Source organism: Trichosurus vulpecula, chromosome 2, assembly GCF_011100635.1.
Source record: "Trichosurus vulpecula isolate mTriVul1 chromosome 2, mTriVul1.pri, whole genome shotgun sequence".
In the NCBI taxonomy this organism is placed as follows: domain Eukaryota; kingdom Metazoa; phylum Chordata; class Mammalia; order Diprotodontia; family Phalangeridae; genus Trichosurus; species Trichosurus vulpecula.
Window position 1 is genome coordinate 78,141,761 of NC_050574.1, and position 143,228 is coordinate 78,284,988.

The window sequence follows — 143,228 nt, forward strand, 5'->3', positions numbered from 1 at the left end:
CTTCCCCTCTTAGGTTCTAGGCCTGGGTTTCCTCTCTGGATAATGAAGATGGGGGCCAGGATGAGGCATCGAATTATCTCTTCTCTCTGGTTTTCTGGCCTTGAGCAATGAGTGTAAGACCAGGAACTGGGGGCCCTGGCCATCTGCAGAACCCTGATGAGGTTGTTGTTGGGGGGGGCAGGTTGGCAGGACAGGACTAAAGGGGCTATATCAGAGCAGGTGGCACCAGCCTTCGGTGGATGGTGATGGAATCTTCGGCGCAGTGGGTCAGAGTCTCTTTGATATCAGTGGTTTCACTGAGGTTACTCTGCCCTGTTTAGTCTGGCAAATCTGAGTCTTCTTACCTACCCTCTTCAATTTCCCCTCTTCAGGCATAGGTAGTCATTTTGTACAGTCCCCTGTCTCCGATAGGCAGATCTACACCCTCTGAATAACTAAAAGGAGTTAGATTGTTCTTTCTCAACACTGCAGGGTCTTTCCTATGCCCAATAAAGAGAATCTCAAGAAGGTTCCTCAGATGGGACTCTGGTTCTGTCCACTGACTCACTGTGTGATGGTGGGCAAGTCCTTTCCTCTCTCTGATCTTCGATTTCCTTCTTTGCAAAATGAGAGGTTGGACTAGTCACTAGATTATCCTTTCTAGTTCTGGCAGTCTGTGATTTCTTGACCATAATTGGGACTAGGGCAGGCAATGAAAAGGCAGGGGGTATGGTACTGTGTTCTGATACTCTTAGAAGGTTAGGACCTGAGGCTCCCACTGCCTCTGGATAGACCGGGAATGGAAGAAAGCATCTGGGTTCCATCCTGTGTTTTGACAAGTCAATCCCCGTGGCTGGGGGGGTCCTTCTTATCCCCCCCATACTTAGTTAAGGCCAGGAGACCCTAGGAAAGGGTCCATAGTGAGCCTTAAGAAAGCGGAGGGGAAAAGGGAGGAGAGAAGAGGAAGGGAGAGGAGAAGGGGAAGGCTCGTGAGTTGGCTGTGAATCAATGTTAAAAATGGGAACAGGGAGGGGCTGCTTGGGCAGGTGTTTCTAAAAGGAACATCGGCACAGGTGGGGGAGACACAGACAAAGCCCCTGCCTAGGTCACACACATATTCACCACATATGCACATATACAATCATACATGTACACATACGAATGTAGCACACATGCTCAGGTTTTTCATATTCCCAGAAACAGACCTGTCATCTTTTTTTCTCACATTTTCACATACATACTTGTGCTCCCTCTTACCTACACACACACACACACACACACACACACACACACAAACACACATGCTTGCTGATGCTCAGTACCTGCCATACCTCCCTTGGGGCTGACACATATAGTCAGAGAATGTTAGGAAGGGGCCTTAGCAGTCAAGGATGCCTTCAGACAGGGAGGGAAAGGGAAGGAAGGGAAGGCAGAGATAGCCAAAAGCTGAACAGCTGTTCTCCACTCCCATTGAGATGCTGCCTGCAGCATGAGGGAGTGAAGTTAGACATCATAGCAGACCATAGAATGTAGAGACGGAAGGGAGCTTAGAAGTCATCTTATCCAACTGCTTGGTTTTAGGCTTGAGGTAGATGAAGCCTAGAGAGGGAACAACAGATTTGCTCACAATAATGATGGAGTAAGAATTTGAACTCAGGTCATCTGACCCCAAATCCCATATTTCTTCCAGTGGAAGGAACTGCTTCTTTAGGAAGAACTTCCTGATCACAAAGGTTTTTGAGATACTGGAAGAGGTGATTTTGGGGCCCTCTTGAACAAACCCACATGCCAGGGGCCCTTTCTGACTTATGGAATCTTAGATTTAGGATCAGAGGGGACCTGAGAGGTTATCAAGTCAAAACCTCTCATTTTACAGATGAGGAAAATGAGGACCAGAGAAGGTAAATGACTTGTCCACAGTCATACAGCTAGTAAGTGGCAGAGGGAGGAATCAGATCTACATTCTCTGAAAACAGCTTCCTTTAAACTAACCTCCCAGTATCTGTTGGAGCAAATGGTAAAATCAAATCTGAGATGGAGAGTGTAACTGATCAACCGAGAGTCCCTTACTCAGGCCTTACCTCTCTGTTTGTACAATGTTTAGCCCTTCCCAGGCTATCAAATCAATTGATTGGTAAACATTTCTATGAAGTGCTTACTATGTGCCAGCCCTGGGAATATAAAGACAAAAAATGAAACAGTTCTTGCTCTCAAGGAGCTTACGTTCTGTAGGGAGAGACAATGTGTACACAGATGAGAATATACAATATGAATATATAAAAATGAATACAAATTATTTTGGAGTGGAGGAACGAACAACTGGGGGGAATCAGGAAAGTGTCCCGTAGGAGGTAGTGATTTAACTGAGTTTTGAAGGGAACCAGAGATCCTAAGATGTGATGATCACGAGGGAGTACATTCCAGTCATTGGGGTACAGTCTATGGCAGATGGAATGATTTGTGTGAGCAACAGTGAGAAAGCCAGGTTGAATGGCTGAACTGTAGAGTTCTTGAAGGGGAATGAGCTATAATAATGGTGGAAAGACTGGATCCAAGTTGTTATAGGCTTTAAATGTCAAATAGATGAGTTTGTATTTGATGCTAGAGGTAATAGGGAGCTGATGGAGTTTATTGAGGAGGGTAGCAATGTTGTCAGACCTGTGCTTTCGGGATATCACCTTGGCATCTGTGGCTACGGGGAGGATCTGTTAGAATGGGCTTGGAGTAAGCACAAGGTCTTTGTGATTATGATCACAATGGTACCAATAATCCCTCTCTCCCTGTACCACCCTTCCTCCAAGTCCAGCCTGGCCCAGGCCCAAACAGAGCAGCAGTCTCTCCCTTCAGCCTAAGCCTAATGAGACACTGAACGGGCAGCCCAGCTTCTGGCAAAATCCAATAGAAATGGGATTGGATCAAGGATAAAGGAGCTAAACCAGCCCAGGCCCTTCTAACATCAAGTACCCCCAGGGAGGAGCACTTGGAAGATCTGGGGCTAGTGGGGAAGGGCAAGGTCAGGAGCCCAGGGAAGGAAAGATAGATGGTGGGAGGAAGGGCATGGCTTCAGAGCAGATTGGAAGTCAGGGATCCAACCTGTCTCTAATCTCCATCCTGGTTTCCAAAAGTGGGCAAATTGCAGCTGCCCAGCCAGAAGCCTCATGTCCATCACTGCCTTGCCTTCTAGGGATTTAGGTAACAATCCTCAGTCTTGGGTGTGGCTGGTGTGTATGTGTGTGTGTGTGTGTGTGTGTGTGTAGTGTAGAGGGTTGAGGAAGAACTGTACCCAGAAGGGGTCAAGTCTGTCCTCAGGCCTGGCTGGGCTAAGTATTCCAGTGCTCTCTGGTCCCCTGGTTCCCTGGAAGAGTAATCTCCCTATCACGGACAGACATAGCTACCCCAGGCATCTCTGCTCAGTCTCACTGTTCCATACAGAATTAAAAGTCAGTTTTATTGTAGGGAAAGGGGCCCTGGATTTGAATCAGAAGGGTTAGGTTCTAGTCTTGGATCTGCCACTGACTTCCTCTGTGACCTTGGGCAAAATCTTTTCCCTTTTGGTGCTTCAGTGTTTCCTCCATAAAAGGGTCTCTCCCAGCTCTGAATCCTATGATCCACTCTGAAGTCTAACCTCAATCCCTCATGCTGCAGCTGGAGGGGCTAAATGTCTCTATGGGAGTGGAGAACAGCTGATCAGCCTTTGGCTGTCCCCACCCTGCCTTTTCTTCTCCCTCCCTCTCCCCCTCCCCCTTCTCTGTTAGGAGGGAGGCAGCTTTGCTTCCTGGAGAGCCTGGGCTGTGGCTGGTGATTCTGAGCAGGCGAGGCAGCCGCTCCATCGTTATGGTAACAGGCTGCTAGCTTCTGGGTGGGCATAGGCGCTTGCTCATCTGTTGTAATAACCTGGTGGGGCCCCTCACCCTAGCCCAGGTTTCAGGCAGGGACAATAAATGATGTGGAGGGGTATCATGGCTGAGGTGCTTGGCTTCTCCCCATTCTTATGTGGAGACCTTACCCTTGGGGACTTAGCTTGAAAGCTGGTGGAGAAGGCTCTGTGTGGACACACATATACAACATGTTATTGTTCAGAACATATGTGTGTGGTGCACATGCACATAGGTTCTTACATGCTGGTCCATACCAGAACATGTTTCATACGCCTCAGAACATGCTTGCAGATGCCCACACCCTCTGCAATTGGGGCACCCAAGAAGTCTGGGTTTGTGGAGGTGTTCATATGTGTATCCCAGTGTGTATGTGAGGGTTTACATTAATGTATGTATGCCAGAGAGTGGGCATATGCCTGTGAGTTTGCATAACCATATGAATGTATATCTGTCAGTGTGCATATATGAGGTAGCACATGTATGTCAGAGAATGTGCCTCGTGTGCTGCAACTATATACAAGACTATGCATGTGTTTGTGTCACAGGGTGCCTTATATGAGTGTCTTTCTGGAATCACTGTTAATCTGCTTGGTCAACAAAGGGGCAAAAATGTTGGTGGTGGTAGTGGGAGCTGATCCTAGGCTACTCTCCTTAAGGGACCTTAAGGCAGAGCCTCTGGCTGGGGGTCTTGATGTCCCCCTCTAACTCTCTGCAGTACTCAAACATGAAGGAACCTTGGCTGTAGGATGGAGTGAAATGAGAGAGGATTCCCTCACCCCTGCTTGTCACCCCCACCTCCCAGTCAGGCTCCCAGTTTCTCTCCTCCCTCTCTCTCCCTTCCGCCTGCCCGCCTGCCGCTGCTCCTCTAGGCTCAGTAGGCTCCATGAGCTCTCTCGGCTCTGCCACATGGCTCGCCCCCCTACCCCGCCCCACCCCATCCTGCCCCGCCCTGCCTGCCCCACCCCAGACTGGAGAAGGCTCCCTCCCGAAGGGGGCCACCGAGCTGGGTGTGGGCAGCAGAAGCAGGATACCCCAGGCCCACACCTGTCACCGGCTGAGTATTTCTGTCCTTCCCTTGGGACTGAGGAGTGAAGAGCGGGGGTGAGTTGTTCCTGAAGGCAGTGGGGAGTGCATGCAGGGGCCCCCAGGCATCCGGGTTTCCAGCCCCTCCATTTATATCTTTTGGCCTCCTGTGGATTAATTGCTGGCTGGGCTGGGCTGTTGAAGGAATGTGGTTAACTGGGAGGGGACAGGGCAGGAAGGGGCCAGTGGTTGTGGAAAGGGCCCTGACAAAGAAGGATTCCTGAGCTGAATGGTGGAGGGAACCGTGCCCTCTTTCCTCTAGTTAGTTCTCCAGGCCTGAGCAGCTCTGAAAGAAGCCCCTCGGTTCAGACTGGAAGCTGTCCACGGTGCTGAAAGGGCTGCTGTCCCCTGTACTGATTGAAAGCTGGAGCAGGGTCCCGGAGGTGTTGCTGCGGTCTGACCCACTTGCTATGACAGCAAGTCAGGGACCCTTCTCTGACACTGGGTGGGGAGGATTGGGGTGGGAGAAGGAGGTCTCTTCTCTGACTCAGGTCTCCATCATGCCCTGAAGGACCCTAGGGAAGTGACTTACTACTTGATCCTTTAGTCTTCACCTTTATCCCAGGGAAAATCCCTGGGATCATGGATGGGGTAGGAACTACTCCCCCAGCTCCATGCCCTTGCTTCATGCCCCGAGGATGTTGGGGAGTGCAGTAACAGGTACCACTGAACCCAAGGTGTTCCCATCTAGTGACTTCTGGCAGTGGTGGGCAGATCAGGTCATCTTTGGAGCTCTGAGATAGTAATTCAGAAGTTAGGTTTGGGTTGGTTGAGACTCAGGCATCCAGGAGAGTTCAGCCAAGTCTGTGTACTTGGAGGGGTGGCTTCCTAGACGGAAGTGGGCTTATGGAGGGAGAGTGAGGTAGGATTTCTAGGCAGAGAGTTTGAGGGTGGGAAGTTGTTCAGAGTCAGGGAGGAGGGAGTTGGGGGAAACTGGAGACAGGGAGGGGCCAGGGGATTAGAATGGATAGGGGAGGTTCAAAGTCATAGGTAAGGAATAAGGGGAGGACTGGAGACATGGAAAGGATGGGGATCAGTTCTGGATAGAGGCCCCTAGGGAGTAGTTTCTGGGGGCATGGGAAAGGGGGATGCCTGGGCCCATCTCTTAAGCCCTTAGCTCCTCTGCATATTCCTCTCTAGCCTCTTCTACTGACCTAGGAAACAGACCCCTAGGAGGGCCCCCTCTGGTTTCTGTATCCCCATTGTCCCTGGAGCTTTTTTTTGTGTCTTGTTTTTGTCCTTGGGTGATATGAGTTCAGGACATGTAAAATAGTCTGTGGGGGAACAGTTGGTAGGAGCAGTGATTGCAAGCTCAGCCCCCTTCCCCAAGAGAGCAATCAAATATTCAAATGAATCCTTCTCTCAGTAGGGCTGGAAGGCTCTGGGACTTTGGGCTAGGCTGGACTCTGGGTCCTAGTTTCTGGATTATTGATTCTGGGCTGGGTTGAGCTCTGAGCTCCGGTTTGTTAAATTAGGTGAGGGGTAATCTCAGGGACAGGGTAGGGGCTTACCCCTAGATGGATAGGTGCCCATGCCTGTCTAAGAGGGCAAATGATGAACTTAATCCCTGTGTTCCCCACTCCTCTGATGGGTATGTGGTTTCCAGACTTCCTCAGTTCTATACTATTATCCATGCCCCATCCTTCTCTAGACAGAATATCTGAATTTTGAGGGCTAAGGTCCTGGGCTTCCAGCTAAAGGGACTCTTCTTCGCCCACCCTATTTTGGTATGCCCCACCAAAATGACTCTCCTTATAATGTGCTTTTGCAAGGGACTGAGTGTTTGCAGTCCTGTGGGTACTAGGGAGGTGGTATGTACATGTACATATTTGTAACTCGTGTGTGTGTGTGTGTGTGTGTGTGTGTGTGTGTGTGTGTGTGTGTGGTGTGGTATGGAGCAGGAAATGTGTGCACAGCACAGCTTTGCTCCTCTATCTCTTGGTTATATAATGGCTTTGATGAGCCTTCAGGTTAGAGCTACCCCTGCCTGGAAAAGACCTTCACAAGCCCAGGCTCAAGGGTCCTGCTTCCTGCTCCCCTTCCCTCCCTTCTCTTCCTTGTGTTTTTCAGGCCTTTTATTTGCTGATCTTTGATCTTCTTCATTATTCTCCACCTCCCCCAGCTGCCCTTGTGCTCAACTGTCCCCACCTTCAAACTGAACTGGTCCTCATTGACTGCTCCTCCTGCTCTGCTGGCCTCAGCTTGACCCCTGACTGAGTCCTCTAGGGCTGGATAATGGCCTTTGCCTGTATCTGATTCCCTGTCTCTATTCCTGTCTGTGCAGGACCCAGGCCCTAATGATTCTACTCCCTTGTTTCTGACCTTCGAGCCTACAACCCCTGAGCATCTGGCTTGGTTTCCTTGCACAGCTTTGTGGAGAGTGGGAAAGGCCTCCATTCCTTTTTCAACAGCCTACGAGAGTTGGTGGGAAGGTGGTTAGGGGGATCTTAAAATGGGCAAAAGATGGGAGGAAAGCCAAATCATTATCCTTCACTCCCATTATGGTTCCTGAGTAGCAGAGAGGCTAACAGGAGAGCCTAACCTTAGACTTTGCTCCTATATTTCAGTTTCCCCTTTAGTAGCTAATTAAAAAAAAAGATGTGGGGGGTAGAGCCAGTGTCATCATCAGGGCACAGTCTGCTCAAGTGTCAAGGCTCCCCAACCAGGCCTTAGCTTTGGTCATTCCCCTTTCCTGGGATTTGGGTGGTACTAAAGGAGACTATATGGTTGGGTGTGTGCTCAGGCAGGATTAGTTAAGGTTAGAAAGCACTTCCTGAAGAGAGGTGTGGGAGAAATAGGAATAGGAATAACAGAGGCAGTCTCTGCTTCTTTTCTGAGGGCAGAAGAGACCCCCAGGTATCCAAGTAGAACTCTAAACAGAAAGTGGATTAAATGACTCCTGAAAGGTCTCATAATTCCAGTAGGCATATCCATGTGTCTGGGAATGTATGTGCATTTGTGATATATGCATGTTTACTGTCTTCATCAGCTATAGGAGGCAGGATTCCTGGGTCCTTTTATTTCCATTAACCTTTCAATGCCATTGGAGGCCCAAGTCTCTCCTGTGGGCAGACTGCAAAGAAAAAGCTGAGGGAAAAGAGAGGAGTCATAGGAGTGTGGTTTGAGTAGAGGTGACTGGGAAGGGTGAATGGTGGTGATGAGGTTGGGATTTTGACATATTATGGACACCAAGGGTTCTAAAGCCCTTTGGAGTGGGTGGAGGCGTTAGACATGCCAGTGTTCCTTCACATATACAACTTGTACATACATAACAATACTACACATCTAACTTGAATGTGCCCATTGATGCCATGTGGGAATACCCATGCAATGCCATCACAGATATGCTAGTTTGCATACACTGTAATAAATATGTATACATACCAACATTCATGCATATGGTAACACATATACATGTTATAGGCATGTGCACGTTGTGACACAACAAACAGTTGAGTGTTACAACAATGTATATTCAAATAAGTCTGCATGCAGATTCATATCCATCTGTGTCCACTCATAAACAAAGACATGCCCATATATGCTCCTTCCTACCTGGCTCAAATCATCCCACTAGGCCTAGTGAGTTCTCAGTCTCTCTCTCTCTCTCTCACTCATCTCTGTCAGTTTTTCTGTCTCCTTCCCCCCTCCCTTGCCCTCCCCGTAAACCTGCCCTGCCAGTCATAGAAGTGGAAAAGCAGGTTCTTTAGTAAGGGTGAGAGAGATAAAAAGGACAGAGAGTTGGGAGCCAAGACGTAGCCTGTATTCCTAGACCTTCCTGCTCAATCCTGGGAGAGATTAGACATCTTGTTCTTGGCATGAAGTGGGAGGGGACCATCATGGTAGAGTCATTAGACATCACTCCTCCTTTACGGGGGCTTATTGGACACCTCAGAACCTACTGGGCTTTCCCTGGCAGCTGAACTATGGCACCTAGCATCCAGGGACTCTGGCCCAGAAGGCTGTCTCCTTTATATCTCCCCAGGAAAGTGCCCCTGGGGAGCCTCTAATGTCTTCTTTGTGCAATGACCAAGAGAGTTCATCCTCCTTTCCCTCACTCAGTGGCTATTTGGGGGGAGCCCTTTTTGTTTTTTGCTACTTACACCCCCTGGACTCAGAGCATGAGGAGCTCAGGGGAAGAAGCAGCTGGAGCTGCTGTCTGTCCATCCTATCCACGGTAACATAGCAACAACGCCTCTGCCAACTGAGATGGGGAAGAGAGAGGAGTCAGCACTGAGGGTGGGTGGGTAGTGTGGGCGAGGGGCCTGGGTGGCAGAAGAGCGGGTGAGGGGGCTGGGCAGTAAGTAGTGTAGATGAGGGGACTAAAGAGTAACACATCAGGCCTTTTAGGAGGTGAGGGGAGGAGGGTATCTCTGTGTGTGTGTGGTCCTGCTTCTTTTGTGCCCTAGTTTCTCTGGCCTGGGGTTAGAGAGGGAAGCCTTCCTAGTGGTCCCTTTCTCACCTAGGGATTAGCGGATTCCTGAGTTGTGACACTGGTTGAGGCTGGCCTCCTGAGAACACCTGTCGGGGGGAGGGATACCCCTCTCCTGTCAACCTATGCTCAGGGAACCAAGCAGTCCTCTGTTTCCTGCCTCCTCCCATGGGGCTTACAGACACCCCTGGAGGGCATTAGAAGCAGAGGCAGGGGTCTCTGGTAGCTTCTCACTCCACCCTGCCCCACCCTGTGTCAGAGAGAGAGAGAGAGAGAGAGAGAGAGAGCGCGCGAGCCGCTAAGCTTTTGGGTGGTGCCAGGGCTGAGGGGGCCCAAGAGCGACCTACTTCTTCCTTTTCTTTCTTTTTCCAAAAGGAAAGTGACCCACTTTCCAGCCAATCTGCCAGCGGCCTGGTCCCCACTGACTCCCCCGACCCTGCCTCCTCAGCCCTTCATCCCTAGGATGTAGAGCCCAGAGGAACGGGGCCCCACCCCTTCCCTGCCCATTGAAGTGGATATTTGAAGATTTTGGGGGAGATCAAAGACCCACGTTCCTCAATCCCTCAAATCCTCAATCCTTTCTCCCCGGGCAAAACCTTTGCATGCTCTCTTTGCTTCCTCCTTTCCTTTCTCATTTTCCTCCCTCTCAGGAGGGCTGAGGTTCTGGGCTCTCCCCATTTGTCTCTGGGATATTGGTCTGAGCCTCGGGGCTCCCTTTCTGTCTCCCACCCCCCCCCCCATTAGCGTGGGCCTGGCAAAATTTAATTATTTCTCTTCTCCTCAGCTCCAGATTAATTCCATCCATCACAGACCAGTGACAGGCAGAGCCTTCTTGGGATAGCCTCAGGGACCTGACTACCCTCACCTGGGCCTCATTCTGGGCTAGCAAGAAAGGTGGGGGTGCAGGGGAGGGGAAGGAAGGGGGCAGAACTCAGGCCTCAGTTCTGGTTTGGGGTGGCTTTGTTGTGTGTGGGGGCCACATGTGTGGGTGGCCATAGTGTACACCTGGACATGTGTCTGTCTATGTGTGTATGAGTATATACATGTGAGGTGTGGCTCTCAAGTACTTGAATGATTTCATGTAGGAACCAGCTGTCTTTTTGCTTTAGGCCTCATCATATCTTGCTCTGTTTGTGATTAAGCATATACATGTATGCATGCAGCATTTCTGCCTGTCTCTGCCTGGCACTTATGGTGAGGGAAGCCCTGGGGAGCACAACCCTCTCTTCCTTTGGCCCTGTCTCTAGTGGCCAGAATCTCCAGCTGTCTCTAATCAGCATGTTGTGGGAGGGGGTGGGCTAGGAACTGGACCAGGGAGGTGTGGCCTGACCCTAGTGACCTTGGGGCAAGGCAGTAGGTGAATGAGAGAAGGATGTAAGGGTTGAGGAGACAAAGGGAAGAGGGAGGATGGGGCAGGAAGAGGGATGTTTGGCTTTCCTGTGACCCTCTTTGTGACTTTTCCATGAGAAACTGCTGTAATCTGGAGGCCAGGATTTGGTTTTGGCCTGTCCCCTGGCTCTCCCAAGATGGAATCAGGAACTGCAGATGCGCACATTCCTTTCTACATATCATTTAAATGTTATTAATTTAGGGGTAGCTAGTGAAGCTAAGTGGTTAAGAAGGTGAGTTTCTATCCTCTCTCTACCCTATTCCCTTGAGGGGTCTGTGGGCTCTCAGATATTCCTGCTGCCAGAATTGATTTCTAGCCTCTGTCTGAACAGAGTCCCCTCTCTCCTGCCTCCCTAACCCCTCTCTCCATGGACAGGGTTCTAGCATCTCATTGAGCTTTAGGTTCTGCTGGCTTGCAGGGGACAAGCATGGGGAGGTGTTCCACCTCCTGGGGGGTTGGGGATGTCTCCCTAGTTCTATCAACTCCTTTCTTGTTCTGGGGCTAGGTGTAGGGTATGATGGGTGGGGGTGAGGATGTGGGACACGAGGCAGAGCTGAGCTCAGGCCTGCTCATACGTAGAGGGATGGATGTGAGGACCTCTGTAGGGTCCTGTCTCTGTCATACGGACTCCTTGACCCCTGACTAGAGCTCAGGTTCTCAGACCTTCTGTGGAGAGCAGAGTGGGACAGGACTGAGGGACTTGGAGGGAACTCAGGAATCTTCCTCTTCCTTCCCAGTACCACTTCCCTCTCTACATGTTCTTTTTCCCCTTTCCACTTCTTCCATCTCATCTGGATGCTTTCCTTATCTTTTCTTATTCTCTCTGTAGCCTTTCTTCCTTGCTTTGCTATCTACTGCTCTTCCTTCTTTCTTAATACATTTCCCTGCCTCTTTTTGTATCCCCCCACCCCTTGTCCTCTTCTAACCTTCTCTGTTTCTGAAGTGAGTGCTACTCGCCAGTGCCCCTCTAATGCAACCTCCTTGTCTTCTGCTTTCTTCATCCTCCCCTTCCTCATCTCCTACTCCCTTCTTTACCTTTTCTAATTTCCCCACCCCTTGTCCCCTTCCCCATCTTCTTTCTTCATTCTCCCCTCTTCCCTTTTTTCCTCCCTTTTCCTCCTCTCTGCCCCTTTCTTCTCTTTTCTCCCTTCTCTCTTCTCTTCTTAGCCCTTTCTCCCCTTCATTCTCTTTTCTTTCCTGTTCTTTCCTCCTTTTCTCTCCACCTTCCCTCTCCCTTCATCTCCTTTCCTCCTTTCTCTCTTCTCTTCCTCTTCTCCTTCCCCCCCCACTCTCCCCCTCTTCTGTGGTTTAGGCTGGCCTGCCTCTTCTCTTTGCCTCTGATCAGAGAGCTCTCTGTTGTTGGCTGGTTTGCTGGGCTCTTTTCCCCAGAGCTCAATCTGACTCTGGCCCTGCTGAGTGGTTTCCTCCTCTATCTCACCAATTATTGCTCCCTGTACAGTGGTTGCTAAAGCCTCAGCAGGTGGGAGCAGAAGCTGGGGGTGGGGTGGGGAGAGAATGTGGGGCTGACTCTGACTTTGACTTCAGAGGTGTAGGCTATTGCTTTTTCCCAGCTGGGATCAGGAATAAGGATGGTGAGGAATAAGTTAATCTGGCAGCCAGTAAGTCACCTTGCTCTCAACCAGGTGCCCAGCCTTATGTTAGGTGCTATGAGGGAGACCAGCCAAAACATGGCCTGGCCCCAGCCCTTTCTTCTTTTCCGAATCTTCCCTTTCTTTCCTTCTCCTCTTCACTCTTTCCTCTTTTCCCTTTCCCTCACTCTTCCTATTCTCTCTCTCTTTCTCTCTCTCTCCTCTCTCTTTCTCTCTCTCCTCTCTCTCTTTCTCTCTCTCTCTCCTTCCTCTCTTTCTGTCTCTCTCTCCCCCCTCCATCTTTTCTTTCTCTCTTCTTCCCTTTCCTCTTCTCTCCTTTTCCTTTTCTCTCTCTCCCTCTTCTGCCTTCTGGGAGTTCCCACTCTGGTTGGGGAGATGAGATTCACACACAGGAAACAATTAAGGAGAAAACAGGACGGAATCTAATTGCTAGATGGTGTGTGTGTGTGTGTGTGTGTTACAAATTCTAGGTAAACACTGTAGAATTTCAGAGACAGAAGAAATCAGTGTGGGCTGGAGTAGTTGGGGAAACCTCCCTTGGAGGTACCTGACTTGGGCCTTGAAGGATGGGTAGGATATGCACAGCTATCATGGTGGTTTGAAGCACTGCAGTATATTGGAGAGAGGGCTACCTCTGGAGTCGGAGGACCTGGGTTCAAATCCCATCTCTGAGGAGATCTAAAGCAAGTTAATTATTCTCTGTGGGCCTCAGTTTCCTTATCTGTAAAATGAGATGGGTAGACCAAATGGCCACTAAGGGCCTGTCTTGATCTATATCTATGGTCCCATGAATAAACAAAGAGAGGATTTACTGGCCTGGAGGGTTTGTTTATGGAAAAGAATGTTGGAGATGTGGGTGCCAGACTGTAGAAAGCCTTGAATGTCAGGCAGAGGAGGTTATGTATGTAAAAAGAAACCACTGAGAATTTTTGAGAAGAGTCATGGCATGATCAGATCTGTGCATTAGAAAGGGTGATTCAGTGGCCTGTACAGGATCAGGAAGAGGCAAGAATGGGGGCTCTTACAGTAGTCTGGAGGAAACCCAGAGGGGAAGGGAACTCCATGGTAAGATGGACTCTGTGGGTTGGTGAGGAGGTTGTGAATAGACAGCACTTGCCCATGTAGAGAAGCTTTCATTGTTATTTAAGAATATATTTATAAGGACTTTTTTGGGGAGGAGCGAAGAAGGGGAGTGGACCTGTGTTTTCAGTGGTATAGAGGAATCCCCGTAAGTAAACTCCCTCCAACAATGTAGATTAGCAGTGGCTCTGCCATGAGGGTTACCTTGGGTGCACTGAGAGGCTAGGTCCCTTGCTCTGGCTCACACCTACTGTGTGTCAGAAGCCCCATTGGAACCCAGGTTGTCCTGAATCTGAGGCTGGGTCTCTTCACCTTTGCCATGCTGCCTCTTCATTTATGGAGTATAAAGAGAAAATTCAGGAGCCACTCAAATCTTCATATACTGGAAAGAATACTGGATTTGGGCTCGGATGACTTGGATTTAATTCTGGTTCTGCTACTTAACACAGGTTTCCTTGGGCAGGTCCCTTCCCTTCTCTGGGCTAATTGATTAGGGAATTCTCTTCTGGTTTCCATGTTCTTTGATTCTGTGAGTCCTTGGAATGGATGATAGTCCCATTCCCAACAGCCTTATGGCTTGTGGTTGGTTCTCCTGGACTCCCATTTCTCTGGGTTTTTCTTCCTGACAGTTGACAATTTGTGGACACTATCTCCTCTTTCCCCTACCTCTAAGCTAGTCTAGAGGGAAGCTATTAACTTCTGTGGGACTTTGGTGTTTTGTTCCTTGGCCTACTCTCCTGTTCCTCCTTTGTGGAGGGAAGAATATAGAAGGAAGCAAGGCCAGAGGATTATACCAGAATTAGATATTTCCATCCTCAGACCTATCACCAAACCCCTCCATCACTAGAGTCAAAGGCCTCTCTGGTTCTTCATATGCCTATAAGGGGGAGTCAGGTCAAAAGGGGCATTTGGCCCCCTAGTTTCTGAGTTGAGGGACAGGAGGCTGTCAAGGCCAGTGACATCAAGTTGGGGCTTGGAAAGAGTCATTTCCCAGTGTGGCTGCCCCATTACAAAAGTGCCTGAGCTGTTGACATTTTAAAAAGGTGATCTGAATGTTATTTGCATCTCATTTGCATCTCATTTGATGTAAAAATACACAGACTCCCCCATCCCCTCCCCCGCACCTTTCAGCTTTTGCTTGTTTCAAACCTTCTCCCCCTTCCAGGTCCTGCTGGGTCAGGGTGAGTCCAATGAAGAAAAATGACTGGGTTCCCTTTTTATTGATGTCAGTGGGGGGAAGACAGGGGGTGTCTTTGAAAGGGAGGGCTTTCCCTTGAGCCTTCATCCCAGAAGCTACTGTCCTCCATTACTTCTTCTCTCTCCTAAGCAGACTCAGAAGTCTGGGTGTAGGAAGTTGGGGGGAGCTTTCTTCATCCAAGGAATGGAACGAAGACAGCTGTTCGCTCTTCACTCATCTGCCCCATTTGTGCCAACCTCTCCTGAGAAATGTTCCTGGTCTCTGAGTCATCTAGGTGCTTGACTGGTTGGTTTCCCCATTTCCAGCACTTTAGCCTCCCTCCCCTCTTCCTAACCTCCTCTCCCTTTCTCACACAACTGTAAGGACCTTCTCTGGTAAGTCCTATATCTGCCTTGCAGGGTCCTGTCTGGATGCTCCCTTCAGGAGATCTGTGTCCCTTGTTCTCCCAAGGCCCCAATGAGGTTGCACAGATTCAAGGAAGTCTTTGTGGTGGGAAGGAGGAAGGAGAGACAGTTGAGAAGATGGGGGCTGGGAGCAGGGCAAATTAGGATTGGTGTGGGAAGGCAACCTCTCCTGCACCCACCAGTAATCTTCTCTGCTTCTCCTTTGCAGGAAGTTGGGTTCTGGGGCCCATGGTTGGTGGTGTGAGATCCCCATGTTTCCATTTCTACTTAACCTGACCCTCTGTGACCTGAATGCAGATGTTTTTTGCTGTCACTATCTGGGTGGGTGAGAAGGGCATCTCCTGTCCCTCCACCGCATTCTGATCCAAGAATGAAAAAACACCTATTCCTCTTAGTGTCATTCAGGATCAGGGTAGAGTTTTGCCAAAGGAATTTTTATTAAAAAATGAAGAAAACATGGAATATTAGAGCACAGAATGTTGGATGCCACAGCTGGGAGGGATAGTATGAAATCCATCCCCCTCACTTTGCCGAGGAAGAGACTGTGGCTGAGAAGAGGAGACTTGCCCAAGGTCACATGACAATTCAGTATCAGAGTTAGAACTTCTTTCCTGATTCCCAGGCTAGGGAACTTTATTCTGAATATAGAACTGGACATCATAAGTCATTAAGTCCAATGACTGCTTGAGCAGGAATCTTTTCTAATTTTAAATTATATTTTTATTTATTTTATTAAACATTTACCAATTGCATTTACAATTTAATATTCATTTAAAAAATTTTGAGTTCCAAATTCTCTCCCTGACTCTCACCCCTCCCCCACCCATTGAGAAGGCAAGCAATATTAATTGTACATGTGAAGTAATGTAAAACATTCCATATTAGCCATGTTGCAAACCACACACACACACACACACACACACACACACAAAAGCAAGAAAAGTAAAGTAAGTGAAAAAATATGGTTTAGTCTGCCCTCAGAGTTCATCAGTTCTCTCTCTGGAGGTGGATAGCATTTTTCATCATGGGTCCTTTGAAGATGTCTTGGATCATTGTCTTGATGAGAGTAGCTAAGTCTTTCACACTTGATCATTGTTACAATATTGTTGTTACTGTGTACAATGTTCTCCTGGTTCTGCTCACTTCACTTTGCATCAGTTCATGTAAGTCTTCCCATGTTTTTCTGAAACCATCCTGTTCATCATTTCTTATAGCACAATAGTATTCCATCACAATCATATGCTACAACCTGTTCAGTCATTCACCAACTGGTGAGCATCCCCTCGATTGCCAATTCTTTGCCACCATAAAAAGAACTACTTTAAGTAGGGATTCTTTCTGCAACATCCCTGACAAGTAATATCCAACCTCTGCTTGAACACCTGCAGTGATAGGAGGCTCACTTCTTTCTGAGATAGCCTATTCAATTTTCAGACAGCTGTGATTGTTAGGAAGTTTTCCCTTTCTTTCTGTAAGTGCAAACAAAAGCCCACACAAATATAAAAACAGGCAGATTAATTGAACTTGAAAGCCCTCTTTCTCAGTTCTTGAATTGTAATCCTTTCCCTTGCAAGATTGGAGGTCTAGCGCCTGAATCGTCATCAGAGACCATCATCTAGTCCAATCTCATTCTGTGGACGAGGTAATTCAGGCCCCCAAAGGAAAAGTGACTAGTCCAAGGTCACACAGGTACTAAGCAGGACTAGAATTTGAGCTCGGGTCTTCTGAAGCCAGCTTCAGTATTTTTTTATGCCTCCCCCTCTTTCCCTGTCCCCAAGGACATGGGCTGGTTGGGCCTTTGGACTTAGGGCTCAGCAGGGGGGATATGATCATTTTCTGTTTACTCTTGGAAAACTTCTCACAGCCACCATGAGATATGGGATAAGAGGCTTTCCCTCTCTAGTGAAGGGTCGGCAGTAAGTACTTCTTACCTGGTCTTGTAGGGCCAGGAGCTCTCCAGGGAGGAGGGAGGGGGAGTTGGGGGTAGAGATAGATATCAGGCTGGGGCTCAGGGCTCCTGGGTTGCTGTTCTTGCTTCTAACATGTCTTCTGGACTTAAGTTTTTACCCTCTTATTGCTTCGCTTTCCCGCTTAGACAAATGGGAGCTGGGTGATAAAGTGGATAGAGTGCTATACTTGGAATCAGGAAGACCTGTATACAAATCCTATTGCAGATACTTGCTAGCTATTGACCCTGGGCAAGTCACTTAACCTGTGTCAGCCTCATCTGTAAAAAAATACTAGGATTAATAACAATGCCTACCCCAAGAGATTGCTGTGAAGATCAAATGGGTTAACATGTGTAAATTGTTTTTGCAAACTTTAAAACGCTATGTAAATGCTAGCTATTATTGTCCCTTCTATGCCCCACCTTTCTCTCTTCTCCCCCATCCCCCACAATGAATAACTCGAAACTTGATTACCTGGAAGGCCCCTTCCAGCTGTGAGGTTATATGAGCCATGGTACAAGGGAAAGATCCTCAGATTGGGAATCAAGTATCCTGCAGGATGGGTTTCCTTGGCAACAGTACAGGATAAACTTGCCGCTGTCAGTACCCCCATGCTCAAGCAAGCTCCGGCTGCTTCATGGGGGAGGGGTGATCTACCTCAAGCAATCTCGGTTCTTGTCTCATAAGCTAGTTAGCCGAGGATGACTTATCTGACCAAACACAGCTGGGCACAGCAGGGACCTTGGGCTCAGATGTGGATGTGGCAGGTGTTAAGGCTGGACCATCTCAGGTGAGATCTATGTATTCAGTTTTTTTCCCCCAGCTCAGAGCCTGGGGCTGCTGAATGTTCTCCAGTTTACAATTGTGGGGACACATAGGTCAAGAGAGTCTGTCACCTCATCAGGGTCATGCATGAAAAAGAATTAGAATCAGAATCTGGGAAGTTTCTGAGTCACTTGAGACTAAGGGAGGAAGGCTCAGGACACTGAGTGTTGGTGGGCAGTGGGGTGGGAAGGAGGGCCTAAGATTTCAGGAGGAGCTGGGGAAATCGCCCAGATTTCTCCTTCCTGAACCCCTCACCTCCCTATCTGCACCCTGAGCCATTTTGTCTTCTTTCCTATGAGAGTTATTGCTCAGGGTGATGACAGATTCCTGGCTAACGATGCGGCCATTTTGCCCAGTGCAATTAGCAGAAAGGGCGGCTGGCCAGGCTTTAAGCAAGCTGGAGCTATGAGAAAACCATGGCTGGATCCTGCAGTGTGTCCTAAATCAGGTAATTCCTGAGTAAGCATTTCTTTCCCCTCCTTCCCCACCCATTCCTCAGTCGATTTGATTAATACATCAGAACAAAATACCCAGTAATTGGGCACAGACTGTCCACACCCAAACTGTCTCAAGCCCCATCATCTTCTTTCTTCTGCTATCTCCAGGCCTGGGTAGTAATAACACAGTCACCTTTCAATTATTCATGACAGTAGAACCCTGCATGGGACAAGGAACCTTAAACAGGAGATAATCCAGGCAATGCCTATCTGCCTTTGGAATGCATATGGTGGATGTTCTTTGCACCAGATGAGCCCTCTTTTGTGTCAAAGAGTCAAAGAGTCTCGGAACTAGAGGATACTTCAGTGGGCATCTCATCTAACCCCTCTGAAGTATGAATCTAGTCTGTGACCCTCCTCAAGAGTCAACATCCTAGCCAGTACAATCCAACAAGCTTTCATTAAGCGTATGCTGGGAGCAAAGGCATGGTGCTGGTTGCTGGGGATCTTAAGATAAAACGAACAACACCAATAACATTAACAGCTATCACTTACATAGCACTTTATGGTTTGTAAAGCGCTTTACAAATATTATCTCACTTTATGCTCCAACAGCCCTGGAAGGGAGGTTATATTATAACCACCATTTTAGAGATGAGGAAACTGAGGCAGTGGTCAAGTGACTTGCCCAGGGTCACACTGCTAGTAAGGGCCTGAAGATTGATTTGAATTTAGGTCTTCTTGATTCCAGGCCCAGTGCTCTACCCACTGGGCCATCTGGCTGAACTGGCATCCTTCTGGGAAATGGAGTGGGAAATAAAACATGTAAGGAAATATAAGATAATTTGTGGAGGGATGGATCAATAACAACTAACCTTTTTTTGTGTCTCGAACCCCTTCTCAGAATCATGTTATGGAATGTATAAATGAAATACATAAGATGACAAAGGAAACAAATTCTATTGAAATACAATTATTAAAATATTTTTTAAAAAATAAAGTCACAGACCTCAGGTCAAGAATCCTTGAACTGAGGGATCAGTCTTTACTTAAAGATCCTCAGTGATGGAGAGCCCCCTTCCTATTAGAAAAGTAGTATAGTGCAATGGGAAAAGACCTTAGTATTTTGAGTCAGAGGACTTGGGTTCAAATCCAGCCTTTGTCATTTATTCCCTCTATAACCTTGGGTACCTCCCTAGCTTCTTTATTGGTCTAGTGAGTGGGGTTAGTTAGATGGCCTCTGATGCCCCTTCCAGCTCCAGATCTCTGGCTCCATACCTAGTGCTTGTCTCAGACTGTTTTTCACTGACTTTCTATTTTCTGAGCACCTATCGAGAAGGTGGGGGTGTGGTTCTGGAGAATGAATGTAGGGCCTGGGGGGCAGGGTGGTGTTAAATAATTCTGTAGAATAGATTGAGGTTCTTAGCTGTTTTAATGTCATGGACTTCTTTAAATAAGGACCATGGACTTATTAAATGAGATAGTATTTCTAAAGTTCTTAGTACCATGTCTGGCAATAGTATGCCCTTAAAATGCTTCCTTCCTTCTTTCTTACCTTCCTTCTTACCTTCCTTCCTTCCTTCCTTCCTTTTCTCTCTCCTTTTTCCTTCCTTCCTTCCTTTTGTCTCTCCTTTTTCCTTCCTTCCTTTCTCCCCCCTTCCCTTCCTTCCTTTGTCCTTTTGGCAATCTGGGGAAGCCTATGCACTCCTCAGAATGTTATCAAATGTATCAATAAGATTACAAAGGAAGACAATTAGATCAAACTAGTTATCCAAATATTAAAAAAAAACCCAAAACAAATTGTCAAGTTCATGGATCCCAGGTGAAGAGCCCCTGGATTAGAGTATTAAAATAATGGTCGGTGAGCTCCTCAAATGTCCTAGGCAGAACATATTGAGATTGCAGCAAGGTGTTTGGTGTGGTCTCTAACGGCAGTCTCTATCCTGTTCTTGTAGACAAGATGGAAAGCTGAGGGCTGGATGATGCTATGGGTAGGCAGATTGGGAGCTTGTTGAATGACCACTATCAATCTGGAGAGAGTTCTCCACTCGAGAGCCTCCAGGATCTGTCCTTGTCTCTGTGATGGTCATCATTTTTCTCGATGACTTGGCTGAAGGCATAGGTGATGACATACTTACCAAATTTGTGGGTGACAAAGCTGGGGGGAATTGCTAATATGTCAGAAAATTGAGTCATGATACAAAAAGATCTTGACAGGCAAGAGCAGGGGATCTTTAACCTTTTTTGTGTCGTGGATCCCTTGGGTAGTCTGGTGTAGCCTTTAGACTCCTTTCTATCCAGTATACTGTTTTTAAATGCATAAACCAAAATACATAGGATTCCAAAGGAAACCAATTATGTTGAAATAAAAGATGTAATTTTTTCCCATGCAAGTTTATGGACTCTTTGAAATTTATCAGAAGACCCTTTGAGCATTTGTGGGCTCCTCCTTACCTCACCCCTGGTTAAGAAGCCCTGAGCTAGAGAGATAGAGTTGAATCTAATAAGATGAAAAAAATATTTGTACCAGATCTGTGGTTTTTCATCCATTAGAAAACTTACAGTGGGAAGACTTCTACTGATATTGTGGCACTGAGAAGTTAGGTGATTTATCCAGGGTCACACAGCTGAAGTGTGTCAGAGAATCCCAGATTGTCAGGGATAAATGTCAAGTCCTTTTGGCCATAACAATTCATGAAACCATCTATCAAGGCAATGATCTGTGATGGTAGAATTAGAGAAGGCTCACATGAATTAAATCATGGCTCCTTGGAAAGTTTTAGCTTTAAAATAAATGTAAAGTTTTGCACTTGGGTTAAAAAAATCAACTCATTGAGTGTAAGATGTAGGGCTAGATATCAGTTCAAGTGAATAAGACCTGATTCAGTTGCAGTCAGGAGTGTATGATGCAGCCATGAAAGACATGGTTTTGGGTGTCATTAGTTGACGTTAGTTTGACAGTAGTTGAGGTATAGTGTTTAAAGAGGGATGTGATGGTCCTACCTCACTCTGTTCTGGTCAGAACACGTCTGGAATACTGTGTTCAGTTCTAGGTGCCACATTCTAGGGAAGAGTAAGTTGGACCAGAGGACAGTGGCCGGGACAGTGAGTGGTTTGAGGACTACATCATATGGGGATAAGCTGAAAGAACCCAGGGTATTAAGCCTGAAGAAAAGTCTTAGAGGGAAAATAGTACCTGTTTTAATAACTAGTTACAGGGCTCCCCATACCTTTGGCCTAGAGATTACATGTAGCCTCCAGGTCCTCAAGTGTGGCCCTTTAACCGAACTTCATGAAACAAATCCTCTTAATAAAAAGATTTGTTCTGTAAAACTTGGACTCAGTCAAAAGGCTACACCCAGGGACCTAGAAGGCCACATGTGGCCTTGAGGCTATAGGTTCCCCACCCCTGATGACATCTGTGTAGTGTGTTAAGACCTGCAAAGTGCTTTGCAAATGCCTCATTTTATCCTGGTAGGTAGGTCCTATTACTGTCCCCATTGTACATGCAGAGGAACTGAAGCATAGAGAGGACAAGTGATTTGTCCAGAGTCACACAGTTACAGTGTCAGAAGCTAGATTTGAATTGAAATCTTCAGGTCCAGAGCTCTATCCACTAGCCATGAAGCTGTCTTTAAGTAGCTGAAAATCTTTCCCCTGAAAGAAATATTAGACCTATGTTACTTGGCCCAAAGGCAGAACTAGGAGCAATGGGTGGGGCGCGGGGGTCAGAGTAGGGGAATCTGGGAGATTTTGGCTCAGTAAAAGGAAAAAAAAACAGTCACAGCTGTTTAGAAGTAGAATGGCCTACTTTGTAAGGCAGCGAGTTGAGGGAGGTCTTTGGGCAGAGGGTGGATGACTCCTTGCTGAGGATGCTAATGTATCAAAATCTCAGAATCCTACTTGGAGGGAGACTTAGAGGGCAGCCAGTCCAACATTCTATGGATGAGGAAACTGAGACACAGACAGATACCAACCCAAGGTCATACAGATAACAAGGGGCAGAGCTGGGATTTGAACCCAGGTCTTCCCTCTCCACATCCAGTATTCTTGTTACTGCTTCATTTCCTGCTAAGGCAGAGGATGAAGTCCATGCCTTCTGCAGTTCTTAGGATCTCTGATGGTCAGTGATTCTTTATAGATAATCCATTCCCTAAAGGTGGAATAACTAACAGGTAGATGATTGAAGGTTGCACATGTGGCCTCGAGGCCGCAGGTTCTCTACCCCTGGTTGAGGATATTATGTTCTGACTTGGCTGAGGGTCCACAGAAGACCTGATAGATGCAGAAGGTGGATGGTGGTGGTGAAGGGAAGGCAGAGGGCTGCTTTTGCGTTTCCAGTATGGGAATCAGAGACTACTCTCTGAGTATCCCAGGGCTGGAGCTTGGGGGAATTGACATCGTGGTTCAGTAGGAAGGTGACTTGGACTGTCTGGGAGTTAGGAGCTGGGTTTGAATCCTGACTCTGCCACTGGGCAAATTTCTTTACATTTGGAGGTTTCATTTTCTTCATCTGCAAAATGAGGGAATTGGAGTAGCTGGTCCCTAAGGGTTTTTCCAGATCTATGATCTGTGTATTTATAAAACATAAATTAATCTCCCTTTCCTACCTGAATATGTGAAAAAAAAGCAAAAATAAGACTCTCATTACAGATATGCATAGTGGAGAAAAATGAATTCCTTGACTGGCCATGTCTAACATTGTTTGTCTCATTCAGCATTTTAAGTCCATCCCTCTCTGTCGGGAGTGCTTTCTCTTCAGTCCTCTGGCTTTGTGGTCTGAATCCACAGATAGAAGGAATTTAGGTTAGAGAAGCAGAGGGACTGCCTCTGATTTGATGGGGTTGAATCTTCAGTAAACCACCTAAAAGGGATATAGGGTGGGGTACGAGAGGGAATCCCATCCCCTGGCAGAAAGGAGGCTCTCATAGCCTGGGCCTTCCTGGAAGGAGGCAGGGAGGGAAGGGAGGAGAGGGTCGCTCAGGCTCTGTGCTTCTTCAGCTGATTCTCCTCTCAGTGGTTGCCATATCAAAGCCGTTCTATTTTGAGCTACCTGGCCTAGCTGTTGAGACTAAAGAATGGCAGCCCTGCTGGGCTCATGGCCCTGCCCTGGCCTGAGAAATCATCCTCAAATATCTTTTTTTCATCACATCATCTCCTGTGCAAGTTTTCTATAGTCTGTTGTGCTTGATTCAAACTCTTCAGACTGGCTCCCCTTTCCCTCCCCTTCTCTGTCCTTTTAGCCTGTACTGGTTACAGTTCTAGTCAGAAGAGTCTATCCACATGGCCTGCTGTCTTGTCCTCAGGATTGTCCTTTCCTCCAACCTCTCCCTGTCCCTCTGAATCATCTTTCCCCCCAGCCTCTTGTTCTCCTTAAGCATCCCCCTTCCCCCAACCACCTTCTGTTTCCTTCAGTTTCCTTCCCTCTTCAAAATTCAGGTTAAAATAGCTTTCACTCCCTCGGGAAGCTCTATGCTTTTGGTCTTGTTCTGTTCAATATTCTTATCAATATTCCTTAACTTAAACAAACAAACTTATGTTGGAGCAAGAAGAAGATCAAAGAAGAGATTAGTCTACTTCTTGGGATGGATAGAACCTATGATGATATTGGATGATGGAACGAAGGCAAAACTACTCAGCTCCATTATGTTTCTTGTTTTCTCTCAAAGATAATTATATTTCATTTGGGAAGTTGTAATGACAATTTAGATTTGAAGATCTTTCCCATCTAGTAGAGAATAAAAAATGGTTAGCAGAGAGTTGAAAACCATTTTATGTGAGAAAATGGTAAGAGAGCAGCTGGTTGCATTCACCGAGCTTAAGCTGTCTTGTTCAGATCTCCTACATCTCAAGGTATTGAAAATTTGCTGATATCCTTGCTGAGTTGCTGGTAGAGATCTCTGAAAAGTCGTGGAGAATGAAGGCAGTACCACAGAATAGGAAACAGGTAGTTGTCCAGATTTTCAAAGTGGTGAGAAGGGGTGGGAGAAAGTAGATTCTATAAACTATAGGACAATTAGCTTTAGTTGGATTCTTGGCAAAATTCTAGAACATATTATTAAAGGGATGGGTTTTGAGCATTTAGAAAGAAAAACATCATTACAAATTGGGATCAGTTAATCAAGAACAAATCATTCAAGATTAAGATCATGTTTTTTTCTGATGGATTGATTAGACTAGTAGACTAGGGAAATGCTATAGACATAACATGCCTAGTTGATTTCAGCATGAGATTTGTCCGAGTCCCTCAGGACACCCTTTTGGGATGGATGAACTGGTTACGTGATCAGACCAAAGAGTGATAGTACTGTTAGTATGGATGGATGTCACTGGTGGGGTGCCTCTCAGTTTTGCTCTATGCTTTTGGTCTTGTTCTGTTCAATATTCTTATCAATGACTTGGATGATGGAGTAGATAGTATGCTTATTAGACTTACAGATTACATGAAATTGGGAGGGCTAGTTAATATTTTAGATGAGAGAATCAGGATCCTAAAAGATCTTAATAATCTAATCTAGTCAGATTAAATACGGTGATATTTAATAGGAATAAATGCAAAGTTTAAACTTGGGTTCAAGAAGTCAGTCTAATACATAGTTTTAGTTCATGTGAAAAAGACCTGGGTTGTCAATGGACTCCAAGCTCAATATGAGTCAAAGGTAAGCCGCAGCAGCTAAAAAAGCCACTGTGTCCAGGTGTGGTGATACATTCCTCTAAACCCTCTTACTAGGGAAGACCGAGGTTGATGGATTGCTTGTGCTTGGGAGTTCTGAGCCACAGTAGGGCTAACACTGATGAGATGTACAGTCTAGGTCCAGAATCAATGATAAGCGCCTGGAAATGGGAGAGGGGGTGGGGGTAGTGGAGAATGGGGACCAGGCTGTTTAAGGAACTGGTCTATTGTCCCAGATTGGAAATGGATCAGTAGATCAAAGCTTCTGTGGGGTGGGAAGTGAGATCAGGCATGTGAATGGCAGCCACACTTCCAGTCTGGGCGAGATAGGAAGTCCCAGGCCTTGGCAAAATTTGAGGAGGGAATTGGAGGGTCTAACCTTGAGGGCTCAGAATCAGTCAGTTAATCAATCAGTAAACATTTATTTTAAACCTACTATGTGCTATGAACCTACTATGTATTATGAAATATTATTGTGCTAAGTGTTGCGGATACAAAAAAAAATAAGAGACAGTCCCTTCTCTTAAGGAGCTCACAATCTGATGGTTAGACGGCTAGGATTATGTACTATTAGGTCCTGCCTTTTGCCTCCAGGCAAGATAATTTCTAACTCCTTTCCTTAATCCAGGCAGTTGGGTTTGGGGGGGGTCTTTCTCATCTACTTCTCCAAGTAGATGCCCCAATTTCCTTCCTTGTGGCACATAGCTGATCAGGCAGTCACGTCTACACATCTTCAGCACTCTGGGATATAGTTTGTCTGAACCTGGTGACTTAAACTCATTGAGGGCACCCAGATGCTTAAAAAAAATGTCCTAACCATTTTCTCATCTCATATCTTGGGGTTCAGCTCATTTGTTAACCATTTCTGTTCTGTACTTCTAGTGGGAATATCATCACTCTTGATAGAGGATATGAGAAACATAGTAAGAGTTGGGAGTTCTGCCTTCCTTTCATAAGGTTATTCTCAAGGGCCAGGAAGTTCCTCCTGAAGTCTGACTTACACGATACAGAGGGAAGAACACTAAACTTGGCATTGGGAGGCTTGGGTTCAGGGTCTTGTGACCCTAGTAGTTAGCTGGGCCAACGGCTCAGGGTAGATCCTTTAGACTTCCGTGGGAGGGGATGTATGTGTATGAGGCTCAAATTGGAGGACAGCTGTGGAAGTGCTGAGATGGAGGCTTTTGCTATCCCTAATCCAGATGTTGGAGGCCGGAGATGCTGAGTGTCAGGAGCACAGGTAGGTAGGATGGGTACATGAATGAGCTGAGGGCAGATGTGCTATCTGTTCTGACTTTGTGCTGGGTGTTCTGGTGCTGAACAGTCTGGTTTGGGGCATGGAGCAGAGTTGTTTGGGTAATCTTGCCCTTGCCAGGGGGCAGGGCCTGCGGGGTCTAGAGGGTACTGACTGGGAATATGACATCTTAACCTCATAACCCTTGTCTCTCCCACCCCTATGTTTTCAGCTCCTCAGGAACCAGGGGCTACAAAGGAAGACTTCTTCGTGACCAAGCTGTGGGGACCCTGTGGAAAAGGATGGGACACCCTGAATGGTAAGGGGCTGTGGGTGGTGCAGGGGGAAGGAACAGAGTGGACTTAAGGGGGCTGAGGCAGAAGCGAAGGGACAGCATGTTACAATGGAAAAAACACCTGTCTCTGGAGTCAGGGTACCTGGGTTTAACTCTTACTCTTAGATACATTCTACCTGTGTGGCCTTGGGCAAGTCACTTAATTTCCCTGAGACTCGAGCTTTCTCATCTGTGAATTGGGAGTGTTGGATTAAGTGGCTTCTGAGGCCCGTTCCAGTTCTACAATCTATGATTTGTAAGATGAGGGATTGGACCAGAAGACCCCTAAGGTCACTTCCAGGTGTTTGGAAGTCTAGAGGTTGGCAGGAAGCAAGGAGAGGGACCTGATGGGAGGGAAGAGGGAAGAGAGGAAAAGGATAAGAGGTAATTCCATAAATCCTAACTCATTGCCAAGACCTGTGTGGTCTCTGCTGAGGGGTAGATGGGAAAAAGGGAAAACATGGTCTCTGAGCTTAGGTGGACAATTGCAGAGACCTGCCTCATCCATGGAAGAGGAAGAGAACAGCACAAGATCAGGGTTTTAGGGTCCAAATACATGATCCAGTCCGGGTTTCACAATCTCAGAGAAGAGGATGGGTCTCTCTGGAGGAAGGAGTGGATCTGGACCCTGATGGAAAGGGAGGATTTGGAAATGGGAAGTGAGGGTGTTTCAGGCAGGAGGAATTGCCTGAGTAAAAGGCACAAGATGGAAATGTGGATGATGTGTTTATGGGATGGGGAGTGGAGGACTGTGAGGGTTCCTGTCTGGTTGACTGGGAGGTAGTGTTGCTGTGGCCAGATGGGGAAGTCAGGAGGATGGATCAGTTTTAGGGTAGGTGGGTGGAGATGATGAATTCTTTTTGGGATAGAATGAGATTGGGGTGCTGCAGGTGAAAATGTTCTGTCTTGGTGCAATATGTGCATGCATGTGTGTGTGTGTATGTGTGTATGTGTAAATGGATGAGTTGTGAACAGAAAGTGATGTGATTGGCAAACATATGGAATCAGTCACCTTATCATCGGTCATTTCTGAGTCTGAATTTGGGAGGAAGTGGTGCAGTGGAAAGATTGCTGGAGTTGGATTTAGCGGGCCCTGCCCCTTCCTAGCTGTGAGACCTGGGTCCCCTTGCCTGCAACTGGTTAAGCAGCTGGAGGTAGCTAGTCAGCTGGACAGCAGGTGAGGCAAAGAGAGGAGTAGGAGGAGGTCAGGGCAGGTGCAGAGGCTCTGATATCATGGAGCTCCAAGGAAGGACCTTTTGGGGAAACTTACCAGGCTCAGGAGCAAAGGGAGAGAGCTGAGACAGGTGGGGCCCGGGTTGGGTGGAGTGTGGGCGGAGGTGGTTCTAAATATGTGTGCCAGGAAGTGTCCTTTCTAGTATATCACAGGAGACAAGGGAACACAGCGGTGAAGTGTGAAGGGTTAATCAGAAAAGGTTTCGTGAAGGGGAGAAGAGCCTGGGGAAAGGGTGAAGGATACGGTAGAGCTTGGGGTTGAGGATAAGTGAGCTGCCCCTGTGCTGGGATGGGGGTCAGGGCCGGGAAAGGGAGAGGCAGCTCCTATTGGGCTGTGGGGGTAGGGAGAGTCTGAAGCTTCTTCCCTCATCCCTGATGATCACAGAAACCTCATCCCACTGGGGAATAGCTCTAGCTGAGCTGTCCTGGGCCCTCTTTGGGTATGCTAATGAGTCTGTTAATTAACCAAGCTTCATGAGAGAATAATGAAATTGCTTCTAAACCAGGCCTCATACTCATCTTAATGAGGGGAAACAATTATGCCATTTCCTCAGCCCCTCCACCCCGTACCCCAAAGGGCACTCTCCCCATCCCCGACAAATCTCCTGGGCCTAGAACCCTGTTACTGTGATTCTTTCCAATGGAACCTTGGAACCAGCTGTCCCCTTTTGCCCTTCAGGTCTTGGCAGAATAGGGACATCATGAGGTCAGCTAGGTGGCACAGTGGGTAGAGCGCCAGCCCTGGAGTCAGGAGGAGCTGAGTTCAAATCCAGTCCTAGAGACTTACTACCTATGTGATCCTGGGCAAGTCCTTTCACCCCCATTGCCTTTCTCTCCCCCCCAAAAAGAATAGGGACATCAGGGGCCCAGAGAAGGGCTTGATTACTACCCCTCTTCCTCCTGCACCCAAACTGCTAGCCTCAGTCTGTACTGTTTGGTTCTGGAAGATGGAAACTGAGTCAGAGGTAGGGTGGGAGAAAGAATGGGAGATAAGGCAGCACCGAAGAGTAGAAAGGATGATGGGCTTGCAGTAGAAAGTCCTGTGTTTGAATATCTCTTCTACCATTCACTACCTGCGTGACTTTGGCTAGCCTCTCTGGGCTTTACTCACACCAGATGACCTCTAAAACCAGCTCTAAATGTTATCCCATGATCCTCTGATTGGCGGGGTCAGGTTGGGTGAGGCCTTGAAGGCGAAGCTGAAGAGTTGAGACTTGATATAGTAGGGAGGGGTAACTCAAAGAAAACAGTATTTAGGGAGGTTCTTTGGGTTTTGAGTGCAGGGAGGGGTGAGACTCAGGAGGCTGGAGACAGACCAGTTAGGAGGCTAGAGATAAATCAGTTGGAAGACTACTTCCATAGTCTAGGAGAAGAGAATGGACAGCTTTCCCACACTAAGGGGCATCTTGCCAATGGAGAGATCATTTTGAGAGATGCCACAGAGGGGCAGAATGGACAAGACTTGGCAGAACCAAAGATAACTCAGAGGTGTTGAATCTGGAAGATTAGGAAGACAATACCATCACCCCAAAGTGGGAAACAGATCAGAGGGGAGTTGATTGCCAAAATCCTACAATATTAAAGCCAGAAGGGACATTAAAGAATTTAGTCTTTCCCTTTTACTTTACAGATAGGGAAACTGAGGCCAAAGAGAGGCATTGACCTGCCCAAAGTCATTTACTAGGGTAACGTGAGGAGGACAGTATGACACTGGGAGAGCTCTGGACTTGGAGTCAGAAGGTTTGAGATGGAGTCTCAGATCTATTATTTGGAGGCAGTGTGGTTGGAGACATGGGGTATGATCTGTGTGACCTTGGCGAAGTCACTGAAACATTGGACCTCAGTTTCCTGATCTGCAAGATGAGGACGTTGGATAAATTGAACTTTAAGGTCTAAGCCTTTGATCTTATGTTCGTACTTTTGACCCTAGTGACCTTGGGCAAGTCACTGCATAGGATCATGGAATTTAGAGATGGAAAGGACCTTGAGAGAGCATCAAGGTGCTGATGTCATTGAATTAGCATGGCATAGTCTACAGAGTGCTGCTGGCCTTGGAGTCAAGGACTCATGGGGTCATAAACTCAGGAGCTGTATGACTACGGGAAGGGCATCTCCTTCTCTCACTTTCCTCATCTGTAAAATGGAGACTTTTGTACTGATTTCACAGGATTTGGAAGTTCAGCCAAGATAACGTATATTATAAAAATCTAGGTGGTGTATTGGTTAGAGTGCTTGACTTCAGGAAAACCCGAGTTCAAATCTCAATTCAAATGCTCACTAACTGTGTGACCCTGGACAAGTCACTTACCCTGCTTGCCTCAGTTTCCTCATCTGTAAAATCAGCTGTAGAAGGAAATGGTAAACCGCTCCAGTACCTTTGCCAAGGAAACCCCAAACGGGGTCACGGAGAGTCAGACAGGACTGAGCCTACTGAACAACGACAGTAACAAAAGGGGGAACAAATGGGCAGGAAGTAGATGTGTGGGGCTTGATGAAGAGTTTAGCTATGAAAGGAAGGTAAGAGTAGATGAGAACTATGTAACAGAATAAAAGTTTTTTATTTTGGAATTTTTTTTTCGAGATAGAGGAGACTTGACCATGTTGGAAGGTAGAAAGTGGTTAAGGGGGTGAGATTGAAGATTTCTAGCATTTTGGAAAAAAGGACTGACCTGGGAGTCAGGAGACCTGGGTTCGAGTCCTGACTGTTACTAACTTTCTGTGTGACCTTGGAGAAGTCACTTCCCTTCTTTAAGACTCCTTTTCCCCAATCACAGAGTCACAGATTAGGCTTGATTCTTTCTTCTGGTCCTGGAACTGTAGGATTCTCTGAGTGACAGCCCGGGGGCTAGGGTGCCTGGCTCCCATTCCAGTTTCCCTGCCGAGTTGCTCTGGGGCTTCCTGGAAACGTGCTCAGCTGCTCACCTGCTCCATGGGAATCTGCACACTCCTCCGTAGAGTGGGGAATCACGTCTCCCAGGGATGGTGGGAGGAGAGGGGAAGAGTCATGTGGAGGGTTTAGAGGCCCCATGATCTTGAGGATAATCTTGATAGCTGACATTTACATAGCCTTTAAAACTTTTAAAGTGTTTTAAAGTCTGCAAACTGTTTTACAGTCTCATTAGAGTCCCACAAGATCCCTGTGAAATAGCTTCTATAGGTCTTGTTATCCGCATTTTGTGCATGAGGAAACTCAGAGTTGAAGCAGCTTGCACCGGATCACAGCTAGTGAGAGCTGGAAGCAGGATTTGAACCCAGGTCTTTCTGATTTGGGAGTCTAGGACTTTATCATTCCTTACACTCATCTCTATCCTGGGAGCAAGAGGGAATGAGACTGAGGGTTGTTTGGGGAAGAATAAATGAATGAATAAGCATTTATTCAGTGCCTTCTATGCTCCAGGCACTATGCTTGGCTCTGGGGACCCATAGAAATCCGAAACCAGAGCAGTGCCTGCCCTCAGAGACCTTGCATTCTAATAGGGGGCAAGGTAAGGGAGTTTTTGGTGAAGAATCTCAGACATGCAGTGAGAACATAGGCCTGTGTGTGCTTGCACACCCTAGGGTAGCATTTCTGTTAGCATTTCCTCTTCCTCACAGTTTGTGCATGCCTGTGCATGGGAGGGTGTCTCAGAGTTTCAGGACCCCTAGTCTTGAAAGAGAGAGATCCCCTGACCCAGGGGTGCTGTGAGGCTCAAAAGGTGTTATGGATACTATGCGCTTTGCAAACATAAAGCACTACATAAGTGCCAGTTATTCTTGTTATGAGTCTCCAGTCACTAGGCCTCTAACCTGGTGATGACTTCATTCCTTGAGACTTCTACCGCACTCTTGCTAAATTCAAGCAATTTTTATGGAGTAGTACAGGGGTGTGCTTGTGGCTATTTAACAACCGGGTTAAAAAAAGCATGCACATATTCTTTTAAGTTTATTCTGAATTAATAACATTTTCTTAAGTCTAGACAATCAACAAAACAATAAATCAAGCCCTGGCTTGTAGTGATTGCTGATTTCTGAGATATAAAAAGCTCGCACTGGAAATTTAACAATCGGCTTTCTCAACCCAGTTAGAACTAGCTCCAGCATGTCCTTACACTGATCTGTACAGATCTCAGGCACCTATAGACCTTTCATGAGATCCTTAGGCTGTGAGAAGTTGGAGGGCCATGATTCCGAGCTGTCTTAGGGGCACAATGAAGAGGAAAAGCAGGTAGAAAAGATGAACACCACCTGGGTTGTTGGGTGGTATGATAGATTGAGTGCTGGGCATAGGTTTAGGAAGACCAGAGTTCAAATCCAGCCTCAGACACTAGCTTTGTGACTTTGGGCACAGAGGGTAGCCTAGTGACAAGGCATGGCAAGCTCCCTGATTATTCCTTTTGTAATGGTTCTGGGGAAGGGTACAGAGGGCACCTAATGGGATGAAAATGAGCAGTTGGTCTTAGCATTAGCTGGTGGGCATGGCCTCCTCCTTCACGGTCCTCTCCCTGAATCACTGTCTAGTCATGGCAGAGTGAGGACCTAAGTAGGAGCATTTGTTCCAATTCATTATTCTTTTGCTCTTGGAAAGGTTTGTATGGGGCCAAGGCTTTAAATGTGATTTCCCTTGTTGTTCATCCTTCGTTCTTAAAGAGGACCAGTGATATCACTTCACTTATTCTGGGCACTGTGTGCTATGAGTTGATATGGCAGGTAGGTGGTGCAGTGGCTGGAGCACAGGAAGACCTGAGTTCAAATTTGGCCTTAGATACTTCCTAGCTGTGTGATCTTGGGCAAGTCACTTTACCCTGTTTGCCTCAGTTTCCTTATCTGTAAAATGAACTGGAGAAGAAAATGGCAAATCACCCCAGTATCTTTGCCAAAAAACCGCAAGTAGGGTCATGAAGAATCAGACACAATTGAAACGTCTGAACTGCAACAGTGCAGTAGAGTCAGGAGGCCTGAGCTTTAGAATCTGTAAGATTCAGATAAAAATAGACTCACTTTTGGTCATAGGTTTGCTTTAAAGAAAGAACTTTGTGAACCTTCACATGCTCTAGGAATGTAACCCAGGTTCAAGCCTGATTTACGTAGCCTTCCTCCTTGGTGGTATATAAGCATGGAGTCATCATTCTCTCTACCAATGAGGATGTTTTATGCAAATGCTCCAGGTGTGCACCTGGGTTACATTCCTGTGAGCTGTTCTAATTCATATCATTATGGCTTCTGTCCTTGGCCCTGGATGGATAACTGGGAGCTGAGTGTGTGTGTGTGGTGAGGGGATCTTGGGTATGGTGCTAGATACAGGAGGGTTAGTGGGGAGATGGATTTTCAGGCTCCACTAACCACTATTCTCTTCCCACATGCTCAGGTGGCCCCCAGGGCCTGGCCTGCAACACCATGGAGAGTCTGAATCATCTTTGCTGAGGCCATGAGGGGCTATCATGGCGACCGAGGCAGCCAGCCCCGCCCTGCCCGCCTGCCTGACTCGCCCATGGACTACGGCCCCACGGCCCCGGGCTCCCGACCCCCATACCTCCTGGGCCCTGGTGAACCTTACCCCACGGACCCCCGATACTGCCCTTCACGGGCTGGTCCAGGCCACCTCTCCCCTGACGGCCCCCTGAGTCTGAGCGAGCCACCTTCTGCAGGTCCTGACGGGGGGCTGGGACCTGGGCCAGGGCCTGGTGGGGCAGGCAGCAGCACCTTCCCCAGGATGTTCCCTGGGCAGGCCCCCTTTGATGGCTGTGAAGACTGTGTGGGTCACCCTCCAGGGAAGGTTGCTGCCCGCCTGCCCCCGACACTCCTGGACCAGTTTGAGAAGCAGCTGCCTCTGCAGCAGGACGGTTTCCACACCTTGCCATACCCACGAGGGGTGGCGGGTGGCAGTGGTGGCACTGGGGCTGGCTCTGGCACTGGTGGGGGTGCCCCTGAGCCCCGAAGTGAGAGCCCCAGCCGCATCCGCCACCTGGTCCACTCTGTCCAAAAGCTCTTTGCCAAGTCCCATTCTCTGGAAGCTCCAGGGAAGCGAGACTACAATGGGCCCAAGGCAGAGAGCCGGTCTGGAACCGGGTCGGGAAGCGAGGGGTATGCTGGTCACCATTCCCCACATGGGCCCCCACACCACCACCACCACCACCACCATCACCACCACCACCACCACCAGTCCCGCCACGGCAAGAGGAGCAAGAGCAAGGACCGCAAGACCAATGGGCGGCACACACCCAAGTCCATGGGCTGGTGGAGCTCAGATGACAACCTGGACAGCGACAGTGGCTTCTTGGCAGGTGGGAGGCCCCCAGGAGAGGCTGGTGCCCCCTTCTGCTTAGAGGCACCTGATGGGACCTTCCGGGACCTGAGCTTCAAGGGGCTCCCAGGCGGGCCTGAGGGCCGGTGCCTGGCCTGTACTGGCATGTCCATGTCACTGGATGGGCAGACGGTGAAGCGCAGTGCCTGGCACACCATGATGGTCAGCCAGGGCCGGGATGGGTTCCAGGGGTCCGGGCCAGGCAAGGGGCTCCTGGGGCCTGAGACCAAGGCCAAGGATAGGAGTTACCACTACCTTCAGGTGAGGTTCTAGTGGGGTGGAGGGTGGCCTGTGTTGGGGAGGTGTGCTGGTGTTGGACATACTCACCCCTTTACCTTCTCTCCCTACACCCCACTATGTCTCACCCTTCCTGCCCTTGGAAGGGGGGTATTGAATTTGCTCCCAATACAGCCATCTCTCCGTTATCCACTTGGCAAAATTTAAAAATCCACCGATTTGGGCTCATTTACCCCTCCCATGAAAATAGCAGCTCTTTGCATTTTCTGGACTATGTGTGATATGGAGGGAATGTGGATTGGGAGAACGTGTGTGTGTGTGTGTGTGTGTGTGTGTGTGTGTGTGTGTGGCCGGAAGGAGGAAAGGCCTCTTTGGCTGAGGAATTTGGGAAGGGGTAGGGCAAGGGTAGGAAAAAAAATACAGGGAGATCTAGGCTGGATCGCTGTCTAGCTGATTCCAGATGTGGCTTCCTCGGCCTTCTGGCTTCTCATTGCGGAGGAGCTGGGAGTAAGGAAGTCCTTAGACAGAGATAACACTATTTCTCCCTTTTCCTGCAGTCTACACCTACCTCCAGCGCCACTTGCTGCCTGTTGCTAGTGGGGCTCCAGTCGAGGAAGGGGGTGCTGTAATCTGGATTAGCCTATGGCCAGTCTACCCCCTGTGCCTTTCCTGAGGGGAAGGCCAATCTAGCTCCATTGGGAACCAGGAAAGCGCCTGACTTTGTGTCCCTGTTCTGTTCATCCTTGGCTGGGCTGCGGAGAAGCCTAGGGCTAAGCTAGGCTGGGCTCTGTCATTCCAAGTCTGGACATCACAGGCCATAGCCCACCCTAAAGAAACCTAAGGCAGAAAGGAGCATAGGATCACAGACTTGGAGTCTGAGGAGGAGTCTTAGATGTTGTTTAGTCTAACTTCCAAGTTTTACAGATGGGGAAACTGAGGCCCACCAAGCTCATTCTAGGTAGTAGGAGGCAGGGCTGGGATTTGAACCCAGGTCCTGTTGCAAATCCAGAACTCCTTCCCCTTTACCATATCTTTTGGAGTGAGCTTTCACACCCCAGTTCTGGCTTCAGTCCCATCAGTCCCAGGCCGCCAGGACTAGTGGGGAAATTCCTTTCCTTCATCTTAGCCACCCAGGGCACACACAGATGGAGTTTTACTAGTTTCTAAAGGGTCAGAGTATCCGGAGCTGGAAGGGGCCTTAGAGGTCCCCTAGTCTAACCCTAGATAAGGAAACGGAGATCTAGAGAGAAGAAGGGATTTGTTGAGGTCACAGACCTAGAAGGGGCAGTGCTGGTATTTGAACCCAGGCCCTTTGACTTCAAATTCAACACTTTTTGATCTCCTACCTGGCCTTCCTTATGGAGGAAAGGAATTGAACTAGAAAAGCCTAGAGACCCCGAAGGCTTAAGTTACACAGCCTTGTATCATCTTCTCAGATGGCCTTGGTTTCATTCCACAGCTCAATATAGATTCCCTGGGTCATCAGCCCTCCACCCTTTGAACCTTGATGGACCTTCCCTCTCACAGGTCCACCACCAACAGACAGCTTTGGCCAGAAGATGTAGCATGCCCTTGTCTTGATTGAATCTCTGACTTCACTCCCAGCTCTTTCTTGCTTTGGAGAGGACATCTGTCTCCTACCCTGTCCCTCCCTAGTTTCAGGATTTGGCTCAGTATACACACACACACACACACACACACACACACACCCCATGGTCCTATCTGACAACGAGCCAGTTTTTCCACAGGTGAGTGGTGGGAACCCTAGAATCAAAGGATCATAATTTCATATGATTTAGAGCCTGCAGTATGTTTAACAACCAGCTCTCAATTCAACCTAACCTCAATTGAAGGTGTGCTCCATGTTCCTCGCCCTGGGCATAGTTTATGGCTCTTGTCTTGGGTACCAACATTTCCAGTTATGATTCCACTTAGTAGGCCAGTTTGTTTGAAAAATAGAGTATGGGAAAAAAAGTAATATGAAATATATCTAGGAAGGTAGTTGTGAGTCAGATTATGGTGGGCTTTACATGTCAGGCTGAGGCCTTTGTATTTTAATTTAGAGGTTTTAGGGAAACACTGTAGGATTTTAATGTGGAGGTGCGGAGGGAACACCTGAGAGTCCGAGACAGGCTGTTTGAAGCCACAGGTAAGGAAAATGGAGTGCTGAGTTCAGGAAATAGCCAGTAGCAGAAGCACAACTAGGGTGAAGTGACTAGGGTTTTGCCCCAAGATGCTGAATTTAAAGGACACTGACAGCATATGCAGTGCTTCAGCAGCATAGAAATAACAGAATGTAGATCCTAGTAGTAATAAGAGTTAAACTGGGAATCAGCCAGATGGGTAGAGTAGGGTGAGCTCTTCTTTGCCCTATCCTGTCTCCCTTCCATGATGCAGTGTCTTGCCCTCTATCACCTATCTCTTAATCCTGATTTGTACCATTTGCCAATTTCTCAGGTATAAATGAAAATTTAACAATTGGCTCTCTCTGTTTTAAGCCAGCTTCAGTACACTTGTTTAGAACTTGAAAGGATCTCAGAGAGCTATCTAGTCTGAGGGTTCTTAACCTTCTTTGCTATCATGGACCATTTTGGAAGACTGGTGAAGCCTGTGGACACCTTCTCATTTACCTGCTAGCCAGGTGGAGGGACTGGCCTGAGGTCATATGGGGAGGGAGTAGCAGGGCCAGAATTTGAAATCAGGTCTTTTGATTCCCAAACCTGGCACTTTCTCCTCTTCTAATTCACAAATGTGGCAGCGAGCCAGCTGGAGCAAGGATGGAAGTCCACTGACAGTATGGAACTGGTGCTTTCCATCACAAGGACTTACCTCCTCCACTGTTCCTATCATTTAAGCAGGTGGTGTCAGGCCAGAGGAGCTTCTGAGGTCTCTTTTGCTGTCTTCCTCTGCCTTGCTTCACCTACATTGCCTTTTAAAGCCTGTCCTGGTAGCCTTGCTGAGAGATTAGCAGACTAAATACCGAGTGGACTGGGGTTTAATGCAGGGGCCAGAACCTGCAGCCTCAAGGCCACGTGTGGCCCTCTAGATCCTCAAGTGCTACCCTTTGACTGAATCTGAACTTCATAGAACAAATCCCACTTTCCACCTTGCTGCTGATATGTCATCAGAAAGGCCAGAGGGAGGGTACTGAGCTCTTTGAGAAGAGGGGCCCAAGAAGGTAGGAGAGAACCATAGAGAGAGGGGTGTTGGACGGAACCTAGGGCAGGGGACACCTTCCCCACCTCCCTCAGTAAAGGGTAGGGCCAATGTTGAGGATTTAATGAAAGGCGCGTGTGAATGGAAGGATGGGTGTGTAAGTATTTTGGGTTGTGCTATGCTTGTCCTTGGGTTAGCAAGAACTTTGGTGGTCACTGAGGATGGGGTGGGCAGGTGGGATGGGGTGGGGCAGGGAGGTCCTAGATATGAAACCAGAAACATCTCTTAATCCTCCGAGACCACATTATGGGCTGGGATTAGGACTTCTGGGTGTGTTTTGGGGCTGCCTCCTTGATCGGTCCTCCTTTTTTCCTCTCCCCCTCCTCACACGTAGTGTCCCTGCCCCCCCCCCAATTATTTCCTTACCCTTCAGCTAGAAGCACAATCTGGGCTGTGTGGGAAATTCCCTAGAACCAGGAATGGGGAAGAGGGGAGGGAGATGGAAAGGGGAGAGGGGTCTCTTCCTGATTTTCTCTAGAGCCTTCTGCAGATGGAGGGGGGGGGGTGGCACGATGGACTCCTGGCCTCCCCTGGGCCCTCCTCCTTAACATGCACCTCACAGGATTCTGCAGAGGGGAGCGAGGGATGCAGCTGCCAGCCATCCGAGCAGCGGGGAGGAGTGGGGACAGATTTGCTGCTCCGGCTCTCTTCCTGGATTTCACTCCCTCTCTCTCAGTCTGGCCTGTCTCTGCTCCCCCTCTTTTCCTCCCCCTCCCTCCCACCCTCACCATACGGTCTTCCTATTTGGAAAAGGATGGGGCAGGAGGTAGGGCCTTTATGGAGTGGGGCTCCTTTTGATCCAGACACCCAAATTGGCTCTGGGCTGTATTGCGGGGTCACTAGGGTGGGGCTTTCTATATTCCTTGGGGATTCTAGACTGTCCTCCATTCCTGAGGTCCTCGCAACCTCCCTGCCCCAAAGAGAGGAAGGCAACACTGAGCCTGTGGTGCAGCTGGAACTCTGAGCCTCCACCCCCTCACTGAGCTTCCATTTTTCTCACTGAACCTCCATCCCCATGCTAAGCCCCCCTCCATCTGACTGGGCCCTTTTCTCTTTACTGAGCCCCCAGTCCCTTTGGTTAAGTCCCAGTTTCTCTCCTTGCTGTACCCCTTGTCTCCCTATCCTCATCCTCTTCCATTCCCTTCACTAAGTCCTCGTCTCCTTACTAGGCTTCTGCTTGCTGACCCCCCCGCCCCCCTTCCCGATGCCCCCATCTCCTTGCTGAGACGCCAGCCCTTCCTGAGCCCCACATCTCATTCCTTAGCCCACATCTCCTTGCTCAGAGCCCATTCCTTCACTGAGCTGTCTTGGCCCTTTGCCTTACTAGGGCTGTGAATTATCCCCATCCCCCACCCCCCTATTTGTCTCAAACCAGTTCACACAAATTGGAAATATGCAAATGTTCAGCCTACCTAATGACCTTGTCAGCCTTCCTCCTGCTCCCTGGCCTGGGTCTGATGCACATGCCCAGTCCCCAGGCAGAGAAAGACCTTTGAAGCTATCTTCCCTTCCTCCATCCCCCCTCCTCCCAGGCTGGTTCTTGCTGCCAAAGATCTCTGGGGAAGAGGTGTTACCAGGTTTCTTTGGTCCCCTTTCCTGCTCTTCCTCATCTCTAACCTTAATCCTCCTTGCAATCCAACTCCATCTACCATTGTTACGTATTTGATAGAAGACAGTTCAGGATAGTGGGAAGAAAGTCACAGGGATGGAGACACTGGATTCTAGGGAAGGAAGAGAGAAGGACACGCACATGTGGGGGCTGGGCAAGGGGGATGAGGGGGAAGGCAAAATGCCTGGACAACTTGAATAGGGAGAGAGAGCAGGAAACAAGAGCCTCTTCCCTCCTCTGTCTTTTCTCTGTTCTTTCTCTTTTCTTCCTCTCTTTTGACTTTTTCCTCTTCCTCCCATCTCCATTCTCTTCCTCCTTCTCCCCTTTATGTCTTCTCTCTTCCTCCATATTCTGATTGCCTTCTCCCTCTTCTCCCTCCTTATCCTCTCCTACCTTACTTCTCATCCTCTCCTCTTTCTTCTCCCACATTGTCCTTCTCTTCCCATTTTCTTCCTCCTCTTTTCCAATCCTCTTCCTCTTCATCCTCTTTTCCTTTCCTTTTCCTTTCTCCCTTCCCATTCTTATCTTCCTCTTTTCCTTCCTTTCTCTTCATCTTTATCCTTTTTTTCTCTTCCTTTCCCATTCCATTTCTACCTTCCTCCCCACTCTTTTTTTCCTCTTCTCCTGTTTTCTCTCCCTCATTAGATTAGCAGGTAATTGAGGAGGTGATTGTGTGGGAATCCAAAGATTTGAAAAATGTTCTTCATATTCATTCCCAGCCCTGTGCCCAGCTGCCCAGCCTCAGGCCTGCCTATTATCTGCTTGTCAAAGAATGGCAAGGTCAAGGTGTCACCTTTCTGGATAATACAACCCAAAAGAACCAGTGTCCGAAAGGAGAGAAGGAAGAAGGAAAGAGAGATTCTAGGGTAGTCTCTCTTGGGTGTCATGAAATAATAGAAGCATATGGTCAGAAAACTAAGATCCACTGATGCCTTATCATAAAGTGGAGATGATCCTGGGTTCCAAACTTTGGTGGTCCTACCAAGCTGGAAAGGTTTTAAGCACAGTTCCAGTGATGGGATTGTGGGTCTGCTACTTGAGGACAAGTACAGAGGGACTCATTATTGGAAATTTGTTCACCTAGAAATGAATTCTTTGGGCATGGTCACCTACAAAGCAGACACAAATTTAAACTGGCCCCTAGTCCTGGGTGTCCCTCTTCTGCTTCTCCAGTGATAGTGGTGAGATGAATGAATAAAAAGCCATTTATTAAACACTTTATACCAAGCACTGCTGAGAGCTGGGGATACAAATAAGGCAGTGGTTTGGAAAGTTACAGGAATGGTGAGTGGAGGAGCCTTAGGGAATTAACACATCCTTTGGAAAGGCAATGGCAATATTGATTTGATTGGTGTTCCAGAGCTATAAAAGGGGAGCTGGAGGGCTACATGTGCTTGTTGTGGCAGGGAGAAGCTGCCTGGGGAATCAAACCGTGGCTGAAGCCGACATTCAGATATAGTGAGTCAATGTGAGACTTCTCACGTTGGGCATCAGGGCTCCAGACATGAAAGGTTAAGTCCTCCAGACTACCTACATACATTAATTTAACTGTTGGTATTCTTGATGTGTAATTTTTCTACAATGACCAACTGGCTTGAGGGACTGACTCATACCCACCCATATTGGCATTATCTCTACAAACAAAACTAGAAGAATGAAGTTACAGCTCAAAAGAAGGATGGAGCACAGGTTCTCCTTGGAGAGTCCATTGAAAGAACTGGCAACATCGGCTTCATCATTTGCCCTAATGGCAATGTTACTTCATGGGACACTGGGTCATCTTGATTGACAGTACTCTTGAAGAGGGGAAGCAAATAAATTCCCTGAAGATAATTGTGGCTTATATGCTAACATCTGTTGCAGAGGATGAAAACAAGGTGGACAAGTTCTGTGAAAAACTTGATCAAATGCTCCCAACTCCTCCAACATATACCCTTCTATTTGGTGATGTCAGTCCAGACGTGGGCAGGGGAGGGGGAGGATGGATGGTGAAAAACATATGGAAAAGTACACTTCAGCATCAAGGAATGAAGGAAGTCACTGGCTTAGTGCAGAATATTGGAAATGGAAGGGACCTCAGAAGCCATCCAATCCAACCTTTAGCCAGACAGCAATGCCTTTTTATGATATATCCCTGACGAGTGGTCATCCAGTCTTTGCTCGAAGACATCCAGTGAGAGAGAATCAATTGCTCCTCAAGTGGCCCAGGTCATACACACACACACATATATATATGTGTGTGTGTGTGTGTGTGTGTGTAAAATACTTAAACCCTTTGGGAGTTTTTCCTTTTATTGAGTCCAAGTCTTTTCCTTTTATTCAGTTAGGAAGGTGGTGTAGTAGATAGAGCATTGAGCCTACAGTAGAAGACCTGAATTCAAATTTGGTCTGTGACCCTGTGAAACCACTTAACCTCTGTTTGCCTTAGTTTCTTTGACTACGGAATGGGGATAATAGTGCCTTCTTTCCAGGGCTATGGTCAGGATCAAATGAGATAATTTTCTTCTCTCCATCTCTTCCTCTCTTCTTCCCTTTCTCTTTCTCTTCCTCCTCCATTTTCCTTTCCTTCCTCCTCCTTTTCTTTCTTTCCCATTTCTTTTCTTTCTTCCCCCTCCCTCTTCCTTTCCTTTTCCTCTCTTCTTTCCCTCCCTCCTTTCCCTCCTTCCCTCTCTCCCTTCCTTCCTCCCTCAATTCCCTCCCTCCCTTTCTTCCTTCTTTCCTTCCTTCCTTCCTTTCCTTTCCTACCTTCTCTCTTTCTAAAATCTCAGTAAACAACAGTATTTCTCTGGTCTGCCAGTCTAGTGAGCTTGTAAAAAAAAAGGGAATGAAGTTAGTCTGACATGACCTGCTCTTTATAATAATAATAACTAATATTAATATAATACCTACTATGTGCTAGGCACTGTATTAAGCATTTTATGATTATCATCTCATTTGATCCTCACAGCAACCTTAGGAGGAAAATACTATTATTATCCCATTTTATAGTTGAGGAAACTGAAGCAGACAGGGTCACACAGCTAGTAAATGTTTGAGGTCAGATTTAAACTTAGGTCTTTCTGACTCCAGTCCTGACACTCTAGCCATTATGCCACCTAGCTACCCAAGGCTTTGTGATGAAGCCATGCTGTCTTTTTGTAATCACTGCTTCCTTTTCTCAAAGTTCATTAATCATTCCTTTAATGATATATCCTGGAATTTTGCCATGAGCCAAAGTCAAGTTCATTGGACTATAGTTTGCAGACTTAATTTTCTTCCTTTTTAAAAAAATTTTGTCAGCATATTTTTATGTCTTTTATCATGTAGCACATCTCTTGTTCTCTATAGCTTTTCACAGATCACTAGCAGAGTTTGTGCAGTCACCTAGGTCAGTTCTTTAGAACGCTGAGATGTAGTTCATCTGGGCCAGGTTGACTTCAGTTCACAGGCATATAGGTACTCTCTTACTGTTTTCCCTACTTGGGTTTTTAATGCTTCATGATTCATTTTTATTCTGTCTTTTCCAGTCAAAAGATTAATGTCTTTTGCAGAGAAAATAGAAGGAAAATAAGAGTCTGTCTTCTCTCCATCATTCATTATGATCATCCCATCCACTCCAAGAAGTGTCCCTATCCCTTCCTTCATTCTCTTCTTTCCCCCAGTAAAGCTTAAAACCTTTTTTTTGGCATCTTTATTCCTTGCCAGTTTCATTTAATTTTGAGCTTTAGTGCTCAAATATATTACACTATTCCTTTTTTTAAATTAAATTTTTAAAATGTTCAGATTTATATTCTCTCCTTCCCACCATTTCCCCTGCCCCAATTAAAAAAATTAAGAAAAACTAAAGCCCTATAGTTAAGGAAAATTAGATTCCCTCACTGACCTTGTCCAAAAAAATGTGTATCAATCTGCCTTCTGAATCTGTCACCTCGCTATAAGGAGGTGAGTAGCCTTGTTTGGCTTCAGTCCTCTGGGATTAAGAGGTGAATAGTCCTTTTCAGCTTCAGTCCTCTGGGATTATGGTTGGTTATTGTGTTGACCAGAATTCATAAGGCCTTCAGAGTTGTTTGTCTTTACAATGTTGCTGTTATTGTACAAATTGTATAAATTTATTATACAAATTGTTCTGCTGGTTCTGCTCACTTCACTTGGCATCAACTCATACAAATCTTCCCATGTTTCTCTGAAACCATCCCCTTCATCATTTCCTACAGCACAATAGAATCCCATCACATATCTCTATATATAATAATTTGTTCGGCCATTCTCCAATTGAAGGGCATCCCCACAGTTTCTAATTCTTTGTCACCACAAAAATTGCTGCTATAAATATTTTTGTTCAGATGAGTTCTTTTTTTTTCTATCTTTGATCTCTTTGGGATATATATCTGATCGTGATATCATCCGGTCAAAGGGTATGCATAGGTTTAATAGCTTTTTGGGAATAGTTCCAAATTACTTTCTGGAACGGTCAGACCGGTTCCCAGCTCCATCAGCATTAATGTGCCTGTTTCCCCATGGCACCTCTAGCATTTGTCATTTTCTTTTTGGTCACCTCTGCCAAAATGATGGGTGTTAGGTGGAACCTGAATCATTTTAATTTTCATTTCCCTAAAATTCTAGTGATTCAGACCATTTTTTTGCATGCAAAAGCTTAGACTTTTTTCCTCTGCAAACTACCTATTCATAGCCTTTGACTATTTATCAATTGGGGAATGACTCTTCTTATAATGAATTTGAATACTTTAGAAATGAGACTTTTATCAGAAATATTTGCTATGGGATTCCCCTCTTTACTTGCTTCTCTCCTGATTTTAGCCATGTTATTTTTGTCTGTTCAAAAACTTCTCAATTTTATGTAATCAAAATTGTCCATTTAACCTTCTTTGATCCCTTTCTCTTTTTTGGCCATGAATTTTTCCTCTACCAATAGATCTGACCAGTAATTTATTCCTTGCTCCTCTGATTTTTTTTTTATGATTCCTGACACTATTTTTACAAGACTTCGTCATGCTTTGTTATTTATTCTCTGTTTCCTGCACTTGCTTCCATCTTTTGTGCCTGTTTTATTTAAGACTGCATAATATGTGTTTATTCTTTTATCTTACATTTTAAATTGTTATTGATGTTTTAATTTTTATATTGCCTTCATTCCCAAATATGTCCTTTCCCTTTCCCATACCCAGTGGTCCATTCCTTGTAACAAATAAAAACAACAACAAAAAAGAAAAAAAGCAGGTCAGCTAAATTAACCAACACATCGTGGAAGTCTGACAGTATATTCAATATTCCATACCTATAGTTTTCTACCTCTTCAAATAAGGGAGGGAGGTGCATTTTCTTATCTCTTTTTTGAAGCCAAGCTTAGTCATTATAATTACATGCTTTTCAGTTTCTTATTTTTTTGGTTCTTACCATGTATATTATTGTTTATATTGTTTCCTGTTTATATTGTAGTCCTGCTTGCTTCACTCTACATTCATTCATACAAGTCTATCCACAATTCTCTAAGTCCCCCATATTCCATATTGTTTAGCAGGTCAATATTCCATTTCATTCATTGTATACATAATATATTCATATGTATTCATACATTCATAATATATTCATAATACATTCAATGTATACATTGTATAACATAAAATTCATGTCTATGCATTCACATTGGCCACTTTAGACAGCTCTGCATTTTTCCTCCTTAATCAGAACTGTTTCTTATTGTGTTCTCAGAATTTCATTCTTGAGAGCTTCCCATCTCTCCCAGGCTGGCTATGGGATCCTACCTATTCTATACCTGAACTCTTTGAAAGCTCTGCTTTCTCCAAGTCTAGTGTGTGGGTCAGACCATGTCTGATTTTTCCATTAGGAATTCTAAATTGGAATACTCCCTCCCAAAGTCTCTATCATTTTTACTTCGGTATCTGATTCCTCCTCATTGGCCAAAATTAGGTCCAGAATTAAAGTTATCTTGTGATTCTTCCTCTTTCTGTAAGATGGAATTGTCATTAGGCAAGTCAAAGAATTATTATTAGCTTCTCTGATTTGGGAAAAGATAGAGAGCTCTGGCAGCTCTCTGAATAATTGAAGTTCTTTATTACTACTAGCTCTTGGGTCAGGCTTGGGATATTGTTCCCCAAACTCATAATTCAATGCAATAAACATTTATTAAATGCCTTACATATGCAAAGTATGTTTCTGGATCCTGGGGAGGTAATGAAAAAAAATACAGTCCCTGCTCTCAAGGAGCTTATATTCTTCTGGAGGGATATACCATATACATGGATAAGTAAATATAAGATAATCTGAGAAGGGAAAGAGCATAAAGTACTGGGGGGATTGAAATGGGCCTTCTGTGGGAGGTGGCACTTCAAATGAGCCTTAAAAGAATCCAGGGATTATTCTAAGATGTGGAGGTGAGGGGAGAATACCTGGGAATCCAGGATGGACTGTTGGAAGCCACAGATACAGGAAATGGAAGGCTGAGTTCAGAAAACAGCTAGCTGCAGAAGCACAACTAGGGTGGAGTGATCAGGGTTTTGCCCTAAGGTGCTGAATTTAAAGGGCACTGACAGCATATGCAGTGCTTTAGCAACATTGAAACAACAGAACTTAGAATCTAGTTAGTAATAAGAGTTAAACTAGGAATCAGCCAGATGGGTAGACTAGGGTGATTCTTTTTTTCCCCCATCTTCTCTCTCCCTTCTCTAGTGCAGTGTCTTGCCCTGTACTCCCCTTCAACCTATATAATCTCAACTGAAGGTGTGCTCCATGCTTCTTGCCCTGGGTTTAGCTTATGGTACTTGTCTTGGGCACAAACATTCCCAGTTATGATTCCACCTAGTAGGCCAGTTTGTCTGAAACATGGAGTATGGGAAAAAGAGTAATATGAAATACATTTGCAAAGGTAGATGGGAGTCAGATCAAGGAGGGCTTTGGGTGTCAGGCTGAGGCCTTTATATTTTGGTTTAGAGGTATTAGGGTTTTGAGCAGGGGAGTGAAATGGCTAGACCTTTGTTCTCTGAATGTGGATTTGGCAGATTTGAAGGGAGGGAAGGACCCCTCAGGAGGCTATTGCAATAGTCTAGGTAGGAGGTGATGAGGCATGAATTAGGTAATAGCCATTTGAATGGGGAGAAGAGGGTAGATGTGAGACATACCATGGATGCAGGATAGATAAGACTTGGCAACTGGCTAGATATGGAAGCTGAAATAGAAGGAGGAGTCCAGGATGTCTCTGAGAATTCCAGTCCGGGTGATAAGGAAGAATGGTGGTGCCTTTGGCAGAAATAAGCAAGTTTGGAGGAAGGAAGCATTTAAGGAGAAGGTAATGAGTTCTATTTTAGAAATATTGAATCTGAGATGCTAATGGGGGAGATAGGTAGGGATTTTCAGCAGGTAACTGCAAGATTGGAAGTCAGGAGAATGATTAATGTTGTGCATATTAGAATTAAGACTCATGGATATGGAAATGATCATTGTCCCATGTTAGCAGAGATCACCGAGAGAGTGTAGAGAGAGTACAGAGCATTGGGGGACACTTGTAATTAGAGGTAAGGATATCCATGATGATACAGTAAAGAACTAGTCAGATAGATAGGAGGAGAATTAGGAGGGAGCAATGTCACAGAAGCAAAGGGAGAAGAGAGTATCCAAGAGGAGGAAGTGGAGGAGGGTTCAAGTAGGACAAGGTAGATGAAGGGTCAAGTAGGACAAGGATTGAAAAATGCCTTTAGATTTAGCAATTTAAGAGGATATTGGTAACCTTGGAGAGAACAGTTTTGGTTGAATGCTGGGGTTAGAAGCTAGACTGAAAGAAGTCAAGAGGTGAGCAAATAGAGTTTGGTTCTAAAAGGGAGAAGAGACAGGATGATGGCTTAAGGGTGAAAGGAAGGGTTTTTTCAAAGACAAGGAAGACCTGGGCACATGAGTAGGCATCAGTGTGGGCCCAATTACGATTCTATAAGATACATCTGTAGTGGATCCAGTTAGCACAGACTTTCTCTATCATTACTCAGCAACATACAAGGTGGAGTGGAGAAAGGTGGTGGAAGCAACCTCATCCCAAAATGGTGGAGGGAGGAGACATATACAGAAGGTACACAGGAGATGGAAAAAATACTCAGCTTCTAGTTTCTAAGTCTCTGGAAGCAGAGACTCTCTAGTGTCTTTGGCACCTTAAGACTGGGTATGTCTCATGGTAGGTCCTCAAGTATCTCTGGTTTCTTGAGGCTTGGGATCTCTAATGGACATCAGTCTTCTTCAACATACGCCCTCTAGCATCTATTTTCTTTTTCTGTCCAGGTAGACTATAGTATACTCTAATGAAAATATCACTTATTTTGCTTTGAATGCTTTTTGTCCCATACCAGTTCCCTTTGATTCCTCAATTTTCCCACACGAGTATTTTTTCTTAATATATAATGCTACTCTACTCTCTCCACAGTGAAGTGTTCTCTTCCAGAACCATATTATAGTCATGGGGCCCATCCCATCACGTTTCTCCTTCCTACTCTGCTCTCTACCCCAATTAAGAACTCAAGAAAAACTAAACCCCGTTACATGTATAGTCGAGGAAAACAGTTTCCCTCATTGATGATGTCCAAAAAAAGTGTGACTCAATCTGTCCTCTTAGTCCATCACCTCTCTGTAAGGAGGTTGGTAGAACTATGAGGTCAAAGTTGCCCACTTGCTTTAGAATTTTGAATGCATCTTATTTGTTACCCATCTTTTGTCCATCTGTCCACATGAGACTATGGGTTTCATAACTTGTTCTTTTCTTGAATTTTGTCTCTTGTGAATGTTGGAACATCCCTATTGTTAGTTTTCTCCCTACATTGTAGCTAATCTCCATAGCATCTAGCTTGGTAGATATTTATAGACAGTTTTTTTTTCCTTTTTCAGGAAGAAAATTTAAAGCCTTTTGCTGAGATTTTATTTAAAAATTTTCTTTTTTATTATGAGCTTAACAAGCGTCAACAGATAGGAATATTTCTATGTTCAAAAAGGAACAAAAAAGGATTATATATGAAACCACAAATCTTCATCATGTAGAGTTTGTTTTTTAAAAGTATACATTTCATTTAACATGGTAGTTGCAACACTGCCCTGCTTGTCTGCGTCCCCTTCTGAACTTCCTTCTGTTCTCTTCAGTGTATTTTAAAAATGATTCATTGATGCTCTTTTCCTTCTCTTTTTTTTTGGCATCACTATCACTTTCCCTTCTCCCCCATCACTCTTTCCCTTTTGATCATATTTGCAAGACTCCAAGGAAATACATTTTTACCAGTCATTGTTAGCTGCCAAAAGCCTGTAATTTAAAGTTGGGATCCAGAAATCCAAATCCCTGGCCTAGAGCCTGTATTTTAAGCTGGAGTCCAGAAATCCAAATCCATTTTCCAGACACTGTCTTCTTAACCAACTGTTCATTTTCCAAATCTGTCTTTTTCTTCTGAAGTCCTTGTCTTTGATCATCATCAGTAATGGGAATGCCACACCTGTGCCTCCAAGGTTTCCAGTTTTTTTTGCCCAGGACTTCATAATCCTGAGAAATGCTTTCTAGGTTCTTTCTGGGAGTAAGTATTGTTTGTGTCCACGTCAGTCACCAGAAGTAGACAGTAGTCATTTGGCTTCACCAATGTTTGGAAGTTCTTTGTTGTGTCTTGAGTATATGCCCCCAAAGGACAGCAGACATTACTATTAGTGTCAGTTCAACATGTTTCTTCATCTGGGAATCACTATTCTCTTCTTCCCCTAACCCTTACTGGGTGAGTTCTTTCTTGATGGTACTTATGGAAATATGTCATTATCCTTTCATGTATAAGCCGTTACTCCTTTATCATAAGGTCCAGATCTCTCCTATGTAAGAAGTATCTACTTATTAATTAACTCCAAGCATCCAGTAATCTTTACTCCTTTCCTTTTTCCCTCTGTGTCATATTCTTTCATCCTCCAACCTCCTGATATAGACAATGATTTCCTTCTGCTCCTTTAGGCACCTTTTCTTTTTCACTTTTTGCCTTGAATTCCTCCTTTTTAAAGGGATAGTCATTCTCTCTTCATTTTCTCTTTAATTTTCCAGGAGGGAAACCAACCTATACTTTGAGCAGGAATAGCAGTCACATCATACTTTCTGAAGAGGAGAATTGGAGGGTATATGTTGAGCACTAGATAATATGAAAAGTGGAAATGACTGAATCTTACTAGATAAGAAATGGTCAACTGCAGGTGGACAGCCTGTTAGAGCTAAGGTTAAAGTGAACACCAAATTAGAAAAAAAGATAAAGACAAAAGGACATTTAAAGTGATTATGGGAGCTCGACTCCTGAAAGACCAGTTTAAACAAGTTATTGATTTCAAAAATGGGAAATAGATAAAAGAAAAGACATTGACTATCGCCATTTTAAAGAGAAGTTTAATTGATTAAAAACGACCGCCAATGAGAAGATTGGAAGAATTCGGTAACTGCCTCCGCCAACAAGTACCTGGTTTCCTTTCAAGGAAGAGTGACATGGCAGCCAAGAAAAGTACCCGTTTAGAATTTAAACTCTTTCAAATCTTTACAGAGGAGGAAGATGGAAAGTTATGAATAATATTCCTAATAAGACAGTGAAAAGCATTTGAGGGAGCTGAGCTAGATTATCTAGAGTACATTTATAGATGATACTGGAAGGAGGACAACAGAAAGACACAAAGTATCACAGGTCTGTTGGTATTTTATGGACATCTATTTTCATAGTGGAACCACCACCTTTAGACTCTCCCTCTTCAGTAAAGGAGGTGAGAGATTGGCAATGTCACTAGAATAAAACAAAGATCAAAGCCATTTTAAAAACTGGTATTTATTTATTTTAAACATTCTTTTCTTTTTAAATTTTGAGTTCCAAATTCTTTCCCTCTACCCCCACTGGGAAGGCAAGCAATGTGATATCAACTACACATGTGAAATCGTGCAAAACAAATTTCCATATTAGCCATATTTCAAAAAAAGCAAGAAAAATAAAGAGACAAAATTATACTTTAATTTGCCCTCAGACTTCATCACTTCTCTCTCTGGAGGTAGATAGCATTTTTTTCATCATGAGTCTTTTGGAATTGTCTTTGATCATTGTATGAAAGATCAATATCATCTTGAAGGGGTGTTTGTACCGTTCAACATTTAAGAGTTGCTACGTGGAAGAGGAAATAGACTTATTTTCCTTTTCCTTAGAGGGCATAATGAGGACCAATGGATGGGAGGTAGATTTTGGTTCAATAAAGGGAAGAACTTTCTAACAATCTGAAGGACCTTGGCAGGTAGTTAGTTACCTATCACTGGGAGGGCATCAAGCAGAAGCTGGATGATCATTTGTTTGGGATGTTGTAGATAATATTCCTGTTAAGGGATGAGTTGGACAAGATGACCTGAAGGTCCCTTCAGACTCTGAAAGTGTATAATTCTCTGAAGACAAGAAGAGTGGATCTGAACAAGTACTTAGGAGAAACCCATGCTTGAGGGAACATTTTTAAAAGGCACTTGGAGAGCTATTCTTAAGATTTCTCAATGAAGGGAGGATTCCAAAAGAATGGAAAAAGACACAAAAGGTACCATTTTTTAAAAAGACAACTGAGATGACAGATGCTATTGCCCCACATTGTGCTTTCCTTATTGCCACGAGATGCTTACAGATGTGATCTTATGGATCCCATAAGTCTACACAGTTTTTATGAGATTGATCTATGCCTACATGAAGATATAACTTTTGATTAAAACATGGGAATGTGAGAGGCATGTTTTTATCAATTATTTTCTCAAACAGAACATATCTTTATGATTATATGACTAAATGAAAGATGTAGAAAATAGATCCTTACTTACTGGATTTAAAAAGGAATTTGACTAAGTGAATAAAATGTATCCCTTGGGTACATTAAAATTGGCAGTTAGGTGGTGCAGTGGATAGAGTGCTAGGCTTGGAGTCAGGAACACCTGAGTTTGAATCTTACTTTAGACAGTTACTGGCTGTGTGACCCTGCGAAAGTCACTTACCTCCTCTAAGCCTCAGTTTCCTCAACTGTAAAATGGGGATAATAATAGTACTTATCTCAAAGGGTTGTTGTGAGCATCAAATGAAATAATGGATGTAAAGGTGCTTTGCAAATCTTAAAGTGCTGTATAAATGCTATTATTATTATTTATCACATGAGACTATATGACAGGTGTATGTTTATGACATTGTTACATTTAATGTTGTTAATTCTCATTTCATTATTGATATCAAGAGAATCATAGAATCCCAGAGCAAGAAGAGATCTGAGGGGTTATCTAGTTCATGCATCTTTGGAAAATGGTCATCCAACTTCTGTTTGAAGACCTCCAGTGATTGGGGGAACTCATTACCTCCCAAGACAGTCTATACCATTGCTATACAATGGAATATAAGCAGGTTACTCCTTATAGAGTTTGTCTTTCTCTTAGCACTGGTCCTAGTTGTGCCTTCTAGAGCTAAACATAGCAAGTATAATATGTCCTCCATATTGAATAAGTCCAAGCATAAAGCCTTGTGACACTCCTATCAGTTGTTAAAATAGGTTCACTAATCAATATTCTTTAGAGTCTAAATAATAAAAGGGTTAATAAAAGGTTTTGTTCTGTGGAGTTTGGATTCAGTCAAAGGGCCACACTCGAGGACCTAGAGGGCCGCAGATTCCCCGCCCCTGCTTTAGACCTAGTCATTCAATGAGTTCTGAATTCATCCAACTCCACAATCATCTGGCCCACACTTCTTTATTTCACCTACAAAGATATTGTCAGATGTCTTGGTGCAATCCAATTGTACTATGTTAAATGTCATTTACCTAATACACAGCCTATCAACCCTATCGAAAAAGGGAAATAAGCTTAGTCTGGTGTGGCTTGTGTTTTCATCAGTTCTTGAGATTCTCCTTTCCCTCATGATCCATTTTCCCTTTTAAAATCTCACGTTTAGGATGAGACTGAACTCTAAGAAATCTATTCACCTAAAGTCTAGTGTGGCCATTAGACTTTGTCCTCCATGTCAATCATGACCTCTAAGATGGGGTGGTCACATCATCCCAGGATTGCTCTGTTTTCTCTTCAGTAACTAGTATGTCCTTTTTGGTCATAATCAGATACAGAATAGTCATTCCAGCCATTTCCCTCATCATCTTCTCTATCTTCTGAAGGATGAAATTATCATCACACATCATAATTTATCAGCTGTTCTGCTTTTTTCCTTAGCTTTTACACAGATATATTTACTTCAGAAGGTATAATCACTAACGTATAAACTTACTTGCCCCCTACCAACATGTAGGAGGCATAATATCCCTCACCCCCACTTTGCACCACCTCGGTCTCTGGGAAGGGGAAGGGCATTAGGTTTATAGCTTAGCTTATTTCCTAGAGAGCACATACTCAATTTCTAGTCCAAAACCCACCTAGGGTTTGAGTCCCAAATACCCTGGCTTCTCAGGGCTTCCATCCTGGGCTGGTTGACTATATCATCCCTCTTGGATTCCTGGCTTCCAGGTCACTATGGCTCCAACTTCCAGTTCTGGCAGAGATCACCTCTGGCACCTGAAACTAGGAAGAATGAATGACACAGAACAGAAACATACCGCCAGACTCATTTCTCTGAACTGGGGCAAAAGAGGGAGAGCAGAGGAAGGACATCCTTCTCCTCTCACCAGTTCAGTTCACAGTGTCCATGCTCTGGGTGAACTGTGTATGATCTTTACCTTCTATATACAGTAGAGAAGAGGAGCCAAAAAGAGCAATGGCCACTCTGCTTTTAATAATGGTGGAGAGCTCCAGTAGATTTCCACTTGAAGCTTCCCATCACCATTATAGCCTGTCCCAATGTATCTGCCATATATTTGTACATCATCCATTTCCTCTATCTGGCTGGGTGAACTATAACTTACTCCTCCCACAACACTGCTTCTGTTTTCCCTCCTTTGAGCCTGACCTGAATGCTCTTCACTGTCTCTTGATTTTGGTTTGTGGATTTTCATATAGAAGTAATATTTGAAATATGCTATTTTACCATTAATTCTCCCTTTTTTCTTTTTGAACAAGGTTTACTCTTCCATTGCCACATTCTAGTAATTTATCAGATCTTAGTGTTAGGTTGTATTTTCCTTCTTTCATGAAGAGCTCTAATTCAGCGGTTATTGGTGTATAGCCATCTGAGGCCATAAGAATCATTTACACTTAAATTAAAGAGCACCTCTACTGCCATTCTTCTGGCATTATACCTCCTTTCTCTATAGTGTCTGGCTTAGCAGTTGAATGTGGGCAGTTTCTTTTTCCTCCACCTCCTCAATTTTCAGTTTAAAGCTTTCTTGACTAGATCAGCAAATCACCAGGCAAATATATCCCTCCCAACCCTCATTAGCTGTACTCCATCTGTGGCCAAGAGCCCATCATCCCTGTATATTAAGCCACAGTCCAGATGGGTGTGAGTTGGTGGGGAGCGATAGGGGAGCTGGAGACACCCTCTCTGGGCTCAGTCCCACTGCTTACGTGCTGTATTTCCTTAGTGACTTTCTCGGGTAAACTCCCTCTTAGAGGATGCAGGGAACCATGCAGTCCTGGGTAGAGGTGGGGCTCAAAGGGACTTAGGACCCTCCTTCTTTTGCTCTGGATATTTCTGTGAGAACTCCACGCTATGAAGTTATCATTCCCTCTTTCTGCTGGTGATTTTTGGCTTCAGCCTCCTGGAATAATTACGGGTTATATCATCCCCCTTCTCCCAGTTGCCTGTTCTCTCTTCTTTTGGATCAGTCCATCCCTTTACAAGGCCTGGGGAGTACCCTGGGGACCCTTAGGGTCATCCCCCAACCTAATTCCTCTAAGACTCTCAATTTATTCATTCTGTAAAGCAGCTTCCTTTTCCTTCAAAGCCCTCCCTCACTATTGGGAACAGCTGAGTCCTTAGAAGTAAACATTATGACATGTAAGTCCAACCAGATCATTCTGGGGCTGGTTCTCATCAGAACTGGGACCCTTGAAAACATGCAAATTATAATTACTGACATTCGAATAGGGCTTCAAAGTTGACAAAGCAGATTGCTTCCATTAGTTTATTTAAGCCTTACACAACCCTGTGAGGTAGGTAATGCAGGCACCACTACCCCCATTTTGCAGATGGGCAAACCAGCTCAAAGAATTACCCATGGTCCTATGGGGATTTGAACTCACCTTCCTGATTGCAAAGTCAGCACTTATCAACTACATCATGCTGCCTTTAATTGACCTAGACCAAGCCTAATTCCCTACTGCTGCCCATAGACACATATAAATCAATGGAGCTCTCAACAGTATTCTCCATTCTCCTAGGGTCAGGGAAACCAAGTTCTGTCTTCCTTTGACTAAAAAGGCCTGAGTCACTGACCCAAAAAGAAACACATATTTATAAAAAAGGAGGGAAACAGGGCCAACCACGAAATACCGCAGAGCCAGGATGTTTTGTGGTGTGGGTCCTATATAAATCTCTTTAATCTATGTACATGCAGATTCACCACTTTGCATTAACTCTCCTAGCAAGGCTGGGGGAGCAGCCAGTCCACTCACCAGCACCATTCCTGGTGCTGGGTAATAGTGTCAGGCTTACTGTTCTTGGATGAGGGTGACAACTAACTCTAACCACAGCTACAGCTGGGTTCTATGGGTGATTGTTTATGGTTGACTGAGTTTTCACTTTGGAGCTGTTGGGACTTCTTTGGGCCAAAATTGAACAGCAATCATTAGCTATGGAGACTTTACTGCTATTGACATATTTATTCCCTCCCTCCCTCCTCCATCCTCCCATTCATCCATCCATTCATCCATCCATCCATCCATCCATCCATCCATCCATCTATCCATTCAACCATCCTTTTAAGAAATCTTTATTAAAGCCTATAATGTCCTCAATCCTATGCTGGGCTATGCTATGAGAAACAGAGAAGGGTAAAATCTAGGTCCTACCTTAAGGGAGTTCAAGCCAGATGGGATGACAAGAATCACAGCAGTGGACTAGAAAGAGACAAACAAAGACCAATAAAAGTGAAGTCCCTGTTTATGAGACACAGACAATACAGGAGTTTATGCACAGAGACACAGCAGAAGGCTAATGTGATTAGGAAAGGCTTGAGTTGAGACTGGAAGGATGGGTACGCTATGGATAATAGTAGAGAATTATGTTGGAAATTCTAGAGGATGAATGGATAGAGGGAGGTACATAATGAGCAACATTTAAGGCAGAAAAGCACCAGATGTGTCCAGGGGTTGGTGAGTCACTCAGTTTGGCTGGGACACAGAGCACAGGGTGAAATAAGGTTGGAACCTTATCTAGGAAGGCCTAGAATGCCAGGATAAGGAGTTTGTATCTTATCTTAAAGGGGTAGCTAAATGGCAAAGTAGATAAAGCACTGGGCCTGGAGTCAGGAAGACTCATTTTCCTGAGTTCAGATCTGCTGTCAGGCACTTAGTAGCTGTGTGACCTTGGGCAAGTCACTTAACCCTATTTGCCTCAGTTTCCTCATCTTTAAAATGAGCCAGAGAAGGAAATGGCAAACCACTCCAGTATCTTTGCCAAGAAAACCCCAAATGGGGTCATGAAGAGCTGGAAATGAACCGAACAATAACAAAATTTTATCTTAGCAACAATAGGAATCCAGAGAAGCTTTTGGAGCAGAGGAATGACATGGTCAGACTTATGCCTTAGGAAAATTAAAAGGAAAAATTTACAGGATTTGTCATATAAATATAATGGAGGTGATGGAGAAGGAGGGATGAAGAATAAATTCAAAGTTAGGCACTTGGTCCTGACTTCAGTGAGCACCGGAGAGGTTCTGGTCAGGGTGAAAAGATATTGAGGGGGGAGTTAGAGTTAGAAGGGAACTGAGAAGGGTGAAGGCAGGGTAAGGAGAGAATCAATAGGGTGATGGGGCACTGAGGAGTGATTGGGGAGGATAAGGGAACTTTACAAAGGGAGTGGCCAGGATAAGGGTCTGTTTGGATAAGAGCAGTCTGGGAGAATGGTCAAGGAAAGTGAGGTAGGGAAGAGAGCGAGGGAGAGCTCAGAGGGGGTAGAAGTGGGGTTTAGGTATAGACAGAGAGATAGTCACAATTCCCTTGAGTTTTTTTTAAGGGAGGAGGGACAGGTCCTTTTGTCCTAAAGAAGCTGAGACTACTACCTTGTTCTTTGCAGGTGCCCCATGATGAATGGGGGGGTTATCCAACTGGGGGCAAGGATGGGGAGATTCCGTGTCGAAGGATGCGAAGTGGTAGCTATATCAAGGCCATGGGGGATGAGGACAGCGGTGACTCAGATGGCAGCCCCAAGATGTCTCCAAAGGGAGCTGCCCGCCGCTACGCCTATCGCCGTTCATCCAGTGTGGACCAGGCTCGGATCAAGTAAGGAGATGGCCAGCAGGGGATTGGAGGTTGGCAGGGAGGTAACCCAGGCCCCTTCGTGGGCCTTCTTAGTCCAGTGCTCTGTATGCAGGGGCTCTCTCTGGGCTCATTACTGTGGGCTCTTTCCCTGGCGTTCCCTCTATAGTTGCTCTCGATCAAGTTTCCCTCTATAAGGTCTTTTTGGGGACCCTCCGTCAAACCCCACCTTGACTCTTGTGTCTATACCCATTCCAGCTGCTGTGTGCAACCCCGGATTCGCCCCCGGCCTGGGGCCCCTGGCTATGGCCGCTCCCTTACCACAGGACAGGTAAGTTACTGGGACTCTTCCCCAATAGAAGCCTGAAGAGAGGGAGGGAGAATCAGCTTCCGTCCTGATGAGCAGCAAGAGTCAGGTTGGAACTGGGAAAACCAGGCCTTTGAACTCCTGCTGGGGTCCCTCCAGTTTCATACCCCTCCCCTCCCCCCGCCCCAGTCAGGCCTTTTTGGATTCATCCCTTTCTGCCAGAAACAAAAATCTGAGATTATTCTGCGGCCATTAAGGCAAACTGCGCCGTCTATGGAGGGCTGTGGAATTTTTGAGGGATACAGATTTCCCTTGCTATAAGGGTCTTTGGAACCTGATCGAAAGATGTCCTCTTCAAATCTTGCCACTGAGTGGCTGTCACTGAATATTGGGACCTGCTCCCATCTGACCGCCAGACTGGCCCCAGTATACAAACGACACCTGTTATCTGCGATCTGGGAGCTGTGCCCAGGCCAAATGACAAATGCTTCTTTTTGCTCCGAAGAAGCTTTGGGCCCATCACCATCTGAGGCTGAGCTCCCCAGGCCAGGATTCAGCCACATTTGTCCAGTTCCACCTGCTACCCCCTTGTTTCTGGCATCGACTCGATACAGTTCTTCTGTTCCTTCCTCCCTCTCCCTCCCCAGATAGTACAGGATTAGATGCGGAAAGCAACAAGCCATTTATGAAGCGTCTATTGTTTCCAGGTCATAATGCTGGGTGGCTGGGGGAGATTTAGTGGTTTAAACAGGATATGGACCCTGCACTCAGGCCACTTAAAGTCTGGTAGGAGGAGAAGACACACAGGCATCACTCCAGTACATAATGTTGCTCTATAATTAGGGAGGTATAAACAAAATGCTATCTAAGATCTATGGGGGAGTGGATGGGAAGGTCCTCAATGAGGGGAAATCAGGAAGGCTTCATGGAGGAAATGGCATGTGAACTGGATTTTCAAGGATTGGCAGGAATTTGATAGGTGAGGAGTGTAAAGGAAGGCAGTCCAGGCTTAGGGAACAGCAGGAGCATGGGCATGGAGGTGAGAGATCCTATTGTTTACTGGGGGTAGAGAGTAGTTCACTTTGGCTGGGACATGGAGGGGAAGCCTCTAAAGGAAGGGCAGAGCCAGATTTTGGAGGGCCTTGCATGTTAGTAAGTGGTTAACACTTTACCCAATAGGCGAAAGTGAGCCAAAGCTTTTTCAGTCAGATCATCAGCGCATAAGAAAGACTGTCTTGGTATCGGTGTGAAGGATGGATTGGAAGGGAAGATCAATAGAGATGAGGAAACTTATTAGGATAAGATAGTCTGGATAAGGGGTAATGAAACCCCATTCTGGGATATACCTTCTAGTCCTCTGTCAAATCATGCCAGAATTATCATTGTGAAGGGAGTGCTAAGATCCACCCTTATTATTTCTCCCTGCCAAATTAGGCTTGATTTTTTTACTATTAGAAATTCATTTCTTTGGGTTTAAGAATAAGATGTGCCTTTTAAAAGTCAAAGTCCCTTTGGAGGGTTATTATGTCAAAGAAAGGGCATCAGTCATTCAAAATTCATTGTGAATTTATGTTCTACTGGTCAGCAAGTCGAGAACCGGGCTCTGAGAGGGCAGGCGTTCAGATGTGACATTGGGATCCTGGGAGGGCCTGGGAGGTGTGTGTAGAGGGAGGCATGGTGGTTCTGATTGCTTGGTTGAGGTGGGGGCACTCTCAAAGGGAATGCTGAGGGGTTGGAGACTTGGCTGCAGAGGAGCCAGGGATGGGCAGAAACTTGTTCTCTTTGTGGAAAAAACCCCAAGATTTCATTTAACCTAAATGGAAGAGAAGAGTACAGTTAGATATATAATTTATGCAGACTGTGAACATGAATATGTTAACAACCTCCAACTGCAGTCCTTAAGAGTGTTGGGGTATGGGCCGCCCTACTCAGGATGCTCCTCCCTGACCCATCCCCCCTCTCCTGTACCTCCACCAGCTCAGCGAGGAGCTAAGCCAACAGTTTGAAGCCGTGTGTGGGTCGGTGTTTGGGGAGCCTGAGTCCCAGGCAGTGGACGCCCTGGACCTACCCGGCTGCTTCCGTATGAGGAGCCACAGCTACCTCCGGGCCATCCAGGCCGGCTGCTCACAGGATGACGACTGCCTGCCCCTCCTCACTGCCCCCATGGGAGCAGGGCCAAGCAGCGTCCTGAAGACCAGCACCTGTGAGTACTACCTATGCCTGCCTCCCCCTCTCAGCTGGCCTTGGGGATGAGTAACAAACCTTGACTGGGAGCCAGGAGACCTCCGATCTAGACTTAGCTCTATCCCTCATCTGCTGGGTGATCATGGGCCAGCCACTTCTTTCTAAGCCTTGGTTTTTCCATGTGTAAAATAGAGAATATCATCCCAGGGCTGCCAGGGGAACATGAGGGGAGAATGCTAGGTATGTGCGTGTATCTGTGTCTTGGACAGGTTGTTTAACCAGGATAGCTTGCTACTCATCTGCTGGGCTGCGTCTTGTTCTCTGGCTGTGGGGATCATAGGAGAAGCTCATTCTTGGACCCCTACCTGCTGGACTCAGGACTGGGTTCCAGTCCCATGTCTTTTACTTACTAGCTATGTGACTTTGGGCAATGTACTTCCCTTCCCTGAGACCTGGTTTTCCTATCTGTCAAATGGGGATAATATACCTGTCCTGTCACCCTCCGCCCCTCCCCCTCTCCCCCTGTCCCACAAAGCTCTTGTGAAGATTGGATGACAGAATGGGTGGGAAAACACATCGCAACAGAATGGTTGTTCACAAATGGGAGCTACATTTATCCCTACGCTACCTGGGGGCTTGATGTTGCTGAATATTCTACTCATGTGTTTCCCCACAGGCCACAAGTGTTTTAACATGCGGTCACATGTGCCTCAGGTCAAGTAGCACTGTGTCCATACTCTCATGTTTCCGTCAATTTTCTTGCCACAGCCTTTAACTTCAGAAAAGCCCCACCGCCCATCCCTGCAGGACGACAGACTCCTCCGCGCATTTCCATCACAGCCCAAAGCAGTACCGATTCTGCTCATGAGAGCTACCCACCCCCGGAGGGCCCCGCCTGGGCTCCTGAACCCACCCGGCGCTGCAGCTCAGCTGATGGCTTGGACGGCCCTCCCACAGGGACCCGGACCCTTGAGTTGGCACCAGTCCCAGCTCGGGCTAGTCCCAAACCCCCCACCCTCATCATCAAGACCATCCCTGGGAGGGAAGAGCTTCGTAGCTTGGCCAGGCAGCGCAAATGGAGGCCTTCCATTGGGGTACAGGTATGGGGGAAGGAATGTAAGAGGGGAGGACCAACTGAATTAATTTTATTTTGGGTTCTCTGTCTTTCCAGATAGAATACAAAGAGTTCTCTGATGTTTAAAGCCCTCTCTAACATGGCTTTGGCCTCCCTTTCCACGACTTGACATTATTTTTCTTTATGCAAAACGCCAAATGAACCACCTTTCTCTTCTTGGAAGTTGGCATTCCATCTCCTATCTCTGGGTCTACGTAGGGTGTTCCTTACATCTGGAATCCATTCCCTCTTCATCTCTGCTTCTCAGAATCCTTTGCTTCCCTCAAGGCTCAGCTTAGTTATTACACCCATGGGAAGCCTTCCTTGATCTCTCTAGTTAGAAATTTCCTTCTCAACAATTTCTCTTGCATTTTCTTAATTTTGTTCTAAGAATTCTGCCACCAACACTTTGTGTCTTGTTAATAAGTCCTTAAATGTAGCAACTTTAAAGATCGTCTCTTGGTTACATAATTCTCAGACTGAAGCAATTTTTCATAGCCTTCAAAAATAGTGTCATATTTTTTGTATTTTCTTATCTATTTACATATTCTAACTCCCAGCAGAATGTGAGAGCTGTTTTTCAGTTTTATAACCTCATCTCCTGACTCAGTTCCTTGCATCTAGTAGGCCCTTAATATGTTCTTGCTGAATTGAATTAATTAAATTCATAGAGTCTAGGAATTGCATGTCGGGATATCCCTAATTGGACCATTAATGCCCAACACAACTTCCAGTCTTAATATCCCTCTTACCCAGTTTACCTCTCACCTGGTGTAAAGAAAGAGTATTAGATTGGTTGTCAGAAAACTTACATTCAAATTCTGACTTTAATGGTCTAGATGTGTGACCTTGGACAAGTCACTTCACCTTTGTGAGCCTGTTTCCTCATATGTTAAATAGGGTTATTATTATTTTTTTTTTGCAGGGGGAAGGCAGGGCAATTGGGGTTAAGTGACTTGCCCAAGGTCACACAGCTAGTAAGTGTGTCAAGTGTCTGAGTCCGGATTTGAACTCAGGTCCTCCTGACTCCAGGGCTGGTGCTCTATTCACTGCACTATCTAGCTGAGCCAATGGGGTTATTATATGACCTAAATTTAAAATGCTATAGAGATGGGAGTGGCTCCAGTCTCAGCCTGACTTACCCATGACTCCACCATCTTGCCTTGGGAGAAGACTGATCCTACCCCAACCTGAAAATATCTTCCTTGTATTATTCAGCTTGAGATAGGTTCCAAAGCCAGAACCTTGGCCTTCTCCCCTCTCACTGGATTCTATGACCAGGACTTTTGGTCCTCATGACTTACAGGATGTCAGAGCTGGAAAGGCCCTTGGAAGGCATGCAGTCCAGTCCTTACCTGAGCAGAAATTTCCTCTCTACCACACCTGGTGAGTGTTTTCCAGCTTCTGAAGGAAGGTGAGCCATGATAGAGAGTGGAAGGGTTATCGAGGGGCACAGTGGATAGAGCACCTGGGCATGAAGGCAGGAAGACTTCTTCCTGAGTTCAAATCCAGCCTCAGACACCTACTAGTTGTGTGACCGTGGACAAGTCATTTGACCCTCTTTGCCCCAGTTTCCTCATCTGTAAAACAAGCTGGAGAAGAAAATGGCAAACCACTCCAGTATATTTGCCAAGAAAACCCCAAATGAGGTCACCGAGAGTTGGACGTGACTGAAAACGACCGAACAACAACAGTCACAAGGGATTTCGTGTTGGGATTCCTCTAATTATTGGGAAGATTTTCTACACATTGAGTCAAAAATCTACCTCTTGGCAACCTCCAGCTATTGCTTCAAGTTTGGCTCCCTTTAACTTGTGACAGTCATTCAGATGATTGAAGAGAGTTGGCTATTTGTGGTTGATAGCCAGTCAGCTGGAGCATAGCTTTATAGCGAGTGTAGCAGGTGCTGCACCAGTGGTGTAGTGAGGTTCAAATGAGATAATGGATATCAAGCCCTACGCAAACCCTATTATTTTTAGCCTACAGTCACCAGGCCTTGGATTTGGTGATGACTTCATTCCCTGGGCCTTATACTGCCCTCCTGTTGGGCTCAAGCAATATTTATAGAGCAGTATAGGAGTGTGCTGGTAAATGTTTAACAACCAGGCTCTTTAGACAAAACACAGGTACCCACATGTTTAAGTTTAATCTGTATTAGTAATACTTTCCTAGTCTAGATAATATCTAAATATAAAATTAAATTAAAAATTAAAACATAAAATAAAATAAAAAATATAAATACATATAGTAAAACAATAAAGCAAGTCCTGATTTGTAGCAATTGTCAATTTCTGAGGCATGAATGCTCATGTCGGACATTTAATAATCGGCTCTCCCAACCTGTTTAGAACTTGGTTCCAGCACACTCTTGGATATAACCCTCCACCACACAAAATATAGTGCTCAGAACTCAACACAGTATTCTAGGTATGGTCTGACTAAGACAAAGTATAGTGGGATTATCACCATCCATGCTTTCTACATTTTGCCTCTTTGCACATTTTCTTCCCTTTTTTGGCTGACACATCTTGCTGTTGATTTATATTTAGCTCACATTTCATTAAATCCTTAAATCTTTTTCAGATGACTTGCTATCTGTTTACACCTTTCTCATCTTATACCTATGAAGTTGATTTTTTGAATCTTCGTGAAACTTTACATTTATCTCTATTAAATTTCTTTTCTTTTCTTTTTTTAGATTTGCCCTAAAGTTCTACCCTTAGACCTTTTGGGTCCTGATCCTGTTAGCTGCCCCTCCCAGTTTCATGTCTTCTCTCTTCAAATTTAATAAGTGTATATCATCTGTGTCTTTAGCCAAGTAATTTATAAAAAACAAACAGAACGGGGCCAAGATCAGAGACCTGGGGCACTCCACTAGAAACTTCCCTCCAGGTAGACATGACCATTTAATGGATTCAGTCATTCTAGCCATTCCAAATCTGCCATACCGTATGCTCCTTTAGCTCACATCCCTCTGTCTCATTCACCAGGCTATCATGAGAAATTTGTCACATACTTCTTCTCTTCAACCAATATTCTGTTTAGCCAGAGAGATTCTGGGGGACCAGCACTCAGCTGGTTGACTGTTCCCTGGGAAGCTTTTACTGCTTACTCCCTCAAGCAAAGGGCCTGTTGGATACAGGGCAGAGTTGTTACTCTGTGTCTCTTTTTCCTCTCAGGTAGAGACCATCTCAGACTCTGACACAGAGACAAGAAGCCGGAGAGAATTCCACTCCATTGGGGTCCAGGTAGAGGAGGATAAGAGGTAAATGAGTGTGCGACTGTCCTTCCATTTCCTCGTTCTTCAACTTCTATCCCCAGGAGATATGTCAGGCTAGGGCAAAGATTGTTGACTCCTGAGTGTCACATGAGTCAGTTTCACTTTTCTTCCTCTCTTGTTATAATGAAGATTAGGCCCTGTTTGGCAGTATGGAGTCAGAGTGATGGCCAAGGGCATCAGTGGGCAGGTCATTCAATAAACCAACAGATTTTATTTTTATTTATTTCTTAACTTAGTAACCAATCAACAAAATCAAATGATTGTAGATGACACTACTAACTCCATTATTTACAGCTCCAGTCAACACATTTTTTTTTAATTAATGTCTCCTGTATGCCCAATAGTATGTTGGGAGACAAAGAAAATACAGATATGATAACTGTCCAGAGCTTACAATCTACCAGCAGAAAATAAGCTGAAACCTGGAGAGGTGCTAGAGTACAGCTAAGTGATAAACGGTCCTTCCAACCCCAAGTGCCATTTGGTTCCTGAGAAGAGAGAGATGACTGTGAGCAAGAGTAGTCAAGGAAGGTTCCCAGGAGAGGGTGACCTTGGAACTAGGCTTTGTGTATGTGTGTAGGGGAGTGGGTGAAAGGGCATGAATTCAAATGTTATCCCCATTTTGCAGATCAGGAAACTGAGATTCCTGGGGGTAGGATAAGGACGTGACTTGTCTAGTATCACATCTAGTCATAAGCATCCAGGATTTCTAACTAGGTCTTCTGACTCTCAGTCCAGGGTTCTTTCTATTACACCACATTGCCATGGAAGGACAATGGTACATTATGAGAATAGTATGGGTACTACCTAGCCTGGATTTGGGGGGGGGCGTTGAAGAGGGTAGAACTATAAAGATGGGGACAATTTGTGGCCTCGAGGACACATGTGGCCCTCTAAGTCCTCAAGTGCAGTCCTTTGACTGAATCCAAACTTATTTGTTCTTTGAAGTTTGGGTTCAAAGGGCTGTACTTGAGGACCCAGAGGGCCACATGTGGCCTCGTGGCTGCAGATTCCCCACCCCTGCCCTAGTGCCTTGAATGCCAGGCTAAGAAGTTTGAATTCTATCCTGTAAGGAATGGGGAGCTTCTTTGAGTGGAGGAGGGACCTAGTCAGACATGTACTTTAGCAAGATTATTTGGGCAACTGCATGAAGGATGGAATGGAGAGGGAGAGAGACTGAATCAGGAAGACCAATTAGGACCTGGCTGTTACCCTAGTCCATGCAAAAAGCGATGAAGCCCTGTACTGGAATGGTAGCTGTGTGAGTGGAGAGGTGGGGGTGGATCAGATGAACGGGAGAGTTTTTTTAGAAGAAGAATCTTGGCAACAGCTTGGGCACATAGGGTGAGGCAGAGGGAGGGGTCAGCGATGATCCGGAGGCGACTGGGAGGACGGCAGTGCCACGATATCGGCTACTGTCCCACTCACAGGCTGACTTGTGCATCCTCCCATGGTCTTCCTAGACCCTCCCCTTCCCTCTGGACTCTCAACTCGTGTCCTCCCTTTCCCCCCAACTCCATTTCCATTTCAGGATCCAGGGGCTGATTCCCCTCATCCCTTCTTGGCTTTGGGGTGTGGGGGAGAGTTGGGATGCCACGAGGCAGAGATAGGAGACTGAATGCCAGCAGCACATCTCTCCTTAGGTTCTGTGGCCTCTATCCAGGGCTGGTCGCCATGGTGACAGGCTCCCAGGCAGCTGCAAGGGAGGAAGGGAGGAAAGGAGAGAGGGAGGGAACAACTGGGTGGGGAGCAGAAGGGAGCCCCAGAGTCTGGCTCCCAAACCATTCTTTTCTATATGGCAGTCCAGATGGGGCTAAGGAGTCAGACACCCCCTTCTGTCCCTGCCTGTCCCCCGCTCCTCGCTTGCCTGGGTCCTTGGCTTTGGGCCTAGCTCATAAGATCCTAGGATCTATTACTGGAAAGGCCCTTAGAGATAACCTAACCCAAAGCCTTCATCTTACAGATTCAGAAACTGAGGCCCAGAAGAGTCGTGACTTGCCCAAGGTCACAACATTGTTAGCAAGTAGCAGAAATGGAATTCAAATTTAGTTTCTTTGCATCCCCCCAGGGGGAGTTGTTTGTTAGGGAAAATCCTTCCCAGGACCTCTTTGAGTCCTTCCAGTAATTGAATTCAGTATGATAAACATTTAGTGTGTACCCAAACCCAGTGCTGGGTGCTGTGGGAGAAATGTGAGCCACAGAATATCACAGCTAGAAGAGGCCTTCCCGGTGCCCCCTCCCATAAGAAAATTGATGCCCAGAGAGTTTCAGTAACTTGCTCATGCTTATGGTGAGTTGGTAGCAGAGTCTAGACTCGAACTCAGGTCTCTAGCTTCCCAGCCTGGGGATCTTTCCATTGTGCTATAAGAAGAAAGCTTGAGTTGGGAAATTAAGATTCATGAGTTGTAGTGGAAAGAGCCCTAGATTGAGAGTCAAAAGACCTGGGTTTGATTGCCCACTCTGCTATTTACAGCTTATGTGACTGGGCAAGTCATTGAAATGCTCTGGGCTTCAGTATCCTTCTTTTTAAAATAACAGGACTAGCGAGACCTTTTTCAGGCAGAGCCCATGTGGCTTTCTTTCCATAGGAGGTCCACATTTCCTTCCAATCTTCTCTTTGTTCCTTTTGGCTGGAGAGAGTCCTGGGAGAGGGAGAAGTATCTCCAGGATGTGTGGAATTGGGCTTAGGCTATAGAAGGGCAAAGGGCAAGGCCTGAAGAGGGAGATGGGAGGCCCTGAAAGACACTGGGAGGAGAGGATGAGAAAGGAGAGGAGATGAGGGGGTAGGGCTGTGGGGGTATATGGGAAGAGGACATGCCTAGGTAAACATAAGGGCATGAAGAGGAAAGGATCTGGGATGGAGGAGAAGATGAGATAAGACAGAGAGACAGCGGTGGGAGGGAAGAAAGGGGCAGAGCCTGGGGGACTTAGACTAGGTGGCCAGGGAGAGAGGGGTAGGTTTGCAGGGCCTTTGGGGGGGGGAGAACTCAGCTGATAGAGAGCTGAGAGGTGACTGACATGCATCTCCCTGGCCAGGCGAGCCCGGTTCAAGCGTTCCAACAGCGTGACTGCCGGAGTACAGGCAGACCTGGAGCTGGAAGGCCTGGCTGGCTTGGCGACCGTTGCTACAGAGGACAAGGCTCTGCAGTTCGGCCGCTCCTTCCAGCGGCATGCTTCTGAACCGCAGCCGGGGCCTCGAGGTCCTGCCTACTCTGTCTTCCGCACCGTCCACACGCAGGGCCAGTGGGCTTACCGAGAGGGCTACCCATTGTCCTATGAGCCACCTGCCCCAGATGGGCCTCCCGGCTCCGGCCCAGCCCCTGCCCCGACTCCGGCCCCAACGCATGGTCGCCGAGACTCGTGGATGGAGCGTGGCTCCCGCAGCCTCCCTGACTCTGGCCGTGCCTCCCCCTGCCCCAGGGATGGTGAGTGGTTCATCAAGATGTTGCAGGCTGAGGTGGAGAAGATGGAGCACTGGTGCCAGCAGATGGAGCGGGAAGCAGAAGACTACGACCTGCCTGAGGAGAGTAAGTGGGCCGAGGGGATACCTCAGTCAGTAGGCTGCCTGCTGTGGCGTGGGAGGGGTCTTATTTGCATCTCACTAGGCATCGAGGTGGCTCTGTGGATAGAGTGGTGGACTTGGAGTCACAAAGACCCGAATTCAAATTCAACCTCAGACATTTAATAACTGTGTGACTCTACACAAGCCACTTAACTCCTTTCTGCCTCAGTTTCCTCACCTGTAAAATAGGAATAATGCTAACATCTACCTCCCAGGGTTGTTGTGAAGATCAAATGAGATAATATTTGTACAGCATTATGTGAATACTATTATTATTTTAATGACGTTACAGCCAACTTTCAGTTAACTTTTGAATGAGGACATATGGCTTCGTGGATTAGCCACAGTTCTATTAGTCACGTTTGGGGAGGGATCACTCCCATTTCTGACAAGAGAGTTTTCCTTCTTCCTATCACGGTAACATCATTTTGTATTCCTTCCTTGGTCTGAGGTGGGGTGTAAAGAATTGTCCAGGGCTGTAGCCCTGAAGCTGAGGCTTCAACTTTTGAGAAAAATCACATCTGTGGCCTGACTCAGAGGGACTGTGCCTTCCATTCACAGATTCCTTTATGGTACAGTCCTTTTAATTCAACCAACTTCTCTGAATTCCACAAACATTTATTAAGCATAGGAATGGTGCTTGGCGTGGGGGATGATAACAATGAGGAAGCAAATCACATCCTTTGCCCTCAAGAAGTTTACTATCTGGTAAACTAAGCCTTCTAAGATGTCTAAACCTGGTTTGAGGGTAGTAGGATCCTGTGATTTCTGGCTATTCCAGTCCCACTGTCTCAGACATAGTTCCACTTAAGAGAATGGAGGAAGGGCTTAGAAGGTGTCATCCCATATGTGGCTCTCATTGTCTTTGTGATACAGTCATCATTGTCAATCCTTTTCATGCTCCCTGTGCCCCTCCAAAATCCCAGGCAATTCATATCACAGTCTGACACACATGGCTTCCATAGATACATATACCATACAAAGGACAAGAGACTTATGGGAAGTCCTAGAGCCACATTGTTCTGCCATAGGGTCATTACCTGGCTCTTTCTTTTTCTTTTGCCTTATTGTGAAAATAATTACCTCTGAAATAATCTGGCTGATAACATCAACTCAGAAGTTTTGCTTTTTCCTACTTTATTTGTTGTGTTGGCAATACTAGCATGAGAGGGTGATGTAGGCTGGCCATGGCTCTGCCCTCTGACCCTCACGACTCAACTACTCTGGTTTACTTCATGTGGCAACACAGGCATCAAGCCCCTGACCTGGTTGATCCCTGAATTTCTGCTATGTCTAATCTCTAATGACATTTCCCCCTTTTCTGTCACTGCCACTTTCCCTTTGGGTGTGCTGGTTCAAGGGTCCTTCTCCTCCACCTCTGCTCTTTCCCCCTGGCTACTGCACAGTCCAGGCCAAATGTGCACTTTTTAAGGGCTTATTTTAAAAAGAGAAAAGAGAACATAAATTCAGGAAGGTGAAGTAATCAGAAATACAAATAAAAGACTTTACCTGTGACTCAGTAGTTCCCACCTTATTTAGCTATAGTCCTGCCAAATAGTCCAGCTGAATTTCCCAAGACTTGGAGCTCAGGGCCATGTGTTTCCTTCAATATGGACTCAAATGAAAATACCCTTTCTTTCCATAGGTTATTCCTAGTGATTTGACATGACTAGAGCTTAGCACTTAGTGTGGCACATAGTAGGTGCTTAATAGTTGTTTATTGATTGATTGGTGACTAAGCCAGTGAGTTTAGTCATATATTTGTGTAAATTCCCTAGGTATCTTGATTATTAGATTGCAAAGCTTTTTATTTGGTGATAGCTCTTCTTCTTATCCTAGCTGCATTGATTTTGCTTATATATAAAATCTTTAAAATTTTATGCAAAGTTGTCTATTTTATCTTTTGTGATAATCTCTAGCCTTTGCTAGGTTATGAATCCTTGTCCTAACCACAGATCTAAAAATTACCTCCTCCCATTCTCCTCTAATTTTTTTATGATGTCCCCTTGTATATTTGGGTCAATATCCGTCTGGAGATCATGATAGTATATGGGTAAAAATCCTTGTCTAAATATAATTTATGCTAAACCATTTTCTAGTTCTCCCATCAATTCTTAAAGAATATTGGCTCTGGAGTCAGAGGACCTGGATTCAAATCCCACTTGTAATGTGACCTTGGGCAAGTCACTTAATCTCTCTGGGCTTCAGTTTCTTCCTCTGTAAAATAAAGGAAAAGGACAAGATGACCTCTGGACCTATATTCTTACGAATACCAAGTCCTTTTTCCAGTAGTTTGGATTTTGTGGCTTATTGAATGCTAGACTTTAACCAGCTATTTTGGACCAAACTCATTTGTCAGCTTCATAATCCCAGCATTACTTTTAGCCGATCAGGTATGGCAGGCTTTGAGTGTTGCTTCCAAATGTTCCAACAGAATCATTTGCTACCTGATTACGGTCTTCCTCTTTGAGAAAAAGGAGAGGAGAAAGGAGACCCTGTTCAAAATCATCACTGAGGAAGGCTAAATCAGCCTAACACCTACTTGATCCCCAAAGAAGCTCCTTTCTTTACAGGCTCCTGTTCTTAAGACCTGCTTTCTTTATTCTAGGGGACATACAGGTCATAGGCACATGAAATGACGCAACCACCCTCACAGAGTCAAGCTAAGCATAAAACAGAGCATTCCCAATGTTTATATAATTCCCATTGCCTGGTCTTCTGCAGGTTCTCATGTGGACACAAAGGAAGACCATATGGTCTCTGCCTTCAAGGCTCTTACGATTTGGGAGACAAGATTTTCTTTTTTTTCCTCTTTTTTTATTAGATTTTTTATTTTTAGTTTACAACACTTAGTTCTACATGTTCTTGAGTTTCAAATTTTCTTCCCTTCCCTCCTCTCCCCCTTCCCCCCAAGATGGCATGCAGTCAAATATAGATGCTACATAATCCTTTGCATTAAACTTATTTACACAATAGTTAAGTTGCAAAGAAGAATTACGACCAATGGAATGAATCATGAGAGAGAAGAAACAAAACCAAAAAGAAGAGAAAAAAAAGAGAGCAAATAGTTTGCCTCAATCTGCATTCAGGCTCCACAGTTCTTCTTCTGGATGCAGCTAGCTTTTCCCCCATGAGTCCTTTGGAGCTATCTTTGAGTCTTGTATTGCTGAGAAGAGCCAAGTCTATCAAAGTTAGTCATCACAGAATCAATACGTCTGTGGTTGTGTATAATGTTCTCCTGGTTCTGCTCCTCTCATTCAGCATTATATCATGTAGGTTTTTCCAGGTTATTATTAAGTTCATATCTATCTTTCCCATTTCTTATAGCACAATAGTATTCCATTACATTCATATACCACAACTTCTTCAGCTATTCCCCAATTGATGGGAATCCCCTTGATTTCCAATTCTTTGCCACCACAAAAAGAGCTGCTATAAATATTTTTGTACATCTGGGTCCCTTTCCCACTTGTGTGATCTCTTTGGGATATAGCCCTAGGAGTGGTATTGCTGGGTCAAAGGGTATGCACATTTTTATAGCCTTTTGGACATAGTTCCAAATTGCTCTTCAAAATGGCTGGATCTGTTCACAACTCCACCAACAATGTATTAATGTTCCAATTTTCCCACATCCTCTCCAGCATTTATCATTTTCCTGTTTTGTCATGTTAGCCAATCTGACAGGAGAGATGTGGTACCTAAGAGTTGTTTTGATTTGCATTTCTCTAATCAATAGTGATTTAGAGCATTTTTTCACATGCCTAAAGATATCTTTAATTTCTTCCTCTGAAAACTGCCTGTTCATATCTTTTGGCCATTTCTCAATTGGGGAATGGTGGGAGATAAGATTTTCAGATGTGAATTTTTTTTTTAAATCATACCATGTTAGAACTAAGAGAGTTCTTAGAGATCATCTACTATTACCTCCTCATTTTACTGAAGAGAAAGCTGAGTCCCAGAGAGAGGAAGGGACTTAATATGAAATCACGCATTAAGTTAGTGGCAGGGCTGGCACTAGAATACTGTGTCTCCTGACTTCCAATCCAGGAGTTTTCCCCAAAATCTCTTCTGCCACTGTGGATGCAGGTACAGAAAGTGCTCCTTCTCTCTGAGGGAGTTCTACTTTCTCTCTGAGAGATGAGCAGATGAGGACTGAACTGTGAAGAATGATGCCATTTAGGGGATGGGAGGAGTCATTCAGTCAAAAACCATTTATTAAGCACTTACTATGTGCCAGGAACAATGCTAAGCACCAAGTATACAAAGAAAGGCAAAAATTATCCCTGGCCTCAAGGAGCTTACATTCCAATGGGGAAGGCAACATATAAATAAGTAGGTTAGAAGTAATATATACAGAGTAGATGGAAGGTAGTCTGAGAGGGGCAGGCACTACCATCTGAGGGACCAGTAAAGGCTTCCTACAGAAAGTGGGACTTGAACGGAGTCTTAAAGGAAGCCAGGGAGACCACGAAAGAAAAGAGAATCTAGTGAAAGCAAGAGAAAAATCATTGTAAAGAGGGAGAAGGAGGAACAGGAAAGAGCAGTGTCACCAAAGCCAAGGGAAGAAAGTGCATTTAGAGGGGAGTGTTCAAATAGTGTTACATGTAGCAGAGAGGTCAGAGAGGATGAGAACTAAGAAAAGTCATTGCTTTGGTGGTTAGGAGGTCATTATTGACGTTGGAGAGAAAGTGGTGGCTATGGAAGTCAGATTTAGGGAGATGAGGAGGTATTGGTGTTGAAGAAGTGGAAACAGGGATTGGAGTATGGGAGGAGGATTAGAATACTACTTTTAAAAGTGTGGTCATAAATGGAAAAGAACTGTATAGTAGCAGCTGAGATAAGTGATCTTCTCCCCACCCCCAACCCCTTCTCCAAGACAAGCAGAACATGTGAATGTTTGTAAAACAAGAGAAGGAGACAATAAAGAGGGAGATTGGGGGTGCAGGAGGCAGGAGATGATAGAAGGATTAAGGTCTTATAGAAGACAGCAGGGGGTGGGACCACAACGGCAGGCAGAAGGTTAGCCTTAGCAAAGAGGAAAGTCATCTCATCTTCTGAGACTAGAAGGGAGAAAGGAGAAGATAGACAGAGGCAGAGGTAAAAATGAGGATCAGGGTAGACAGTAGAGCTCATCCCAATGGCCTCGATTTTCTTAATGAACTAGACAAGGTCCTTGAACTGAAAAAAATGGGTGTGTGTGGGGAATCAAAGGCTTGTGGTGAACCGTGACTAATGAGGCAGTAGAGACAAACAGCAGATCTTCTGGAGATGGTGAAGATCATAGGTGGGAGAAGATGCCTGAGACTGGGGCTAGAGGTATCTTTTTCAAGAAAAATTGATGTTTTTTTTGTCCTTCTTAGTCCTAGAGAAGATCCGGAGCGCAGTAGGCAGTGCCCAGCTTCTTATGTCACAGAAAGTGCAGCAGTTTTTCCGGCTGTGCCAGCAAAGCATGGTGAGTGCCCTCCTCCTCTAGGGCCAGAACCTGGTGCCTCTATGAGAGGGGGCTTGTGTCTTGCCAAATGAAGTGTGTGAGCTCTCTCTGTGGAATTGGGGTTTGGAGAGGGGGCCCATGTGATGCAAGAGCCTCTGGGGCCAGAAGTGTAGTTCTTGTCAGAGTTACAGTAGCTTCCCCTCTGACCACTGTCAGGCCGGCTGAGTGGTCGGGTTCCCCTTGCATTTTTTCTGCTTTCCTAATGGATGGGGGTTGAGGAAAGCTTCTGTAACCTTGCCTTATGCCCGGGCCTGGGTCATCCCTCTCTTCTCTTACCTTTGCAGGACCCAGCCTCATTTCCTGTGCCCACCTCCCAGGACCTGGCTGGCTTCTGGGACCTCCTGCAACTTGCCATCGAAGATGTGAGCCTCAAATTTTTGGAGCTACAGCAGCTTAAGGCCAACAACTGGAAACCCCTGGAGCCTGAGGTGGGTGATCTCAGATAAACAGCCTCCTGGGGTATCCTGGGGCACTAGGCCTGGTTCTTCTTCCTCAGATGCCCTGGAAAGACTACCTTCTCCCCTGCTGAGCTTCTACTACCAGGGACTTCCTTGGAAGACTTTCTTCTCTCTCATCTCCTGCGGGACTGAAGACAGCCATACTTCACTTGTTGCATACATAAACATACACATCCTAGGGAGCTTTCCAGAGCTATATAGAAGCTGGGAAGATGGTGGAGAAAGGACTGGTCCAACTTTCCTACCAGTGCAGAAATCCTCCATACAAGGTCCCTTATAGGAGTCATCTCGTCACTTCAACTAGTGTCATTTCTCCCTGATTGCTTCTCATAGTAATTAAGAGGTTTAGAACCTCAAAATCATGAGGCCTGAGATCAGTTCTTACCACTGGTGTCTGATTCCTGGCATCCTGACCAGCTAAAGGCTAGCCTCTGAGTCTTTTCAGCTCCACATCTATACACACAGATGAATAATTCTCTGTAGAAGAATCCAGTTTTCCCAGAGATAAAAGAGACAAAATCATGCCTCCCCTGAACCAGTGCCCAGGACTCTGCCTGGGAGCAAAATGTACTCAGTCAAGAATGGCTTCTATGCAGTACAAGGACAGGACACTCCAAGAAGGTGGTTCTGTCATTAGATCTTTTTTGAAAGTCGTGTTCTGATGAAATTTCTCAGTTAAGCTCAGGAGCAGCTAGTCAAGATAATCAGAAAGCTGCCTGGCAAAGGCAATTTGTTTACAAGCTCAATATGTATTCCTTGGGGCACACAGCACTGTGGCTACTATACATTAGCCCGCTTTCTGCGTTTCAGAAGCTGTTCATCACAGTAGTGCTGTTCAGGACCACAGACAGCTCCTTCATGCCATTTTTGTGTTCTACTACTTCTGGCGATCATATTATCAACATGCATTTATCAAGTGCTTGCTGGGTGTCAAGTGCTTTACTAGGTGCTAGGGATGCAAAGACTTAAATAAAAAGGTCCCTAATTTCAAAGATCTTTCCTTGAGCCAGTCTATGGGCAGCTAAGTGGCACAGTAGATAGAGTATATAGATAGTAGATAGATATATCCGTCCTGCCTCAGATACTAACTGCATGTCTCTGGCAAGCCACATAACCTCTCTCAGGGTCAGCTTGTTCACCTGTAAAATCGTGATGATGATAATAACATCTACTTTGTAGTGTTTTGAGGACCAACTAAAATAACACTTTTTGTAAATCTTTTTGTATTATAGAAATGCTAGCTATTATTATTATATGGGCAGCTAGGTGGTGCAGTGGATAGAGTAACAGAGCTGGAGTCAGGAGGCCTTCTCTTTGTGAGTTCAAATCTGGTTTCAGACACTTCCTAGCTATATAACCCTGGGCGAGTCACTTAGCCCCATTTTTCTCAGTTTCCTCACCTGCAAAATGAGCTGGAGAAGGAAATGGCAGACCATTACAATATCTTTGCCAAGAAAATTCCAAATGGGGTTATGAGGAGTTGGACATGACTGAAAACAACTAAACCACACCAGCAATTAGTATAACTTTCATTGTAAGGGAATTCCTTCTTATCTTGAGTTGAAATCTGTCTATAACTAACATGCATAGATTTAGAGCTGGAAGCAACCTTAGAGATCTAGTCACAATGCTTCTCCATTTTACAGTCACAGAAATTGAGTCCTGGGGAGAATAAGTCACTTACCCAATGTTACATGGTTAGTAAGTGGCAAAGGTGGAATGTGAACAAGGGAAAGCACCCTTGCTCCTGTTTCTCAACTCTGGACCCAAGTAGAACAAACCTAATCACTTTCTGTGACAGCCTGCAGATATTTGAGGGCAATGATCATATAATTCATTGATTCAATAACTATTTCACCAACTATATACCAAGTACTGTGCTAGGTTTTGAGGAGATAGAAAAGATGACTCTGGCCCTCTGCAAATGGAGCTGTTGTTTAGGCAGCCCAATGGAAAAGTTGTGGTTTCCGGCTCAGAAGGGTAGGTCCACCTGGGCTCATGCAGGTGATAGTAATGATAACCCTTTATAGTTACAGAAAATTTCCAGTCACCATCACCCTTTGAGGTGGATCATCCTGGCATTACACTAACCCACCCCCATTTATAGAGGAGGAAAACAAAATTCAAAGAGGTGACTTGTCCAGTGTCACACTGCTAAGTAAGTGTTGGATCCAGGACCTGAAACCAGTTCTTTTGGCTCCAAGACCAGTGCTCTTTGCTTAGAATGTAGCAACTTATGCCTTTGGATCCACTCACTGTTCTTGACCTTAATGTATTTCCATCTGGACCCAATTTAGCCCAAGGCCTTTTCTTATTTTGCTTCCTTCTGATTAGTTTCTCTGCTATAGGCAGTCTCCCTGATGTCAACTCAGTGTACTAGTTCATCCCTGGATGTTTTTAGCCATGGCTCCTGCCTCTCCCCTCACATACACCATATGAAAGGTAGTTGAGTTTTCTGTCCTTCAGGTCCTGACCCTGAGATAGCTAATAGGACAAGATAACAAAGACATGGCCTCTGCTTTTTTGGTAACTTTCCCCCACTCCAAACTCTCTCCTGTCATTTTATCTTCAAGTTAAACATTTCCTTCCTTTTGGACATTACTCCTGGTAATGGAGCTCCTTTGACTCCTACTTAGTAGAGTCATATTTAGCTTGAGATTCCCCAAGAGCTTGAGATCCTTTTCACATGAACTATTATCCAGTCACATCAGCCCCACTCTCTGCTGGCATAGTTGTTTTTTTTTCAAAGCTAAGTGCAGGAGTTTACATGTATCCCTATTAAATTCCAAGTCCTCCTATGCCCTATTTTGGTGGGTGAGGTGACCCTAGGCTCTTGAAAGTTCTGGTAGGTCCTACCAAGGCAGAAAGGCTTAGGGTACAGGCTCAAGGCAGACCAACCCAGAAAACAATCTATCAAGATGTAGACTAGTAAAGATCCGTGCTTGTAGGTGGAGGAGGGGGTGGACCCATGCTGGGGAAATAAATGCTGGGTCCTTGAACTATTGAAATGAAGGCACAAATGTCCTCTTACTAGAGTTTGACCAGTGATTTCAGCCTAAAGTGATTTTCCCCAACCCATCTTGAGCCTGTCTTCCTGATTTTGATCAGTTTGGCACTATACATGGTATAGTTTGAATACTATTAGATTTGAAGCCAAGAAGGCCTGGATTTGAATACCTGGCTGTGCTACTTGCATATATATATATGTACATGTATATGTATATAGATATAGATATATGTATGTATGTATGTACATATATATGCATACACACAGACCTACCTATTTATATATGGTAATCATAGAAGGAAGGCCCTGGGGTGGGAGTGGAGAAGGAGGGAGGAAGGGATAAGACTTATTTTGTGTAGCTCCAAAGGGAAGTTAGTAGAAGTTATGGGAAGGCAGGTTCCAACTTCCTAAAAATCAGAGGTATCTAACAGTGATTCTCTTGTCTGGGAAGTTTTAGGGGGACTCTTCATGTCTTAGGGTCAATCATTCCCACTGACAGCCACTCACTTTGGGGTGTCTCAAGGTCATTTCTCTAGGACCAAGTCTTCACCCTGGGTCACACTCTGGACATGGGAGAGGAAGAGATTTCTTTGGTAGTGAAGTGGGGGTAGTGATTCCCCACCACCATCCAAGGCTTGCTTCTGTCTTGGAATTGTTGTGGTTTTGAGAGGATCTTGGTCACTTATGTCTGTCATTATAGCTCCTATTTTCATCTGTCTGTTATATTTTTCTGTGCTGGATTCTTTTTTGCTACCTCCCTTTCTTTGTCTCTGTCTGCAATGTCCAAACCCCTTGAATTCTACCATTCCTGCCCTTCATGTTTGCCCCCAACCCACAAGGGCACCATTTCTTTATATCTCAGGTCTCCTCCCTCTGATCTGTGCTTCTCAGCTATTCCTGTTCTCCCATCCCTGACTTGTAGGTCTCCCTGCTCTCATCCTATCTGCCACCCAGGTGTCTATAGACTCTCTTTCTTTGCCTTTTCTCTTTTTTTATTTAGTATTTTATTTTTCCCCAGTTACATGTAAAAACAATTTTTTAACATTCATCTATATGGTCTCTTTTCTGCATCCCTGTTCCCTGAATTTTTGCTGTCTGTCCCTCCGATATGTCCCATCCCTACCTTTCCAATTTCTGTTTTCCTGTCTTGCAGGCTTCTCATCCCTTCCCATTAAGCTTTCCTGCTGTCTACCCTCTCCCTGCCCCTCAGGTCTTCTGACTTTCCCTTTCAGCTTTTCCTTTCAGTTGTCTCTTTCTGTTTCTCTTTCTGTCTCTCTCCATCTCTCTCTCTCCCCACTGTTCTACATATGTATTCTCTTTCCCCATCCCTGCTCCTACTTTCTGCCATCTTTGTTCTTCAGTTCTGTACCATCCCTATATCTTAGGTCTCCCTAATCTTTCCCTATCTCTGCCCTTCAGTGGGACTTTCTACTCTCTCCCTCTCTCTCTCTCTCACCTTCAATCCTTGCTCTCATATTTTCCTAGTCACCTTCTCCCTTCCCTTGGGTCTTTGAGCTCTTTCTTCATCTTTGCCCCTTGGGTCTCCTTGCTTTCTTTCCATTCTTGTCCCTCGGGTCTTGCTCTCCCCCCTCTCTCCTTACTTTCTTAATCTCTGCCATCCCTGTTCCTCAGATCACCATCCCTGCCTTTCAGGTCTCCCTGCTCTTTCTATGTCCTTACCCCTTGGGTTTCCCTCATCGGTTCCCCTCAGGAACTTCCCCCAATCCCAATCCCTGCCTCTCAAGTCATGTTGTTCTCTTTCCCTTTGCAGGAGGAGAAGAAGGTCCCTCCCCCGATACCAAAGAAGCCCTCTCGGGGGCGGGGGGTCCCAGTGAAGGATCGCTCCCTGGACTCTGTGGACCGGCAGCGGCAGGAAGCTCGGAAGAGGCTCCTAGCAGCCAAGCGGGCAGCCTCTTTCCGCCACAGCTCAGCCACAGAAAGTGCGGACAGCATAGAGATCTATATCCCCGAGGCCCAGACCAGACTGTGACCTGCCAGACCCTGCCCAAGGCCCTGCCCGCCTGCCACCTGCGGCCCCTTGTTTTCTATCTGTACTGTACATACACAGCGTAGAGGTCACTGTGATATCGGGGCCCCCCCAGGGCAGAGGTGGGCCCGGCCCTCTGTGTCCCCCCAGGAAGCCCCACGGCCCCTTGCCTTCCCAGACCCTGGCCTGGTCTGGCCCTATCACAGTTTCTGGGTTTGGTTTTTTTATCTTCTGGGTCCCAAGCTAAGACTCCTTTGGGGGAAGAGGGGAGTCCTCCCCCCCAAACACACACCTTCTCACCTAGAACTACCCCCTTGCTTCCTTTCCCCTCTGGGCCAGGGTCCCCTTCTCTGCTTTCTCCTCCACTGGCTGCCTCAGGCACTATCTCTGCCATCCTGTCCCCTTCCCTGCTGGGCCGGGCCGGGCCAGGCCCCCCCGCCCTTCAGGCTCCATGTCCCCCCCCCTCCCCGCGGGGCTGGGCTTCGTGGGGACCGAGCTTTGTGGCTTTTAACACCCCCTTTTTATGAAGATTTCTGAACCTCCCCCCAGCAGAGGGGAATCCCCAAACCCAGCCATCCACCCTAACGGGCTGGGGATAGTGATCCCTACCCTCCCTTGCCAGGCCTGCTGGGGACCACAGTGGCTGGACCAACCCAGGAGACGCCATGCCCCATTCTCCACCTGCTGCAGGGAGGGGAGGGTGCTGGGAGAGGTGGGAGGCTTCCTCTCCCCCTCAACTCCCATTCCCTGGACCCACCTTGACTATACCAGGAGGAATAAAGCGGCGGTGGAAGCATCGCCCAGCACAGGAGCCATGCTCTTATGCTCTCTCTTTCAGCAGGGACCCCTTCTTGCCCTCCCTCCCTCAGTGAGGAACTTACACCTATCTCCCAGGGGCCTGGGACATCTGGGAAGAGGACATCTGCTGTGTGTGTGTGTGTGTGTGTTTGTAGGGGGTGTAGCAAAGCCTTGAGTATCAGATGTTTCTCCTGATGGGAACCCACCTATGTCCTTTCTCCCCTTCTCCCCTTTTACTTCCAGTCCAGTAATCTCTGGTCAGGGCTATCCCTGATCATTCTAAGCCCCAGGATGGTCCCTGAGACTCCTAGTCAAGAAATCCCTTTGCCAAAAAAATTACCCCTTCCCCTCCAAGGCCTTTGGCTTCCATACTTCCGCAAGGATGCTGCCTTCTGCTCTCACAGTGAGCCCAGAACCCCTAGGAAGCCCCTCACATCCTCAGTCAGCCTGACACTCAATCCACTTCCCTCCCTCTCTCTGCTTGAGGATCTGGCCTTGCCAACTTGCTGCTACCACCCAATTCCCTCCATCAGGGAGAGCGAAACCTTTCATCTGCACATGTCTGTGCAGGCAAAGCCAGGGGCAGCTTGTGCATTGGAGAGAGCCCTAGCTCAGGAGTCCAGGAGACCTGGGTTTGAGTCTTGGCTAATATTCCCTTGCTGTGTGACCTTGGGCAAGTCTCTTAACCTCTGGGAGTCTTGCTTTCACTCCGAGCTTGCAGGAAGAAGGAGTTTAAAGAGAACAAGGTTTCAATTCAAATACATTTCTCATATTCCCCCTAAGCCCCTTCCCAAGCTTCCTGAGTACACGGCTACCTTTGGGGGATGGGAACTAAAAAGAGATGGAAAAGATTTAGGTCCTTGCCCTTGAGGTCTCTGCCCCTGGGAAACTCGTGATCCATTAGATTCTATGTAACTTAGTTAATAAGGAGAGAGAATGGGGAGACCCAAGGGGTAAAGTTGGGGGACAGGCGAGGACGGGGAGAAAACTGGGACACTGCATATATATGTGTGTGCTTGCGTTTGTGTGGGGCGTTCTGAGGAGCAGGGATAGTAGACTAAGGAGAGAAACCAAAGACACCTTAGGAAGTCAGGCTGGTGCAGCTGATAGACCTGGTCGTCGGGCAGAGAGGGTACAGATTGGCTATCAGCCACGGGCTGTCGGAGTCCTGGCCTGGGGCTGGGACTGTCCAGTGGGTGCCCTTTGTGCCTGTTCAGGTGACAGATTCCCATTTCCCCGGGCCTGGTACTTTCTATTGTGGACTCTCACAAAGTGGGAAGTTCCTAGGGAAGAGACGCTTTCCAGGGCACGCCTGGCCATTTAGGGTTTTTGGTGCTCGGGTCTAGATTCTTGCCCCCAGGCAGTGGGTTCTGGGTTTGGAGCTTTTCTTGTGGGCAGGGGATGTCAGAAAAACAGCCACCCCGTACCTTGCCTCCGGCAGGCTTGGGCAGGCAGCCGGGGGTGGCACTGATGACCTTGGGCAACCGTTACAGCAGCCCCGGGTAACACCGAATCACTACGTACGGATGTCGGAGGGGACTCTATGCCCTGCAGTAGGCAGGCCAGCAGCAAACATTTATTAAGCGCTTACTAGGGAAGCGCCAGGCACTCTCGTCCCCCGGAGAATCCCAGCTCAGCCCAGGGCTCTCGGGCTCAAAGTGCCCAGTTGCCTGGAGGGCTGTATCACGTGCCCACCCATTCATAAATCCCCGGGGCTCCGAAGGCCCCCTCACCACGCCACACCGTCAGGTGGCGCTGTCTCCCTCCCTCAGAACGTCGCTGGCAGTGCCGACGCAGGCGCAGGCGCAGGCGCCCTGCGCTCTCTCTCCCAGCAGCTTCCCGGAACCCGACCAATCGGTTCTCTGCGGGTGGGCCCGGCCCCGCGGACCGCTGGGAGCGGGGTGGGGGTGGGGACACCTGCGCAAGGCCTGCTGGCGGGTAGAGGGGGTCCGAGCGGGGCCTAGAGGCACAGGTGAGCGCGGGGCTTCCCGGGGCGTGGGAAGTGCGTGTTGTGTGTGTGTGTCTCGGGGAACGAGGGAGCCCCGGTTCCAGTCAGTGGCAGCCGCACTGCCTCTCCTCCCGCAACCTCGCTTCATGACCTTTGCCCCTTTCCCTTGCTCGGTTACCATGGCAACCATGGGGGGTTTGCGGGGGAGCGTGTGCGTGTGTGTGTGTATGTATGTGTATGGTGGAGAAATGAGGGAGCCCAGGCTCCAGCGGCTGCCGCGCTGCTCCTCCCCTCCCCCTATTCGGTTGCCTTTGGTCGACCCGCTCCGGTAACCACGGCAACCTCCGGGGCGCGGGGCGAAGCCCGGACGGACCTGGAGCCGCACGCTCGGGGCCTGCCTCAGTTTATCTGGGAGTAGCTCGTGCCAGCCCCGAGACCAGGGGAGGTCAAGGCCCCGCCCCGCCGGTAACGCCCAGAGGCCCCGCCTTCTAAGGGGCCCTCTGAAGAAGCCGGAACGTTGGTCCAGAAGAGAAGGCTGAGGCACGGCGTTGCTCTCCGGTGGGGGCAGATCACCTCCTCAGCACAGCCCCTGGAGCCACACCGCAGGCGCCTAATAAATGCTTATGGACCGAGGCTAGAGTCAGGAGCTGTGGGAGGTTCGGGGCGAGGGGTGGGGGAAGGAATTGGCAAAGGGACCCATTTAAGCCAGAAATCAGGAGGATCGCCCTTAACTAACTTGGGGGGAGAGAGGTCTCTGTCCAAGTGGAATGGGATGCCTCGTGTGGTAGTGAGCTCCCCTTCGCTGGAAGTATGCAAGTGGAGATTGGACGACCCCTTGTTGGGAAGTTTATAGAAGAGATTTCTGCTCAGGGTAGGATTCGACTAGATCAGGACTGGGGAACCTGCGGCCTCGAGGTCTTCTAGGTCCTCGAGTGTGGCATTTTGACTGAGTCCAAGTTTTATAGAACAAATCTTTTTATTAAGGGCACTAATGAATGAGACCTCTTCCAACTCAGATCCTAAGAGTCTTGGACTTTAGAGGACGGGAGGGGCCATTCAGAGCAGCCTTTCTGCTGGTGATGCTTTTGCCCTGCATCGCTGCAGAATGACTCCGGTCAGGCTCTTCGGGCTCTGTGTTGGTGTCCCTTCCTTGGGGCTAGGGGCAACTGTTCCCATAAACACTTATGGTCATGGAGTGGGAGGGACCATTGGCCTTCTGGAGTCCACGTTTTCTGTTCCACCGGGCCTTCTTCACATTCCTTTAGGACACTCCGTAAACCGGCCCTTTTGGGCATAGGGATGCCTCGTGTCTGGCACATAGTAGGCACCATATAAATACTCCTTCCCTTCCCATAGAAGGAGGGAAGGAAGCAGGAGGAAGGTGCTGCCTTCTGCTTGTGTGGAAAGGACCACTGTTGGATCCAGATGCTTTGATAGTATTTATTACTCTCTTGGTGTTTTGAGATTTCACTTGTCGTCCTCCCAGGTCAGGTGTAGAAATATTGACTAAGAGGTACCTGGGTAACCCCACCATCTACACTTCTTCACCTAGAAAAAATACCTGTTAATCCTTGGCCCAGGACAAAATATCGTTCCCCAGTTCCATGATCATTCTTGAGGTCTGACATATGCTGCGGCTAAGAGGTAAAGGAGAGAGGAGTGCTGGAATCCAGCACCAAGTCTACTTAATTCAGCAAGCATTAATTTAACACCTACTGTGTGCTGGGCCTTTTGCCGGGTGCTGTGAATACAAGGAAAAAAAATGAAACTATCTCCCTCTTTCAAGATGCTTGAGATGGGGACACTGACAGAAAAAGAACAGATATTGTGTAGCAGATCTCAAGTCAAGGAGCCAGTTAGCAAGCACTTTTAGGCACTTACTGTGTGCCAGGCACTGTGCTGAGTGCTAGAAATGCAAAGAAAGGCAAAAGCAGGGTAGGGACTGAGGTCCAGGATTCGGTGTCTTAACTCAGAGATCAGAGAAATGTGGAAAATAGTTAGAGGAGACCAAAAGTAGGAATCCTTTGGATTGTTTCTGGAGTGTCCATGAAGGTGACCTTGGTATGTTCTGTTCTTAGGGCAGGATCCTTTACAAACTGATCTGGGTAAATTACATGAAAATCTCCCAAGGCTGTGAGACGTGGTGGCTGAGCTTTGTGGGGTTGGGAGGAGAGAACCTCATGCCCTACTGCTGTTATGCTCTAGAGAAGGAGTCTTTGATTTTTCCCTCTGTGACTATAGTCCAGTGGAGTCAGGAAGGCTAGCAAAATCCTGTGCAAAGGGGTTTTAAACAGAATATCATTATTTTGTGTTAGAGATTGAATCTTGTGTTAATGTTGGGCACAAGTCTTGGTTACTGTACCTGAATAAAGCTATGACATAGTTCACAAAAGATACAGGAAAAGCAGCCAAAATGATTATTATAGTAGAGGAGCATCTATAAGGGATAAATGAAAGGCCTTCTTAAAAGAGGAAGACTGAGAAAGGAGTGTGATTGAAGGATATTTAGTCATGAAGAGAATGGATGGGATAAAACAGGAATTGTTCACCAAGTTCTGGAAAGTAGAACTAGGGAGCATTGGCTTAGGCAGAGGGTAGGGCAGAAGGAAGTACTTGTATAAACACAGGATGGTAAATTTAGGGATGTCTTTACCTTAGCAGTTGACACGGACCAAAAAATGTAGGTTTAGGGAAATGTATTGGTGGCTCCATAATTAACTTTGAGGTTATTTGGAAACTGCCTTTTGCTTTTGGAGGTAATTGTCACGGTAAACAAATCAGAAAACAAGCAGTGGACTGGATGGACTAATGGTATGACCTATTTTGGTATTTCTTGGGCCATTAGGTTACTTAGGGGCAGTTCTGTCTCTTTTTTAGGAGAGCCTGAGACCTCCTTCTTCTTCCTCTTTCTTCTAGCACTGATTAAAGACAATGGGCCTCAAGCCCTCTGATATTCAGTAAGTGGCTGGATAGTGATTACCTAAATGAGATATAGAATCTGAGTCCAGTTTTGTTCTATTTTTAAAAATTCAGCAAAATCTAACTTTACAATGTTCGAGTGATGGCTTAGGGTCCTGGTCAATTGTACCTTTTGGTTAATGGGAAGTGGTCATATATATTAGGGCTATATTTGATCCCTGTGGTTTTGAACTTCACAGGGGAGGGAGTAGTGAGAATGGTGTATTGACTGAGAAGTCTTTTGGGGGAAAAGGGGAAAGGAGGATGATAAAATGCCTGAGAGCACTGGAAGGTTCCCAACCCTGCTCCACTCAAGCCTTATTTGATAGTATCATGAAGGTAAGAATTGGGATGAGGTTGAATCTTCTACTGACCACATGATAAACCCTGGAAATTGCATTTTTGGAATAAACCTTAGCTGTTTACCTCCCATTTGTTTCTCTTAAAAATATATTGTAAAAGGGTAACACAAGTTCTGATGATTTGAATTTTTCTGATAAACAGGAATTTGTCTGTCACCAACAAGTATTTGTTGAGCACCTAGAAAATGTGAAGTTAGAGGACAGCTAAATTAGAGGGTATTGTTTTCTTTCTAAAATATTCCTTTAGTGAGCCCTCCTGGTGATTTAGGAGCCCTAACATTAATAGTTATCAGAAGTGACATGTAGCCCTTTAAGGTTTACAAGGTACTTTACAGCCATGATTTTACCTTCAGCAGATAATGGTTTGTTCCTAATGTTGTCTCATACCATCTTGCAGATGCCATGTGGCCTTTGTTTTGGACAGCGATTCGTACCTACGCCCCCTATGTCACATTCCCTGTGGCCTTTGTGGTGGGGGCTGTGGGCTACCACCTGGAGTGGTTCATCAGGGGGAAGTCACCCCAGCCTGTGGAGGAGGAGAAGAGCATCTCAGAGCGTCGGGAAGACCGAAAGTTAGAAGAGCTGTTAGGCAAGGACCTCACACAGGTGGTGAGCCTTAAGGACAAGCTTGAATTTGCTCCCAAAGCTGTATTGAACAGAAACCGTCCTGAGAAGAGTTAATGGAAGGCCGTGGGCCCCATGGTCCCTTCTAAGGGCATATATAAGTGGCAGTCCATGGCTGCCATCTCTGTTCCACCCTTCCTAGAACCTACATATGGTTTACTTTGCTTCTTGTTCCAGCTCTTCCTCTTCTTCCTCCCCCTCCTCGATGGATTCCACTCTTCCTCTCCACTCTTCCTCCCCTTGATTGCCAGGTTGGTTCCATCAATCTCCGTGGGAACTTTGCTGCTACCGCCTGATGATTAAGCTGCTGTCCAGCCTGTGGAGAGACATTATCAAAGAAAACTCATGTTCCTGGCAAGGGAGGATGCCCTTTGTCTCATGGTGGCTACAACTGCTTAGGTTTCCTGAGCTTGGAACTCTGCTGATAGGGGAGCCAGCTTACAAGGGAGTTACTCACCATGCCCCCGTATGAGGTTGGCTGTGGCCCTGTGACTGTCTTTTGATGACTAGTGAAACATCAGCTGTCAGTCTCTGGGGGGAGTGTTGAGTATGGCTTCATGAGAGCACAGTTAGAATTTGGGATCAGCCTTTGTCTCCTTCCAGAGGTTGTTTAGGCCAGTGGGATGTTGCTGGCATTCCTGGGCCTAGAATGCTTTGGGCTGAATTCTTGTATCAATCTGTATTTTTCCATCCATCCCATTTCCCTGTTCTTATTCTTCCTGGATGTTCTCCTTTTGTGTTCTGGAAGGGGATTGGATTTACAAGGGAAGGAGAGCTGTTGGCTGTTAGAGGGAAGCTGGGCTGTTCCCAGTGGGAGGGTGGGGAACACATATCTGCTGAATTTGCTTGAAAACACCCCCTTTCCTGTAGAGTACAAATCCAATTAAACTGGAGCCTGAGAACCATGCTGCCTCCATTCTCCCTGCTGGTGTGGTGGTGGTGGGATATGCACTGGTTAGAAGGGACTGGGAAGGGCCTGCAGCTTGACCCATTGCTTCACGTGCAGTAGCTGTTTTCCCAGGGATCTCTTAGCAGGCCTCTGGGGCAGATTTTCCCAAACTCCTTTGGCCGAACTATACTATGGTGCTTGTGATCAGTTCTAGTTACCACAAGGGCCTGGAGGGATCAAAAGGGGTCAGGGAGGTTTGGGGAAAATAGAGGAAATTGTTTCTCACGCTGAAAAGTTGCTGCACTTGATAGCAGACTTTATAAGCTAAACACTGTTCTGGGTAACATTGGCCCTTCAGGCAGCACCACCCCAGAGTCATCTGAGAGGAGGGGGCCCTTAACAAGTGATGCCACTTTTCATACATCTGGCAAGAATTTGGAAAGACACAGGTGTGGGGGTGAAACTAAGGGGAGGGCAACCATGCTAGTCCTGGCCATCAGAGAGATGCCACTTATTCCTGAATTAGCATCTGTCCTAGAGATCTGGGCTTTGGGAGGGATGATGCTGTTCCCACTTGGGTGAAAGCTTGAAATTACTGGGGCTGTATTCTGGGAGGGAGAGGCAGAAGGCGTGAGGCAGGCTGCTGTTCAGATGGCAGGCATTTATTAAGTGTTCACCCTGTGCCAGGCTCTGTTTAAGTGCCGGCAGTCTGAAAACTGCCTGTCCCCAGGAGCTCACCTTGTCAGGGGGCAGCCAGCATGCAGACAGCTGTTCAAATAGGACATAGGCAGGCTATGTTGGACTTAGTCTCAGGCCAGACTCATTGAAGCCCTTGCACCATCATCTTGGGAAGTTACTGCTCCTGGGGGCATCTTGGTCCGGGCAGAGCCTTCCACCTCGTTACATCCTCTGGCCCAGGGCTCATAAAGCATCTTAGAGTTGGAAGAGTCCATAGGAAATCTGCCGGGAGCTGAAGAAGCTTTTTCAGGCCTGGAGGCTGGTGGCTAGTCTGGGGGGCAGAGGGAAGATTTATTTGTACCAGTCCTCCCCATCACCCACCCCTTGCTGTTTGTGTGGTGGGTTGGTGCTGCCCCCTTCTGGTGGTAGTGAGCACCAGGAGGCTTACCATTCATTTGTTTAAAACAATCCTTCCTGAGGTACATAGGATTGTAGATCATATCAGAAACGCCCCTTAGAGGGAAACTGAGACTCAGAGGTGATGAGACATGACCAAGTTCATACAGGTGAACATAGTAGCTGAGCAGAGTTTTAAAACCAAGGTTTCTGACTCAATCCAGTGCTCTCTTAATAGCCCGACGATGCTTCACCAGGCAGCAGAGCTAGACGTAAGGGCCATGTTCTGTTTGGCCTTTTCGAAGCTGGACCTGATTTAGTTGATATGGGGAGCTCCTGAACAAGGTAGGTTCTCACCTTCTTTGTAATTTGTATCTAGAATAGGTGTTCAATGTGATGGCTGCATGTGGCCCACTATATTCCCAAGTGCCTGCCAAACCACAGAAAATGTAAATGTGAAATGTTTAACTAAACAAATACAGTAAAACATAGATGATGTCAATATATGGTTTTCTAAGGCAATATGCAGCTGCAGGGGCTGAAAGGATCCCTCTGTAGGATTTAGTGGCCACTGTTTCGTTGTGAGTTTGAGCCCACTGGCCTAGAGTACTGAGGAATTAAGTGACTTGCCACCTGTCAGAGGTGGGTTCTAAGGTCAGCTGTCTGTCCACTAAATCACATGGATTTTAAAGGAAGCCATAATGACCAGGTCTCTAGTAGACATGTTTTGGATTAGTTGAGATGATTTCCCTGCCTTGGAGTCTGCTTCTGGGCAGCCTCTCTCCCTTGATCATGAGCTCAGGGACAGGAGACTTCATCTGATTACCAGCTTAAGTGAAGCACCGTTTGAGGGAGAGAGAACCTGCAAAAACACCAGGTATGACAGACATCGAGTGATAACCTAGGATTTAATCATTGGATTAAAACTGCGGCTCTCAAAGATGACTCTGTGCCCAGCTGACCTTTGGGATTGGAACCTGTCCTCTCTTCTCCCTAGATTCTTTCTGATGCTTTTGAAATCTTATTTCCTAGAAGCTGCTACTATCTGAACAGCTGTCCAGTTGTCCCTGCTCACCTGCTCACAGTATAATTTTGACTAAGTCACTTAAAACTCTCTGAGCCTTAGTTTCCCTTATCTATAAAATGGTGATGCTTATATTGGGGTACTATAGGATCAAATGAGATAATAAATACAAAGCACTTCAGTGTCGTGGTTAGAGAGCTGGCCTTGGAGCCAGGAAGACCTGGGTTGGATTCCCTCCTCTCTCTAATCTGTTTCATTCCTTTAACCCTACAAATTTGTTTTCACTGTGACCTTGAGTCCCTTGACCCCTTTGTTTTTTATGAGGCCATCACCCCTGCATTAGCTTCACTGTTTTTCCTTTCTCCTCTTGATCCCATGGTGAATCAAATCAGCTCTATACTGCCCTCTTCTCTTGAGTCCCTTGCCCCTGGGCCAGGGTCTCCCATTGCATCCTGGGCTGTCTCCAGTCGTCCTGATGAATATCAGGCCACTGGACCCAAGTGACTCTGGAGGAGAAAGTGAGGGCTTCCTCACTCAAAGTCAACTGCAAGTCATGTCATCATTTTCCTGATGTCACGATCCTTTTCGAAAACAAAGGACAAACACAACATTGTGTGCCCCTAAGCAAATCACTTAACTTTTTTCTGTGAAGGTGTCAACCTGTACTAGGAGAGGGAGTTTCCTTACCAGGGGCTTCTCTATACAGTGAAAGTACAGGTCTGGTCCCTATCTTTTTGTAACTAAAGCACACATCAAGCTACTCTCTCAAAACAATTCTGAGGGGTTGTGCAACTATGTCTGCACTTCCAGGTGAGGAAAACGGGCTCCCAGATGGGAAGCCACTTGCCCAAGATTATACATCTCATTAGTGGCAAAAGCAGGATTACAAAAGTTAAGGATTCAAACTTACGGCCTGTTACCTGTCTTATGTTCTTTTCCCTCTCAACAGGGTTACATGAGTCCCAGAGCTACTGCGTAAAAATCCAAATTGTCATAAATGCTGCACTAATAACATTGTTTACTAAGGTGTCCTAGCCCATGAACTGGCTGGGATCCCATGCTGCTGTCATGTCCTTGACTTAACCTGTCTGGTCACTTTCCAAAAGTTCTGATGTATTACTGTGAGAAGCAGGGCGAGAGAACCGAGTGGTCACAGGGTCATGAATCTAGAACCAGAAGGCACGTAAGCCATCTACCCCAATCACTTCATTTTATAACTGAAGAAATTGAGCCCCAGGGTGCTTGAGTGGCTTGGCTAGTCACCCAGGGAGATCGGAACTCTTGTCCCCTGACTCCAAATCCATTGTCTTCTTCACTGTACCAAGTTTGTGTGAGCATGAGTTAGGATTTGAATGTGCTTTCTCTTCCTGTTGATTTCCTTCGAGTGCCCTCATTCTTTTATTCACCAGTCTGGTTACAATTCAGAAAACACATCAAGGGTGGTTTGTTGGTAATTTTTTCCCCTCTTCCCACTCTCCCCGTGACTGTGCCCTGGGCCCTCAGCTGGTGCTGCAGGTGGGGTTATCCTGTTGAAGTGTGCAGGAATCACTTCTCCGCATTCTCAGTGGCTTTGTGTCTGGTGCTTTTCCATTGTCTCTGGTCCCTTTCCTGTGCATGCTGCTGCGTTAGCAAGAGGGAGTATGAACTGGGCGCTGGCCAGCCTAGCCCTGCTCTGGAGACCGGAGGCCCCCTGCAGGCTGTGGGAACCTCTGGCCTTTTGGAGTGGCCTCTCCTGGACTGGATTCTGGGTTCTGCCTTGACTCCCTGGGCAGAGGAGTGCTGACAGCTGGACTCTTGAAAGAATAGCCTCTCCTTTGCCTTACCTCAAACTGACAGTCAGAAGACTGAGTTTCAATCCTGCCTCTTCTTGGTTTCTGACATCTTAGAGGCTTCTGCTGTGAAATAGGGTTGGTCTGGATAACTTACAGAACTACTCACAGAATCTAAGAGCTATTTGGTCTAATATATACCTGAACAAGAATCCTCTCAGATTCTTCCTGGTCTTTTCTTTTCTTTCCCTTTTCTCTTTCTTTTTTCTTTCCTTCCTTCCTTTCTTTTTTTCCTTCCTTCTTCCCCTCCCTCCCTCCTTCTTTCCTTCCTTCTTTCCTTCCCTCCTTCCTTCCCTCCTTCCTTCCTTCCCTCCCTCCCTCTTCTCTCTTTCTTTCTTTCTTTCTTTCTTTCTCTTTCTTTCTCTCTTTCTTTCTCTCTTTCTTTCTTTCTTTCTTTCTCTTTCTTTCTCTCTTTCTTTCTCTCTTTCTTTCTCTCTTTCTTTCTCTCTTTCTTTCTCTCTTTCTCTCTTTCTTTCTTTCTTTCTTTCTTTCTTTCTTTCTTTCTTTCTTTCTTTCTTTCTTTCTTTTCTTTCTTTTCTTTCTCCACCAAAGTCCAATTGATGCTTTTTTCCTAGTGTAAAAGTAACCTCAGGTTCTTCTAATTCAGTTCAAAACCAATCCAGCCCAACAAACATTTGTCAGATGCCTCCTGTGTGCCAGAGATTCAGCAGCTAGGTAGCACTGTGCATATTATGTGTTGGACTTAGTTAATCAATAAATATTTATTAAGTGCCTTCTATGTGCCAGGCACTTTGCTAAGCTCTGGGGATACAAAAAGTGGCAGAAAATAGTCCTGAGTTCAAATGATGCCTCAGACACTTCGGTCTGTGACTCCAAACGGGTCATTTAGCTTCTCAACCTCAGTTTCCTCATCTTTGAAATGGGGATAATAATAGTAGGGATTTCATAGAGTTGTTGTGAGAATCAAACAAGATAATGCAAAGTGGTTTTCCAACCTTAATGCACCGTGTGTTAGTTCTTATAATTACTGTGCTGCGTGCTAGAGATAAAGAGGCAAAACTGAAAGTCCTTGCTCTCAAATAGATTGCATCATCTTGTATCAAATGAAGTAGTGGATGTGAAAGCACTTTGAAGAGTGCCACTAATGTGTGTTATTCTTTTTTAAACTTTTATTGATATTTTCTGTTTCTTACATAACCATAGTATCTCATGTACCCTCCCCTCCCCCTGCTGGACAGCCATCCCGTTCGACAAATAGTCATTTTTTTGGGGGGGAGGGAAAGACAGCACAACTGATTGATACATTAAGAAAGTCCAAAAACATGGGCAATATGTAAATGTGTGGTATTCTTAACTAGTCTTATGGAAGGGGCTTGAGAGTTGAGAAACTTCTGGAGTAGTACCCCGAGTGTGGTGAACAGGAGAGTAGGAGAAAGAATGGGAAGGAGTGGGAGAGGGTGGCCCTAGGGAATACAGTCATAGTCTGGGGCCCAGTGTTTCCAGGTGTGGTCTTTGTGGCTGAAGACTTCTGGAGAACATTTGGGAGACTGAATACCCTATTGTTGTACAAAAACCTAAGACCCTCAAGCAGCCAGGGGGACTGGCAGGGTGCATTCCTGCAAAGACAATGGGATGTGATCTGAAGGTGCAACCTAAAAGGTTGGGAAAGGACACTGGGGAAGATGGGTTGGCATAAACTTCAATTAATAAATTGTGTGTGTGTGTGCACCTGGGAAGAGGTTGGGGGCTTGGAGGAGGTAGACAGTTGGAGTTAGCACCGATCTCTATCACCTGGGTGACTTTGGGCAATCCACAATTTTTTGAGCCTCAGTTTCCCTCTCTGTAAAACAGAGATAATGCTACTTACCTTGGCAACCTCAGAAGAATGGTCTGGGGAAAATGAGGTAATAATTTTGAAGCTATTAAAGGTACTGTCTATAAAATGACCACATGTTATTGCCAACTCACTGATTTTGATGCATCAGAGTAAAGGCCAGCTTGAAGTATTAAACAGTTTTAAAGATATGAAATCTGGTTACTTCTATGTACAAAATGTTGCCGAGTCCTTTGGGAACCTACTTTAATGACTAGATAAATGTGATTTATCATTAATGTAATGGAAGTAGTACTTTGACATGCTTGAAAACTGAGCTTTAGGTTAACTTTGTCCCCGGGGGATTTGTTTTAGTTTACCCTTTCAGTCTGCTTAACACAATGTTTTTCTTTTTCCAAAGATGATGGCAAAGGCTACATTTCATTCTTTGAGTAACCGCAAAGCCTTGAATGAGCATGTCCCATACAATGAGGTTTTTATTTTTAAAAATATTTCTATTATTATAGCTTCAAGAGCAGCTTTCTAGGCAGACGGATCCCAGTGCTGGCCGCATTGGCTGAGGAAGACCCATGGCCCTGCTTCCTGTAGTGTGTGCCCAAAGGCATATGCCAGACAAATGCTTGTTGAACTGAACCAAGTGGTTCTGGGGCATAGTTGGGGTAAAGGGCAGCACTTGTATGACAGGTTATATCGATCATGAAGACAAACCTTGGAGGGTTCTGATCGCCGTTTGGCAGGGTCTTGCTCTGGACTGCATCCCGAGGGTCTGTCTGGACATGATTACCTGGTTTGCTCCTAGCGTGGCCCTCTAGGAGGGTTAGTGCTGTGAGCTGGGTCTGTTGGTGCTCGGCTTGTGCCATTGTTATAGGTTTCATGGGGGCCCACAGATGAGGAATTGGGGTGGGTATGGGGACCCACTGATCCAGGGCCCAGGCAAGACCAGGGCCAATGAAGCCCATGATGAATTTGACCTTGATGACTCTGCAGAGGGGAACAATGTCCTCAGGAAAGCATTCAGGAAACCCTTCATGTAGCACTGTTCAAAACTCTGTCTGTGGCAGCTCATCGGGGTCTGGGCTATGGGAAACCCTGAGGAGTCCAGCAAGGAGCTGGGCCTGAGCCCAAGGAGACGCCTAATGCATTTACCAGGTGGTAACTGTCTGAATCATTCTGTTTGGCCCTGGAGGGCAGCAGTAAGACCAATGGTGGAACTTACAGGGAGACATTGTAGTTTAAAGTAAGGAAAACTTCCTAAAAAGGAAAGATGTCCAAGAATGCAATTTGCTGCCTCAGTAGGTAGTGAGTTCCCCATCATCGGAGGTGTTTAGGTAAAGGCTAGGCAAACTCTTTGGGGATGTTATAGAAGGATTCTTGCTTTTGATAGGGTTTGTTTGGACTAGGTTTGGACTAGATGACCTCTTTGGTCTCTTCCAACTCTGAGATGGTAAGATTTTTCCGGACTCACTGGGTCCATAGCTTTAGGTTCTGGGATCTAGGGTGTGGAAAATTACTGGTCAACAGTTTCTACTGTACCTCTGTGCCTCAGTTTTCTTTTCTGCTTTTTGCTGATGAGAGAGTATAATGATTTGGTATGGGAGAGGTTGCATCTCTATCTCTGGTTCCTAGGGCCCCCTCCCTTTAGTTTCTATGGGAATGGGGATCTTAAAAAGATCTGGGACCCTTGTTTGTGGGACAGGCCCCCTTGTTTCCTCTAGTTTCCCCATTTCCTCAGGAAATCTGGTATTAACTCTCTTATATTTGCAAAATGCCTTCCTATCACTCTCAAAGATTTCTACTAATCTTCCCAAGAGAGAACAACATTGATTCTTTTCAAGTTATGGGTGGGGAAACTCAGGTCTTCCAAAGAGAAACATCAAGTCAAGACCTCTGGTCCTCTTGAGCTAAGGATGAACAACTTGTCCAAAGACACACAGCCAGTTAATGCAGAACTGTGGCCAGGGTGGGCTGATCTGGGCTTTAGGGGTACCACCAAGCACCATCCTAGAGTACATACTTTCTCCCCATCAGTGGGACCCCTTGTCCCTTGCTTTCCTCTTCTCCCCAGCGGCAACCAAGCAACCATCCTTTTGCATTATATAATGTGTTCTTTGTGTCCCAGGGCTTACTTCATCCAAATCTGTGGCACCCCCTCATCCCACCCCACCCCCAAGCACTCCCCTCTCTTTCTGTTCTGCCTCTGATCGCTTCAGGTGCAGAAATTCCTAGTTTTTGGTTCTGAGGTAGGGCTAGAGGCCAGACTAGAATTCCTCTCTCAGACCTTCCTTGGCTGGCCTAGCAACCATTAGAATGAGCCTGTGCTATGCCCAGTGATGTCCCGCTAGGTGCCCAAATATATGAATGGCCACAATTGCACTAGAACCCTGGGTAGGAGCCTTGAGAGCTTTCCTCTGACTGCTTATGTGGGTTCTTCTTGCCTGTCCTTGTCCCCCACGCAGGGCCTCTCCAGCATACCCCACAACTCCTGCCCACCCCCAACCCCAAAAGGCCGAAGCTTTATCGTTTCAGGCCAGACAGATGAGCTCTCCTGGCAGCTCCTCGCCTTTGTTCCTCTGGGCTGGTTTCCCTGAGTGCCGGAGGGCGGGAGGTCACTGTGTTTCCCACAGGCATGAGCGGTATGTGTTTTGATTTCAGCTCAGTGATGACAAGGTAGGTTGTTTTGCCCCAGATGTCCCCTACATCACCTGGCCTTGGCCAGTCTTCCTCTTAATAACACTCTTTTGTGGGTCCTGCTTGTGCTCAGGGGCCCAGGAGGTGAATATAGGTTTATAGAATCATAGATTTGAGGCTGGAAGGGACCTTCATTTTACAGATGGGGAAATTAAAGGAGGGGGGAAGGGCTGGGGGTGGAAATGACTTACCCAAGATCACACAGTTGGAAAGCACTTATTCTTCTTGATCTCAGAGAGACAAAAAAGAACAAAACTGAACCATTGGGGAATGTGGGTGATAGAAAGGATATAGGCCTGGGGCAGGCGGCGGTCAAGAGTCCTCCAAAGTATAGGAGGATGTCTGAAGTAAGCATGCCCTTGGCACAGAGGGGAAATAGAGGTATAGATGAAGAGCAGGTTTACAAATCGAGTTCCTGTCCAGGGTTGTGGGGGTGGGGCAGGGATGAGAGGAAGAGTGTGATGTGACCCAAACCCTTAGAATCCCTTGGGTTCTATGCCACCTGCCTCTAGAGCATCTGTGTTTGAATCCTACTTTTGCAATTTACATGTGCAACTTTGTGCAAGTCACTTCACTGCATTGGCCTCAGCTACCCTATCTGTAAAATGAGGTGGTTGAAATTGGTGACTTCTAAAATCTCTTCTCCCTCTAACCCTATTGTGCTGTATCCTGCTGCTTCCCATCCATTCCTTCCCTCTCCCTCTGTGCTCTGTTTTGGGTACAATGTATCTGATCAACTTCTGCCTGGGTCCTCTCTGAGGCCTCTAGTTGGCGTTCAGCAGGGCCCCTGGCTTCCTCCTGGGTCAGAGCCTGACCCCTTCCAGAGAAGTCTGGTAGCACTGTCAGAGTCTTATAGAGCCTTATCAAGCCGCTAGGGTTGAAGCCAACTCCTCCCAGCCTTATCACTACCGTTGGGATACTCTCCCATTGTGTCTCTGGCCTGGCTTGAGGAAGGGGGCATTTGAAGGAAGTCACATTTGGCTCACACTTAATAGCAATTCTGGGAATTCCTGGCATCCCGAGGTCAGGAGGGAAGAAGGTTTTACCGTCCACCTCTTAGCTGTATATCTGGTGTGTAATGTCTGGAAAAGGGGTGCAATGGGGAGAGCTGCTTCGGGGAGGGGGTAGGGTAGGGAAAGAGGATACCTGTGGGCCCTTCCCTGGGAGATCCTGGGGAGAGAGTCTCCCTGGCGACCTGCCTTCTTGGTCTTGGTGAAGTGGGCCTTGGGTTCTTCTCTATCACTACCTCTAGGAAGAGCTCTCAGGGTGGTAGAGAGCAGCCAGGCCCTGGGAGGAAAGTCAATGTAGGTTGATTAAGGCTGTGGTTTTTGGGGTAAAGGAACAGTCAGGGGGCCCAGTCACTACCTCTGTCCTTCCCTCTTTTCCCTCCTTCCTTATCAGGGCCAGCCTTCTTCCTTTCCCCCAGCTGGCTTTTTTTTTAATTTAAAAAAATAATTTTTTTTTCCTTTTTTCCCCCAGCTGGCTTTTAAAGAGTCAGTAATAGTACATGTACTGTTATGTTTTAGCCTCTGGAGGATCCCTACAGTTGAGGGGGGAAACAGCGGATGCCAGCAAATTTACCTTCCTAATTATACTTGGCTCAGTTAGTCTCCATTCCCTGAGCTTGCACCACCTGATGGTAGTCGGAGTGGGGAAGGGAGGGAGTAGCAGTGAGTTTGGTCCGAGAAGTCCCTGGGATCTAGTAACTACCACAGACAAAGCCCACTGCCCAGCCCACACCTGGATAATAGAGGGGACTCTAATAGCTAAGTTGTCTCCCTGGTGCCTGGCTCCAGAGTTCTCTTAGCCTCACTGGATGTTCCTGAGGCTGTCTGCAGAGCTGCCTGAGACTCTCACTTGCAGCACCAGACCCTGGCTTGTACTTAGGAGAGGGAGACATATCGCTACTTGGGGATCTTTGGCCCAGGAGCCTGGCTTTCCAGGCTATTGCCCCATTCAACATGGGAGTCCTTGGGGGGTAATGAACTCTCTAGGAAGGTGATCTCTATTCCCAGGTGTACTGCAGGTCTCTTGGGTCTGTGTCACCTGTTTTGGGGAGCAGCTTCCCTAGGTGTGAGGGACCTGAGATCCTGCTCTGTGATCCCTTCTTAAGGAAGAAGGAGCCCTTAAAACAGGGGCTTTTAATCCTAGGGTCTGTCACTTCAAATAGATAGATAGACATCTAACTTCCAATATAATTGACTTCCTTTGTAATCCAATGCATTTTATTTTGTTTATTTAAAAACACTATTCTGAGCAGGGATCCATAGGCTTCCCTAAGGGGTCCATGACACAGTTAACAACTAACATTTCCATAGTCCTCTAAGATTTGCAAAGTGCTTTAGATACGTTATCTCATTGGATTCTCCCCACTCTGGGAGGTAGGTGCTGTGATCATCTCCATTTTCCAGAAGAGGAACGTGAGAGAGTTTACCTGACCTGCTGGGGTCACACAGCTTAAGCATGAGGCAGGATGTGAATTTAGGTCTGTTCTGACTTCAGGTCCAGAACTCTGCCCATTCTGTCACCTAGCTGCCTCAAAAAAATTAAGAACTCTTGCTCTGGAGGCAACATTTGTGGCAGAATGGATCATGACTGGTTTCTCGATCCCCTCGGGGACCCTCTGACCCCAGGCTGTCTGAGAAGCAGGAAGAAGAGATACCTTCCAGGCTGGGATGTCTCCCCTCCACAACCAGCGCCCAAAGTATCCCCGTGGAATCCATGTCAGAGGGGGAAAGGACTTTAGAGACAATTTCATTCAATCCTTTCATCTTACAGATGAGGAAACTGAGGCCTAGAGTGGGGAACCCAGAGAGGAGGTCCTATACCCAAGGGCTCAGGCTTTTGTTACTCTTTCTTCCTGAGGAAGGATTGATAGAACATCCTTGCAGGGGTCAGCCCCACCCCTCACAGGTACCCTGGATTACGTTAAAATCAATAGACCCCAAAGTCAGTCACTAGAATGATAGCTGAAATAATAAATGGCATTTATATAAGGCTTAAAGGTATTCAAAGCCCTCTATGTATTCATTCGATACTCCTAACATCCCTGTGAGGATGGTACTGCAAAAAAAAATATGTTGCACCTATTTTAGAGATATGGAAACTGAGTCTTGGGGAAGTCTAAGGACTTAGCCAGATAACACAGTTTATCTAGGTCAAGGGTGGATCTCAATCTAGCTTGATTTCAAGTTCACTGCTCTTTTCACAAATAACCATGCTACCTCTTCAAAGAAGAGAAGTCCCAAGGTCCCTGCCCCCCATTGCACTGCAAACTCCTAGTGCCCCCTCAAGCTTTTTCCTCTGCTGTGGGTGGAGGGTGGGAAAGTGACTAGGCTCTCCCTCCCCTGAGACTTCCTCTGCTTCTTTTCTTCCGTAGTTTCCAGACATTCTCCTCCTCAGGCTCCAGTCTGGCCAAGGAGTAGGCTCAGAGCCCTCACTTGGCAGGGAGGGGGATGAATGGGCCCCTGCCCACTGGGGGCTTCTCTCCTTAGCCTGTACAATGGATCACCTGTGGCTCAATGCCAGGGGCATAGAAAGTAGAGAACAATATCTGGCAGAGAGAGTGGGCCTCCTGTCTCCTTTCCCTCAGCCCTACCCCTCTCCTTCTTCTTGTTCTTCTTGTTCTTCTTCTCCTCCTTCTTCTTCTTCTTCTTCTTCTTCTTCTTCTTCTTCTTCTTCTTCTTCTTCTTCTTCTTCTTCTTCTTCTTCTTCTTCTTCTTCTTCTTCTTCTTCTTCTTCTTCTTCTTTTCTTCTTCTCTCTCCCTCTCTCTCCCTCCTTCTCCTTCTCTCCTCACTTTCCTTTTCTCCCTTTCTCTCCTTTCTCTCTTATTCTTTCCAATCCATCTCTACCATAAAGCTAGAAATAACTAGAAATCTGAGAGGGAGGGATGATGAGAAACAAGGGGGAAGCAGGAAGTCCAAGGTGTTAGATGTGGTCAGTGGCACTCCAAAAGGAGTGCCTGAGATGGGAGAGGAGAAGCGCAGGAGAATGAAGATGATCAAGGCTTCCTCCCTCCTTCCTTCCTTTCTTCCCTTCTGATAGCTTCAAACAACTCTATTTCCCGGTCCTAGGTTAATAGTAAGTCAGTCCACTAGAATTTAATAAGGGCCTGCTAAATGCCAGGCACAGTGCTACAAAGAAAGTCCTTTCCAGCTCTGACGTGGGATACAAAGAAAGACAATACCCCAGCCCTGTCCTCAAGGAGTTCACATTCTTATGGAGGAGACCACTAGACATATCCAAGATATTTTCAGAGTAGATAGAACGTGATCTCAGGGGTACAGGTCCTAGCATCTGGGAGTAAGGGGGTAATGGAGAACCTCCAGGGCAGGAGGGGCAGCAGTGCAAAGGCAAGGATACTGGAGGTAGAGTAGTTTGTGTTGGAGGAATAGGAAGGAGGCCAGTGGAGCCGGCTTGTAGAATGCATGATGTAAGAACGCTGGTAGGAAGGTAGGAAGGAGTTGGGTTTTCAAGAACTTTAAATGCCAAACAAAAGATTTTCTACTTGATCTAAAGAAGCCACTGGAATTTTTTGAGTTGGGAGTTATGTTGACATGCTCAGATCTGCTCCCTTTGGCAGCCTAGTCAAAGGCGGAGTGGAGTGGGGGGAGAGTGGATGCAGGGAGGAACTTGGCTATTGTAATAATCAAGCAGAGGATTACTAAGGGCCTGAACTAGGGTGGTGGCAGCTAACGTTGACTACTTGGTTTGGCTTTGAATGGAAACCTAGGGGGTAGGGGAACTGGTAGAGACCCGTTTCTAGAAATCCAGGGTCCTGCATTCATGTTGCCAGTTTCCCTCCAGAACCATGACTAGGGTGGAGTGACTGGAACTTTGCCCTGGGCTATTAAAATTTAGATAGTGATGACCACATTTGCAGTCTCTCCATACTGTAGAAACAGCCAAGCTTAATTTACTTAGCAAGAATAATTAGGAAACAAGAAATTATCAGATGGCATGTTTCCATGTTTCTTGATGTCCTAAGTACAAAAATTCCTAGTTATGGCTCTGTTCCCCACTGACTTGGGAAACCTCGTCCTCTTTGAGGCTATCTTTGTTCCATCACACTGGAGAAGTGGGAAGGGGTATCAAAATGGGTGAGATTGGGAGAAAGTGGGCTGCATGGGGGTACAGGGCTCCTGGAGGCCTTGCCCCCTTTGTTCCTAGGCTGACCCCCTCTCTGATATTTGTAGGACCAAGGGAAGCTGAGGGACCTGGAGAGAGGGCTGGTGGGTGACAACAACAATTCTTTTTTTGGTCTGTGAAAGGGTATAACATGGAAGAATGTAATCATTTCTCCTCTTTTAACAGTGCAACAGGAGGGATTTAAGTTAGATCTGAAGGAGATGTTCCTAACACTGAGGCACATGAGATAATTGGAGTAGGGTGACTGCTACAGAGTGTCTTTCTTGGATGAGCTGTAGAAGCAGAACCAATTTGGGTCTGGTTGTGCTGGAGGCAGGGGGACGCTTGGCCAGGAGACAGAGAGATGGACCAGACAACCTCTAGGAGAGTTGTTTGGCCTGTATGATGGATGAGGACAAAGCCTCTCGTTAAGAATGGGGGTAGAGTGGGGCAGGAATCCAGGTCATCAAGGAAGCTAAGTGCCTAAAAGCTGGAGGTTGGAGTAGTGGGGAAAAGCCCTATTTGTCATCTTGCCCCAACTCTGCCTTGCTGTATTTTAGGAGACTGGGCAGGAAGTAGGCCTTCACAATGTCAGGATACAGGAAGTTATCGGGCTATTGAAGGCTACTTCCTGTGAATGGATACTCACACAGTTTTGTTCACGGCTGCTATCAGGGCTTAGGGGCCTGGCCATTGTCTTGAGGGGGCTGGGAGCTGACTGACCAGCTGTGGGGGAGGGGCTCTGGGGTTGGGTGATGGCTGTTGGACCTAGTGTGTCATTGTGCTGGGCTGGCAGCTCTGGGAGAGGGACAGGCGCCCAGTGGTTGTGCTCAGTTGTTGTTATTTCTGGCTACACAATGGACCTTGGTTCCATGGAAGGGCCCCTTCCCCTAGGACCCTGGACTTGTCAGAGGGGGAGGGGAGGGAGATATCCCAGTTTTAGTCACTTTTCAAATGTAACTGAAAGGCTCACCTCCTCAATTAACTACCATTGGGTAGTTCATTCACTGGGTGCAATATCTCTTTCCTGGGCTTGTTCCCATGCTTCCTCCCCAGATGCCCTATCCAGTCACCTCCATGCTGGCTTGTTCTCTCTCTCTTTTCTAACTATTGGTACCAGCCTAAGCAGAACCTGCTCTGCAATCTTCCCCCAAAATAAAGACCTGGTTAAGTGTTTTAGTTAGAAAGGGCTTCCCTCTCTCATGGCAAATATGAATCAGCATTATGAGGTGGCAGCCAAAAATACTTTTTGGATCTTAGGTTGCATTAATAAAGGCATGCAGGGTACAAAAATAGTTCCTGCTTTTTCTGTCCTGGTCATCTGTGCCCTATTCTGGGGGACTGAATTTAGGGAAGGTAAAATCAAAAGGACTTGGCAACAGATTGGATATGGGAGTGGGGTAGGTGAGAGATACTGAGGACTTATGGATAACAACTAGTTTTCAATCTGAATGACTGAGATATTAGTAATACCCTCAAAAGCAAGGGGAAAGTCCAGAAGAAGGGATAGTTAAGGAGAGAGAGAATGAGTTCAGTTTTGATCACTTTGAGCTTAAGATGTCTATGGGACACCCTACCCAAGGTGTCCAACAGGCAACTGGAGATGCAAGTCTGACGGTTAGGAGAGAGGCTTAGGGCTGGCTCAGTAAATCCAAGAACCGTCAGCATGGAGATAATAATCACATCTCTGGGAGTTAAAAGGGAAGTTATATAAGAAGAAGGTTGAGGAAAGAATCCTGGGAGACAACCACACTGAGTAGGCATGACACGGATGAAGATCCAGCAAAGGAGACTGAGAAAGAGTGATTCCCAGGGGAGAGTAATGTCATGGAAACCTGGAGCAAGGAGAAGATGGCTTGTATTTTACCCAGTTGTGTCCACTGAAGGTTTCCAAGCCTTCAGAAGATAATTGTGGCAATTGCATGGAAGGTGGATTAGTGATAATGGAGACAGGAAGCATTGAGATTAGTTTGGAAGTTATTTATGACAAAAGTCAAGAGGGGGAGAGGACCTGAACTTAGGCAGTGGCTGTCTGAAGGGAGAGTGTGGAGCAGGTGCAACAGACATTGTGGAAATACAGCCAACAGGACTCGGCCATTGATTGCGGAGAATCTCTCTCTCTCTCTCTATAGACATGGAATTGAAAACTTAAGCTTTGCTCGGTAATATCCTTGGTAATATTCATACATACACACAGATGCATATACACAAGTAGGACAGCTAGGTGGTGCAGTGGGTAGAACACTGGGCCTGGATTCAGGAAGACTCATCATCCTGAGTTCAAATCTGGCCTCAGATACTTTCTAGCTGTGTGACCCCAAGCAAGTTTGCCTCAGTTTCCTCATATGTAAAATGAGCTGAAGAAGGACATGGCAAACCATTCCAGTATCTTTGCCAAGAAAACCCCAAATGGGGTCACAGAGAGTCCAACATGACTGAAAGTGACTGAACAACCACATAGACACATATACATATACATGTATATGTATGTCCATCTATGTATGTGTAGATAGATACATAATTGAATAGTTAAGTGATCCTTGGTAATCTTGGAGAGAACAGTTTCCATCAAGTGGTAGAGTCTGAAGCCAGATTGCTAGAATGGAGTAGATGTGGAAGGCGAGGAGTGAATAGATGATGAAGTAATGGAGGCAGCAGTGTGGACAGTTCTTTCTGGAAGTTTGGCTGTGAAGAAGAGGAGGAGATATCAAGCATGTGGCAGGGGCATAGGAGGTAGATAGGGTAGACCTGAGCACCTAAGTAAGAAGTAATGAAATACTTAAGATGAGAAAGGGGATGATTTGTGGGGCAAGTTCATGGATAAGTTATGAGGGGATAGGATGAAGGGCACAGATAAAGCGACTAGCCGTGGCAAGGAAAATGTCCAACTCTTGCTCAGAAATCAGAGGGGATTCTGTAAAAGAAGAATAGATTGGAGAGGCATCAGTAGCAGGGCCACACCCAGCAGCAAGGAAGAAGCAGGTGGGTGCTACCTGCTGCTCTTGTCAGTAACGTGGAAAGCACTCTGCAAAGGGGGTGGAGGGTGGTGCCGATAAAGCCTAATAACTAGCATTCACAAAGCACTTTGAGGTTTGCGAAGTGCTTTACTTGCTCTCCTTGTTTGGTCACAACTAATTACAATATGTTCCTTAAACAGGTAGATTTCTGGATTATCTGTTGGTTTTGTATCGTTTGTTTTATTTCTCCTCCATTTGTGGGCTTGGCCAAGCGTTAGCTCTACCCAGGATGCAGACTCCAGGGAGCGCAAACGAGCCAACCCACAGGTCGATGTTTATAGAAGGAATTAAGACTTTCGGAGCTTTGTGTATCATCTCATGACATCCTTGCATGTGAATTACTGTGATTTACTTCATCAGGGTAGAAGGGCTGCTCCTGGTCAGGATCTCCCTCTACCTACATACAGTCTTACCTGTTTTGTAGCTTGTGGTCTCTAGAGAGTTGTGTGGGTGCCCTGAGAGGTTAAGTGACTTGGAGCCAGAGGCATTGGGAGTGATGCTTGAGCCTGGGTGTTCCTGACCCAGAGCCCCATTGCTGTCTCTCGCTGTAGATCATTATCCTTGTTTTACTGAAGAAGAAACCAGGGCTTAGAGAATTTAGGGGCTGTGCTGTGCCAGTTGTGATATAGCTAGCGAGTGTCAGAAGTAGGACTTGATTCATAGGGTCACAGATTTACAACTGGAAGGGTCCTCAGAGGCCATGGAGACCAATCTCTTTATTTTACAGAAGAAGAATTTGAGTTTAGGGGAGGCTTGCCCAGGATCATACAGCTGGTATGTGTATCTGAGGCAAGATTCGAACTCAGGCCTTCCTGACTCCAAGCCTAGCCCTTTTTGATTGTATTTATCTTCCTTGCTTCAAGACTAGTATATATACCATGATACTGCTGTGTCTTTTCCTAATATCCTGGAGAGATCAAGCCGGTGGTGAAAAAGAACATGAGACACTTACTATGTGGTCTTAGGCAAGTTACTTCCCAATTCTAAGCCTCAATGTTTGTATCTGGATAATGGGTAAAATAGAAACCACCTTACAGGGTCATTGTGAGGATCCAATATATTAATTAAAGCTGGATGACCCAGCGAGTAAAACACTGGGCCTGGAGTCAGAAAGACCTGAATTTGAATCCAGCCGCAGATACTTACTGGCTTTGTGACCCTAAGCAAGTCACTTGACCTCTGTTCACCTTAGTTTCCTCATTATAATATAGGGATAATAAGAGCACCCACCTCCCAGGGTTATTGCGAGGATTAAATAAAGCACTTAGCACAGTGCCTGACACATAGTAGGCACTACATAGATGTTAGCTATTATTATTGTTAATTTTATTATTAATGAAAAACCAAGCACTTACAATGTGTCAGACGCCGCTAAGCACTGGGGATACAAATATAAATATGGCCTCCGCCTTCAAGCATCTTGAATTCTGCTAGGGAGGGACAACACACAGAAGGGAGCAGAGTCTGGGGACGAATGGTTTGGGCGTTTGGGGTTTTTGTACTGGGGAGAGTGCCAGCATCTTTCTAATCACCCGGGCCCACCAGTCTATGTCTCCTCCTCCACTCCACACTCTCTCACCCTCTGTATCTAATTGGATGTCATGTCCTTCTGATTTTTACCTTTGTAAGATCTCTCAACATAACCCCCCCCCACACACCTTTTCTCCCCTGACACTGCCCCCACCCTGCTGCAGACCCTCATCACCTCACACCTGGGCTATTGCAGTAGCTGCTGATGGGTCTCTCTTCCTCAAGTCTCCACTCCAGACCACCCTACATTCAGCTGTCAAATTACAAAGCAAAGATCTGACCACATCAACTCCTCATTCAATAAATTTCAGTGCCTTCCTATTATCTCTAGGATCAAACATAAAACCCTCTGTTTGACTTTGAAAGCCCTTCATCACTTGGTTCCCTCCTACATTTCTAGTCTTTTCATATCTTACTCCCCTCCATTAACTCTTCCAACCAGTGGCACCGGCGTTCCTCTCACAATATACTCTGTCTGACTGATTCCAGGTATTTTCACACGTGAGGGTGAGGGGGTCCCTCATGCCTGGAGCCATCTCCTTCCTCATCTCTGTCTTCTGGCTTCCTTCAAGTCTCAGCTAATGTCTCACTTTCTGTAAGAAGTCTTTCCCAATCCTCCCTAATCTTAATGTCTTCCCTTTGAGATTATATCTTTTATCCTTTCTGTATCTTTTTGGTACAAAACTGTTTGCATGTTGTCTCTCCCGTTAGACAGACTGTGAGCTTCTTGAGATCAGGGACTGTTTTTTTGCCTTTCTTTATATCCCTAGCACTTTTCACAGTGCGTGGGACACAACGGGAATTAAAGAACTGCTTGTTGATTTGACTTTATGGTCACAGGGATGGGGCTGATTAACACGTCAATAAGCACATGTATCAGAAGAGCCTTTCTAGATTGTTAATGTGTTGAATAAAGGAAAGGCTGTTATCATCGTAATTATTATTGGTTATCTCAAACTATACTGGGAAGTTAGGCTTATTGGGCTTCTCCCTATCTTTAGGCAGAAAGGAGTGGGAAGGATTTTTCTCTTATGAATAATAGAGTAGGGAAGTGACCTGTATAAGATCCCACAGCAAACCCGAGATGTTGTATCATATACGTGCATTTTGCTTGTCCTGTTTGCTCTGGGGTGGGGGTTGGGGGCCGGAGGGATTGGGTGCCTGCCCCTCTTTGGACAAAAGCAGATTATCTTCTGGCACTTTTCACCAAACTGAGCCCTGAGCTACTCCCTTCCTTCTCAGCACAGAACAAACTGTTTTTCAACTTTCTCCTGGTTGCCTGGTCCTCCTCCCTCCCCCTGAACGGCTGGGGTCAGGACCAGAGTTGTGGTCAGCAGAGCTCTATTGGGAATGGTTCTAAGGAGATTGGTATTCTCTCTGGGCCTGGCCAGGGGAAAGCTTTTCCGGGGAGTTGTCTCAGAGTCAGGAAATAAACAGTGTTTCTGCCCTGTCCGAGGGACATGCTGAGCTGGCCCCCAGGAGCCCTTCTCTGGGCTAATCCCTGATGCCCTTTATTCCTGTGACTGCCTGGGGTGAGTGAGGAGATTCAGGGGTGCAGAAGTGGACCTTACTTTTCCTGGCCTCAAGAAGGTCTCTAATATAAAGAAGAGACTGATTAATAGGTTCCTGGACAGTGCCCTCCCCCCATGATTGCCTTCCCCCCATCCTTTCCATGGTATTGACCCAAGTCCTTGGTATAGTCTCAGGCAAGAAAAGGAACCCAGATAAAATAGGGAAACACAGGGAGATGCTTGTATAAAGCAGAGAAGGTGGCTTGAGTAGAAAGGGTGGACTGGATTGGTGGAGATCAAGCAAGCAATCAACAAACATTTATTGTGCACCTACTGTGTGCCATGTACTGTGCTAGACACTGGAAATCTAGAGACAAAACAGTCCCTGACCTCAGGGAACCAACAATACTCTATCAGGAAAACACGGAGGCAGAAAAATGAATACTAAACATACACAAAATCATTCTGGAAAAGGGAAATAGCGGCTGGGGGTGGAGGAAGAGAATCAGGGAAGGCCTCAAGTAGGAGGAGAGGGAGCATTCTGGGCATGAGGCACAGATTGTGCAAAGGTGCAGAGATGGGAGATGGAATGTTGCATATGAGAAACAAACAGCAAATCGGTCACTTTGCCTGGAGCCAAGAGCCTGTGAAGAGAGGGGTGATGGGATTGTTGACTGGATCCATATGGTGAAGGGCTTTGAATGTTAAACAAAAGAGTTTGTATTTTCTGTTAGCAATCATGGGGAACCACTGAAGTTCATTGGAAATGATTTCCCCTGGAGGAAGAGGAATGGAGATGAAGGGGCACCATGGTGTGGGAGAAAGAGTATTGGATCTGGAGTAAGGATACTCTGGTCAGGACGTTAGAATCCTGGCTCTTCTAATTCTTTGGGCAAACCATTTTGCCTTTCTGGACCTTAGTTTCCTCATTTCTAAAATAAAGCTGAGAGACCAGAATATCTCTGAGGTCTTTTCCAGCTTTATTTTTATGATGATGAGTGTCTGGCTGTTCCAAAGCCAGAAGGGACGATAAAGGCCATCTAGTCCATCCTCCTGCCTGCAGCAGCAATCCCACCTACCACTCCCCTGACGAGTGATTGAGCACTCCTTATCTGCATGCTTCCAAGAAATGGGGGTAGCCCATTTCATTGATGAATAGTTTTAATTATTGGCTGTTCTTTATATTAGGTTGAAATCTACCTCCCTGTAATTTATCCATTGGTCCAAGTTCTGACTTCTGGGGGTTAAGTAGAAGTTTAATATTTCAACTTGAAGACAGTGAATCTCATCTCCATATGTTCCCCCACCCCAAGTTTTTTCTTCTTTAGGCTAAATATACTTAGCTCCTTCAATTTATTTTCCTACAGGAGTATTTTCTAGCCTTCATCGTCTTTTGCCTGGACAGTAGCCTCCTGACTGGCCTCTTGGCTTCCAGTCTCTCCCTTCTCCAATCCATCCTCTGCAGAGCTGACAAAATAATTTTCCCAGACTATGTGGGATCAATATTATTCCTTTGTGCAACAACCTTAACTGGCTCCCTAGTGACTCGAGATAAAATTGAACCCCTCAGCTTGATGTGTAAAGCGCTTTTCAATCTGACTCCAGGCTACCTTTACATATTTATTGGGTCCTGTAACCCTTTGGCAGTCTGGTGAATCCTATGGACCCCTTCCCAGAATCATGTTTTTAAAAGTATAACACAGAATATCCAGGATTGCAAAGGAAACCAATTAAATTCAGATATAGTCATCAAAATTTTTTTTAAAATTCATGGACCCCAGGTTGAGAACTCCTGATCTAAGTCACTAGATTTTAGTCTTATGCCTTTATTTTACAGATGGGGAAACTGAGGCTTGGATGGGCAATCTAACTAGTAATTTTGCTTCAATGGGAAATCAGGACTTGAATATTGATCTCCTAACTCCAAGTCCAGTGGTCTTAAGATCACAGATTTGGTGCTGGATGGTACCCATGAGCTAATCAAGTCTAATCCCCTCATTTTATAGAGGTTTTCCAAAGAGCCCAAAGAGGTGAATTGACTTGCACAAGCTTATACAGGGAGCAGTCAGCAGAGATAGGATTTGAACCCAGATCCTCTGACTCCAAGTCCAATACTTTATGATTCTTCTCCCTCTGACCAATTGGGGTCAGACCCCATCTCCTCAGTGAGTGCTGGGGACCAGGTCAGAGGGGCCGGAGAGAGTGGGATTTAGAGCCATTGTTTTTGGGGGTATGAATCTACTCAGAGGCAGGGGCGTGATAAAATGACCTTAGGCTCATCCAGGCTGAGGTTTCTGCTTTATAAATGGAGCTGCCCAGGTTCCATCAGCATACACTGAGCCACAGAACTGCCTGGGCTTGGGGTAGGAGAAGGAATGCTTGGGCAGAGGGGAGGGGAGGAGGAGGGGGCCTGTTTTCAGGCCCTGCTTCAGCTCCTTCACTCTGCTGAACCTCATTGGAGAAGAGGTCCTAGCGAGAGGACACACTCCCATGGCCTGGCCCCACCCCTGAGAAAGTACAGCTCTCGGGGTCCCCAGAGCCCCACAGGAAATACTTTGCAACACAAGGCAGGCTATTTTCTGCCCCAGGGCTTGAGGGAGGTCAGCCCTGCCGGTCAGAGGCATTTTTGCCCTCTGCTGCTCTCTGCTTCCTTTTTGCCTCTTGTCTCTGCCCCTGGGACTCTAGTCTCACTGTTTCTGACTGTCAGTATCTCTCTGTCCCTTGGGCTGTCTCCATCTCTGCCACTGTCATTGCCTCTGTCCCTCCATCTGTCTCTTATCTCTGATAAGTCTCTATTCTTTTATTCCTGGTCCTCTGTGTCAGTTTCTCTGTCTGTCTCTGTCTGTCTCTGTCTTTCTTCTCTCTGTCTCTGTTTTTCCCTGTCTTTCTCTCCTCTATTTCTCTCTGTCTCTGTCTCTCCTCTCTCCCTCCTTCTCTCTGTCTCTCTTCCTCTCTGTGTTTCTATCTCTCCTTTCCCCCTGCCTCTCTATTCTTCTATTTGTCTTTTTTTAAAAAAGTCCTATTGATATATTGTGTTTCAATACATCATGCACAACCTGCTTGCCCGCCCCACCCCCAGTGTAAGTCTGACATAATTCCTCACATTGTACAAACCTCCAAAAACAATGAAAGGAAAATGGCACAAAAGAACGATTGTGACCGAGAGTAAATAAAACCTTATCTTCTGTCTTTTTATTCTTTTGTTTTCCCTGTCTCTTAATCTCTCTCTTTTTCTTGGTTCCTTTATCTGTCTATCTCTGCCACTGTCATCTCTGTCTCTTGTCTCTGTCACTTTATCTCAGTATTTCTTTCTGCCTCTTCATCATGGTCTCTGCCCGTTGTTAGGAGAAGGGAATACACGTTTGTAAGGCACCCACTGTGTGCCAGATACTGTAGCACTTTACAAATATTACATTGTTACTCTGTCATTAGGTCTCTTTGCCTCCCTGTCTCTCTGTCTCTTCCTCTTTCTCTCCTTCCCTCCTCTCCCTGTAGATTTCCTTTTTTTGAATTTGCTTTTTTCTCTATGTGCCACTATCACCATCTATTTCCCTCTCTCTCCTTATTCTCTTTCACTGTGTTCTCTAATCCTTTGTGGGAACATAAGATTTGGGGTATTGGGGAAGGAAGACAAGACAGATCGATCTGGCCTGGGGACCTGGGACAACCCCCAAGTAGAGCTTATAAGCAGAAAGAAGGGAGGATGTGGCTCCCATGATTCCCTGCAGCTCCTCTTGGGCTTCCTCTTCTCCTTCTGACCCTGACCTAGGGCATGGAGACCAGGAATCTGTTCTATTTCTGCAGTCACAGGAAGGTGCTGGGTCTAGGTAGGTAGACCATTCCAACCTTTCCTACCTTGTGAGAATGCTCATGGGAAGGATGTCTCCCCAATGCCCCCACCTAAGTGTGGCAATAGGACTGCTACACTTTCCACTCCCAAGCTCTTGGCATACTTCTTTGGTTCCTTGTTCTCTCTGTTTCTCTCCCTCTCTGTTTGTGTCTCTTGGTGTCTTTCCCCTTTCCCACTCACCCCTCTTTCTACTTCTGCTACTTTCTACTCTCTGCCCACCTTTGCTTTTTCCTCCTCAATCACACATTTATAGAAGAGAGGGAAGAAGCTCCCATCTTCAGTACCATCCACAATGGCTTCAAATCAGCTGGGTTTTGCTATTTCTTTTGCCCTAGGGACCTCAAGAGCAACTAGAAGCAGAATAATAGTCATTTCTGGGCAACATAAACCTTTCCAGGGACAAGCAGCTTGAAACTCAAACTTAAATCAGTTTTAAAAACTGGGACAATGGCTGCTAAGGTGGCCACCGTGGGATCAAATAGGGGAGAGAGTCGGTGTGCCAGCCCGGGGTGGAGAAAAAGAAACGGGTCATGCAGTAGCTTGCTGTTTTAGCTAAGTCTTCTTGCTAACTAGGTGCTAAGATCTGTTGTGTTTAAGGTGCTGAAGGACAATGAATGCTTAGGGTGCCTCTCAATGTGGTGCCCTAGGACAAAGCTCCAGTTGCTTTGCCCTTGTTATGTCTTAGACTGGGGGAGGGGTTGAAGCAGAAGATGTTAACACACCACAGCACCCTCTGGAATGTGCCCTGCTTCCTCCTATTCCTAAAGGCTTGGATCTGTGGAGGACAGCATGTCTGGGTGGTGCTGGAACTCATCACCCATGGGGTTGGATTAACTAATGTCACTCTTGCCAGCAGGCCTGTGCTTGTCCAGAGAGCCTGGCCTTCAGGAATAGATGGAGTTAGAGCCATTGGTCCTTAGCTAGAGGCTACCTTTCTGATTTCTTATTGGGAAGGCGTTTCCTGGGGAAGCTAGCAGGATAGGGGGATGGGGTTGGGGAAGAGACTTGTTCACTTGCACCTGAGGAGTGAGATCATTTCAGAAAATGGGCAGAGAAGACTGCCCAAAATAGGAAAATTGAACCCCACTCTGGCCTTGTACCTTTTCTTTTTTGAATTTCACTTGGAACTTTGCCCATCTCCCCACTCCAGGGCCAGCTTCATTGTCTCTCTTTGGAGGGAAGGTGGTCAGGGCGAATCTAGGCCTTGGGGAAGCCGGAACTGTTTCCAAGAAGTTCCTGAAGGTGTGTGTGTGTGTTTTCTTGGCTTTATCCTGAGTGTCTAAGTGTCCTGGCCTATTGGAGAGTAGGCCAGGAAGATGTAAGTCCTGTTTCTGACATATTTTAGTTTTGTGACCTTTGGCAAATCACTTAACCGCTTGGTACCTGAGAAGTACATTGCATTCAACAAAGTAATCAGTCAAAAATCATTCATTAAGCACCAAGATATGCCATACTCAGGGGATATAAAGATTAAAAAAGGAAACTATCTCACCCATTAGGAGCTTACAGTCCATTGAGGGAAACAACACATATACACATAAACAAATAGAAAATATATACAAAGTAATGAAGGTCACTATATAAGTTTTTTTTTGGGGGGGAGTGGTGAGATCAGGAAAGGCCTCAAGTAGGAGGTACCATGAACTGAATTTTGAAGGAGCTGGGGATTCTGCTATGTATATTGTATTATGTACATAATCCCTGCTCCTGGGGAGACTGACTGGTTGTTGGACCTCAGAAATTCTGAGCTGCAGTGGGGCTAAAGCCAAGATAAAGTGGTATGTCCTCACCGAGTCTGGCACTCATGGGAATCCCCTAGAGCAGGGGCCAGCAGGCTGGCTTAGGAGGGGCAAACCAGCCTAGGATGTAGCTCAAAGCACCCAAGCTGATTGGCAGTGGGAGGGATCCAGGCCCATGAGTGACTGCCACACTTCTATCCTGAGCGAGAGAGGGAGATCCAGTCTCCAGTAATGTACTGCCAGAGGAACAACCTGTAGGACAAATTGAGAATAACAGAGAGTGTGTAAAAAGGAGTAATATGTTTGGAGAGAGAGAGAGAGGCTGGTCAGATTCTGAAGTGATTTAAGAGGCAGCTAGGTGACCCAGTGGATAGAGCACTATCTGTGAGTCAGAAGGACCTGTGTGACTCTGGGCAAGTCGCTTAACTGCCGTCTGCCTCAGTTTCCTTAACTGTAAAATGGAGATCATAATAGCAAGTACCTCCCAGGGTAGTTGTGAGAATCAATTGAAACAATATTTGGAAAGCGTTTAGCACAATTTCTGGCATGTAGCAAGTGTGTAAAAAAATGTAGTAGGTGCTTAATAAATGCTTCTTCCTGTCCCTTTTCCCCCTTTAAGTGCTAAACAGAGGAGTCTGTATTTGGTTCTAGAGGCAATAGGGAGCCATGGGAGCCTTCCTGATAGGTGATATCTGTGCTTTTTGGTAGCTGTGTGGAGGATGAATTAGGGAAGAGGTGTGAGGCAGGGATACCAACCAGGTTATTGCAATCGTCTAGGCCACGAGTGATGAGTCAGCAGCACTTGTCTAATGATGGGCTGTGTAGGGTAAAGGAGAACAAAGGATTTAAGGTCCCTCCAAAGTTTTAAACCTGCTTGACTGGAAGAGTGTTAGTACCCATGATAGAGAGAGGCAAGTGAGGTGGCTCAACGCCACACTCCTGAATCACCCATTGCCTGCTGGACATTTCACACCAGTTCTTCAGGAGGCATCTCAAACTAAGCAAAACAGAACTCATCATCTTTTCCCCCAAACCTTTCACTTTTCTAGACTTCTCTAATAAAAATAACTATCATTTCTATGGCATTTTAAATTTTGCCAAGTGCTTTATAAACATTATCAAATTTGATCCTCACCACAACCCTGGGAGGTAGGTGATATTATGACCCCCCTGTCCCCCAGTTTTATAGTTGAGGAAGCTGAGGTTAAGTGACTTGCTCAGATCTACCAAGTTTCCGAGGCCATGTTTGAACTCCTGGCTCGGCACGCTGCTTCTATGCTGCAGATCCGGATTCAAAGAAGCAAATTTGACCTCATAGATATTACTGGTGTGTTGTGGGTTGGAACCTGGGCTATGGCTCTGGACACTTTATGAAAAAGAAACAGATTAGTTAAAAGGATGGTAGCATCGTATATTAAGAAAGTATACGCATGTGAGTAAATCCAAGAACTAGAAGGGGAAGTAAAATGGAGCGTGTTTGGGTGAAGGTCAAAGGAGAGAGAAAAAGGAGCAGTTTTGTCACTGGAGTATACAACAGACCACCCGGGCAGAAATAGGAAGAGGTTGGGAAACATCACATCTGGCACAGAGGTATGACTGAGGTCATCAATTATCCAGACATCTGTTGGAGATGTCTCTGTGCCAAAAACAGAGCAGCTAATCACTTTTGGACTTACCTTAGAGATAACTTCATACTTCAAAAGATGGGGGAACTGTGAAAGGGATTTTCTGTTCTGGATCTGATTCTTGGTGGCAATGATGGGAACTTTGGGCTGGAAGTGACCACTCCTTTGTAGAATTTGTGATAGAGGAGGGGAAATCTGGGACTAGTCTGAAAGGCACTCTAAATTTTGGTTAAGAAAATATCCAAGAGCTGATTGGAAAGAGAGGTAAGATCCCACGGAATAAGAGAATTCAGGGGAAATCAGTCCAGGAGGGGCTAAGGATGAGAGAGGTACTGCAAAATGGAACAAGGACAAATGTACTGATTTTCAAAAAAAAAAAAAAAAAAAAAGGAAAGAGAAACTGTGGGCTGGAAACTATGACCTGAGCTTGATTTTGATTTCCTGGGTAAATTCCAGAACAGATTCTTAAAGACATGGCTGCTAAACACTGGGAAAGGGAAGCAGTGATTTGAAGCAGCAGACAGAGCAATGAGCCTGGAGTCAGGAAGACCTGAGTTCAAATGTGGCCTCTTACACACTTATTAGCTTAGGTTTCTGGGCAAGTCACTTAACCTGTGTCTGACTCCATTTCCTCAGCTGTAAAATGGGGGCAATGAGAGCACCTCCCTCCCAGGGCTGTTGTGAGAATCAAATGAGATAATGTTTTTAAAGTGCTTAGCACAGTGCCTGGCCCATAGCAAGTGCTTGTTTCCTTCCTCCCTTCCTACAAATGGCCCTTGTGATGATTCAGCAAAAGAAGTTTATAAGGAGGATGAGAACCAAGAGAGAGTAGTGTCACCAAATCTCAGAGAAGAGGGTGATCCGTAGTGTTAGAAGCCACAGTGAGAGCAGACCGTTTATTCAATGATGAAGCAATCTGAAGTCATTTTCGAGGAGTCAGAAGGTGAGTGAAGAGAGCAGTGGAGGCAATCAGTGTTGATGGCTTTTCAACAGGTAATTATTAAGAGCTTACTACATGTAAGGATTGTATATCTAGAAAAAATATCCCCAGCCACACCTAGAACATTGGCATGCTTAATAAGTACTTGTTGAATTGAATCCCATGGAGCTCCCAGTGGAATGATGGATACGGAGAGATTTGGGGAGCATTCTTGATGGGGTGAGTATTCTTTTTTGGGGGGTGAGCATATGTGTTTATACTTCATCCTTATTGATAACCTGAACCTGTAGGATGGTGGTCCTTTTGTCTGTCTTCTCTTCTTGAATTTGGGATAGCCATTGCTTGGGGGACTTGCTCTCTGAGTTGTGGGAGTGCCCCCAGATACCACAAAAAGATGGATAGGAATTCAATAGATGAAGTAAGGGAGGGAGGACATTACAGGCATAGAGAACAACTTGAAGGCAGGAAATCATAGGATAAATTTTTGGGTATGGAGTAAAGCCAGTAGGTGGCACTAGTAACCACTAGCCTGATCCTATTCAAATGGAAATCATGGTGTCTGGAAGTTGGGTGGAGCCACCTCCATCCAGGGAGAACTTTGGGACAGAGAGAACTTCTGGGGGGTGGGGTGGGGTCTGAAATGGAGGCAATGCTGTCTGCACCTGAGATAAAAGCAGCTACAGAACACAGTACAAGAAACAAATCAAAAGTATTTGTGGGAAGGCTAGAATTAGAGAGATTAGGGAGCTTGGCAGTCATCCAGTTAGTGTCCTAGATGTTTCTCTATGCACGTTTGATGACTATAGTATGATGGTAATATTTTCTGTAATTTAATTTTTCTCTTTCCTTATAAAAACCTGGGAAGAACAGGCTATATAGAATACTAGGCATATACGTCAAAGGAGATAAAAGACAGGGAGAGGTCCCATATATTAAAATATGTTTATAGTAACACTTTTTTTTGTAGTAGCAAAGAACTGGAAAGTGGGCATCCAGTGATGGGGAAATTATTGAACAGATTGTGATGAATGTAAAGTTATGTTATTCTTCCATAAGAAGTGATGAATATGAAGGATTCAGAGAAACTTGGGAAGATTTGTATTAACTGATGCAGAGCAAAGGAAGCAGAATCAGGAGAATAATTTATATGATAACCACAGTAATATAAGAGAAAATGATACTGAAAGATTTCAGAACTCCAATCAACACAGCGACTAAATGTGACTTCAAAGGATTGGAGGTGAAATGTGCCTCTCACTTCTCAGCCCAGGGGATGGAATGGGGGCAGGGCAGGGGTGGACTATCCATACAGAGTGAGGTACATTTTTATATTTGGCTAATGTGTTTTTATGTTTTACTTGACTGTTTGTTACAAGGGAGAGTTTTGTGGAAAGGGGAAACCAGAAGTGATAGTAATGTCAAAAAATTTCCAATAAAACATTAAAAAAAAGTTAGGGGAGAAAAAGAAAAAAACTTGATGTAGTTGGGGGAAAAGGAGAATATTTGCACGTGAGAGAAGTTTGTTTCCTAGGACCTTAGGAGCATAGACTTTAGAGTTGTATAGGACCTTAAAGATCATCGGGGGGAGGGAGGGGAGAAAAACTGGAACTCAAAACTATGCAGAACCGTGTGTGGTAAACTAAAAATAAATAAAGAAAAAAAAATGTAAAAAAAAAAAAAAAAAAGAAATGTCAAACCCAGAGTTGCAGCAAACACTCTCTGTGGCAGAACGAGATTAGAATGTAATTGGGAAATATTTGACAAAATAAATAAAAATACAATAAAGGATAGAAAATATTAAATTTTAAAACCGAGTCAATATGCTGCCCACAGGGATACTCATGTATGTGCCAGCGGCCCCCATTTCTATGTAAGCTTGACTTTACTGGTCTAGTTTGACCTTTCCATTTCACTGATAAGGAAACTCAAGACCAGAGAAGGGGAAATGACTTGCTTGAAATCCCTTAGGTAGTAAGATTTGAGTCAGAATAGGAACTCCAAACCAATGCTCTTTGCCAGAGTCATATCTGGCACAAGGTAAATGGGACTTTGTCCTGGGGTGCTGACATGGGTATGGCCAGCTTCTTCCCCATTGACCACAGTCCTCAGTTGCCTTCATGTCTTCCAGTGGCCCACACAGGCTGATTTTTCAGTACACCCATCATCCTTAGAGTCTTGCAGGGGTGGGGAACCTGCGGTCTCGAGGCCACATGTGTCCCTCTAGGTCCTCAAGTGCGGCCCTTTGACTGAATTCAAACTTCACAGAACAAATCACCTTAATAAAAGGATTTGTTCTGTGGAACTTGGACTCAGTTAAAAGGCTGCACCCAAGAAACTAGAAGGACACATGTGGCCTTGAGGCCACAGCTTTCCCACCCTTCGCTGTCATTGTGTTAGCCCACTCCTGGGCCTGCTTTTCCCCACATTCTCTTTCTGGCACAAATGCCCCTATGGGTTGGGCTGCTTGGGGTTCCTCCCTCCCCCCATCTGTATTCTTTTAGCAAAACAATTTATGAGGCTATACTCTTTTAAATATACCACCTTGAGGACCTGTAGAGCTTAGAGTGAGGGCTCTAGCCTGGGACAGACCTTGACATCAAATCAAGTCAACAAGCAATTATTAAGCACTTTACTATGTACCAGGCACAGGGCTAAGTGCTGGGAATACAAATACAAGCAGAAAGACGGTCCCTGCCCTCAAGGAGTTTACATTCTAGGCCGGGAAGACAATACATAAAAGGAAATTGGAAGGGGGAAAGTCTGGAGAGTTAGGAACCTGAAGAAGAATGAAGACGGGGCTGGCCTGGGCATCTTTCTGGAGGAATCAGGAAGAAAAGGCTCAGGGCTGGAAAAGGACCAGACAGAGGGACCCAAGACCGGAGTGTTTGAGTGACTGTGTCTCCAGAGATGAATAAGACTGGACTCTATGAATCTCTCATTGGTGGCCGGGATCCATCTGGCCTGAGATCTCCTCACTAACAAATGTAATTTTTACATGTCGGGATGCCTGACCCATAAGTGTGGCATGGCCCATGCTGTGTGTAGGGGAAGAGAGTGAGAGGACAGATTAGAGAGGTAACGGTAGAAATCTCTATTCTTGGAGCCTTTGTTTCAACAGGATGTTATAAAATCTCCAAGTAAGAAGGTACCTCAGTGAACATCTAGAGCAATTTTCTTTCTTGTTCAAGAATGAAATAATGTGTAAAATACTGTGCACACCTTAAAATGCCATATAAATACTAGTCACTGTTATTATTGTCTTGTACAAAAGTGGTTCACAAACTGTTTGGTCTTGGATCCCCTTCACAGTCATAAAAAATATTGAGGATCCCTCTTCCCGAAGAGCTTTTGTTTATGTGAGCTATCTATTGATATTGACTGTATTATAAATTAAAATGTCTTAGTATTATGAGGAAAATAGTTTCGGCTTCAAAGACCCCCTGAAGCAGTGTTGGGGACCCCTGGGAGAACCACTATTCCACAATATCCCCATCCAATGGTTCTATAATCTCCACTTGAGGTTCTCCAGTGATGAGGTTCTTGCTACCTCCTAAGGCAGCTCATTCCAATTTTGGATGGTTCTAATTGTTGGGATGGTTTTCCTTTTGTTTAGCCTAACTATGACGCTTCCAGTGCCTGCTCCCAGGTCTGCCTTCTGGGGCCAAACAGAAGAGTTCTGCTCCTTCTGCCCATGGCTAGCCCTCCTGATAAGATAGCTACCTTATCTTTCCTCTTCTCTCCCTCTCCCCCCTCCTCCTCCTGGTCTCCTCCAGGCAGACTATGTTCCTTCAACAGATTCTAATATGACATGGTTCCAGCGGGGGGAGGGGGAGTAGAGAATGGAGGTGGGGTGCAGGGGGCAGATAAGTAGCCAAGCCTTAGAAGCAGAGCTGGGGCCAGTGGCCATGAGCAGAACATTGGAACCTTGCCTTCCTCCCTCCCTGACTTTCTCTGCAGCCCTGACAGACTGGCTTGGGTGACCGCTGAGTTCTGTCTCACCCCTTGCCCTGACTTTGTGGCCAGGGTTGGAGCTGGGGTGCCTCAGAGCAGACAGGTTGCCTGTTCTAGTCTGTCCTTATCAGTGGCTCTGGGTGTTTACTCAGGATTGGTATGGGGGTCCACCTCCTCCTAGGAAAACAGCAAACATGTTTTGCCGGGGTTGGAGGGGCCTGGGGCTTGCTGGGTTCCCTGGCAGGCCCCATGTTGCTCAAGCCAGGCCAGCATGACTGTTGTTGTTGGAGCGGGAGCCGGAGCCGGCCCGTTTCCTCCAGCTGTCTAAGCAGGGGACAGGGAGGAAACCTCTGGGGATGGCGGGCCACAGCTGAGGCCCACCCCCCCTGTCATAACAAGGGAACAATGTTGCTGGGGTGGGAGGTTGGTGAAACTGGGTCTGGCCCTAGCAACAGAGACCATTTGCTGGAGGGGTGCAATGCTGCCCTCCCTCATCCCTTGTTTTCCACCTTGTCGGGCTCCCCTGCCCCCCATCTGTGCCAAGGAAAATAGCACGAGCAGGATATGGCCCTGGACATGCCGGCAGCCGGGGCAGGCTGAGCCAGCAGAACTCAGGGTGGGGATGAGGGGCTTTGGAGGACGCATGGGGACTCTTGGGGAAAGGGAATGGAAGCTTCTCCCTGGATCCCTAAGACTGGTCGATTCTTTCTCATGGCAGCCCTTAGAGCAGGGGTTCTTATCCTGGGGTCTGCAGACTAACCCAAGGAGACTGTGGATAAACCATCCATTAAACTGGGTGGGAAAAAATGCATCTTCACTTTCACTAACCTTTGGTTTCCTTTTAACTCTGTACATTTTATTCATGTATTTAAAAACATGATTCTGAGAGAGTCCATAAGCTTCACCAGGGAGCTAGGATACATGAAAAAATCAAGAACCTTTAGATGTTTGAAATAAATGATACATTTTCTTGGATTTGGGGTGTCTGCCTACTTTTTTCGTAGGTCACAGCATCTAGAGCTGGAAATCTCCACCCCTTTATTTTAATAGAGGAGCCCAGTTGAGGCCTGGATTGGGGTAGATTATAGGAGCATAGATTTATAGCTGGAAAGGACCTTAGAGGTTTATCTAGGCCCACCTTCTCGTTTTACACTTGAAGAAACTGAGGCCCAAAGAAATTCTCCAAGGTCACTTGATTAATAAGTAGCAGAACAGTGATTCAAAACAAGACAGACAACAAGCATTTTATTAAACACTTACTGTGTACTGGGAATACAAAGAAAGGCAAAAACCAGACCCTGCCCTCCAGTAGCTTACGTTGTTCTAAACTGGTCCAAGGCTGTACTGGAGGCCAAATGGGAGCTCAGCTCCCTGACAGCAAGTCTAAGTCTGTCTTCCATTACACCAGGTTGCCTCCTGAGAAGGGGCCTCCTGGAGAAGGCAGAGTGGCAGTCTGGAAAAAATGAGGGTTTGGAGGCCCAGGACCTGAGTTCAAATTCTGTCTCTGACACTGACTTACTTGTATGGCCTTCGTCAAATCTCTTAACCCCTCTGAGTTTCTGTGTCTTCATATGTAAAAAGAGGGGCTGAACTAGAGAACCTCTAATGTCCCTTTCAGTTGTCCATCTGTGATCCTGTGACCTAGGGCACCCCAGAAAACTTCTTAGGCCCTTTTCAGCTCACCGTCTGTGATCCTGTGCCAGAGGGCACCCCAGAAGACTTTCTAAGGTCCTTTTAAGTTCACCGTCTGTGATCCTGTGACCTGGGGCACCCCAGAAAACCTCTAAGATCCTTTTCAGTTCACCATCTGTGATCCTGTGCCATTAGGTACCCCAGAAAACTTCAAAGATCCTTTTTAGTTCACCATCTGTGATCCTGTGCTATAGGGCACCCCAGAAGACTTTCTGCGGTCCTTTTCAGTTCACTATCTGTGATCCTGTGACCTGGGGCACCCCAGAAGACTTCTAAGGTCCTTTTAAGTTCACCATCTGTGATCCTGTGCCAGAGGGCACCCCAGAAGACTTCTAAGGTCCTTTTCAGTTTATTGTCTGTGATCCTGTGCCAGAGGGCACCCCAGAAGACTTCTAAGGTCCTTTTCAGTTCACCGTCTGTGATCCTGTGACCTGGGGCACCCCAGAAAACTTCAAAGATCCTTTTCAGTTCACCATCTGTGATCCTGTGCCATTAGGTACCCCAGAAAACTTCAAAGATCCTTTTTAGTTCACCATCTGTGATCCTGTGCTATAGGGCACCCCAGAAGACTTTCTGCGGTCCTTTTCAGTTCACTATCTGTGATCCTGTGACCTGGGGCACCCCAGAAGACTTCTAAGGCCCTTTTAAGTTCACCATCTGTGATCCTGTGCCAGAGGGCACCCCAGAAGACTTTCTAAGGTCCTTTTAAGTTCACCGTCTGTGATCCTGTGACCTGGGGCACCCCAGAAAACCTCTAAGATCCTTTTCAGTTCACCATCTGTGATCCTGTGCCATTAGGTACCCCAGAAAACTTCAAAGATCCTTTTTAGTTCACCATCTGTGATCCTGTGCTATAGGGCACCCCAGAAGACTTTCTGCGGTCCTTTTCAGTTCACTATCTGTGATCCTGTGACCTGGGGCACCCCAGAAGACTTCTAAGGTCCTTTTAAGTTCACCATCTGTGATCCTGTGCCAGAGGGCACCCCAGAAGACTTCTAAGGTCCTTTTCAGTTTATTGTCTGTGATCCTGTGTCATAGGGCACCCCAGAAGACTTCTAAGGCCCTTTTCAGTTCACCATCTGTGATTCTGTGCCAGAGGGTACCCCAAAAGACTTCTAAGGCCCCTTTCAGTTCACTATCTGTGATCCTATGCCATAAGGCACCCCAGAAAACTTCTTAGGCCCTTTTCAGTTCACTGTCTGTGATCCTGTGCCAGAGGGCACCCCAGACTAGGGCAGTAGGAAGGAAACAATCGTTTATTTGCTAAGCACTTACAAGGGCTGGGATACTAGTAAAAAGAAAGACAGTCTCCAGCCTTCAAGAAACTTACATTTTAATGGGTGAAGACAACATACAAACGGGAGAGAGAAAGGGGGAGTGGAATGAAGATACCTTGGGGTTTTAAAGTCCAGGGAAAGTTAGGAACAGGGTCAGGAAGTGAATGAAGGCAGGCAGGTTGGACCCCTCCAGAAATGGAGGCCCCAGAAAGAATCCACCAAGAGGAGAAGGGGGGTGGGGCTTGCAGAGGGATATACCAGGATGAGTAAGCCACGCCAAGGGATAGTATGCTGTTCCAGAGTGAGGAGGTCCCTGGGCACTTTGGGAAGTTCCAAGATGAGCCAACTGTAGAGGGACGTCGGTTTTGAAATCCAGAGAAAGTCAGGAACAGGACCAGGATCGGTAGCTGTGGGAAAGAGATGAGTTTGGAAGAGTTAATGAATAGGGAACAAGGGAAGGGGAAAAAATCATTTATTAAGCACCTACTAGGTGCCAGGAACTGTACAAAGTGCTTTAAAAATTTGATCTCATTTGATTCAACAGGTCATGGAGAAGGAAACAGAAGGGATCAGAGACTCCTCCTGTGACCAGGGCTTAGGACACACTCCTATCATTTAACATTTAGCAAATGTCACAATTGGAGGTAGAAGACCCTCTGAAATCAACATAAAATGGAGAAGAGGGTGCTGCTCTTAAAACTGTTCCTCTTGAGGCAGGGTGTCTTAAACTTTTTGTGAGTGTCATGGACATCTCTAAAGAAGCCTATGGATCTTTTTTTGGGATAATGTTAAACGAAGAAAAAACACTATAGAGTTACAAGGGAAACATTATATGGAAATACAGTTATCAAAGGATTAGACAGACAAGCTGACAGACCCCAGGTTGGAACACCTGTTCTAAGGGACGATTTATGATCCCTGGCATCAGTTTAGGGCTGTGGAAGGAGGCAGCAATGAGGACGAAAGACCTCTGTCAGATTCCGGTGCTGGCAATTACTACCTGGGTGACCATGGGCAAGCCATTTTACTTCTCTGGGCTTTATTTATTATTTTCTGTCAAATGAGCCGGCTGAATCAGATGGCCTGTGAACTAGATGAACTACCTAAGCCTGAACTCTCCAATTCACCCCCTGCCAGGCTGAGGAGAGTGATACTACACTTAGAGCCGCCTCAGGGAGACTTTGATCTCCTCCTCTGCTGTCTACAAATATACATGATGAATATTACCTTCTCTTTTATTTTTATTTTATATTACCTATCCTTAAAGGACACATGGAACCTTTACTTGACCCTGCCACCTCCGGAAGCTCTTTTCTTCTATAGTCAGCTAGTCAGCGCACATGGGGCTTTGCCTGGATGCTGTGATGGAAAGGGGGGAGGGGTTTGCTTTTTACCTGGGAGGGGTCCTTTAGTCCTCATGGTGAATGACATTCCCATACCTGTCCATCCTCCTGGACTGATTATGGAAGGGGAGGCCAGTTCTTTACCACCATGGAGTTGGGGGGGCAAGGTAGTCCTGGAACAGGGTACCATGCCCCAAGGTCCTTCCCTTCCCTTCCCTTCCCTGGTGAAAAATGTCTTAATTACAATCCTGATCTCCCAGGAGAATCTAAGCTTTTTGAGAGCAGGGACTGTTTTCATTTTTGCCTTTGATGTCTTCAGTGCCTAGATCAGTATCTGGCATACAGTAGGCACTTAATAAATTCTTGTTGAGTTGAATTGGTCTTGTGCTTTGACTCTTTTTTTACTGAAAACTCCTAAAAAGAGTCATCTTCACTCTTTGCCTCTGTTTCCTTACTACCCACTCACTCAACATTTTTTACCATCTAGCTTTCAACTCCACTATCCTTTCTGGTGTTGCTCAGTTATGTCTTACTCTTTGTGACCCCATTTGGGGTTTTCATGGGAAAGATACTGGAGTGGTTTGCCATTTCCTTCTTTAGCTCATTTTACAGATGAGGAAACTGAGGCAAAGAGGGTTAAGTGACTTATCCAGGGTCACCCAGCTAGTAAATGTCTGAGGCTGGATTTAAACTCAAGAAGATGAGTCTGGCACCAGGCCCAGTGCGCTATCCACTGCACCACCTAGTTGCCTGCCATCTTTCTGATCTACACTTAGAGGTCACCAGTGACCTTTTTACTGCTAAATCCCATAATCTCTTCTTGGTCCTCATCCTCCTTAGCTTCTCTGTAACACCTGACACTGTTGACCACCCTCTCCTACTGGACATTCCATACCTTTGTTTCTGTGACTGTACTCTCTCTTGGTCCTTGTTCCCACTGTCTCACTTCTCCTCAATCACCTTTCTTGTATTATCCATCCTCTTCCCTATTGAAGCGTGGGAGTCCCCCAAGGTTCTGTCCTGGACCCTCTCCTCTTATTTCTCTACGTTATCTCTTCTCAGTGAGCTCATCAATTTCCATGGCTTCAATTATCAATTGAATAATGAGGCAGTTGGTGTAGTGGGTATGGACTTGGGAGTCAATGTTTGGGGAATTTCTCAACCTGGGTTCCTTGAGAACCCAGGGAGAATCTCACCCAACTGTAGGTCCAAATGACTGGTTGGTTTTTGTCTTTTGTTCTCAGAGAGGACCAAAATGACATCACAAGGTTGGAGTCAAGGTACACTGTATCTGACTGTGGCTGATCAGACCAACAGGAGCTCAGAAGGCTCCACCACAGATCGGGCTCATGTCCATGTGAACATTTGGGATGGAGGTGTCTCTAAATTTGTACATCTCGTGTTTTTTTTTTTGAAACAATTCTGCAATTTTGCTTTGCTCATAGAACACAGCACCTTTGGTGATATGGGCATGCCATGCTGGGCAGTCATATGCCAACATCTTATGTCATGTAATCGATTCTAAAGTTCTAGAGGTCGAATAAAGAAAGTAGCCAAACTGAAAGGAAGAGAAATGTATTAACATGCTAAGGAAGATTGCTTGCTAGCAGCAGCTTCGACTTCCTATGGCACGTATTTGGCTTATGAAATTTTCTTAGTCTGCTCAGAGAATACAACTAATGAGTAGCATTCTATAGCATTTAAATGGGCCAATGGGACACAATCTGCCCCTATAGGAAAGTTGGTCTGGAATGTCCCCCAGTGCAGGTTGGGTTCAGCCTTCATGGGACGGCTAAAGAGTGCCATGTACAGCGAGGGTTTGTGTATTCTGCCAAGGCAGCATGGAGGTAGTTGAGTCAGATTTTGCTATTTAGTTAACAGCAGAAGGGGAGGTGATTCAGTCATGTTTTGCTCTTTAGTGAACATAAGAATGGGGATGGTTTAATTAAACAGTGCAATCTGAAAACAAGGTTTTTTTTTTTTCTCTACATTAGGAAGACCTGCATTTGATTTCTGCCATTTACTAGCTGTGTGACCCTGGGCAAGTGACTTAACCTCTCTGGGCCTTTGTAAATTGAAGTAGCTGAGCTTGGTGACCTCCCTTTCCAGCACTTAATGTGTGATCCTATGCATATATACAGATTCAGTTAACTCTCAGATCTCTATCCAGCCCTCATCCCTCTCCTGAACACCGGTTCCCACTACCATGCTTCTCCTTGGTGTCCCATTGGCACCTCCAACTCCGCATGGAATTGATCGTCTTCCCTTCCATCTAGTCCAACCCCCTCGTTTTCTAGATAGGGAAACTGAGGCCGTGGGAGTTTAGGTGATTTACTCAAGGTCACAAACATAGGAAACAGCAGGAGGACCCAGGCTCCCTAGCTCCAGATTAAGCACTCTTTGAATGGGCAAATACTTCCCCTCTCTGATCATCCCAGTTTCTGTTGAGGGCACCTCAATCCTCCCCCGCACCCCGTTCATGGCCTTGGTGTCATCCTCGACTCTCCCCGCTCTCTCATTTTCATTACCAGTTTCTAAGATGTCCATGGCATTGTGATTCTACTTTCCCAGCTTCTCTCAAGTCTGTCCTCTCAACTTGTACAGCCGCTGTCCAAGTTCATGCCCTCACTACCTTTCCAGTAGCAATCGCCGTATTCACTTCTTGCCTGGTGTCCTGCCTTGCCTCTCCTCTCTCTAAACTATGTTCTACACAGCTGCCAAAATGATTTTCCTAGGGCGCAGGTCTAACTATTTTACTCTCCCATGCAAAAACCTTCAGTGACTCCCTATTGCTTGGAGGATAAAATATGATCTCCTTAGCTTGGCATTCAAGGCTCCCCATAATCTGGTTCCAATATACTTTACCTTTCATGCTCTATTTCATATTATTCTCTGTTTCTTTAAACAATAAGTTTGCTGCTTTTTGTTTTTATACCACAGTTATTTCGGGAAATTCCCCCCCTCCCCAAACCAACTTTCTAGCCAAACTGGACTACTGCTGTTCCGGGAACTCAACATACCACCTCCCTTGTGCGGAATACAATTGTTCCTAATCTCTGCCCTTCAGATTCCTTGTCCTTTCAAGGCTCAGATCAGTTGTGGGTCTTCCAGGAAGCTTCCCTTCATTCCCCAGTGGAAAGAAATTGCATTGTACCTACTTATCTGGGTGCTCCTTGTTATGCCTCTCCTCCTCTCCATAGTTTTTTTTTAATTTTTATTTTTATTCCAAGTCACTAGCACAGTGCCTCGTACATAATAGGTGCACATAATACATATTTGTTGTATTGAAAGGGATTCAATGACTATGGCTGGAGACGGAAAGAGGTGGGGTCTGCATGGAGCTTGGAGCAAAATCAGCTGGAAAGTGAGAACAGGCCAAGGTTCTCTCATTATTTTCCAGGGCAGAGACTTCTTGTGAAGCAAGAGTTGTTCAATTTTTTCAGTCACGTCCGACTCTTCATGACCCTGTTTGGGGTTTTCTTGGCCAAGATACTGGAGTGGTTTTGCCATTTCCTTCTCCAGCTCATTTTAGGAAACTGAGGCAAACAAGGTGAAGTGACTTGCTCAGGGTCACACAGCTAGCAAGTATCTGAAGTTGGATTTTAACTCCGGTCTCCCTGACTCCAGGCCTGACACTAACCAGTGAGCCACCTGGTCACCCACCACTTTTGAAGCAAGCGGCATAGTCAATATTATTCCTGTTGTACAGATGAAGAAACTGACCCCCGGAGGTGAATGATTTGCCTGGGGTTACATGGCTAGTAAGTGTCTGAGACAGGATTCCAATGGTAGTCTTACCGACTCATGGTCCAGTGCTTCATCGACTGTGAGACGACCTAGTTGCCTTATGTATTATGGTTGCTCTGGCCCCACTTTCTTAGGGCTAGGATGTTAGGTCTCTTCTTCAGAATTCTAGTGTACCCTGAGTCCTTCAAAGTTGGGGCACCTCTTTTTTCTAATACCTTTAGATTGAGCCACCATCAGGAATTCCATTTAACTATTTAACATTGTTTTAGTTTTTGCAAAGGAATATTTATTTCAAAGATACAGTGAGATTAAATATACAAACATTTTCCCTCTCTGCCCTCTCAAGGGCATATGGTCCCTTATGCTTCCTCTGTCTCTGGTGGAGTAAGCTTCAAACTTAGCTCAGTGCCTACAAAGCATTGTTCCCACCAAGTTCATTTCCAGATGCAGCATGATTACCGGGAGCCTACATCTCAGCTATCACAGGGTTGAGGCCCCAAAGGTCAATCCCAAAAGCTGATCCCTGCTCCTCAGGAGTCGAAGCTGAGCTGGTTGTGAAACCCAGACTCTGGAATGGTGGGATACTGAGGGACCCTCTGGACCTTTCACACTCATAATATTCATAGGTTCTACTCCCTTCACTGGTCACTGAGCTCCCCCAAGAGCACTGTGCCTCAGGAGAGGATGGTGATGCTGACATGTCTTTTTTGAGTCCCCAGCCAACTAAAGACCCTTCTCCCCACCATGTGGTTATGTGAACGAAACAGGTTACAGGATATCTACACACACTCCAGTCTCTCCAAGTCACTGAGTTTCCATGTCATCATGACTCTCTGGGATACAAGAAGCAGGCTCTCCAGCATCTCTATGTAGGGAGATACCATTAGAGGATGTGGTTATCTCTATGGTTGAAAGTCCAATACAATGAAAACACCAGTTGGATCAAATGAAAAAACAGAAAGCATGTGTATCATTAACATAATGAGTGCCAGAACAGTTAGGTCAAGGGAAGTGAGTGGAACTCTCGCTTCTCTGCAAAACTGGAAAGTAGGGTGGCCAGATAGGATCCCTAATTATTGGGTAAACTTGTTCACCAATAGAACAAAACTTCCCCTTAGACACATTCTGACCCTTAGATGTCTCATATTTACAACCCAAAATGAGAACAAGTCATCCCTCCAAACGAAGACCAGTTGTGCATTTAAATACTTTATATGAAGCATTCCCGTCTTTCATGGAGTGACGAATGAAAAATTCCCATATTAAATATACCAACCTCAGAATATCTTAGAAAACTCAGTCAATAAATTGAACCGGAACTGGACTATTAATGCAGACCAAACTATTGCCCGTGATTTCCTGGGTATGATATTAAGCCATAAAAACTTAAGAACAATGTTTTTAATAGATGTTGCCATACAAATACTCATAATTTCCAAGATACAGGGAATTAAAAGCTTTCAAAATAGAGATTTAGCAGAAGAAATTGAAATCATGTAGACAGGATGAGATCTGTGTCATCACTATTACCCATTTGCTATTAGGGTTATACTGAGGATGCTTTCAGTGAGCCTACAGAGAATGAGTATTAGGATCTATCTTCGTGTTGCTCAGTCACTTTTCAGTCATGTCCACCTCTTTGTGATCCCATTTGGGATTTTCTTGGTTAAGATACTGGAGTGGCTGGTCATTTCCTTCTCTAGCTCATTTTAAAGATGAGGAACTGAGGCAAACAGGGTAAAGTGACTTGTCTAGAGACATATAGCTAGTAAGTGTCTGAGGCCGGATTTGAACTCAGGAAGATGAGTCTTCCTGACTTTAGGCATGGGACTCTAGACCAGTTAGGCTGGAACAAAGGGTTCACACGGAGAAATAGAGGCAAATAAAAATTCAAATTTGAATTCTGGGCTATTTAGAGTTTCTCTTTTAGGTTATGGGGAGGAACTGGTTTCTGAGCAGAGGAGAGGCATGATGGTAACAGTGCATTAGATTAGTATCAGATAGTTTTCCTGATTAATGTCTTTTGACATACTTTTAACTACAGGAAGTACTCATTTACTTTACCACAATAACCTGCAGAACATTAAAATATAGAAAGGATAATGATATCCCAAGACTGTTTCTATGTGAATGCCATTGAATAAGATGAAAATTATAATAAGATTATCATTATTATTAATAAGGATGATGATAGTGGAATTTAAAAGGTCTTCCATGTGCAAAATTCAAATGAACTCAATGATGTGTTAACAAAGAAGTCTCAAAGAAATGACTGAGTTACACAGATCTGCTCATCTGTTTATGATGGTAATTCAGGATCAATTCTTCAGTATCAGAAGTTATAGAAGGGCTATCCTTGAAGAGCGTGGACTTAGTGAACAATGCAAGGATGATTATGCAAGGAAATGGTAGAAATGGCACAATGTATCACTCCAGATTGAAAACATTTACTGCCCACCAGATACTCAGCAAAACACAAACCTGGTGGCTAGAATTATTTGCTATCTTTCAGAAATCAACAGGTGACAAATCCTTGAATTATAAAGACAGACCTCAAAATATCCTTGAGAAGTCAACGAATAAATTTTGGATAAATTCTGGAGCCAGAGCACTTTCATAGAAGAAAAAAGTGTTGCCCACAACTGGCTGGATATGACATTGATCCTAGAAAACTTTAAGAAGAACATTTTTAATAGATGTCACCATACCCAATACTCCTAATCTCCAAGTGATGTGCAGTGAAAAGCTTTCTAAATATAGAGATCTAGTGAAAGAAGTAAAAGCAATGTGGGGATAGGCTGAAATGTGTGTCATCTCTGCTGCACTGTTTGTTACTGAAATTGTTCTGAAGAAGTTTTTAGTGAGCCTACCCGAGTTTAAATCCTCCCTCTGACACTTACCAGCTGTGTGATCTTGGGCGAGTCACTTACCTCCCTCAACCTCAGTTTCCTTATCCATAAAGTGGGAATAATGATAGCACCTACCTTGGAGGGCTGTTGTGAGCATTAAAACCTTGAAGTATCATACAAAAACTAGCTATTATTATTTATGATAATAATAATAACAAAAAGCAGTTATTTTATCCATAAAATATTGAGTCTAAAAGAACAGAGGATAGACTTGTCGCGCTACTGTTTCCATCTGACCTCTACCACGAAAGATGAAATGAATGTTACTTGCTGATAAAATGAGATATTTGTAAAACACATGGCAAACCTTAAAGCATTATACAAATACTTTATATCATTTACTATTTATTGTTTCATTTTTTTACCTATCCATAGGCTGACAGATTTTCAGACTTTTAAGGGACTTTGAAGATCATTTCAAGGGTTATTTAATCTGATCTGTGAACCTGCTTTAAAAAGAATATTTTGGTAATTATATTTTAGCACAATTGGTTTCCTTGTAATCCTATATATTTTATTTATGCATTTAAAAATATTATTCTGAAAAGGGGACCAGGGACTGCCTAAGGTTTAGTCCATGACATAAAAAGTCTTTTAAGCACTATGGGAGCTTCTTGTTTTTGTTTTGTTTATGTTTGTTTTTAGCAGAGGAGGGACATAGTCAGAGGTATGCATTAAGATCATTCTGACACTGAGGGAATGTGTGGGGAAAGTCTATTTGCTCAGTGTTGCTGGAGATCATAGTTACCCAATCACTGGGATGTATGTGTGCAAAGCTTGAGACAGATACATCCGGGGGCTAACTCATCACACAGGAACTCAGGACTAATGCTTTTGGGAAGCCTCTGATGACAGAACTTAATGATTTGGGTCAGGGAAGAGCACCAGTTTTGTTTGGAAAACCACTGAGTGGGTGTTGAAGGCAATAGTGGGAAATCCCACTGGGGTTGTCCCAAGGAATCATAGCGGCAGCTTTGCGGTTGGGCTAGCAGCCTAGTCCATGAAGTACAGGTTTCAGGGAGAAGGGCTACTTACTGGGGAGATTGTGTTATTGTCTATAGTGAGATGAGGACCATTTTAGAGCTAGAACCCAGGAAGCAATTAATTTCTTTTGGGCTCATTCTTTATTTCCAGAAACACCTGGGCTCAAAATGTCCCCTTTCCTACATTCTGGCTGTATGACCCTGGGCAAGTCACCTACCTGAGCAGTGGGTCAGTGCTCTAGGTAACTCTAAGATTATAAATTGCTGAGAATGTGCTGACACACATTGGTAGAGGGAGTTTTCTCACAAGAGTTCCCTATGTCAGTGAAATCATAGGTTCAGTCTTTAATCCCATCCTTTTAAAGTTTCTTTCAAAAAACCACTGTTTCAGATGAGATAAAGGGAAAGAAGATGTCCAGGCTTGGCTTATAAAAGCAGCAAAGGTCCCACTCTCCTACTCCCCTCTCCAGTCCTATAATCCTGTAGTGTGGCCCATTCAAGAGCCAGAAGGTTCAGAAGGGGTCTGGGCTGGCACAGCCGTGAGGAATCTGTGTATGTTTGTGTGCACATTTGTTTATAATTCATAGTCTGGTTTGGAGAAGGGACAAGTGGGAATAGGAGAGACCTATTGGTAGGCAGCTGAGAGGTAGTCAGGGCCTGGACTAAAGTGGTGGCAAGAGTGGAGAAGAGGTGAGTAAGGGACAGTGATGACAATTCAAAGAACATTTTCTTTCAAGTTAGAGGCCCTGGGCTCAAAACCTGATTGCTTATTAGCCTTTGGGGGGACATTGAATAGATCATTTAATTCCCTCCTTTGTAAAATGCATAGCATTGGACTAGACAGACAGACAGACACACACACACACACAGCTTGTAGCTTTATATCTATGATCCTATGACTAAGGTGCATTGAGAGTAGAATCAATAGAAGTTGGTAACTGATTCCTATGCGTGTGTGTGTGTGGGGGCGGGTATCAAGATATATTGGGGAGTCATCTGAAAGAAAGGGTTGAGGCCATGGGAATGGATGAGATCATCAAAGGAGAGAGAAGAGCTATTAGGACAAAGCCTTGAGGAAGGTAACCCTACCCCTAGGGTAACCAGGTGGAAAGAGGAAGGAGACAGTGAAGGATGTCCTCCCTCCCTCTCCCTACCCCCCACCTCCCCTCCCCATATTGCCTCCCTTCTTCCTACACTAATAAGATGAAGTCACACAGGCTGCAACTCATGTTCAAGTTCCATTTATTTTAGAAGAACAAAAAACTGAACTTTAGTGGGGAAAATGTCCAATCCCACTTTTCCCAGCCCTGGCTTAGCTCCTTCTCTCCAGGGTGGAGTGAGGACATAACTAAGCCCACCCTAAGTGAGAACACAGACAAGGTAGTCACAGCTTTTGACTAGGGCCCAGTGGCTCCAATATGTGTATGTGGGTGAGGGGCTCCCTTTGGTGGAGGCCAATATAGAATAAACCAACCTCTCTTCTTCCAAGGGCATTTTTAAACTTGAGTCCAGGGTGGACACCTGGGAGCTTATTCACCAAGGCTTAGGGGACCCAGAGAGGGACGTGACTTGGGAGTCCTGCTCCCTTAGACTTTTACATCAAGAACCCTCAATCCTGAAGGGATACAATACTCTCCCTCACCCCTTTCCCCCATGACAGCATGGGATTGACAAGAGTCCCATTCCCCAACCCCCTTCCCCGCCCAATACCTACAGGCTGGACAGAATGAAACAAGATGGGGGTGAGGTGGAGAGAAAAGACATGATCTGGGATGTCTGACCCATTGGACTTCCACAACTGGATCTATATAGACAGTACTGTCAACACTGTTGGCCTTTCCAGGATAGGATAAAGTTCAATTGGTCCCAGGAATAATCATTGAACCATGATCTGAGATCACCTACTACTCAGCTAGTGGCCTCTTTGGTGTCTGGGGAGGCCAGAGGCCCAAAAGTAGCCAGGCTCTGCAGTCCACAGGAATACCAGCCCCCATATTCCCGGCTAGATCACTCCGTCTATAGTGGGGGGATTCACTCACATGCCATTTGGGAGGGAGGCACTTTCAAAACAAGAGGCTGAGAAACATCTCCCTACCACTCTTCCCTGAAAAGTAAAGTTCTGCTTAGAGTTTGCAGTGGTGTGGGGGTTAAGACTCAGGCCACCTACACATACTGTTTCTTGGAAGCTGAGCTACTAGGGCGACTCGAGGGGTTGTCCCCAGTCTGGGGAGACTGGGCCAGGTAGGAGCCCTCAGAGGGAGTCAGCAAGGGCCCTGGCCCAGGTAGCATACTCCGCTTCTGGGGGGCCAGGCTCTCTTCTGTATTCAGGTTGGCCCAGTTCTGTTCACTAGACAGCTTGTTGTAGGAGGGACACGGAGGTGATGTGGGTGTCTCATTCATGGGGAGGTAGAAGAACATCCGATCTGAATAGGGGTCCCCAGAACTGCCAACACCAGCCCCATCCCCCAGTGCAGCAGAGTAGGCCTTTGGCCGAGCCCTGGCCTGCCTGGCCCTCAGCTTGTGCCCCATACACCGGAAGCAGAGATGTGCCAGCTCCAGCAGGTTGAGTACTAGGGAGATCAACCCCACGACCAGCATGAAAATGATGAAGATAGTCTTTTCCGTGGGGCGAGACACGAAGCAGTCCACAAGGTGTGGACAGGGGAGGCGTCGGCATACGTACACAGGTGGCATCATCCAACCATACAGGCGCCACTGCCCGTAGAGGAAGCCGGCCTCCAGCAGGCTCTTACAGACCACACTGGCCACATAGGTGCCCATCAGCGCGCCCCGGATGCGCAGGTGTCCATCTTCAGCTACAGAGATCTTTGCCATCTGCCGCTCCACAGTGGCCAGTGCCTGCTCCACTTGAGGGTCCTTGGTCTGTAGAGCCCGCAGCTCACTCTCTTTCTGCCGCAGCCGCTCTTCTCGCCGGGACAAGTAGATGATGTGACCCAGGTAGACCAGTGTGGGTGTGCTGACAAAGAGAAACTGCAGGACCCAGTAGCGAATGTGGGAGATGGGGAAAGCCTGATCATAGCACACATTGGTGCAGCCTGGTTGAGCCGTATTACACTCAAAGTCTGACTGCTCATCTCCCCAGACAGACTCACCCGCGAGTCCCAAAATGAGGATCCGGAAGATGAACAGCACCGTCAGCCAGATCTTGCCTACCACAGTGGAGTGCTCCTGGACTTGGTCTAGCAGCTTCTCCAGGAAGCCCCAGTCACCCATTGCGACACGGCCTTTCTGTGTGAGGAGGAGGAGGAGAGAGAGAGAAAGTTGGAGAAGGGATGGGGATCTTCCAAGCTCCTCTTCTACCCACCAGAGCCAGGAGGTCAGGGGAAGAAGCTGTGTAACCAGGATTCAGCCAGATCTGGGATGGGGGTCAGAGGATGAGTTGCCCCTTCTAGAGATTCTGGGGCTCTTCACCCCTGTCTTTTTAAGTGTTGGTGGGCCAGAGGGTAAGCCTCTTTTATAGCAAGCTGATCCCCACTTGTTCTTAACTTTCCTAGGGTCAGGGGGGTTTTGTGTGCATGGGGGAAAGAAATGGAGAAGCCACCTGGTTAGGGGGCACACCCCTGTCAGTCAGCTCAAAGCAGGGAAGGGGGGAAGGAAGAGTGGGTATAAGAGCCCCTTTCCCACAGAAGGGAAGCAGGGCTGAAGTTTAGTGACCAGGTAACTGGTTACTTTTCTTTCCCGCAATTCTTAAAGCAGCTGTTTCTCATCTCCTTCACCCAGGGGCTCCCCTTAACTACTCAATCAAGGGGAGCCATCCTCAGGAAGCTCACGCCTGAACAGAGGGTCCAGGGGCTCAGGTCCCTGTACTTCCCCAGAGAAAGGACCCATGTTAATTGGGCCCACCTCTCCAGAATCTTTCTGTGTCGGCTCAGCTCTGGTAGATTGGGAGAAAACAAAGGGAGTTTCCTAATCAGAATTTCCACCATCTGTAATTACACTGGCTTTGCTTTCCTCTACTCCAGGGTAGGTAGGGTGGGGCAACAGCACCTAGCCCAGTTTTGTTGAAAACTGACTCTTTCCTCACATTATCTTGGGATCGGTGTCAAGGGGAGTGTATTCTATGCTAAAAATGGAAGTAGTGGTACCACCTCTGAGCAACCACACAACTCAGATCAGGACGCTTAGGTTGCTAGAACTCTCATCAGACCTGATACCCCAGAGCTGAAACCTTTTCCTCTCCAGAGAGCTGAGTTTTTCAAATCTCCTTTTGAGAGTGTGGGACTCCCCTAGGAGAAGCTGGGGAATCTCTTAACAACTCAGAGAGGGAAGGAAGTTACAGAGGTCAATCCTAATTCTCGGGCTGTTGTCCTCCTTAGAGGTGAGCCAGGAGCCCCAGGCTGTCATCTCTGGTGGCACCCACCCACTCCATCCCTTTCATTATCCAGGTGCAGCCAAGAGCAAGGACAGCAAACAGAGGTCCAGGGAACGGGACAAGAAATGTTAGCAGGTCCTACCTTGAGGGTTGAGGGGCAGGTGAAGAGGAGTCGAAGGCCAAGGACCCCAGATATACTTAGGGGAGGATTCTACCCCCCAGCCTTCCCTCCTAGAGGCTTAGCACAGAACTGGCTTGGATCGACTCGGAACTCTGCCCCAGGCTCAGTCTCTGCTCTCTGCCGTGGTGCGGTTCCAGCCCCTCACCTGACTCAGCTGTGCTAGAGGCTGTGGGAAAGGCGCGACATGTGGGGAAGGAAGCAAGAAGTCCCGGAGAGGTGGCCCCAGTGGCCCCTCCAAGGGAGTCCGAGGCCGAGCCCTGCAGGACAGAGCTGGCAGCTGTCCGGAGCTTAATAATAGCGGGGAAGGCGGGGAGAAGGAAATGGGGGCGGGGGCCAGGGGCCCGATAGGCTGAACTCTTTAAAGAGATAGGGGCGTGTGTGTGTGTGTGGGGGGGGTGATGGAGAGGATCCATGAGGATCCATGGTGATGAGGTGAGGGTAGAGAGGATCCATGGTGATGGGGTGAGGGTAGTGGGAAGGAAGGGGATAGAGACTGTAGGAGGTAGAGGGGATAGAGGTTCCAGTGACACTTCTGGATCAGGGAAGGTCCCTCTGACTCAGTCTCAAATCCCACTTTTTGAGCTTCATTTCTATTGTTGAACTCAAAGGAGCTTACTTTTCTCCTATTTGACTTGCAGATAGCTCTGAGAGGAAACTCCTCAGGCAGCTTTCTTAGTCCTAGATCCTCTCCTAGTTTGTAGATGACTCCCCTTGATAGTTTTAAAAGGGAGCTGGGTTGGGAAGTTTTGGGATACCTATAAGGAAGAGAATAGATAGATCCAGGTAACTCCTGGTCCCACTTCCTAGATAGACAACCTATAAATATTCACTCTTTCTTCCTTCCTTCCCACCTCCCTTCTTCTCCTCTTCTTCCTTCTTCTCTTCTCTTCTCTTCTCTTCTCTTCTCTTCTCTTCTCTTCTCTTCTCTTCTCTTCTCTTCTCTTCTCTTCTCTTCTCTTCCCTTCTCTCCTATTCTCATTCTGTCTCTCTCCCTCTCTCTCTCCCCTCCAAGGCAGCAGAAGCTGAGGGTCATTGCGTCCTGTCAAGAACATTGAAAAAGCCCCGAGAAGCTACAGATACCTAACCTAGGTCCCCTGCCTTCCATGAAGATGCCCTTGGTAAACTGGTAGTGTTGTTACAGATGAAAGACTCAGGAGACCTGGGGTCAGTCACTCAGTCAGCAAGCATTTATTAAGTACCTACTATGTGCCAGGGACTGTGTGAAGTTCTGGAGGTTCAAAGAAAAGTGCAAGACAGTCCCTCCTCTCAAGGAGCTTAGTCTAGTCCTGGTTTAGCCACTAACTGGCTATGTCACCTTGGAAAAGTCAGTTTCCTTCTCCATGCCTCAGTTTCCTCATCTGTAAAGTGAGGCGGCTGGTCTAAGAGGCCTCTAAGGTCTCTTTTATAACTGACCCTTTCTGGTTCAACTCAGTTTAGTTTAATAAGCATTAATTAAGCCTCATACTATGTATAAGACAAAAATTAATACAGCGGCCTCCTTCAGGGAGCGTACTTCTCAGGATTTGAAGGCGTAACACATACCCAGACGAGTAAATACAGAGCAATTTCAGGAGGAGAGAGCATTAATAATTGGCAGGATCAGGAAGGGTTTCTTGTAGGAGATGGCTCCTGAATTGAGACTTGAAGGAAGCAAAAACTTCAGAGACGGGCGTGAGGAGGGAGTACATTCTAGGCATAGGGGATAGCTCATGCAAAAGCCCAGAGATGGGAGATAGAAGACCGAGTTCTGGTGGATTAAGCAGGTTTGGCTGACTTGGGTGCAGAGGGGTGAAATGGGAAAGTAAGACAGGAAATAGAAGTTGGATCCAGATTGTGGAGGGCTTTAAATGCCAGCCTTAGGAGTTTCTATTTTTAGCCCAGAAACAAGAGGGAGCCTTGAGGTAGGGTGGAGAGCAGGGGTGGTCAGAACCTCTCTAGGAAAAGAGGCTTGAGGACTCTTCCCTGACCTTGGCGGAGGCCTAAGTGGAGGCACCTACTTTAGTGACCCCTGGGGGCCTGAGAACAGTGGCAGGCAGTTTCTCAGCTTCACAGCCTTCCCTCCTCCCCTATGACCCCTTCCTCCTTGTCCCTCCCTGGGGACTCTCAGAGAGCCTATCTGCTTCTTACTCAGGGTCAATGAGGGGATGACGTTTGTCCTCACCCTGATGCTCTCCCTGGGGATGCTGGTGGGAGAGCAGGGATGGGAGGAGGGTGGGAAACCAGTTTGGGAGGTGAGCTGTGAATGCCTGACAGACAGAGAATCACAGAATTTCAAATGTATCCTAGGACACATAGATATCTAGTTCAACTCCTGACCAAAATGAAGCCCCACTTTAGCATGTTCAACAAGTGGTTTCAAGTTTATTTCTGGAATCCAAAATGGATTTTTACTTCAGGGCCTTAGCTCTAGAGCCAGAAGGCTCCTTAGAATTTGGAATTCAAAACTTTTTAAAAAAATTTATTTTATATTTTTAGTTTGCAGCATTGTGGGGAGCCAGCTATATCCTGTTTAGGCCTCTTAGACCTCTGCAAGGCAGGGTCAATTGAAAATGGGCCTATACATGGCAAGGCCAGTTTTAGGATAAGAAGACTTGGCAAAGAAAATCTGCCTTTGTAGCTGATTACGCACATGGGTGATGACAGAAAAGTTTCAGTCTGGTTATCTATATGCTAGAGAACATAAATGTTTCAATTTGGTTCACCTTGAGTAAAAATAGTGTCTCACTCCTAGGAACAAGGAGATAAAAAACATAATCAATGCTTTATTGTACTTTCCTTTGAAGTCAGGATGACTCAGTAATTAACCTGTATAAAATGCTGTCAGTAACTCCATTAAAATCAGTCTATAGCTTGACTATATGACTCGCCTAGCCCCATGTCTTTGTCTTTTTGTGTCAATTACTTCATCATATGTTCATGCCACTGTGGGCGCAGTTGGCGCCAGGAACAGGGACAAGTCGAGGACTTGAGATGAAGTAACATCTTACCCATACAGGCTCCAGAGCATATTCAAATGAAAGGTAAGAGGATTACTCCACTAGGCTTACTGGGGGATTGTAGAAATTTTAGAGATTTAGAGTTAGAAAAGTAGATTTAGAAAATTTAACTATGGGACAGATACAATTTAAGGATAGGGATCTGTATCTGCAAGTATTAAGAAAAATTGTAACAGAAAGAGGTTTTTGTATAATAAAAGAGCAAAAACAAGAAGGTGCAATTGATTTAGAAAGATGGGCGATTATTGAAAAACAAATGAGTAAGAGATTAAGGGAGGATGGACCAGAACACTTCCCAATGTCAGTCTTTTCCATATGGAACATTTTAAAAATATGTCTTACTCCAGAAGGAAAAGTTCCTATGGTACAAAGAACAATTAAGCATGATATTGGGGTTGGGGAGAGATCTTCTGAGCCTCAGCCCAGGGATGGATGACAATAACCCACTGGGGGTATACTAGCTAATTGGGAGTTACCAAAGTAGAAAGGGAAAAGAAAAATGCCGGATTTCTAGAAATCCTTTTTGTGTGTCTTGTCATTTTCTGTCTGTATCTGTTTTGTGTTATGTGTCTCTGTGTGAAGAGAGTATGTTATCTGACTCTTTGTTGTTAAAGCTGTTGAAATAAAGAAAATGCTCTTTCTTTCTCTCTTCATTCCAATTCTGGCCAAATTTGGAATGTGAAGAGAGATAAGAAAGAAAACAGGGATCTTTTCCCCTTAGAGTTAAGTAAAATGTGTTACTCCTAAATTTGATGTTTAAGATAAATTCAGAATTTGTTATACTATTTGGCATTAAGACAAATTTGGAAAATGCATAGATCTGAAAAAGAGACACTTTGAGTTTCCCAGCGTGGGGGAGAAGGGACAAGGCACCACTGGATCTTTTCCAGAGTCCCACTCACCTTGGCTGGAGGATTCAAGGTTCTCACTTTCAAAAAAGTTTTTAAGGAGTGAACACAGAAGTAAAATTTACTCAAGTTAAAATTAGAACTATTAAGATCTTTTCAGGGCTGCAATAAATGTTAGAGCAGCTAAAAATTCTTTAGCAGATTCTGTTAACCACAGATAATCTGGTGAAGTATATGAAGTCTTTTTCAAAATAATAATACACTTATGAATGTGAAGAAAAATCAGTTTAAATGACAAAAGATATGTATTTTTTCTATATCCCCTTCCAATCTATCTGTAGACTCCTTGGGGGGTTAAGAATTCCAGCTCAATGTCAGAAGTATATACAAAGATGTTTTATTTCTTGTGTGGTTAATAAGAATCACCATGAGACTAGTATAAATAAAAAACTGGAAAAAAGACTTTAAAAAAAATCTAGAATGTGCTTTCCCAATTTTTAGAATTAAGAACTTTAGTAATGATCTTATAAACAGAATTGGAAAATACTTAATAACATAAAGGAATTAAATAAATAAATAGAATTAATAAGTAGTTTTTTAATATACAATTACAGAGATCCTTATGTACAATTTAGTGACCCTCATTGCTATTTGAGTTTGAAACAAGTGGCTTAAAGCCTCCAAAATAGAGAAATAAAAGCAGAGAATGAGAGCCAATCTGAACATATTTTACCTGAAAGACTGTTACTTACTGTATTCCTGAGAAACAAAAGTGCTTCTTAGAATAGGAATTTTGCTACTTGGAAAGTTTAAAAAGTGATACAGCTGTGAATATGCAATAGAGAGTTGGCTCCTTTTCAAAATGATTGCCCTGTTTACTAGCTGCTTTTTTCTTATTTAGGCCCTTTATTTGATATTTTTTCACCTAAAGTCTCTATGTAAATTAAATTATAATAACATTTAAACTGCAAAAATTAAAATACATGTTGCAACAAAGGCTCTATTCCCTGTTCCCTACTTTGCTACTTTGTTGCCCTCTCATACCCCACTGACAACAGCCCTGGACCCTTGGGCACCCTGACACCCACACTTCTAGGCAAGCAGAGGAACCTCTCCTCTCAAGCCCCCAAGTCCTTGCTCCCACACCACCGGAACCTGGAATTTTTGCTCCAAATTTCCCAAAGCCCAGCAACCCCTATTAGGAAGCAAAGATTCCTCAGGGACCCTCCTTAATGACTCCTCAGACCTTTAATTCGGGTGATGGACTCTACAGCTTCCCAGCACTCCCTGGTCCTTAGTCCCCCTCCCCTTTCCCAAATCCCTGGATCGACCACCCCCAGTCCACAGCCAAGCTCTGCAACTGTGGGGAGAGGAGAAAAGCCTCTACGCTTGGTAAGCCCAATATATGTAATGATTTGGGAATGCAATTAATGTCATCTGAAATTTTTCTGTTTGTATTATTATTTTACTTCTAAATTGTAGTAAAATTCTCCTATCTTGTAAAACTTGAGTGAATGTTGTGAGCTAAAAATAGTGCTAGACAAAGAAATTTTTAATCTGAATTTTGTTGTAACTAAAAAATGAAAACAACTGTGTAAAACTGGTTAAGTTACTTTCTCAGCCTTGCTAACCCTGTCTTATAATTGCCATTTGGTAAACCAGGTATTCCTACCTTTACCTGTAGTTAGTAGAAGGTCACAGCTCAAGCAATTCGGCCAGCACTTATGAAACTTGTAAGATTGTTAACTAGGTTTTTTGGGATTACTGTTAAAAACCAACAAAGTTCTAGAGAGATAGAAGGAATTATGTCCTCCCACCTTTCGGGCTTGATTCGTAGGTGGGTTCTGTTAAATCTTATATGGATATTGATTAGGGTAAAGATATTGGTTATTGTGAATTATTATTATTACTGTTCAATTGATTATCAAACTCCTCTGCCTGAAGGGGAAAACTGACTATAACTTGTTAGCAATGATTCAAATTTCTTAGGCTTCCCTTTTACCTGGGCCAAAAGAAGCAGTTAGAATACTGGCCCAGCACATTTTAAACCGATCTAATTATAATAGGTGATTGCAAACTATTTGTAAAACTTTCCCAAGAAAAATGTGAATGGAACTTAGAAATGTATATTTTAATATTTTTTTTAAAAAGTGCATATTGTTATTTGGCATTGAGAAATTTATTAACTATATAGCCCCAAGAAAATTCTATTTACTTTGTTTACTGTTCAGTAAGGGGATGGTGGTGGAATTCATTCCCAGGGATATTACAAAGATTGCATGATTAAAAAGGTGCTTAGCACAATGCTTGGCATAAAATAAATGCTATTTGAATGTAGACTGTTTTAAGTTAAATATAATTGCTTCATATTCATTAACTTTATGTGGATTTTCTTCAATGTGAAGTTTATGCTAATGGTGATGAGATGAATGACTCCTGTATAAGGCAATTTGGGAATCTTCTCCATGGGACCTACGCATAGCCTAGGACCTTCCTGTCGGGACTCTGGAGGCTGACTTGGGTCTCCACAGCTGTGTGATCCAGATGTAGATAATTCCTCCATGGGTGCCGATTAATTGTGGTGAAATTGGGTAACTATTAAGACTTACTGGTTGTAATAAAACTGAGATTTACTGATTATGACATACCTATTGAGACTTACTGACTATGACATACCTACTGAGACTTACTGATTGTGACAGAACTATTGAGATCTACTGGTTGTGACATAACTATTGTGACTTACTAATTGAGACCATTACTATTATTATTAATGTAAATACTAGTAATATACATATATATATATATATATATATATGTAAAATTTGAGACTCTGTGTTGTCAGAAAAGCAATTTCTTTGATAATCTAAATGTTGTTAGGCTAAGAATTGTACTGAGTTAGAAAGCTTTTAAATCATTCTAATTGACCATGTGTTATAATATTTTGTAGGGTTGTAATTTAAGAAATCATAAATTACCAAATTTTCTCTTTGTTTTGCAATCATTTAGGAAATTTATGAGATTGTTAATTAAGCTTAAGTCTAGTATTTACGAAACTATGTTTAGTCTTTTTTTTTTTCTCTTCAATTATGTGGAAAAGATTTGGCGATCAAATTTAAGAATTGTTTAATAGTTAGGAATTAATAATAATATCAGGATAAATTGTAAGCTGTTTCTGAGAAAGGGATATATTTTTATGAAGAAAAGTTTTGTAAAATCCTTTGCATGATTTTTAGAAAGCCTCGACCTTGAATAAGTGTGCTCAGAAAAAAGGCAAAAGATAGCAGGACAGGCCCAAGGTTTTTCTGTTAACCCCTTCCTGAGATCCATGTTACTGCTCCTTATTTTGTAAAATTGCTAAGACCCCTGTAAACCGTGTCTATGGGCTAGTTCATCAGACCCGGAAAAGAACTTGTTTGATTTATGTGAATTCTAAACAATGAACTTGGCTTGCTGAGAAATTGCAAGTTTATGTACAATAGATAAAAAGGATTCTAAGAGTAGTAGTATTTTTCCTGTGATCAGTCTCGTACTGCTAACAATGTGAGATTCTGTTACAACACCTTTTTGACTAAGAAACTTTGTGATATCTAAGAATTCTGCAATAACTAGAAACTTTGTTACAATACTCTGGAATTAGTGTTACTTAAGGACTTTTTCACCAACTTAGTAAAGTTTTATCAACAAGGGTAGAAATGCATGCGAGCCACTTAGGGTTTGCTTTGTAAATGTTCCTTAAGCAATGTGAGAATGTTATTTTGTTATTTGATTAATATCATGCTTGTCTAAAGTTTTGTTACAACTAATGATGCTAATAAAAAGGGGGTGTGTTTTGTGGTCTACTTTGTAAATGCCATCAAAGAAACATGGCATTACTAAAACGTTAAGATTCTATATGCATTGTGTTAAAAATTGACAATTTAATGTATTTATGTATGTACTAAAGCCTGTTATTAGCTCCTTAAGTGACATCTCATCCTCCTAGTGAGGAAATTAATAATGGATGTATATCAAGTGTAAGACACTGGCTTCTGATGTGAATTTCTTAAAAATGACAATTGGTTCAAATTTTGAGTTTGTAAAAATGATCAGGGTTATAAGGATTAGAAATGGTAATTTAAAATTGTGCTAAGATCACTCTTCTAGGAGAATGGACAGAAAGCTGATTCCTGTAAGAAGACAAGAAGAAAAAGATGCTGTGCTGGAGATGGTGAAACAGATACCAAGGACCAGAAGATTGCATTGTCAATGATCCCTGCCAGACAGCTGCATAAGAAAAGACTTTTTGAATCTTAAAGAGACAATTGCATTTTTTATTTCTTTTTGAGTCTATGTATCTATAGTCATACAGGGGACTGTCCCCTTTGATTTGTCAATGCCTCGTTCAATCCTTCCCATATTTACTTAAATGGTTGATGGTTAAGGGGAAGAATTCACATGTATCTATAATGGTGAAGTGTCTACAAAAGAGTAAGAGGGGGGATTGATTGGAATGCTGAAGTAGTGAAATGCCCCTTTTCCTGGTATTGATCCAGAGGGGGTAGTAAAAACAGTTATTGATATTTTCAAAAAATTTAACCCATTTTATAATGTATTTTTGACTATTTTCCATTCACTACCTTATATTCTTTGTTTGGTCATGGTAATTTTTTGTCTACCTTGTGTCCTTAGGATAATGAACGCTATGTTTAAGCCACTTAAAATTACAGAATAAAAGCGGGGGAGATGTGGGGAGCCAACTATATCCTGTTTAGTCCTCTTAGACCTCTGCAAGGCAGGGTCAATTGAAAATGGGCCTATGCATGGCAAGGCCAGTTTTAGGATAAGAAGACTTGGCAAAGAAAACCTGCCTTTGTAGCTGATTACCCACATGGGTGATGACAGAAAAGTTTCAGTCTGGTTATCTATATGCTAGAGAACATAAATGTTTCAATTTGGTTCGCCTTGAGTAAAAATAGTGTCTCACTCCTAGGAACAAGGAGATAAAAAACATAATCAATGCTTTATTGTACTTTCCTTTGAAGTCAGGATGACTCAGTAATTAACCTGTATAAAATGCTGTCAGTAACTCCATTAAAATCAATCTATAGCTTGACTATATGACTTACCTAGCCCCATGTCTTTGTCTTTTTGTGTCAGTTACTTCATCATATATTCACGCCACTGTGAGCACACCACACTCAGTTCCACAAGTTTTTGAGTTCCAAATTTTTTCCCCCTACCTGTCCTCCCCTCTCCCACCCAAGATGGCATGTAATCTGATAAAGGTTCTACATATACCTGTGCATTAAACTTATTTACACAATAGTGAAGTTGTAAAGAAGAATTATAACCAATGGAATGAGCCATGAGAAAGAAGAAACAAAACCTAAAAAGAAGGAAAAATAGAGAGCAAATAGTTTGCCTCAATCTACATTCAGACTCCATAGTTCTTTCTCCAGATGTGGATAGCTTTTTCCATCATGAGTCCTTTGGAGCTATCTTTGAGCCTTGCATTGCTGAGAAGAGCCAAGTCTATCAAAGTTAGTCATCACAGATACCATGTGTCTGTAATCATGTATAATGTTCTCTTGCTTCTGCTCTCCTTACTCAGCATTAGCTCATGTAAGTCTTTCCAGGTTGTAATGAAATCTGCTCCTCATTTCTTATAGCACAATAGTATTCCATTACGTTCATATACCACAACTTGTTTAGCTATTCCCCAATTGATGGGCATCCCCTTGATTTCTAATCCTTTGCCACTACAAAAAGAGCTGCTACAAATATTTTTGTACATATGGCTCCCTTTCCCACTTGTGTGATTTCTTTGGGATAC

General features: G+C 45.6%; 3 protein-coding genes across 3 annotated transcripts; 2 read left to right on the top strand and 1 right to left on the bottom strand.

Annotated features, from left to right (window-relative positions):
* Nucleotides 1-26,448: 26,448 nt before the first annotated feature.
* DLGAP3 (DLG associated protein 3) lies at nt 26,449-78,057 on the top strand. The gene is made up of 12 exons (XM_036745090.1): nt 26,449-26,488; nt 33,081-34,277; nt 56,253-56,458; nt 56,693-56,765; nt 58,719-58,920; nt 59,304-59,315; nt 59,694-60,025; nt 63,219-63,304; nt 66,356-66,846; nt 72,242-72,333; nt 72,657-72,800; nt 77,609-78,057. The coding sequence occupies exons 2-12, from the start codon at nt 33,141-33,143 to the stop codon at nt 77,825-77,827; spliced, it is 2,994 nt and encodes a 997-aa protein (XP_036600985.1). The 5' UTR covers nt 26,449-26,488; nt 33,081-33,140; the 3' UTR covers nt 77,828-78,057.
* Nucleotides 78,058-80,412: 2,355 nt separating this feature from the next.
* SMIM12 (small integral membrane protein 12) lies at nt 80,413-85,419 on the top strand. The gene is made up of 2 exons (XM_036742459.1): nt 80,413-80,594; nt 84,288-85,419. The coding sequence occupies exon 2, from the start codon at nt 84,293-84,295 to the stop codon at nt 84,569-84,571; it is 279 nt and encodes a 92-aa protein (XP_036598354.1). The 5' UTR covers nt 80,413-80,594; nt 84,288-84,292; the 3' UTR covers nt 84,572-85,419.
* Nucleotides 85,420-130,280: 44,861 nt separating this feature from the next.
* On the bottom strand, nt 130,281-133,835 carry GJA4 (gap junction protein alpha 4). The gene is made up of 2 exons (XM_036747863.1): nt 133,531-133,835; nt 130,281-132,304 (listed from the first exon to the last, which is right to left on the bottom strand). The coding sequence occupies exon 2, from the start codon at nt 132,287-132,289 to the stop codon at nt 131,219-131,221; it is 1,071 nt and encodes a 356-aa protein (XP_036603758.1). The 5' UTR covers nt 132,290-132,304; nt 133,531-133,835; the 3' UTR covers nt 130,281-131,218.
* Nucleotides 133,836-143,228: the final 9,393 nt, after the last annotated feature.

Coding starts and splice junctions, on each gene's coding strand:
- GJA4 (XM_036747863.1), bottom strand. CDS start 132,289: ATGGGTGACTGGGGCTTCCTGGAGAAGCTGCTAGACCAAGTCCAGGAG.
- SMIM12 (XM_036742459.1), top strand. CDS start 84,293: ATGTGGCCTTTGTTTTGGACAGCGATTCGTACCTACGCCCCCTATGTC.
- DLGAP3 (XM_036745090.1), top strand. CDS start 33,141: ATGAGGGGCTATCATGGCGACCGAGGCAGCCAGCCCCGCCCTGCCCGC. Junction 56,459..56,692: donor GTGGACCAGGCTCGGATCAA/GTAAGGAGATGG, acceptor TACCCATTCCAG/CTGCTGTGTGCAACCCCGGA. Junction 60,026..63,218: donor GGCCTTCCATTGGGGTACAG/GTATGGGGGAAG, acceptor TTTTCCTCTCAG/GTAGAGACCATCTCAGACTC.